At 40.0% G+C, this 144,179-nt stretch overlaps 2 long non-coding RNA genes across 2 annotated transcripts; one reads left to right on the top strand and one right to left on the bottom strand.

Moving 5' to 3' along the window:
• Positions 1-42,007: 42,007 nt before the first annotated feature.
• On the bottom strand, positions 42,008-64,019 carry LOC140001649 (uncharacterized). The gene is made up of 4 exons (XR_011807140.1): positions 63,841-64,019; positions 62,281-62,418; positions 53,039-53,315; positions 42,008-47,640 (listed from the first exon to the last, which is right to left on the bottom strand). It is a non-coding gene; the product is annotated as an uncharacterized lncRNA (long non-coding RNA).
• Positions 64,020-65,340: 1,321 nt separating this feature from the next.
• On the top strand, positions 65,341-68,275 carry LOC140001767 (uncharacterized). The gene is made up of 2 exons (XR_011807299.1): positions 65,341-65,392; positions 67,420-68,275. It is a non-coding gene; the product is annotated as an uncharacterized lncRNA (long non-coding RNA).
• The last annotated feature ends 75,904 nt before the right edge of the window (positions 68,276-144,179 follow it).

Below are 144,179 nucleotides of genomic sequence, written 5' to 3' on the forward strand. Positions count from 1 at the left end.
TCCTTCTTTTTTATCTTCTACCATGGCCTTGCTCCCTCAGAGGGAGCACAGAACAAGTATCGATACAGCTGCTAGAGAGAAACACATTACATGAATATCCATGACCTCTTCAGACCATTGCCTTTTTATTGTTTTCTATTAAGCAAATAAATATGGGATTGTGATCAACAATTGTGATGCCCTCATACTACAGAATCACAGAATGGTTGAGGTTGGAAGGGATCTTTGAAGATCATCTAGTCCAACCCCTTGGTCAAATAGCATCGCCTAGAGCACATTGTGCAGGATGGCATCCAGGCAGGTTTTGATTATCTCCAGAGAAGGAGACTTCACAACCTCTCTGGGCAACCTGTTCTAGTGCTCTGTCACCCTCACAGTAAAGAAGTGCCCCTCTCATATTGAGCTGAAACGTCCTGTGCTTCAGTTTGTGCCTGTTGCCTCTCGTCCTGTTGCTGGGCACAACTGAAAAAAGACTGGCTCCATCCTCTTGACACTCTCCCTTCAGGTACTTTTATGTATTGATGAGATCTCCCCTCATTCTTCTCTTTTCCAAGATATTACTACCACAATAATGGTAATAGGAAACAAACAAACAAACATATAAACAAAAACCCGTCATCTCTTCAGTTATCATTGTAACTACCATTATTTGTTCACACTGGTTTAAAAACAGAGTAATTCAACCATCATAGAATTTAAGATATATTTATTAAGGCGGGAGTAAGAGTAAATTCTATTGTTAATTTTATAATTAAAACAACATTTCAGATATTTGCAGACAAGGAGTTAAAAAGAAAAAGCCAAGGATTAGTTTCATCTCGCTTTTTTACCTATCTTAAGCAAAAATGTAGACTGTCTAGACCCTAGACAATTTTATGGTCTTTGGAGACACAGCCAATATAGAAAATAGAATTGAGGATGCCATTCATTTTCTTCTAAGATAACTGAATGAAACGGGTCAGATGGTTTGCTCCTGCAGTGTGTATTTCACTTCACTGATGATAAATGGACCCTGGAGTGATTGGCTTGGATGCAGTTATCAACACTGCAGATATAAGATTCAGTGAGCTGGTTCCCATCTCAAATGCACAGTCTAGAGGCAGCTGCACAGTCTTCCTTCTAGACATTGGCCTGTCTTACTCTTGGGTGTCTACAAGTATGGTTGCACCTCCTCTGGAATTACTTACTTCTCTCAACTCACTGTAACAGGAGCTGGCCATGACTAACCACATTAGCTGATGTCTAAATTTAGTTGAATAAAACCTAGGTCCAAGGCTACAATGGTGAATAAGTGGCAGAACCAAAGGTAAATGCCTTCTGAAGTCTAGTTTATTATCAGACATCCAATCTTTCTCTTGTCTCATGTGTAGTTTTCTGACTTTTACCAGTCTCTCACCAACGGAACATTCCTTACAAGAAATCTCTCCTACCTTCAAGGGATACTGTAACTATGCAGGGTATTTATATAATTCTTGACTCTGTATTGTCTGCAAACAGTAGGAGAATGGGACAGCTGGGGAATGCAGACTGGAGACACAGTAGTCATAGACACCTTATGTTGGATGCAGGACAGAAATCAACCCCTCTCATTAGTACTTAAATTGGCAAAGTGCTACCAAGGTAACGGCTCTCTCCACAATATTGTTGTCTTGACTAAACAACTTACTCTAAACTCAGTTGAAATAATATGTTTTTTCACCTGCAGGAGTGAAACATTCAAGACGACATTCCAAGACGGATCTGGTTAAAGTCATAAAAATTTTGTGGTAACCTATATATTATTTTTATGCATATGCTTAACACGATGCATTTTATGAATGTGCTAAAGTGCAATAAATCACCTAAAACATAGTGTAAAACACTTCGGACTCTTACCAAAGTATCAGATGCTCACACATATTCCATACATGTATAGACTCACACAGATGCACAAGCACAGAGACCTGCCACCTTGTGACTACAGTTGACAGATGGGAGTACTGCTTGCTTGTCTTCTGTGTGGGAGGTCATGAGAGTAGTCACCGTGTCTGTGATGGATTAGCAGTCAAAACGAAGACAGATAATGTGGAGGAACGGCATGGCTCCAGCATTCAGTGCGTGTCTCAACAACTGGAGCAAAAGACAGATTTTCATAGGAATTATATTGCAGGAGGGAAGAAGTCTGTCTCTTCTAGCGAATAAAGAAAAACACACTGAAATTCATGCTTCTGCAGAAGACCAACATAAAAAGGCCTAAGTAAATTAAAAGCTTCAGCTGACTCTTCTTTGGAACAGGATATAGGATTGGTGACTCCCTGAATGTCCTGGTATCTCCAGCTGATAGTATTTTACATTTCTGAGACTTGACTAACATTATATACCATATGCTATCTTCATTTGTCCAGGTATGCTTTTCAACTACAGTAAGTGTTGCATAAATTGAGAGGTTTAAGTCAAAATGGAAAAGCCTCCCAAGACCTCCGCAAACTTAAGGGACTGGAAATATCTGGACATGAAGGCACTCCAGAAGTTTTCATATAACCTGGACATTATTCCTCCTCTGAAAGTCACAGGACATTTTCCTCTTTTATTAAGATATCAAATCAATTAAATTTGATTAAAAATAATAAAATAGTGATTCCAGCTGTATGAAATATTAGGCATATGTAAGAAAGAGTGACTTGTTATAGAAAACAGAAAATGTTCTGCAGATTTGGTATCATGCTCCAGTGATGATAAGCGTAGGACACTTATGGATGAAACAAACAAACAAAAACCTCAAACCAGAAAATTCCTTCTTAGTTTCATCACATGTCTTCTCATTCCTCTAGTTCATACTGAAAGAACAGTCTTTCTTATACTGCTGAAGCATATCCATGGCAGTTTCTTGCTGAATCTCAGAAATATGTGTCAAGAGCATAAACAGTACCTAGCCTCTTTTCATTCCCACATCTGAATCAAAGCACAAACCCTGGGTTCAACAGTTTTCACTGAACATTATTCATCATTTCCTAACACATGAGGACAGTGGGAAAAGATTATATCTTAAAGCCCTAACAGTATAAGAATTTTGTAGAATCCAAGAAAGATGCTTTTAGCAAAGGAGGAAAAAAATCATAGAATTATAAAATAGCTTGGATTAGAAGGGACCTTAAAGATAACCCACTTCCAATGCCCCTGCCATGGGCAGGGACATCTGCCACTAAATCAAGTTGCCCAAAGCCCCATCCAACCTTGCCTTGAACACTTCCAAGGCTGGGGCATCCACAGTTTCTCTGGGCAACCTGTTCCAGTGCCTCACCACTCTCATTGTGAATAATTTCTTCCTAATATCTGATCTAAATCTACTATCTTTTAGTTTAAAGTTTCTTTAAACTAAAGAAACTTTGTCTTATCACTACACACCATGGTAAAGAGTTTCTCCCCATCTTTCTTGTAGGCCCCTTTAGGTACTGGAAAGCTGCTACAAGGTCTGGATCCTTCTCTTCTGTAGGCTGAACAACCCCAGCTCTCTCAGCCTGTCTTCATAGGAGAGGTGCTCCAGCCCTCTGAGCATCCTTGTGTCTCTCCCCTGGACTTGTTCTATTAACTCCAAGTCCTTCTTGTGCTTGTTTTGTTTTGTTTTGTTTTTCCAATCATCTGCCTTTTGACTAACCTGTGCTTGGCAGTAAGGGCAACATCAATACAACAGCAGCTTGCACCAGGAAGCTCTTCGTGTGAAGACCAGTGATTACAGATGTACAAGCATTTTTAACCCCTACAAAATCAAGTTCAGTATTTATGGGAGGATGGCCAAATTGGGCAGGCAAGGAGGAGAAAACACCACCTCTTCCTGGTGGGGTTGAAAACTTGGCCCAAATTTTGTTCTTGCAGAACAAAAGCTGTTTCCCAGCAGATACTGATCTCAGGTTTCTGTTGCACAGCTTTGTTGCCCCTAAAAAGAAGCAATGTTAGCAGTTTGAAGAGCTTTTTGGGTCCCAGTTCAGCCACACAGCCTGTTTCTGTAGGCAGCTTGCCCCAACAGGTTTCAGACACAAGGTAGCCCTGAAATACCAGGCCAGCTCCAAGGGAAGCATCAGATGGGTGAGGTGGCAAGAGAGATGGAAGCTGGAAATGTCCTGACAAGCCCCATATACTGCCAACAGCACTCCACCAAAATAAAAACATTTTCACGCAGTACTTAACTTTTACCTGATCAGTGTTTTCTGATGAAAAAATGCTCCACAAACAAACTCATGACTGGCTCTTGTAAAGGGCCAATTCAGACACTGGTAAAAATAATCTGAATTCTTTGAAACTGAGACTTCAATAGGGACCAGCTAATTTTTTACTTTTTTATTTTTATTTTTATTTTTTTTTAATAAAAAGTTTGTTTTTCCTAAAGGAAACTCCTATTGAATTTGGTTGACCTCAGGTTTCAGCCCTCAGAGAGGACAGTGTCAGTCAGAAAGCTCTAAATTAAAATTATAGGGTTATACATGTGCTAGAGAGAGAGCCCTGGAGAAAAAGGGTGGATAACTAAGGAGGGTGAGGTACTTTTAGCTGCAGGTAGGATTGAGAAGAGAAGGGAAAGCAGAATAAGAGAGTTAGCTGTGTGAAAGCACATGGAGAGCAATCCCTGCTCTTCTGCTTTGGGTAAAATCAGTGCCTAGGCCTGCTCCCTAGGATACTGTGTCCCTGCAGTGTGCTCACTCATGGACCAATTTAGCAATAGGCTCAAGTTTTCAGTTCCTGCAAAACAAAAAATCTCATGGATTCCCAAACCCACAAGGGCCAGCAGAGGGTATGGAGCTGGCAGGAGAGTGTAACATAAGAGAGTGTTTGTTGGTAGCCTGGGATAAGCCCAGGTCTCGGCCCTGCTTGTCAGCTCAGAAAGGAAAGCTCTGAGCACAATAATAAGGGGTGATTCACGGTGCACTGATGGTATCACCAACCTGGGGGGGGATCACCATGCCAATTTGGAGTCCCTCTCTCCCTGCCAGCAAAACATTCATCTGCAGGCTTTCAAAACACAGAAGGGAAAAAAAAAAAAAAGAAAAAAGAAAAAAAAAAAAAAAAGATATATAGTACAAGGGACTGGCGCCAAGAGCTGACGCTTGGGGCTCGGACGCAGTTGGTAGGCAGAGTGAATGTGTGCTCAGGCAATGACGCAAGGAGGCAGGAGGCTATGTCTGGGGTACGGTGGGCTGTTACGTTGGTGAAGAAGGGGAAGAAACTCCTTTCTCCCCCTTCTTTCACTTTCCTGCCCTTCTCACAAACCTCTCAGCACGTCAGTCCCAAATTTCAATGAGAGAGAAACTCCTGGCAGGCACTGGTAGGAAATTGTTGACCTTCACGAGCTGCTGACAGCCTCCAGTGTATTTCCAGGTTGCCCATAATGGCGTGGGGCTTGGTGTGAAGGATTTGGCTTCTGCTGAGAGAGCAGGATGTGTGAGGATGTATTTTTGGTCTGATTCACACTCTACCATCATTTGAGAGACCCCTGAAAGAAGCCCAACGTAGGAAGTTTTTGTGCCTCCTTTGATTGACCACGAAGCTACATTGCCTTTAAAAATCAACTCTGTAGCTCCTTCCTGGAGCAGACAAGCTGGCTTTGGACTGTTCCTTGCCTGAATCCTGCTGCAGAGGCTCATGAGCATGGTCTTTTTCTCAAAAAAAAAAAAAAAAAAAAAAAAGAAAGAAAATCAGTAAGGGATTTTTTCTGCATTTATGCAAATAGTTTCATCCTTTAGATTTTACCACCCATTCACTTAGTTCAGAAACTTTTCTGGAGCAAGGACAGAAAAAAAAATAAGGGTGGAGTTTTTCTTGCCTGCATTGAGATATTCTACCATTTTTTTGACTTGTAATCTAATGGTCTTACTCTCTCATATAGTCAACAGAGAGAAAGGTGTTTCCAGTGAAAGATTCATTTCAAATGCCTCAAATGAGGTAGGGCTCCTGGAGTTGCTTGTTTCTCTCTGATGACTCTAGAGGGAGCTTAAGGGACTTGGCTTCAGACAACCTACTATCATAAAATTAACTCTTATATTTGGTCAGCTGAGTCATTCTGTGCTCCATTGACTAAAATGATGAAGGGCTTAACTCAGTTGCCTACAATTAGTCATCTGGTGGTATTTTGGATGCCCTTTTGAGTATTATCTTACATCCAGCTGGCGCATTATGTGGACCTCCAAGTAGGTCCTGTGATGCATCTAACAGTCTCTGGAGTATCTCAAGTGGCACTGGTTGCATGTACAACTATAAAAGATCAAGCTCCTCGTTCATATGTAGGCACCTATCTGTAGGTTTGTAAATTTGTCTTGCCTGATCTGGCAACTGATCAAAACAGTTGCTTTGAGCAACTGTTTGCCACCTGTATTGATAACAGTATGCACACCCAGTGAAGGGCAAAAAGTCTTTTGAACTGTCCATACATGTGATTGCTCCTAGGAAATATGCAAAGTTCCAAGTGGATGAGACAATTTTGGGAAAGGAAAGGATCCTGGATGGAGAGGTCTTTAGGGAAATTAATGGAAATCCATGAAATTTGCCTAATCCTTGTGAAGATCACCTATCTCCTGTGCTTGGATTTTTCCTTCTTGGAATGTTTCCCAATCTCCATTTTAAATATATATATATATAGAGAGAGAGAGAGAGAGAGAGAGAGAGATTCCTGTTCACTCAGACAGAAAAAAGCCCAATAAAAATATGACAAAAATGCATTTTATGCACATGCACTTACACGATTCCTTGTGCACAGCAGAGCAGATGAAAAAAAAGAAAAAAATATATAGAAAAGTTGCAATTGTAACAGGCCTCTCAACATCAAATCTTATTTTGTTGGGGTTGTAAATGAAAAACATTGTTGCAACATGAGATGAGACAGTCTGTGGAACTGTATTCAGAAATGTTAACAGGTCCTTGCATGAAAAATTGAAAGAAAACTTTGACGGACACTTCTGTACAGAGAATTTTTCTGTTTCAGCATGACTCACATATTTTCTGTGAAATGTCTGAAAAGGCAGTGCTGGATTCTGAGCACCATCTGCATGCCAGGCTGGAAAAAAAAAAAAAAAAAAAAGCAGATTTTTGAACTGTTGTCAACACCTTATTGGAGATCCACTGGACTGAGGAGCTGGTTCAAATCCCACCTCTCACTTAGTATTCATGGGCAGTAGTAAGATGCTTTTAGTGTATACACTAGATCATGGCTATGAGAATCTCCTAATCTAGCAACAAATAAACTGTTACTTTTATATGGCTGGATCAGCACATTGTAAAAATTCTAGTTTAGGTTTCAATATTAATATAACCATATATTTATATAGATATATTTAATAGACTTCTTTTGTTTCAGAACATGAAAGAGTTGCAGGTACATCCTCGGGTTCCTCATCACTGCTTGCAGTTGTCTGGCCTCACCCCCTTGTGATTGTAATTGTAAAGTTTAAGACACTTGTCATAGGTCTAAAACTAATGAGTACAGTCTCCTCTGCTTTCTTGGGTGAGGAGTGTCAGCACAATTTCTCTAGCTCAGGAAGGAGATGTGTGAATACCTACAAAAGTTTTGAAAATGTTTTTTTTTTTTTTTTCTTCTGAACTGGTTGAAAACCCTGTATTTTCTGTGCAACGAAAAATGGCACTTCTGTTCCAAGTGATCCCCTTATTAGACTGCTGTGGAGCCTGATGTTTGATTCCGATTAAAACCTTATTTGGATTGCTAATGTTATTCTACCTCACTGTATCACAAACTTATAGCCATAGTAACACAAAAGTTTTTTATACTGGTGTAACTTGGGATTTTAATCACTTTATCTAGACCACAAAAGGCAGAGCCATATAAATTTCAAGGGTAGTTAAGGCCTCCAAGTCTCTGTATTAAAGTGATCTGCATGTGAAGTGGCCATCCATCAATTAAACTAAAATAGATTCATGACTGAATCTATAACTGCGAGGCGAAATATGTTTTTCTAAACATCATTTGCAGTTGATTGTTTGTCTGATTCCATGATCACATTTCCTTGCACCTGGAGCACGTTGCACAATCTCCTTCAGAGGCACACAGGGGCCATCCTGCAGACAAACTGCAATTGTCTTCCATCTCATGGGAGTCACATCCCTCCCCTCAGAAGCAGGCTGTGCATGTCATTCAATGTTGCATGGAACGATTGTGATGTATTGCATGTGTCACACATCCTTTTCCTATTGTGTGATAGAAGCAAGTCAGTTCAAAGTTTGCGTATCCCAAAGAAACATAAGAACATAAGCAACAAGAACAATTAAACTGTCCCACTTGTTGCTTGATTTTAGGAAAGGAGAGGAAAAAAGAAGCAGGAAAGTTTTGTTGATTCAGAACTGGTCTGCAGGACTTGGTCATCCTCACACAAAGATAAACTGAAGCCATAGTTGCAGTTACTTTAAGGGACAAAAGAATAATAAAGCAGTAAATGGGATTTCGGTAGATCTTTGCAGTACATGATTTATTTGAAGAAAAAAAAAAAAAAAAGAAAGAAAGAAAAAAAAAAGACCACCTTATGTTGCGTCCTACTTACAGTTTTGAGATTATCTTGCTTTTGGTTGTGCTGTAAACTTCAAGAAGAAGGTGGAGTATTTTATTTTATTTTGTGTGTGTGCATGCGTGTTGTTCATTTGTTTCTCATGGTGTCAGTTATTAAAATGCAATTAAAATATTGATTTACTACAGCACTGAGAAGGACAAGACTTCAGTGTTCTTTATGCAATTTTGACTAAGGCTCCCTTTTTCCCTCTGCTGCCAAGAGCTATAATAGTCACTTACCATGGCTGTCTGAGTCTGACAAGTTCGCCAAAAGTACAGAGATCCCAAAACTGCTGCTGTCTTCAAGTGATCCATGAAAAAGCAGGTCCAAGATCTTTCCAGTAAGCATGCAAAAGTCAAAGCACTCAAAATGAGGACTGGCTTGGGAACATTTAGTGATCTGCTTGAACAAAGTTAAGCCTCAGATCTAGACTTGGAAACATCAAAACGTTGGACTAGCCTCATGTCTTTAATTTCCATTAATAGCCACATGCCTCTAACTTTCTATGTTGGGATTCTGATTTGTCTTTTTCTTCTCAGTTAAAAGTGTCTTGAAGTGTTTTGAACATGAAAAGTGTCTTCACACGGTGCTGTAAAACATATTTCTGATCACACAGACCTCCAGGAAACCTTTGAGTAGTAATAATATTTGATCTCTTCCTTCTACTTCCCAGCAGAAATAGGGGTATTGCTGGCACATACAAACTCACCTGGCTTACTCCACTGGTGAGCCAAAGTGAACTGGTTCTGATCTCAAAGTCATGTAACTAAACTTAGCTTGGAGTTGAACCTGAATTATTGTTTGTCTTGCTGACCTATACTATTTGTAGAGTCATATATTACTTCTAGAATAAATGTATTTGAAAGAGGAGAGGAGAGGAGAGGAGAGGAGAGGAGAGGAGAGGAGAGGAGAGGAGAGGAGAGGAGAGGAGAGGAGAGGAGAGGAGAGGAGAGGAGAGGAGAGGAGAGGAGAGGAGAGGAGAGGAGAGGAGAGGAGAGGAGAGGAGAGGAGAGGAGAGGAGAGGAGAGGAGAGGAGAGGAGAGGAGAGGAGAAAGGAGAATTAAAAAATACTGTTTGTCTTTTTGTTTTGTTTTGTTTTCCAGTATATTCTTTATTTTCTGTCTTTTCTCTCTTTTTCCTTCAAATGTTGAAAATAAAGGGAAAACAATTTTGTTAGTGGTCCATGAAAATGTAATACCAATGCAGTAAACCTCCTTGAAAGGTGAGTAATCTGAACAATCTTACTTTTCCTTTTCTTCTGATTCACTGTGTGTTACCAGTTAAAGAGGAAGGATCAACCCAGATGGAAGAGCACAGGAGTCCCTGTCCAAGGTTCTAGTCCAGCTTCCCACTAGCAGAGTTCCCTGCCCCCAATAAATATCCTAGAGACATCTCAGAAGTGACTTGAGGGACCACTATGATTTCAAGCCACACAGCTGAAATGCAATCATACCCCTTGTTCTTTCTGGGATTCACCTGGGCATTTATTTGTTGTGGGTTTATCCTAATAAGGAGTGGCAATGTGCTTTGCCACTGAGCTCACTAAAGATAGGCAGATGATGGTGATGAACTAAAAGCAGTGCATGTTTGATCCTCCAGCTTCTACCTCATCACAGTTGTGGGTTTTGGGTGGGGAAGCAGAAAATGTTAAATCAAAATGATCAAGGCCTAAAAAATTGAAGAATAATTGAAGAACAATTTCTTCTGAAGAGTATAAGGTGCTAATAAACTTGTGGATTCACTGAGGCTTTCAACCAAAGGTTTCCAGTTTCCAATAGGTCCTGAGCAGAAGCACACACCACAGGAGGGATACATGAAAGATGGTTGGTTGCTAACTAGGTCTCCTGATCATCAGAGCATCTGTTGTGTAATTAATGTGTGCTTCAGCAGAAAACCCCATTTATATGAGATAGTTGAGGTTTCTGGGTTATTTCATTTCCCAGCTCCTTTCAAAACTCAGCTTTTATGCATCATGTTCATAGCCAGGTTCCAAACTTCCCCTGTATTGTGTTGGTCTTTCTGGGCAATTTATGAGGAGAGGAAGGAAAAAAAAATAATAAAAAAAGACTACTACTGGGAGTGCCAGATACTGCTCAGAATAACAGCTTTCGTTGGTGGCAACAACCAACCACAACCAACTGTTCTTTCCATAGCCTGGGGAGAGACAAACTTGGCACAGCCTGTAGGCAACTGAACCATGATACTATTACTGCTTGAAACAACATCTAGCTTTGCCTATTCCCTGAACCAGCATAGCTAGAGTTTAACCTATGTTTCCTTATACCTCTGAATACCTTATACCTAGAATTTAACCTATGTTTTCTTAACTGAGTCACACCATCCTATTGAACTAACTTAATTTCTTTAATGAAGGACATTTCATGTAAGACCGAAGCAATCCAAGTCTGTTGTAGGCAGATACAGTGAGTTAAGGTGCTTTCTGTAAAGAAAGCCTGTATATTTTAATGGGTAGCAACTAGCTAGTAACTGGACACTGAACTGTGTCCAGTTCTGAGGTCCCCAGTACAAGAGAGACCTGAACATACTAGAAAGACTGCAGTGTAGGGCCACCAAGATGATCAAGGGACTGGAGCACCTCCAGACAGTGCCAGTCTCTTTCAAGTGGTTCCCAGTGCCAGGATAAGAGGCAAGGGGCCCAAACTGGAGCACAAATGGTTTTGTCTAATTATCAGGAAACACTTCTTTATTGTATGGTTGACTGAGCAATGGAACAGGGTTCCCAGAGAGTTTGTGGAATCTCATCCTTGGAGATCTTCAAAAGTTTCCTGGATGTGGTCCTGAGCAACCTTCTCTGGGTGGCTTTTCTTGAGTAGAAGGATTGGACCAGATGATCTCCAGTTTCCTTCTGACCTCAACTATTCTGTGATTTCATGAGAGCTGATTTGTCTAGACACAGGCCACTCTGTGGCAGCTGGTCTCAACCCCCAAGACCCTTACATACTTAATATTTGAACATAGATATGGCCCAGCTATCTTCAGAGAACATATTGAGGACATGATTTTAGAAGGAAATTCTTGGAAATGTGTGGTAAATCTTATGAGACAGAGAGGTTTTAAAATCTCTTTTGATTAACACACTCCTGTATATAACTGCAGCCATGTATGTCACACAGAGTGGATGACCATATTTCATAAGTAAGTCTCTCACTGATTTAGTTGAGGAGGACAGATCCTTTCCTGAGATCAAGTAATTGAACAGAGTAGAGCAGAGAGGGATCAGAAATGGGGAGGCATGTGGAGTGGCAGCTATAGAAACCTCCTTCCTGGTACACTGCTAACTGTGGGCTTTGGACTTGAATACATCTCTTGTACTACTACAGAGTCCTCCTGTTTTCTGTTAATTTGCACATCCCTCCTTAGCCTTTTATTCCCAGAGATTGTTTTTCTTCTGTTGCACTGACTGCTGCTGAGATGATGGTGGCTTGTTGTACCTAAGTCATCTCTTCTCCTCCCTGGCCAGAGCACTCTAAAGTCAGCAAAAAGCACCTGAAATAAATACTCTGTTTGGTATTGGCTACATTCATTTCCTCTCCTAGGATGTGGAGCAATTGATTACCTCATCACTAAGCAGAAACAGCCTTGTTGCTGAATTTACACAGGAAAACGTTTCAAAGTTCCTGGAGGTATTAACTTTAAGGGGAAAGGGCCAGAGATTTATTAGATTTTCCCTTTTTATTCCATGTCCTTGGAGGTTTTTCTGATGGCAATGGAAAGAGTGAGACCTCTGGATATCTTCTATCCATTTTGTTGTAAAGTCATCTTCCTAGAGTCATTTCCCCATTACTGCAGTGTGTTGGGGGGGGAGAAAACATCCATTCTACAGGGTGTCCTTTTAGAGTTAGAATAACATTAATGAAGTCACAGAAATGTGTGAAGGAGAAAAACTAATTTAACAGTTCAACGTGGCCATCTCTACCAAATATCTGGAGGCTGTCATTGTTCCTCAGGTAAGCTTCCGAAACCTTTCTTAATTTTTCACTTTAATTTTCTTGTACTATAAATTGACTGGGTCTGGATTGAAGGTTGGCAGAAATAAAACCTTTTCTTTTTCATTTGTTGTAAAAACATGGTATTTTTCTCTGAAGATGTCATTCAACACTGCCTTTATCTTTCATAATTATTTGCCAGAGCAAAATCAGTGTGTGAATCATAGAATCACAGAATCAATTAGCTTGGAAAAGACCTCTAAGATCATCTAGATGAAGCTGCAAAATGGTACATAGATGTCTACAGAATGATTGCATTCACCAGATCTTTGGAGGTAATATCTGTAGAGGTCAGGAGGTGTTACCACATGTATCTTAAACCATCTGAAGCCCTAGACCTCCTAAGAACTAGAGCCAATAAAATGTCTTAGTGTAATGACATTTCTAATGATTAGACATATTACTTATCAGAAATATGTCTGTTAGCACCTCTTTTTAGTAACCTATTTCTTCAGAGGCTATCTCAAAGTCAAGTTCTTTGAGTGCTCAAAGACTGAGGCCAGGTGAGGCTTCCTATCTTTGTATTATTATTATTATTCCAGTGTCCTCAAAATTCAAGCTTGCAAAGCCTGCTTGTGCAGGGATATTCCACAAAAGCTAATGCTCATTAAAACTTGATGATCCCCTCCTGTAAGTCCTGTGTACGTTTTTGTTTGTTTGTTTGTTTATTTGTTTGTTTGTTTGTTTTTGTTTGTTTGTTTGTTTGTTTTGGGGGGGGGTTGTTTCTTTCTTTCTTTTCTTTTTTTTTTTTTTTTTTTTGCTTCAGGCTTTTGAAAAGATTGAAATTTGGAAAAATTAGCAAAAAGGAAAAATAAAAGAAAGAAAAAAGAAAACTCTTGACATGCTTATGAATACTCATGCTCTACACAACCTGCTAATCTAATTCTTTGTGAAACCAATTTTCATTTTGTTTAACAATTTCATCAGGCAAAAGGCAAAAAATTAATTGACTTCCACAGTTGTATTTCTTTGCTAATTTGGACATCAGAACAGGAAATTTATTTGCTGAGTTGTGGAGATTTGGTAAATGAAAGACCTGCTTCTTTGTTGTCTTGGTGAAGTGCTAGAGCTTTCCAAGCTTAAAATGCTGTAAACAGATTGACAGCATCCATTTCTGCTGACACTCCAGGAACTGAACAAGTGGCCTCTAGAACTAAAACCAGAAATTGGTAAAGAATGAGCACATGTTCCCCAGGTAGAATTCTAATGAATACATATTCTCTGTGCATCAGACCTCAGTAAAGAAGTATATGACACATTTACCTCCAAGATACCAGAAGGAAAAAGGGTGAAAGGCAATGATAACTAACAACATTTAGTTGTTAGGGACTGAAATAATGATGTGTTGGAGGTGCACAAGTGCTTTCTCTATGTAGAGGAGATGAAGAACAGGTCTAGTGTATAAAAGAACAAGTAATTAATCAGTTCACAGTGTTTTATGTAAGCATTAAATTTTTAAGTACTTCGTGTTTGTAGGGGTTGTTATTACTGGATATTCCTTCAAAACCTTTTGAGAGACATGAAGCAAATTACTGGAAAGCTTCACTAGATTTTCTTAATGTAGAGCAAACCTTGTTGTATGTCTGCTTGGCTTCGATATCCCAAAGATCCTGCGCTGAAGCAATATGAAAGGTGACTGGATTCCAGCAACCTCACATGTTTGTTTAAGGTTTTGGACTAGCACACCCATCTGACTTGGTTTTTATTTACCACTCCCTGTATGTTACACCCACCTAGAATCATAGAATCATAGAACATCTTGAGTTACACTCCCTATATAGGCCAATAGTGCTTTTAAAATATCTGTTTTTGAAGATAAAGAATGTGTTTTCATTTTCTCTTTTCTCCAGTGACATTCATCAAATATTGACTGGCATGCTTGAGCGTCCTGAGGCCAGGGAGGTGTGTAGAAAAACACAAAACAAGCCTTAGCCCACCCAGAAAGTAAAGACTGATATTTATCTCCCACTGTGTTGAGGTGGAGTGAAAGCCAAGTGAATTACAATTTAATTTGTCGGGATGCGGTTATCAAGAAGAAAAGAGAACAGTCAGTCTGAAGATTCAAAATTAAGGGCAAAGACAAAGACAGGCTACAGAAACAAACAAAAAAAGGCCCCTGTTTTCCAGACAAATTGAGGCAGTGGTTCCTGAAAAGGTGAGAGTCCTGATTCACTTGCCTGAGCACACGTATCTGGGGTGCTCCACCATACCTGACCTGGCCTTCAACTTCAATTTCTGTCCCTACATCTGGCTGTGTATTGTGACCAAATCCCTGTTGCCTACTGAGATGAAACATACATGTATGGCACACCTCTTTGTTTCTATGAAAAGGAAAAGAGGACACATAAATCATAAAGTGTGATGATGCCTAGACCAGGACTTTAAGGCATACCATACAATGTGCCAGTCTTACATTTTAGGCAGGACCTAGATGGACAGCTTGGAAAGTCCCAGGAGAAAGACTCTTGGTTTGACTTTCAAAGGTTGACAAATATCTTTATTGGGGTCACCTGTGCAACCTTAATGGTTGCCTGTTTGTGGTTTGGTGCTTATACATAATGATTAAGTCTTTTATTATATGATCAAAGGCTTTCCTCCCTTGGTCACAGAATTTCTGACTAATTCAGGCAGCAGGATTGATTTAGATGAAGGCTTTGTTAGTGAAGATTATTGTTAATAAAACTCTTGGCTCTTTTTTTTTTTCCCCTCTTTTTTTCCTCCTTTTTTTTTTTTTTTTTTCTTTTTTATTTCAGGAACTTGAAAGCATACAGAGTTTGAAATATGGAAAGAAAATAAAATAATTTAATGTTGCAGCTACCAAAAAGCTCAATTTTTTATGCCTGGATCTCTGATGCAGGTTCTGAGGTAACTGATTTGAAAGATTTTATTTCCAAAGTTAGAATCTTGTGAAACAGAATCAAATCAAAACAATGACAGAAACAAACGACAGGATTTAATTTGCAAAAGCACTGAAAACTCTTAGCAGTTGATGAATTCAGAAACAAATGTTCTTGAAACAAGGCTGAACAATGACAAAAATTCTGAAAAATCAAGCTGCAAGAACCAGACTAGTATCACCTAAATATAAATACCTGAAATTGAAAGTCTAATTGTATCAGCATCTCTCGACAGTGAAAGGAGACACAGACCTCCAAATTCAGTCTAGCTCAGCCTGTAAAGGTTCTCGCTTCTCTCAGCTGCCCTTAAGGAAAGCCTACTAGACTTCTAATTTAGCTAAATCAGTTTAGGTTCCATTCACTCAGGTCACACAGCCTCCACCCAGTCTCCATACTCAGTGGAAACTTTAGTCTTCTGTTTCCCTTTGACTAAGCTACCCACCAGGTCTTTCTGTACCCTAATTTGCTACAGAAACAGTAATGACAGTTTCGTAAAGGCTTCTTAAATTGTGTGATGCCTGATACTTTCTGGAAAGTTTAAGTGAATACATCAGAGTGAATTTTGACTTGTGTATCATGAAGAAAAAAAAACAACAACAACAACAAAAACCATCCATTATGTGTTGCAGATGCAGAAAACACCTAAAGAGTTACTTACGTCCTTATCAGTCTAATGTTTGTGAGGGTGATATTTATCTTGAATAACACTCTTTTAAAGTAGCTTATATGCATACATGTGCCATTAGTATCCCATCACACCAGTACAAGGAAAATTGATTCATTACCATCTAATGTCTAAATTATCTCATTTCCATTCTTTAGGAAAATATCTGTGTTGATTCCCAGTGTCTTTAGAGCCCGCAGGCTCAGTTCGGGAAGGATGGCATCCCATGGGAGGGACCCTACAGGGAGCAGGGGCAGATGAAGGAAGGTGCAGCAGAGACAAAGCATTATGGACTGACCTCAGACCCCATTCCCTTTGCTACATGCAGAGGAGATAGAAGAGGGTTGGTAGGGAGAAGGTGTTTTTAGTTTGCTTTTTGTTCACACTGCTGTAGTCTGTTATTATGAGACAATGAATGACATTAATCTCCCATACGCCGAATCCGTTTCATCAGTGACAGTAATTGGTGACTGATCTCCCTGTCCATACCTCAACCCATGAGCTTTTTTTATATTGCGTTTTCTCCCTCTTTTCAGTTGAAGATGAGGAGTAAGAGAGTCCTGCTTAGCTGCCTACCACTATGAAACCACCACACACATCTCCTTGATGACAAGCCATGGGGAATTCCTAAGTCAGTGATGCATACATTTCCCTTGTTGTTGAGCTTGGAAGGCTCAACAGACCATCAAAATTAGTACCAATAATCATACTTTCCTAATATGTTTTCTCCCACTTATCAGAAAATGCCTCTTCTTTCCCCTGGAGAATGCTTGGCTGTCTGTCTTCTGTTTGCAGAATCTCTCTGAAGCAAGGTTTATTTTTTACTTGATGATGACATTATCTCCTGACTGTTGTTGTGTGCAGAAAGGTCTTTGCTAAAGGGACATTGTTTCTGTAGAGCTGAAAGCGGGTGATAGTCCTCGCCCTGGAAAAAATTTCACTAAGCAAATGATTATGTCCTTAAAATAGCTTTCAGGAGCTCCCTGTCTAATGGATTACTAAGCACTTTAAACAGAAACCTTTTTACATGAAAGAAAGCTCAAGTAAACTCAGCTGGTGCTGTGGCTTTGTAAGTTTTCGCTAAACCAAAGTCTGCTGCAGACATCAGAAGTTAAGGGGACTGCCTCATGCAGGCGTTCACACACTGCTTTGGGTGATAAAGTTCCTAAAACTGTAAACTGTGATACAATCATGCCTTCTTACATTATTTAGCTGGTACAGAAGAGTCTTGGTTGTATTAATACATCCAGGAATAGTTTGCAAAGGATGGGAGGAGTGTAAACCTGGCAAAAATGCCTTTTATGTCATTCATCCTCTATTTTTGTGTTAGCAAGGGACATGTTAGCAGAAATGCAAAGCACCACAGAGACTTGCTTCTGGCTATATCTCAACAAACCTCTATTATTCTATAACAAATGAGAGACATTATAGCCGGCCTGGTATTTATGGATGTACCAGCACTGTTTCAGTAATAATTAGTTACATATGCCGTTGTTCCCCATATCATCCCACTTGCATCTGGTGGTATATGCAGAATATATATAATTACATAGTTATTTGAGAGAATTAAGATCCTAAATTTTAGTATTAGGATTTGAACACATCAGCTGTACATCTGTGGCAAGCCATTTCTGCTCTTCAGTGCCTCCATCCTTCTGCTTGAGGTAATGACACTAGCTCTTCTTTTTTTTCTAGGAGGATTTGGACAGTGTTATCCAGGCAAGAAACAAGTAGTAGAACATTACAGTAGAACAACTGTTCTAATTTCCATGTCATCAGACATCAGGTGACCTTGTCTGCCAGGCGGAATAATTTAATTTCTCAAGTTTTTTATTGAGAACTCAGAAAATCAGAAACTGTCATCCTGGTAAGACTCAGCCCTTTTTTCAACATACCCAGCACTCTATGAAAAAATCTCCCCTGGAAGCTTAGATGGTCCTGCTTTGCCACCTCTACAGTCGTGTGCAGTACTCCATTAAATAACTGATAAAATCAGCAGTTCAGATTGTAATAACTGACGTTTTATCTTTGGAGTTTCCAATCCCTTTGAGGACTTCAGTAGAACTGGTCAAAAACTTTTTCTGCTAAAGCATTTTATAACAGGAAATGTGTTTTTTGTCTGAACTGACAGCCTTTCAATAGAAAATATCATTCATGATGAACCCTTTCAATTTTCTGATTGGAATTTTTTAACTTCTCATCTTTTCTCTGCAGTGAACCCCAAGTATACAGGAGCTTTAAAACTGAATTATCCAATGAATTAGATTTAGACCCATACTAAAATTTCAATCTTAGGACTCTTTTGCCTGTACCTCTTAAGGTGGGATACTTGTCATCCCAAACAAGGCATTTATTGTAAGTCAGTTGATGTTCTTACTTTCTAATGAGACATGGAGATCTGTATTTTAAGTGGTCGAAATTTAACAGAGGTGAATCCTCATCCTCAGCTCCTTTGAAACATCTCAAACTAGGATCATATTTTTAATTAGTCAGATCTAATGACTAAACAAATGGGACAGGTCACACAAATTGTATCAGTAGATTCCCAGAAAAAAATTCTGTGAACACCTTCTGTTGGTGCATTTCTTTCACGTATCTGTGATTTTGTGGTATTTCTCTCTATTTCAACAAGAGAGTGAATAAATTTAATGTTCTCTTGCACTGTAAAGGTTATGGGACAAGGGCAGTCCTAGCATCCAATCCAGGTGTTGCTCTTGGAGTTTCTCCAGGTTGGTCCTTGATGCAGCAATCAGGATGGTCACTGTCACAATAGAATATTTGAAGTCTCTGTTGGGCTAATGGCTTGTTTAATTCACCCTGGTTTAAAACATCTAAGTGTAGACAGAGTTTTGCAGTATCCCACCCAAGTTGGCATGTTCTTCCCACGGCAGTTAAATAGCTGTAGAAGAAGCCAACTTTTCTTTAAACATCTTCTATAATTATTTTGTATGAGGTCTCTGTTGCCTGAAAGATCCTCTCTCATTCTTCCATTATTTTTTTTACACCCTCTCTTTTTTTCCTGACATACTGTGTGTAATGGATGCAGCCCAGACCAGAACAGGAAGCTTCTTTTGCATGTCTCCAGCCAGACTCAGCATACCCCCCATCAGATTGCAAGACGTTGGATCCCCCACATGGGTGTATTAATAATGCTATGAAGGGAAAGCTCTGTATTGCTCTGACATACAATACAAAGGAACCTTGGCACATCAGGAAGTGGAAAGGCAGTTTTGGCACCAGACTTGGTAAAAGCAGGTCACACTGCTGTCTGTAGCTCAGCCTCATACCCAGACAGTTAAGACCTGAAATCATATCTGTATTTGTCTGGCTAGAGCTTCAGGCACACGGTGTGTTTTATGTGGATGAAATTAGAGGCATGGATAACAAGCAACTGCTTGGGACGTGCTCACCTCAATACTTCTGTCATTTGCAAAGGCTGGGCAAATACTTCTCCCATCAGCTCTGCAGCTTTCAAAGAAGAGATCCCTGCTTATAGCAATCCGATAGAAAAGAGGTTAAAGCCTTTTAACTAGAACCTCAGTAATTTTAGATATGCAGATGTGTCCGTATTGGACACTTACCATCCCGTCACAACCCAGTGTTCTCAAACATGTCATGTTTCTTAGTGGCTGTTGTAACAGCCTTGTGAAGTAGGCTGATAGCCTATTTTTTTATTTATTTTTTTTTTTCTGACAAAAAGAACATTTTAAAAGTGCCTGTGAACCTAAAGGTGGGAGCTTGGGAAGGGTATAACAATCTCTGTGCATATAAATGTCACTGACATTTTGGGGAGTTAGGAAATAAGGGAATAAAGCAATGCAGTCTTTTACTAACATTCAAGATAAAACTGGGTTTTATTTAAATAACACTCACTGGCAGAATTCTTTAATACATGTTGTAGGTTTATCTATGTATGCATGTCCATATGTATACCTGCATGCCAAAAGTTATACCACCCCTTCACTCAATGATTCCCAAACTTTTCATATTGCTGTCAGTGTTCAGAATTTCTCTTTGACTAACAGACATCCTTATTACTGGCATTTAATTCAGAAAAATACTAGTGAGGTAGTAAAAACGAGTGACAAGCTGCAAACCACTCACCATGGTCTGGAAGACTGTTGGTGGTTTATAGATGACAAGTTAGATTTCCTTAATCTAAGCTATAATTATCCACACAAATACTAGCTTTCAAAGCTAAATAATGGATTTTCTTTCACTTTGACTTTAGAAAGTTTGGTTGGAAATTATATTTAGTAAAATTTTTATTTGAAGAAACTTTTAAAAGTGTTTTTCTTTTCTCTTTTCTTTCTTTCTTTTTTTTTTTAATTTATTTATTTTTAATTGGCAGCCTTTATAAGAGTCAAATGTTAGTAATTAAACCAAAAATGTTCTGTTTCATTTCAGGATGTTGACTAGAAAGGGAAATTTCAAACCTCCCACCATAAATATTTATTGAGAAGACATTGCTTTTTCAGCTGAAGAGTCAAAGACTAGACCCATATTCTGATGAAGCTGTTTTATTTTCAGTGGGATGATCTTATATTAAGCTACCACATTGTCAGGATCCACTAACTCATCAGTGACCAAGAGAGCAGAAACACACCTGCAGTACTCAGCACTGGTACAACCTCTCCTCAAGTACTTTGTGCAGGTTTGAGCACAAAAATATAAAACTATTAGAGAGCATCCAAAGGAGGGCTATGAAGATGTTGAAGGGTTTAGAGAGAAAGACATAAAAGGAGCAGCTGATGTCCCTTGGTTTGTTCAGCCCAGAGCAGAGCAGGCTGAGGGGAGACCTCATGGAGGCCTGCAGCTCCCTCATGAGGGGAGCAGAGGGGCAGGCACTGAGCTCTGCTCTCTGGGGACAGCGACAGGACCCGAGGGAACGGCATGGAGCTGGGACAGGGGAGGGTCAGGCTGGGGATTAGGGAAAAGCTCTGTACCCAGAAGTGGTCGGGCACTGGGACAGGCTGCTCCGGGACATGGGCACAGCACCGAGCTGCTGGAGTTCAAGAAATATTTGGACAATGCTCTCAGACATATGGTCTGGTTTTGGGGTGGTCCTATGTTGGGGCTGGACTTAGTGATTCTTCTGAGACCCTTCCAATTCAGGATATTCTGTGATTCTATGGTTCTATGAGTACTCTTTAGCTGACCAGAATGACATGCCTACATGGAGGTGGGGAAGTACAGCCCTCCTTCAGTATGTTGCTAGTTGGTCAAAGAAATTGATGTCTCAGCTCATATCTTACTTAAAAGTTTGGATAAGTCATGAAATCCTTGTAGGGCAGAGATGAATGTAGTGTTCTCTGCTTTAAAGAGCCGTGCAAGTGTAGGCATAGTGGTGAAAGATTCAGAATTTCTGGGGGTGGGAATTGTATGATTTTCTGGCATTTGATACTTGTGGATACACCACCTTAGTACAGCACCTCTGAATTGATGTTTTGAGAATCCCTGCTGTGATACGCAGGTGGAAGACAGAAGGTGGATAACATATTTCCTTTTCTTTTGTCTCTGGACACAGTGAGCCATGTATTAGAAACAAAGTTCCTCTGACCCAAACAGCCACACTTCCACAAAGCTTTGGTCCCATCAGAGCTATTCTATCAACAGGAGAAGCACAGTGATGAAAACTCCCCCTGCCTGAAGGGCAGAAACAAGAAGAATTTATAACCCATCACAAATAAAGACCTTTTCGCTTTGCTGACTTACATGTGTTTTTCATCACAGAAGATTCATCAAATGGCACATTTCATGGCATAGTTTCTCAGTCCAAGGGAAACCACGTTTAATGTACTGTATTAAATAAAGTGTTTCTCTGACTCAGATTTCTCTTTCTTTCCAGTCCATGCCAGTTGGCATGGGCTGGGTACTAGAAGTCAGATGGGCAAAGCATGTTCATGTTGTAATAACAACCTTTCTTAAGAGCTACTTGACAAGCCCCAGAATGAACCTTCTTCAAGATCTGGAATGTGGGGTTAATTTTTCCTTTCTCAAAATTAGAACAATCAATTTATTTTTTCTTTCTCCTCTCCCCTCCCCCCCCCCCCCCCTTCATTTGGCCTACTTTTTATTCTCTCTCTCTCAATCTCTCTCTCTCTCTTTTTTTTTCTTATTTAACTGTTTTTTTTTTTTTGTTTTTTTTTTTGTTTGTTTTTTTTTTTAACCCTAATTATGGAATATTATAAGAATACTGGACTACTAATACATTTGAGCTACAGAAGCTGATCTTGCCTTTACACCGAGTAAATACATGCTGAAAACAAGTAAAGCTTGAGTCCAGAATTTATGCTTTCATCTGAGTGTACACATCACATTTATAATTGGTGAGAAAAAAAAAAGTCATTAAATTCATCATGATATTTCTCTGAACATTTATATTTAAATATTGTCAAACTTAAAAACAATATATTTATGCCTGATATTTTTGAGATCAAATCTGCTAGTGAATATTTTCAAAGTTATTCTCTTTCTCTAACAAAAGCAAGACCCAGTGATTAAACTTGTTCAGTGAGAAACTCTCTACCACAGAAGCTATCATTGTAAATATGTAAGACAGATGAAAAAAACATTATCCTCATTAAATAGTTGTATCTTACAAAAATTAAGATCTTTCACATTGTTACAAGGACCGTAAACCAAGAACTCAAGCCTAACCTAATTTGTCTGAGGCCTTACTTATCCCTAAAATAATATATTTCTAAAACAAAATATTTCTGGGAGTAGTTTAAAGTATCACCTGCTGTATTTCTCCCATAATTATGTCCAGATTTGTCATGTCAGTTCTATGAAATAAAAGAAAACACAAAACAGATAGTTACATGTTCAGAACAGTGCAACAGCCTTCGCATATTGTATTTCTTCACAGCTCACACATACCAACATGCACACACATATACTTACCTCAATGATAGAGGAAGATAAGGCAGACAAGATCTTGGGTTTGGTACCATGAACCACTGATTTGGATCTAGAATCAATTTCTAAATTTCTGTTGGCTCTTCCATTTTAAACATTTGTGATTATAAAAGTTTAAACAGATCAATAATTTTAAATATCCATGCCTTCCATGATGTTTCTACAATACCTAGCAAAAGGAGACCCTCCTCCTGCTTAAGGCCTTTAGGTCCATACGCAACACAAATAATGAGTTAATTGAACAATGCTGACTGACTTTGCCTTGGGAAGATGCCATGAGGAATAGTTTCTTGTGATAATTCCTTTTGCAATGTCAATCATGAGCTCTTCTAAGTGAGAAACAACAGAAAACAATGTGCCATAAAGGAAAGTGGTAGTTGGTTTCTCCAGCCAGCATAACCCCCCATGATAACAACATATAAGCACAGAGGTGTTATTGTACAAGTGTTCAGGGCCCGTGTGTGTGGCCATGGACACCTCAGTAAGACTTTCCACTAAGTCTGAAGCTGGGGGTGTGCGTGCTTTGCTTGAATAATAATGGAGTGTTGGTGGAGTGAGGTGGTGATTAACTAATCTTGGGTGTGTCTTCCAAGTCAATGAGTACTCAAAGGACAGACAAGCAGGGAGGAGGGAATGAGGGCCAACTGAAGACGAGCAGAAAGGAAGGATTTCAGCAAGATATAACACTAAATTATCAGCACGTTCCCTTCTGGCCTTAAAATGGCATCTCTCTGAGATGGGTAGAAGAACAATGTAAAGGCTATTTAAAGATGTTTAGCTGATCCTGTCACACCTCCTGGCATTTATTTGATACTTCTCCCTTTATATCTTTGTTTGGTAGATAAACTGCTGGTCTACATTGTGGTGATCTAACTGGAAACCCTTGACATTTGTTCTCATTTAGACACTGTAGAGTGTTCTGAGAAGAGTTGCTGGAAAAATGAGAGCAGCTTTTTTAGGGCAAAACTTACAAATAAAGTACACATCAGTGTTAATTTCCCTTAAGTGTCCCTTTTGGATAATATTTTCTGAAGAAAAACTGAAGCTCCAATCTACATATACTTTTCCATCGTGAGTTCAGTCAGTTAACATTGTCCTTTTCCAATTAAAAATACTGGTGTTTGTTATGTTTTGTTTCGTTTAGATTTCCACCAAAATTATGATCATAGCACAATTCAAATCACAAGAGACATCAACAATTCAAATCACAAGAGACATCAGGCAGACATCTAGGCTTAAATCAGTAAACACCTTTTTTTTTTTTTTTTTTTTTTTTTGGTTTGTTTGTTTGTTTCCTTCTAGGTTGAAAAGCTTGTATTCCATCAAAGAAGCATTCAGAAAATATTTACCTGAAAAATAGCTCTCTCTGAATCCAGGTCATTCATCTTTTTTTTCAAAAAATAAAACATACAAAAAATTGTGTAATTAGCTGACCTTTAAGTCTCTCGCTGCATCATTTTATAGATCTTGTAATGATGTTCATAGAGTTTAAGTCAATTAGTGCATGGTTTAACATGCATATATTTAGGTATTAAAAAATAGGAATCTATGCATGTTGGGTAATTGGATTTTTCTTTATAACTACTGGAAATCAAAAGCAGGATTCAGTTACCTAAATATATGCATCCATTGATATATTCGATGTATACCTCATGTAGAGATCCAATGTACCTTCATCCAAGACATTTCATCTGAGGGTAGGTATGACATGGGACAGAAAGACCTAGTCCTATGAAGAACCATGTTATCTACCTGGACTTCTGTAAAGGCCTTTGACAAGGTCCCACACGACATCATGATCTTCTAAATGGAGAGGTATGGATTGAATTGGTGGACCATTCCAAGTATAATGAATTGTCTTGAAGGTCTCACCCAGAGGGTCAGTGGCTCTATGACCAAGTGGAAGCCTATGATGAGTGGTGTCCCTCAGGGGCCTGTCCTGTGACTGGTGCTGTTTAATATGTTTAATATCTTTTATCAACAACATAGACAAAGGGATCAAGCTCACCCTCAGCAAATTTGCATATGACACCAAATTGAGTGGTGCAGTTGATACAACATAAGGAAGGGATTCCCATCCAAAAGGACCTGGACATGTTAGATAAGTGGGCTTTTTTTCTTTTTTTTTTTTTTTCTCTTCCTCTATCCCTTTGTCCTTTCCACCAATATGGTCACCTAAAGCACAGGTTAGCTGCCTGAATAATGGCATATAAATTGAATTTCACCCCAAACTTTCAAAACTGAGAAAAGATAGTAGTTTCTCTCAGACAAATTTTCATCATTTACTTTGCCATAAAGTTTGTGCCCTATATTTTATACTTTAAATTCATCCGGGATAAATGGCTATAAGATGTAATCTATAGTAAATTAGAATAGAGTACGGATATTTTTCTAAACTTTTCTAGGTGGCGTTACATAGAAATAAATAAACAAATAAAAACAAACACAGAAACAAACAAGCAAGAAACAACTTCTTCAAGACAGAAACTCCTCAATAATCTATCCTGATTACCACAACTTTTTTAAAGATGATCAACAGTGGCCTTGTAATGTCAACTGGCTATTTTAGCATCCATGGGGGTAAGCCATAATGGACCCTTCTTGTAAAAACTATGGTGTACAAAAAGATAGTGCGCACCCAGATCTTTGTTTGCAATAAGGCCAAGCTTCTAGACTCAGGAGCACAGGGAGGTTTCTACTTCCAACAGTTTAGATCTAGCCATTATGATTCATTAGTTAGTTAGTTAGCCATCCTTGGTAACATAAAAGCAACACTACCCTCAACTGGGCAGAAGTTGTGCCAAGAAATTTATCATTTCATAGGTCTGGTCAGTAGCCTATTTTGACCAATTCTTCTGGCTGAACCACAGCTGTCTTCTTCCTTTCTGATGATAAAAAGGACAGATTCCCCTTAGCATCATTGCAGTTACTCCCCTGAGTCCCTATGAAGTAGAAGTACTTGCTCAGTCCCATCCAGGATGAACTTAACAGTATAAGTTTTAATTATTTTCTTATTCCTAGCTCAAGTGTGAAGTAACATAGCCATCAGCAAGGAGATCAGTTTTATCTAACTGCATTTTATGCTAAACTTACAAAACAACAACAACAAAAAGAAAGAAACAAACATTTCTACAATCCCATTAATCAGGAGATACAGGGAAAGTCAATTCAATTTGCAAAGAGTCATGAAGAAACTTTTCTGGGATTTTTTTGAAGTGATGAGAGAGCTGGGATGTCACCTTCACTTTTTGGTTATCTAACTTTGATAGGTTCCTGTGAAAATCCCACCCACTGAGCCTGCAGAATTATGGTGAGGTTTTCCAACTAATCCTAGCAAAACATGTGCCTAAACCCCACTTATATCCAATGTCAATTAGATATACTATTTCCCTTGAAAATCCCAGCTGACACACATGGCTACATATATATAGTCTACCGTCAATCAACCACTTACAAAATATTAACATGAAAAAGAAAGCAAACTCTACAGGACATCTTGTGGTTTCTTTAGTTCAGAAAAGATCTGGGACTGTGACTTTTTGGAGCAACCAAAGTTTGAGAAGAAATCAAGGAGAACGGATTCCGTAGGAAAATTGTATGTGTAGTCTCTTAAGAAAAAAAAAAAAAAAAAAAAAAGCCCCAAGTTGTAAATCAGCAGCCTTGCTTTACTTGACAAAACACCTCAGTACTCTGAAGAATAACAAGAAACTGAAGTGCACTTTCTTTTTCTATTTTCTTCCTTTGCTCTTTTTCCCTCTTCTTTTTACCTTTACATCTCTTCCTCTCTTTCTCCTTTACCCTCTTTCATGGTTTTTATATCACGAAGCCTGATGATATGTCTGCAGTTGTTTCTCATAAGAGTCAAAAACAAGATCTGTTTCAGGACCACTACTATTTACATGACCATCAGTCATGCAAGAAGTAAGAAGAGCACACAAGACCTATTTAGAGGAAGGAGAGTCTAATATTTGAAACAGTTAAATGCTGAAAGAGAGCAGGTGTCCCTTCAGCTCTGACACCTGGACTGACCACATAAGTAATTAATTACTGGAAGGTGAAATAGAAGGCAATTAATGCCCTCCTAGCTCATCATTACTGCAACTGGAAATCTGTGATACTGGGCTGGAGCCTGAAGAAGTCAGCATACCAGCTGTTTAGAATGTAAACACTAAAAACTGTGTGACATTTCTAAAAACGTGTAAAAGCAGTGAAAAAGCAAATATCACAATGAGATATGAGCTGCAGTGATAAATTTGATTCAGTACAGCATGACCATTTCCTTGCAGGGCTGAGTTTAGGGTCAGCCTTTCCATAATAAACCATTATTATTTCCAGGGCTTGAAAATTCAATTGTTATGGGCTTGCAACATAAAACAAAACAAAATAAATAAAACAATTAAAAAAATCCAAATATTTAATTGATTTGATATGAAGACATTTTGTTGGGGGGGGAGGGAGGACTTCTTGGAGCTAGCTGAAAAAAAGAATGAAGTAGAAATGGATACACTAAATCTATGATTTGTTAATGATCCATGTTTTCATTAATTAATCAATGAGATCAAGCATAGAAGCTCAGAATTCAGCAATGAACAAGAAAACACATTCTCCCTGCCCAGAGGGGGGAAAAATAAATAAATAAATAAATAAAATCAATGCCAGCAGACAAGACAGGAGAATGACGAAAAATAAAATAAAATAAAATAAAATAATATGTTATCCTGCAATGGATCTGCAATTAGATCCAGAGGCTTTAAAGATACTCTTATATATTGTTTTTAAGAAGATGCTAGTTCCTTGAAAAAAATATTTTTACAAAAATAAAAAAAGCAACAGATCAGTATCAGTGAAAATTTCATTGAGGTGTTTTCTGGGGGGGAGGGAGGGGGAAAAGGGAGGGAGAGAGCAAGTAATTTGAGGGAAAGACCATACAGATAATGAAAGTGGTTTGTATTTGAAAACACAGTTAGCTATGGGAGATACATGTTCAAGTTCTTCATCAGCTCATCAGCAATGAGGAAAGCAAAGACTGGGATACAGGTCATGCCCCCACTCCAGTCATAACAGAATGTCCTGTCCACCAAAATACATTAGGCTTTCCTTACTAGTTCTGTAATTACTCACAAAATGGAAAATGTCCGACAGGAGAAACCAGGAGAGGAAAAAAAATCTTTCTTCAGTTCAGCTTTTGGAGAAATAACCTGAAAGACTGGGGAATCCTTTCTATATTCATTCAGGCAGATCAAGGATTTGAACCAAAGCTCCCATTCTGGAGAGTGTCTTAATTGGCTTTTCTGGGATCCATGATTTTCTCTTTTCTCTTTCTCTGTCTCTCTGTTCATCATTTTTTGTTATGTTTTCTTTTCTGTAAGCTTCTTCTAACCTGGCATGAAAATGAGTTCTCAGTTTGTCAGTGCTTTTTGCCACTGTCTAGTACAATAGATTATTCATGAAAGATTTGGTCTAAATCTCAACCTCAATCAGTTCAATTCTTATCTCAAAGCTGCCTGTGACCACTATAATGTGATAAGTATTTTTTTTATAAAAGAGTGAGTACATTTAGAAAATTAGCTGATAAAATTTTCTTGAAGGTGGGCTATGGAAAAAAGAGTAATACAGTAACAAAGTAAATTTACCATTACATAAATATGTAGAGTTAAGACTACAGAGCAAATTATACTATTGAACAAGAAAGACATGATGTACAAACAGAGAATAAGCTAGCTAAACTTTGTGATCTTTATTTGTCTCAAATGCAAAAAATACACAGAAAGAAGAATAAAGGAAAATTTTCTGTGGATGAAAAGAGCCCAGATGCCCAGAGAGACAAAGTCAAAAAGATCTAGAAAAAAAGAAAGCAAAAAGAAGCTGACATGTCAAACCATGCTAATGTCTTTCTATTGACAGTAAAGAGTTTGTAGCTACAGGAGGAGCAGTAGCAGCCAATACATACATTGATTTTATTAGAGCTTTTAACACTGTCTCATATGACATTCTCAGAAATAAACTAGGCAAACAGTATAGATTAAACTAGCATTGGTTAGAGGCAAAACTTGCTGGAAAACCTACTGACAAAATAGGTACAAATGGAAATATGTATAAAGTATGTTCTGCAAGGGAAAATTCTGACAATGAATAATGAGTGGTGATGAAAGGAGTGAAAGAAAGATTACATTAGAAAAGATTTAACATAATACTGAGAAAGGAAAGATCAATGTAAGATTGTCATAATCTGGTAATTTATTCAGAAATAGGATCTTATTCAGGAAGGATCAGTGCAAGGTAGTACGGACAGGCAGGGGTAAACAGCTATAAAAAATAGGAGATGCTCATAAAGTGTTACATAGCATTTCTGTAGATATGTTTTAGGGCATTATAGTGGACCACAAGTATATGAGGGTCAACTTTGTTTGTCTATGTCAAAAATAGAAAAGACCACCTGAGAATGTATGAACAGGCTTGTAAACACAAGGAAACACTGATCTAGATGGCTTCAAAAGGATTCAGGAAGCTGAGATGCATCCATCACTGCTGATACTTGACAGTGGGTCAGACAAACATCTGCTAGGAATGACCTAGGAAAAGTAGATCCTTTCCCATTTTTCCATGTTTCATAGCAGTTTTTCCTTTTGTGAAAGCAGTTGCAAAGATATCTTTGTGATATGGGCACAAGACACAAGGGACAAATTTCCATGAACCCCTCTCACATACTACTAGTGTTCAGCACCAGTGCTTTCCCCAGGGGGAGAGGGGATTCAAAGTAAAATATTGTGCTTTATTTTTATGTGGGTTCCTATGTCTCTGTAAGGGACCAAGTAAAACACACAGCTCAAAGCTTGTATGAAACTGTAGATATGGATAGTCTGGATCTGAGTTTCATGGCCCAGACCTTCTCTAACTGAGACTTTTAACGTTGTTATGAAAAATCCAACATTCCATCTGCTATATGCAAATCCCTCATTATATTTTCCTTCTGAGACCTCCAAGTCCTTTTAAACCAGCTGAATGTCCTCCTGAAGAATGCTGTTTATGCTTTGCTCAATGCAGTTTTGACTTGATACATTTATCAACATGGGACACTCACATGTGAAAGCAAATAAGCTGGCAGGTTTTATTAGATGAACTTTTATTAAGAAAAGAACCCCCCACACCTACCAACAACAGCGATTCTTTTTACATCAGCACCATACATCAGACTGTGATTCCTTGGTAGCCAGAGATGGGTCCTGCTTATATATTTTTCTCTCTGTCACTCAGCCTCCCAATGAGTGGTCATTTGACCTACAGAAGTTAATCTGTTGTAGTTCATGCTGCCACCTGAAGGTTTTAATACAATGCATTGTCTGTCCTCTACATTGGGAATGACAATTTCTTTGCACAGAGTCATTGTGTTAGCTGGTTTCTCAAGCACCCAAAATCTTCTCTGGTTTATGAGAGTGGATTCTGCAAATGAAAGAAGGGAATGGTTGAAGAGAGGGTAGCCAGCTCTGCTCCACACTCATTCCTTTTCCCCAAGACAAGAAATGTTTGTACTTTATGCTTGATGTGATGCAGACATGGAACATTTGTCAGGTGGTTAACTTATTAAACATGCTTAATTCAAGCACATCTAAATGAAGGATATATCTTATTTCAGTGTAGATGCCATATTCAGCTCTGAAAGAAAACTTATAGTGAAAAATGACAAAAAAAAAAAAAAAAAAAAAAAAAAAAAAAAAAAAAAAGAGTCATGTAAAAATGTTTAATTGATGTTGTCCCAGATCTCTCAAGACAAAAACACTGGAAGGTCTAGGGCAGAACTTTTGGAAGGAAAAAGTTGTTTAAAAGTAACTAGCTGAAAAGAAAACATGATTGTTCTAATTATGTTTTTGCAAAAAAGAACCAACTATTTTCAGGAATTACTGTATATTTTATGTGGTCTGCATAGTACAAGGACTGCAAAGAATTGTTCTTTGGGAACACAAATGAGGCAGCTGTTGACTACAATTTATAGATTTACAAATGGAGTCTTTGGGAAGTTTTACATAGGGCGTTACTGAAAAGAGTAAAATGAAATCCCATGCCAAATGAATGTCCACCTTGTCCATGCCTTTCTTCATCTTTGCCATCCAGCACTTGGATGGCATCCAGCACAGGACTCAATGTAAGACAAAATCTATGCCCTTATCTACAGGGTAGTTCTGGAGCCAAACAAGGAACTAGTTCAGCTTTTGGCTGTGCAGGTTCTCCTCTTCTAACCAAAGTCAAGATCCTTACCCCTAATGAAGAGAATAAAACCCATAAAAAAGGAAACTCCCACTGTGCAGCCTTAAGAGTGTTAGATGATGTAGTTAAAGACTTACACTTTTAAAATAAAAACATAAGAGGGAAATAAAACTGTAGGTAGGTTTATGAAGAAAGGCAGTAACAGTTATAGAACAATATTTGTGGACCTTAGAGATATTTCCGTGTACATCCTCTCTTCCGTGGAAATGGTTGTAACAAGCCAGAAGATCCATCAGCAACGGAGAGGCTTGCTTTGGTGAGAAAGCTGGCAAGACTGGAGTTCAAGCATCAGTCAGTGGAAGATGAATCTCCATGTTTTGGTTTCCAGGCATACTTATGTCAAGAGGCCTGAAATGAGACTGAACCAGAACACTTTTTCCTCTTTACTCCAAGGCAAATAGCAGTGTGACTGAAGCCAGATAATGGAGTGGCAGAAGTAAGTAACGCAGCTTTGAGAACTTCCAACATGAAAACAGTCATCTCCTAAAGACCACTTCGAAGGAGAATCTTACAGAAGTAGATGAGACCAGAAAATGTACTGAATTCCAGTTTAGACAATATGCCTCTGATACTCAGAGAATACTATTCACTCTCCCTACTCAACATCATCACTGGAGAGAGAAAAAGGGCAGAAATTCAGCATGGATTTTTGACCATTCCTTAGCTTTATTTGCTTAGGTTTGAGCTGTCCAGTGTTAGGCAAGTCAAAGAGGCCTACATTTCTGATAATGCAGAGCACTCTCCTCATGATCAAGTTCTATAACTCTTTTCTTTTTCCCAAAAAATGAATCACCTGTAACCATCTGTTAGCATCACAGCCAATGTGTCATAGGTTACTGCAGTCATATGTTGAAGGAAGCAGTAATTGCTATTAAAAGGAACTTTCATTTAGAATCCTTCCAAGTGCTGGATCTCTTGGTGAGACTGAGACCACCATCACTGCTAAAGAACATAAAACAAGGAAAGGGAGGGAAATATGAAAGAAAAGAGAGGAAAATACTCTCTCAGCAGGGTGGGAGTTTACTATGGATATCATCCTGGGAGCATAACTCCAACAGGGGTCTTTTTTTTTTTATAGCCAATGCTACCCTAATTGTTTCTTATTAATTCTTGCTGCTTACAGTGATAAATAAATAATATCTTTTTAAAAACGGAGCAGAGAGTGAAAGAAAGAAAGGCATAAAAATAAAAAGAAAAGGAATAATAATAATAATAACAGAATCCTTGTGGCAAAAATGAAAAAAGGGAAAAGAAAAAAAAAAAAAAGGAAAAAAAAAAGAAAAAAGAAATCTGGCGCTAACTCTAAGCAATTTGCACCTTGTGCCCAGATCATAACTCTCTGCCTCCACTGCTTCCACACCCCATGATTTATGTTTGACAGTCCCAAAGTGGTTTGGAAATGGCACAGCACCGAGACCTTGTGGTGAGGCTAACTGATGTTTGAAAAAACAAAAATGAGTTAATTTATGGGAGCGTTCCTTTGGACTGGAATTCCAGACCAACACAGCTCTCCTCTAGTGGAAAAGTTTTGCACGCACACACATATACACACACAAAATCTTCCCTTCTTTTTTCTAGTTCAGTCTCTCTCTTAGTCTCTTTATTCTATTTTCCCCTCCCATGTTTTCTTCAGAATCTATACCCAGCTGAATGAGAATCAATGAGAATCACATTATTTTATTGTGCATATATTTTCTGATCCTTTTTTTTTTTTTCATCTAAGAGCAATATAGTATTCTTGCCTTTTGAAGTTCCCTTCACCCTGTCTCTTACCCTTCTTACTCCCATGCTTTGTGGAGATTTCCTTGGATGGCAGAAATATGCAATGATCTACAACATTTTTAAGTACTGATTCCAGCTGTCCGACTTCAGACATCCTGGGGTACTGGATTTTCAGAACACCAAGGAAATCATTGTTCTTTTAATCTCCAAAGCTGGCTCATGTGGAAGAAAAAAAAAAAAAAAAGGATATATAATAGAGGTAGATGTGGAGCTGATGTATTATGCTTCTGTCTACATACTCAGCATTTGTGACCCAGCCAGGAAGAATTACCTAGGTGCTCAAATTTACATGGGGAAAACTGAAGAGATATGACATTATTTGACCATACTGAAGAAGATTCCTCCTTGCAATCCTGGCACAAGAGCCAGTTAAATAAGTCTGGCTGACAGCCTATTGTAGGTCTTGCAGGTGCAAACTAGATGAGCACAACTCAGGTGGGCCATCTCAGCTTTATCAATATCAGGTCATCTGTACTTTGTCCCTTCCTTGTTGATATCTGTTGTCCAGATGCCTTATTTCCTCTCTCTCCCTTGTCTCTTCCCATCAGATTACCAGTCTTCCTGGCCACCCTTATTACAAAGAAGCATGTGTGAATTGATCACTTGGATGAGATGTATGCCTGTCAATTGTGCAGTTGAGAGGAAAAGGAGTATTGACTGGTTGCTCAGAAGACCAAACAAAGTCTGTGGTGATCCTGCTACCCAAGAACCCTATATTTTGTCAGCCTGGCAAAAAAAGAGGTCACTGTCTAAATTCTTAAGTGTAAATGATGATTTTGAAGTCAAAACAATAATAAAAGTTAAAGGACTTGGCATGGGACCTTTATCCAAGAAAACTGGAAAATAATTATTCATTCCTGACTCACTTCCCCATCTCCTACCATGTTCTTGATCAGCTGTGTTACTTTCTTGTGTTTTTCAGGCAACTCCCAGGGGGACCTGTCCTTGCCCATGACTGTTCCCCTTCCATCTTGCTGTCTAGGAGCCTTTAACAGATATGTGCAGCTGTCTGCTCAGTGGTGCCAGCAAGCTCAGCTGCTCTGCCCACCTCTACGGCACCTCACTTCTCCACCAACACTCCTTATGCCAGGGGAACAAACAGCCTGCTGGCTATGGATAGCTTCATCTGAAAGTGAAATACATCACAGATATAACAAGCAACCCTTCCTGTGAGAACCACCCAGATGATCTTACCTTACAGCTTCCCCTTCATCCTGACCTCCCTTGCTGACTATATCTGGCACTAGAGCTTGTGCTCCACCATGGCCCTTTTCTCCTCCTCTCCTATCAAGGAGAGGATGTTAACTGAAGCCAGGGCTGGGTGTAAAGCCTCTGAGATAGCACCACTATCACCTCTCTCTCTGGGTGAGAAGAGGCAGTATCAGCCCGTTCAGAGATAACTAGCTCTGTAGTGAGTGACAGTGCAGAGATAAACGTCCCTGCATTGACTTGCTGATAACACCCCGCCTTGTCTCCAAAGGAGCACCCTGATCCATGAGCTGAAACACAGTGTTGTGATCCAGGAGAGTGACTGTATTGGACTGCAGGAGTTATTTTTGAGCACATCTGAAATAGCTTCAAGGAAAAAAGGGTTAATCCACTCCTCTCCACTGCAGGAATTAAGCCTTAACTTTTGCATCACCTAATGTGGGTTGTAGAAACCTGCTTGGGCTTTCAGGTCTTTATTTTCTCTGTTATCAGGATGGATTATGTCAACCTGATCTTGGGAGAAAGGAAATCCCACCACATGCATGTGAACTCTGCCATGACACTTGCTCTTAGAGCCCTCTCACCTCGTTTAGCTCACAGTAAGCATGAAGCTTCAGCATCCAGACTAACTTTTGGGGGGATCAAGAGATCCCAAATGGTACACTATTCTTTCTGAAAATTTCTCCTAATGGTCTTATGTGTTTAGAAGTCTTACGGTCTTCCACCTGAATGTTCCATTTCTCATCTCATTCATTCTAATCATTCCCCTGGGAATAACACTAAATAAGTGCTCCCCCTCTTACTTGTTTCACACACTGCCTGGATTTTCAGGCTATTCTTTCTCACCATTTCTTGCTATCAGACTGTGTTGTATCTTTAGTCTGTTTGGTGTTTTTGTATAAATTGACAGCCATTGACCATCTCTGGATTTCTTCTTCCTAGTGTATAGATCACTGAATGGAATGTACGTAGTCTTTATGTAGAGTACGGTATGAAAAAAGTATGTTTGGTGAACATGGGCAATGCAAAGACTATAAGTTCAAAATCAAAGTCCATTGCAAGTTCTTGATCACTGCATGTTCTAGCTTAAAACTGGTTAATTATGAAGTAACTGCTGAAATGTGCAGCTCAGAGCACACAGGTATCTCAGAATAATTCTCGAGTTGTCCCATGAAGAATTTTGCTTGGAGGCAGCTGCACAGTTATCAGTACCCTTTCAGCAAGCACAGATTTCTCTACCCCACATACAGCCATGCCACAAAGCAGTGGTTCATTTAATTTTTCTATTTGATGAAGACGTGAACAGCAGAGAAAACTTCTATTGGACCATTTTTCATAAAACTATTAGGATCCCCTACTGCTTTCCTCCCAAAATGTTTATTTTGTGGACCACCACAATGGTCTGTATAAATTACTGGTGGTCTGTGCTCTTTAATGTGGGGAGTTACTCCTTTATAATATACTAGTAATGATTTTTTTATATTATTATAATTCAATATTTTCATTTTTTTTCCAAAAATAATATTATTAACTCAAAAAACGCCAACATCAGTAAAAGGATGCAATCACCATGAAGCTTTATTTCTTGTACTAATATAAAAATATTACAATTTTTAGGCAAATAAATCCCCATAAATTACTTTCTGTTTAAAATGCTTTTTGCAGCTATCAGATTTTTTGGCTTCCTCAAGATCTATCTTCTAGGTAGTAAAAAAAAATGGTTTTCAGTAGCAAAGAAAAAAGATGAGAAAAAAGAAAGTCATACCAGTTTAAATGAAAAATTAAGAAAAATAAAGGTTATGAGAATTTTAGTAGAAAGCATATTAGGAAAAAGTTTATTAGAAAAAGGGTATTGGCTTTCAACAGGGCAAGGTGGTAATAAGGTGCCAATATTGAAACTATTCACAACATCTGCTTCTCTCTTTTTTACTAGTTCTGGTTGCTCATTTGGTATGATCAGACATCTTCCACACTTTGGGTACTCAGCAGGCAGATTTTTGCTGACTGGTCTTCTTCCACAATTAATGCAAAGGGAGAAAAAGAGAGCACATGAGAGGGAAGATGATTCAAAGCACTCCCCCAGGCTCCTGCTCTGAATCATCCCAGTATAAGCTCAACACGTTTATTGACAACAGGAAGTCTCAGCAGCTGAGTCAGCTAAGACAGTAACCTCAGTTTTGCTGGTGTGAGTATCCACCTCTTTCAAATTTTGGTCCGCATTTCATCCAATGTAAAATACTTACGTAAAACCAAATGTGTCTTTTTTTTTTTTTTCTTTCCCTGCAAATATTAAGTGACAGATTTCATCTCTTCATTAAGATAAAGTGTTGAATTAATCCTATATTTTGATATATTGAATTGACTACTAGGAGTGAATTTTTGTGTTATTGTGTGTGCATGTATGGCTCTATTTAAATGAGGCGTATACATGCACGCATGTGTGTCTCTCATTGCATAAACAGACACATGCACACATACACTGTGTTTGAAAGCTCAGGCAGAGCAGAAAGATTGGCTTCCTAAGGCATTTTCTGTGTTTTCTGGCAGGCAGCAATACCCAGGTTAACCTGATCTTTACCACATAATTTCAGTCCAGGGAATGTGATTATAAAACTTTCCCATCCATGCAGCTCTTTAGCCCAAACTCACGATACTGAAGGATGGATGGATTCCATTCTCAATGTGTATGTGTGTGATGGATTCAATGGATGGGAGGGCTTTAGAGGGCTTTAGAAACACCATACAAAGTCTTTTTTTTTTTTTTTTTTTTACTTTTTTTTCCAGAAGTGAATTAGCAGAAGGGTAACCATTGGCCAAAATAACTGGATCCATCAGAGCTGACTGGGATTGATCTCCTTGAGCCAAATATGAACCTCAGAGACCCACCACAGTCTTACACAAAAAAAAAAAAAAAAAAAAAAAAAAAAAAAAAAAGACTCAGCAAAACCCTCCTTATTTAATGGTATTTTGCGGCGCCCAAAACATAGCAATGTTAACGTGTAATTCCGAAAAATAAAATCAGCATTCATGGAACAAAGTATACAAGTGGATTACTTAAATAGAGCATTGCTCCCTCTGGGCTCAAAAGTCTGAGTGAAAACTACAGAAAGAAAAATGAAAGGGGGGAGGGTGAAACGACACAACAGTTGTAGACCAATTTACCCCATAACAGGGCTTCCTAATCTCTCTTCTAAGCAGATCTCACATGACAAAAAGAAGAAATTATTACACTGGGGTGTATGTCATGTCCTACTTACAAAGTGTCTATCTCACCAGAAAAGCCTTGCTAGGAATAAATGTCCTGGAACTTAGCTGGAGCTTCATTTGATGTCCACCAAAATCAGTGCATGAAATCCACTGACTGGCTATCACAGAGACATGTCTTGCATCAAATAAGTAAATAAATGCTTTGTTTTTCATTTTTGCTTTGAGAAATAAATGCAAGACAGAGCCTGGAAGAGCTGTGTGCCAACCTTGCTTTCTTCATTTTAAAATCTTTGCAATAAGCTCTGGAGTATGCTTTTGTAAAACATGCAGCAAACATTCAGTTTTGTGTAAAATTATCAGCAGCTGCAATGCCGTGGTTCCTAGCTTTACTGCAACACCCAAAGGATGCCCCAGTAGAATAAATGCTGTAATGAAGTCTGATCTCCTCCACATTTATTGATTATCCATCAGACAAGAAGCTATTGCAAATTCTGATGTTAACATCCAAATGCACAGAGTAAGACTTTCAGCTGAGCCATATATGGCAATAATCTCAAAATTGTATCTCTCTAAAGTTGCTGAGACAGACCACATGCCATAAAACTTTCTGAATTGTTTCTGGTATTGTCTATCATTTGATTAAAATGAATACCAAAACTGAAGGTGACCAATACTGGTAAAGAATATGTCAAACAGGATTAATAAATGGCTCTTGTGGGTAGCCACTCCATGTTGTTACTCGGTGTTTTAAATCTGTTGAAACTATACTCTGATCAGTTTAGAAATTTGTAACGCTATGTTGTAGATGTAAATATATTTTCTCCCAGTAATTATTAGAACAGACTGGGGAATTTCATCTAAATATTTTTTCTCATAAAAGACAGAATCCCCTAAAACTTAATTCTCCACAGTTATTTTTGACAGATTTTGAGAATGGAGTTCTTAAAACATAACAAAATATTCTGAACGAATGTTTGATGTTTGAAATTAGAGATGTCCAAAGTTAGTAGCCCTGGTTCTCATGGAAGACCCTTAATCATTCCCATAGAAGATCAGATAATATGTGGGGGAAGTTACCTTTTTCTTGTGTTAATTTTAAGGCATGTCCTATGGGTCTGTTCCCAAATAGAGTGATGGCCTCAATGGGTCTTTGGTCTGAGCTGGTGTGTCTACATATAAATTCTTATTTAGATAAGTTGCTTCCAGATTGTTTTAGCCAGATATAGAGACATTTTAAAAAGATGTCAGAAATAATCACAGGATGGCTGAACAATCTATTTTGGCTCTCTAGTAATTTGTTTTCAAATGCATGATAAGTTCTTTAAGGTGAAGGTGTTTTTCCTAATATTAAACTTCAGGAGACACGCCATCCCCTTCCATCATAAAAGCAGAAGAATAGGCTTTACAGAATAATTAACGAGCTCTGGGATTCAAGAACTGATCCCCAGGCCTTAGCAGATCAGAGGGGAAGAGTGGAGTTGCTACTTCAGACGTACAAAACTCCACTATGCATCTCCATCTTCATTCAGATGCATCCTAACCTAATTATATAAGTTATCTTACTCCAAACTGAGATGAATTTTGTGTTTAGATCATAGAATCATAGAATCAGTAAGGCTGGAAAAGACCCTCAATATCATCTGGCTGAACCATCCCCCTACTACTAATGTCACCCACTAAACCATGTCCTAAGCCCCATGTTCAACCTTTCCTTGAACACCCCCAGGGACGATGACTCCACCACCTCCCTGGGCAACCTGTCCCAATGCCTGACTGCTCTTTCTGAGAAGAAATGTCTCCTATTTGCCAACCTGAGTCTCCCCTGGTGCAACTTGAGGCCATTCCCTCTAGTCCTAAAGGGATATCTTTCCAGAAGAACTAAATAAAAGCATACCAAACTAAACCAAAGCGACAAACACATGGAAAGAATAACATCTTGATTCATTGTCTTGAATCACTATAACACCCTAACTTTGATTTTTTGGGGGATTCAATTTGCACTTTCACAGAATCCCAGAATCACAGGCTGGTTGAGATTGGAAGGGACCTCTGGAGGTCATCTGGTCCAACCCCTTGCTCAAGCAGGGACACCCAGAGCAGGGTACCCAGGGATGCTTACACTGGATCGTGCTTTGGGGGTTGGTGTCTCTATACTTATTTGTTTGTTTTCAGTGTGAATGCAAATATTGACAGAATTATTGTAAACACTGAAAAATAATCCCAGTCGGTGGGTAGAAAGACACATAAGGAAGACAGCGATCTGTGTAGCGTTTCAGGGATCTCCCCAGCATCTGTCCCGGCTATCTCCTACTTCCCAGCCCTGCTCACCATTTTGAAGCATCTTGATACAGATCCAGCAGCGTAAATTTGAGCTTTGCTGTGCACTTGCACTGTTGATTCAGCTGCAGCGGGTATCCGGTCATTTGTGCCGAGGAGTTAGAGGCAGATGGCCATAATGCTAGCCAAATCACTCCCTTCTGTGCTGTTGGCTACAGAAACTGGCATGCTTTCACCATACTAGCCCAGTAGGCCATCTGGATCCAGCCAGACCTTTGACCTTTTTTCTGGCATGTTAACTATTGTAAAATTTCTCAGCTTGTTGGCAGCCATGGGAATTTCTGTTGTTGTTTGCTTTTTGCTTCTTCTTTTTTTTTTAATTCTTTCTTTTAAACAGATATCCCAAGGTACCATGAGCTGACATTTCAGTTGCTGCCCAGTGTTTCTTCTTATTTGTTTGAAAACCTTGAGAAGTAGGCAGTGCTGGTTATCCTGTGGAAAACAAAGTCTGTGAGGGAAAATTATGGGTTTTGTTGCACAACCAATTTTTCAAAATGTGCACAACAGACTGGCCATGGGGATGGGGCTATTCTACCTGTATACTGCTTTGGGCTCTGTTTCAGGTGGTGCTTTATGGACCTCTGCAAATAAAAATGTTCTCTGGCAGCCCTGCAAACAAAGCTCTGCCGGTAGGGACCCAGAAGTAGATGCAGTGGAAACGGCAGTATAAGTTAAAGAATACAAGATAAGGAGAAAATGCATTGTATCAGGAATCTACATTTTAAACTTAAAATCTGAAAATTTCAGATAAACTCCCTAATAATTTTGTGGATCTGGTCTGTTGTGTTTAGTGAAGAAGAAGCAAATTTTACAGAAGGTATTTTCTGGCAAAGTGCTAGGTGCTAAAATCAAGTCGTGAGATTAACCAAAAATAAAGTAAGCGAAAAAAGGAAGAAGGAAAATTCAGATAGCAACCTACATGGAAGACAGGGAGAAAAAAAACACCTTCCCTGATAGTTGGCCCATAGCAAATTTTCTCTAAAGGAATGCAATTTATATTCAACCCCTGCACAATATAACACATTATTTATATTACCAAGGGCATTGGGCTAGACGACCAAGTAGATCTTTCCACTTTTTTTTTTTCTTCTTTTTTCTTTTTAACAAGGCTATGCTGATATCCTTGTCCCAGACTTGGATAAAAGAATGTTTTATTCAGTTATGAAATTAAATACTCTAAAGCTCATGAGATGACAGCCATTAGAGCACAGCATGACTAAATACTATTCACCTAACATAACATTATCCATCAAGAATCCAACACACACACGCACAAATGGCCCACACCCAGTGCACCCAGCCAATACCTAATCTGTTGAAAATTAAGCTAGTAATGTATGTTAAAACATTTGTGGGAAGTTTGGATCCTGAGATATTTTGCTACAGTCTATGAACCTTTCAATTAATTCATTACTCATTTTCCCCACTTGCTTATTCATAACCAGGGGCTATTGTCTTGTGTTTCTGACATCACAGTCCGTTGCCTTAGGAACAGTGATGATGTCACAAGGGTAGAATTAGCACCTATTAATATGAATAGGCACACAGAAGAGATGAATAATGAGTTCAGGGTCTGAATTAGACACAAATTACTAGGAATTTTTGGACAGGAAAAATACTTGAAAGGTAAATGGGGCTTATATTTAAATATTATGTTTTCATTGCACTTGGACTGCACACAAAAGTTGATATTTGAGTAATAAAATTATAAATACTGGGGTGAGAACAGCTGTAGGATCATGAAAGTTTTTTTCCATGCAAATGAGCCAAAAATTATGACTTTATTTTGAACACTAATGGATAAGAGCATGTGCCCTAGAATCCAACAAGGCAAGGAACTAGCTGACATCCAAGTATGTAAAGTTCTCAGAGGCTGACAGACCATGGTTCGATGGAGTATTGCATTATGTCTAACAGCACCTCTATTTCCCACTGAGATGACTTTCCACTCACATTTGCTCTTTGTTTCCTGGTTGAATTTTTTTTTTCTGTTTCATTAGTCCTCACACACTATTAATCTGGATTAGACTAAATTAACAGGATAAACATGTATCCACCTGCTAATCAGTACAAAGAAAAGCAGCTGCTGAAATATTGACCTTTATGAAGAAAACGTGTATGTTCCACAATAAAGCAGAAGTGTAAACATTGTCCTTTTTATTATTTTTTATTTTATTTTTTTTATTCCTGATTTTTTTTTTATTTCCTCTAAAACAATTAGTACTATGGGACTCATTATGTCAAATTAGCTTCTAACTGTATATCTTGGATTCGTAGCACCAGCTTTGGAGGTCTTCCTTACTTGGAGACTTTGACACTTGGACCATGGTGTCCTTGCAAAGGATTGCTGGACATTTCTTGCTTTGCCAAATCCCTGTTATTAAGATAGTTATCTTGGTTTCCCATTATTTGGCTGTATTCAGCATTTAGTTTTCCAAGCCCAGATTCGTCACATCTACCTTGGGCACCAAAGTGAAATGTCTGCATGAGGATTTTAGTCACCTGCGGTTCTTCCAGCAGTCAGGAGGGGAAAACAGACACCTGCAGAGGCTGTCTCGCTGATGCAAGGTTATTTGACTGAGGATGATTAAGAGACACAAATGTCAGCTCTGATGGAGGGAAGGCTTGTGGTATTAGATGATATGTGACAATGTTATCCAAGGAGAGGCACTTGTGCATTGATCCACCACCTGTGGCCCACAGGCAGTTCCATGAAGTTCTGAAACAACCTCTCCAGTGTGCAACTGCTTCTCCACGTGTTGCAGGTTGCTTGCTGCCATTTTTTCTCCTTTCCACCCTCAATTTGTCATATTTCTTGGCATTTATCATTACATTTTCCTCTTAATAACAAAGAGATTTTTATTTTTATATCTGTGAAACATAAAGAAAATGTGCTGTTTTCCATTTTTAATTTTCAAATGCTTTTCTTTTTCCTTTTTCCTTCTTTTTTAAATTAAACAGTAGCTTTTTTCATGAAAGAAAGAAAAGAAAGAAAGAAGGAAAGGAAAGAAAGAAAATAGAAAATTCTCTTCCTACTCAACTGCAACCTGCAGTTTGGAAAGTGGATCAAGTTCTGAGATTTTAAATTGAAATTTCTTAACCTTTTACCCTTCCCTCAACAAGACAACACTTACGTCACAGTCAGGGGGGATTCACCAGTTACCCCAGGAGTTACTGATGGCAGAAACACCCTGTCCCGTGCACCTTTGCTCGTTGAGTGTTTTTCCAGAGATGGCAAGGCTTTCCACTCCATCTTTTGGCAGGTGATGCATAACACCCAACCTTACAAGCAGGAGGGTGAAAGCCAAGTCTGGAGGATGCTGTCAGCATGGAGGGATGTGCTGCGATGGTCGGCACTGTGCCCGGCCCTGTGGACCCCAGGCAGGTGGCGACCAGCACATTTTCACCCCTGGCTCTTGACATGAGGATCAAGCTGCCTGTCCATTTCCGCCGTAGGCACTGATACTGGTCCCCATGGACTCCGTGTGGAGCCACGCTGGCTTCACCGAGGGAGATAGTGGTGACCTGATGTGTCCTCGGCTTGTCGCTCCCCATGCTGACAGTCCAGAGGAAAAGCAGCTGGCCCTGTGGCAGGAATCAGTTGCCTCTCAGGGATTATGAACATGCATGTGTTCACTGCACCTTGTTTTCACATACGGAAAAACACCTCAAATACACATATTGACGTTACAAGGGTGCCAAAAGGCTGAGTAGATGTCCTAGTGTTTCATGTATAAAGAAGAAAAAGCTAAGTCCATGCTTCTTTGCAATAGACATTGCTTCCTCATACCCCCTCTCCCCATTAGTTTATAAAAATATGCAGAGCATGCCACAGACACTCACATGCACACACATGACTTAATGCAGACAAGCTCTCGGTTTGCCTATGCAGCCAAACATGCACAGACACTTAAGAGACAGCCACAGCTTTGATCATCTCATATTTTAAATAGAGAAAAGCAGCATTAGTTTTATCCTGTTTCACAGATGAAATGAACTGAAGATCAGAGAGATTAAGGGTCAGGTTTGCAAAAGTGTCTCAGTAGCCATGGGTGAATGAAGCCAAAGTACCTGCTTTTGATAATCCTTCCCAACACCTCTTTGAACTGCTGGATTCCTAAACCAGCCTGATTTACTCAAGGTCACCAAGGTAGACCTTGGTGTTCTTTCAGAGACTCTTTCACCACTAGACTGATCTTCAACAAGCTTTAGCTCAGTTGTGTGACTATCTATAGGCAGTCCATATTAACATTATGATCAAATGATGAGCATCACCCAGCTTCAAAACATCCAGTTCGCCACAGAAGCACATGCAATATGGATGTTACACATTTACAACCATCCAACAACAACAAAGCATGCATTCACACAAGAAGCACCAAAGAAAGCTGCTTAAAGTCCTGCACTGATCCCTGCCAGGCTCGACTGCTGCTCATATTTTTATAGGAGGCTTCCTGCCTCTACACTGGGAGCACGACGGATCTTCCATGCTGGGTGACTCACTTCAAGTGTGAGTAGCCAAAGCTCCCCACCTCTCAATCCCTCATTTATCACATCCCTCCCCTCCTTGCTGTCTGCAACTGCACAGGCGTCATCGGTATAGATTGAGCTGAGGAGTCATAGCAATGCTCCACAGAAGACAGAAATGGTGAAATGAACAATATTTTTGCTTACGTTTCCTTCGTTCTGCATCTGATCTTGTATTTAACACCAGACTAGATGGTCATAACAAATTCTTCTGGCTCTAAAATTTGCTAATTTCATTGAATACATTATATGGAAAGTATTCGTTCTTCTTTGCCTATATAAATACATAGGTAGAGATAGATACATCCACATACATACGAAAGTATGCACATCCACAGCCTGCACAAACACATATGCATTTTATAACCCTTCACCCAGATATCTATAAATCTATTAACTCTCCTGTTCACGTTTTCCCTGGAGTTAAACTCCAGATTATTAATGATAAAATATGAACTAATGCTCCTAACCTCCCTGTCTAGAAAGGGTGGAATTTCATTCCAGTTAGAGTTAGACCACTAGAAGTAAAACTTTAAACCTAGACTAGTTTTCTGGGCTTCTTTATAGACAATAAAAAGAGACAGACACATCCAGATGGCAGTCTGGCTATCTCTTTTATTATTTATCGTCTAGATGTACCTGCCAAGTGAGAAGTGGGGCTGTTAGAGAGGGAGCTGACATGAACTGGGAATGGCTGGGGTGGAATTCAAATGTTGATTCAGACCTCTAACACCAGCTGTCTTCAGTGCTGGTGTGTTCATGTGAACCAGGTGTGCGAGTTCCCACTGTCATCACTGGAGACCTACTCGGTGCAATCAACTGGATCCTGTAGAGTAGTATAGATCACCCTAAAGCCGACATCTAGCAGCTGGTGAACTACATTTTGTCCTCAGATTCCATCAAAAAAATTGACAGCAGGCAAGATGTTTTTCTCCAAATGCACATGCCTACATCTACTCTGGAGACTATGAGGTATCAAGACATCTGCACAAGGCTCATAAACATGACACAGGTGCTCTGGGAGACCTACATATTTCTGAAAGGGAGTTGGAGGACACACAGGGAGGGTACACACTAAGCCCTTTCCATGTGAAACATCTAGTAGTGAAGCAGCCTCAGGTCACCGAGGGCTGTGAGTGAAGGAGTTAGATAAACAGCTTGTACAGAAATGGTGGGTTTATCTTGGATCCTGAGCATCATGCCACGTGCTCAGCCTTTGCTGCCCCTCTGGAAAAGCACGGATCTGATATAATGCTCCATGTAGAAACTGCAGATAGCTCAGGGGCATCTCAAATGGCATGAAAACACAACATTGCTGTGTGGTTTCACACTGATAGTGAGCTAAGCTCCACCACACTGCTCTGTCACTCTCCCTTTTCAACAAAACAGGGAGAAAATACAATTACTAATTACTGTCATGGGCAAAACGGATTCGACATATGTGAGATTAATATTTATATCCTGCTAATAACAGACTTCAGCAGCGAGAACAAAAGCAAACTAAACACACCTTCTCTCCCCATCCACCCTCTTCTATCTCCTCCCTCCAAGCGGCACAGGGAATGAGGTCTGTGGTCAGTCCATAATGCTTTGTCTCTGCCCCTCCTTCCTTCATCTGCCCCTGCTCCAAGTGGGGTTCCTCCAACAGGATGCTGTCCTTCCCGAACTGAGCCTGCAGGGGCTGCCCACAGGCAACTGCTCGCACACGGCTCTGTCCCACAGGGTCCATCCCCCAGGAGCAAACTGCTCCAGCACGGGTCCCCCACGGGCGGCAGCTCCCCCCAGCCCTCCTGCTCCTGTGTGGGCTCCTCTCCACGGGCTGCAGCTCCGGCCCGGGGCCTGCTCCTGCGGGGGCTCTCCATGGGCCGCAGCCTCCTCCAGGCCACATCCACCTGCTCCACCGGGGGCTCCTCCACGGGCTGCAGCATGGAGATCTGCTCCATGTGGGACCCATGGGCTGCAGGGGGACAGCCTGCTCCACCAGGGGCCTCTCCCTTCACAGGCCGCAGGGGAATTTGTTCTGTGTGCCTGGAGCACCTCCTGCCCTCCTGCTGCACTCACCTCGGGGGCTGCAGGGCTGCTTCTCTCACATTTCTCAATCCGTTCTCCCAGCTGCTGTTGTACAGCAGGTTTTTTTCCGTTTCTTAACTCTGCTCTCCCAGAGGCCCAACCAGTCTCACTCATGGCTCGGCTCTGGCCAGCAGCAGATCCCTTTTGGAGCAGCTGGAGCTGGCTCTGCTCTGACATGGGGCAGCTGCTGGGCTCTCCTCACAGAGGCCACCCCTGCAGCCCCTCTGCTACCAAACCCTTGCCACGTAAACCTAATACAAACATCCTTAGCAGTACATGTCTGAGCATGAGGGCAATCTTTATGCTGACCTTATTCAGGCTGATAATCCTTAAAGCTTAAAATGAATCTTATTTAAAAGCATTCTTCTGTCTAGTTGGATGATGCCAAGAACAAACCAAAAGGAAAATTCTCTGGAACAGTTCAATTGAAAGAGCTTTCTGAATGTCTCTTTCTTAAACCATTTTCTGAGTACTGTTGGAGGTTTTCTCTTCATTAAGCCGATAAGCATCAATTCCACTTTACCAGCAGGGAAATTGAGTATGCCAGTGAATGAATTTGTTGCAAACATACAGAAAGTCTGTGGTGATTCAGAATGGACACAGGTTGGAAGAGACCTAAAAAGAGTATCTGGTCCATTGGGTGGAATGACAATCCTAGTTGTCAACTCCCCAGTCACAAAGTACAAACAGTATGGAGACTCCAATATTTCCTTCCCTAAGCAGAGGAATTCCACAGTCATTATGTCTTTGGTGCAGGAGCTGAGGTCATGGGTGTGATTCAGCGGCTATGAATTTTGCAGCACAGGGCAGGACTCTCAAAAGGTTAAACCAATGACTGGGCAGCAGTCTATAGCAATTGGAAAAGCACTCACTGCTCTGCCTGCCCGCTGGCAGCAAAAATCCACTGTAGGAGAACCGAGGCTGAGCAAAGACACGATGCAACAGGCGGGTGATGGAGTCGAGTGTGGATGTTTCAGCCAGAGCATGAAGTTCACCTGGGGGTCATTGGCGCCGTCAGCCGCTTGATCTAAAACCCACTGACCTCAATAAAAAGCTTTCCATTGCTTTCCATTGCTTTCCATTTGGAAGGTTTTGAATTAGTCCCTTGCTGCTAAAGTTTTGAAAGGATGAAAAAATTAGTAGTTCTCACCTGTGGCTTGCCGTATTTTTGTAACCTGTGAGCACTGAGATTAGCTGTGCATAGTGGCTTCTACTCTCAGTCCAGACAGCTTCATGCCCTGTAACATAAATTAATTTCTACAGTAAGATAAGTAAATATCAAGTATGTTTGTATACTATCCATATACTATAGTATATAGTATATCCATGTACTATACTTTGCAGAAAAAAAATATATAATAATAATAATCACATGAAACTATCTATGTCATTTGGATTAAATGACTGATGTGTTCAAAAGACAGCTCAAAACATCCATTATCTATTTACTTTTCATTTTAGGGATTTTCAGGCTTAATCCTCATCTGAACATGGTAACTGTACTGCTTATGAGCTCTTTCCTTTCAGAAATGATGGAAAGGTGTGTAAGTGTGAGTTAGAAGCAGGTTTTTAGTTGGACAAAACAGCACTTGATCCAAACATATTCTGAGCCATAGTTCTCTGAATTATGACCAAAGAAAGTGCTTTGGCTATTGGAGGCTAAAACAAGGATATGATCCGAGAAGAGTAAAATCTTTTGAATAATACTTACCATTTGACTTTTGATGGTAAAAAAATTTCATGTGATCAGTTCTTCACACCTTCAGGGTGAAAACAACTGAGAATTTTTAAAAACTTTTTACATGATTCATCTTGAAGATCATAAGGGATCTGTTAGTATGAAAAATGTCCGTCCTATGTATCCTCTGGTCCAGAAGCCTCCCTTGCAAAAGAAAAGTTTGACTTGAGGAGGTTCACAAATGTTCATGACAAGAATAAAGACAAGACTTCTTTAGCACACACGATTTTTCTTAACAGCATTGGCTCGCATTCTGCATAAACTATGCTGGCTTAAATTTGCAGTCATCTTCACCACAAATTAGGTTGGATCATATCGTATTAATGGTGGATAACGAGTTTAAAACGAGTCATGCAGGGATCCTTCCTTAAAAATAATGTCTAGTTGGAGGAACTAATTGAAATTGAACAGAAATTATCCCCTAATTTGTTACAACCTGGAGCAGAATATGTACCTGCATGGATTAGGAATAGATTCCTATGTTCTTCTACCCTGAGAAAACAAACTTTTCAGTAGGCTTGAAAATCACTGTTCTTCTAATATAGTCTCCATTGTCAATTCATTTTTTTTTTTACAGACTCTGAATCCAGTTTCTACATACTCAGGTTAGAAATGCTTTTCTCATTCCCAGAGAAAATTCTGAGAAAAAAAAAAAAATATATATATATATATTATTATCTTTTCTCTCCATATATATATATATATATATATATATTTCCACATGGAGACAACACTTGAGATCTTTTGGAGGTTTGTGATTTTCTTCTCAGGACGCTTGAGAGAGAATCACCAGAGTGGTTGTTTATTCTCCTGAGCGGTGAGAGAGACACAGCTTTAAAGTGTTCAGAAATCAATGAGTTCTCTGAGGCCGTCATTTAAAAATTGCACTGAAAAGTAGATTCCTTACTCTGAATACTTTTTTTTTTTTTTTTTTTTGATTTTGTTTGCTGCTTGGTTTTGGATTTTTTGTTTTGTTTTGGACAATACATTATTTTCCAGCGAGAAATGCGAGAAAATAAAATTAAAAAACAAAACAAAGCAAACAAACAAAACCACACATACACACACTACACACACACATGGAAAAAAATAAAAATAAAAATAAAAATAAAAATAAAAATAAAAATAAAAATAATAAAAATAAAAATAAAAATAGACACTTATAGATGCAATTGGATACCAACAAGGGAAACAGAATGAATGTCAGGTATCCTCTCTTTGGCAGTTATTCAACACATCAGAGTCAGATTCAAACATAGCATTGGTAAACCACTTTGGGAAAAGGCCAAAGATCCTGTGCTATGATTCATCTTTAGAATTGCTCAAATCCCTGACTTCAATCAGAGGAGTCAGTGACAGTCCAGCATGACACCTTCATTCACCTACTAGCTCCTATGACCTGGCTTCCAAAGTATTTCATGGTGACATGCCTGACAGTTATCTGGGGTGTCAACTGCCACCACACACACATACAAAACCCCACATTATTTCACAGAGGTAACGGTCTTGCAAATGATGAAAACAAAGAGCCAGTCTGACATAAAACTTTACGCCTGCTGAGCCTCCATGCTATGTAGTAATAATATTTACAAGGCACATGGACTCCATCGGCTGGACTGCTTCGCTCTGTTAGCCGCCACACTGACGTACATTCTGCACGGTTGGACGCATGACGTTACCCTACAACTCGGGTCTTTGATTTATAGCGTCTGGTAACGTCTCCCTAGTGCTGGAATTGAAATGTCTGTGATTTTTGGACATTGAAGGAACATTGGTTTTGCTTTGACCTGTAAATGAAGAGATGGCAATCAATCTTTAAATTTTTATTTATTTATTTATTTATTTTTATGAAAGCTCCTTCTCATCTGCTCCTTCTTTATATTTCTGGTATCTGCCACCCTCAGAGTTTTCCAGAAATAATTGATCCAAAACTTGAAGTTTTCAGACACTGAAAGTGAATTTAAGCACTCGCTAAGGTGGCTTAATCAAAGTCAAGAAGTTGTCCACCTGTGAATATCACCAAAGTACAGACACACTGAACAGAGAATTGGATTCACTTCATCAGGCTCTTGCTTTCTGAGGGTAGACTTGGGAACATGTATAGGCTAGAGTCAGTGAAGAAGATCATGCTTTTTAGAGAAAATGTCATCCAATCCTGAACTGGATAGTTAAGAGAGGGAGAATTTTGGGGTGCTTATCGTTTTCCATTAACCATGGGGTAACATGGTTTAGACTATACAGAAAACTTGGAGATATCTACTTTGAGACTTTTCCATCCAGGGCTTTGCATGCCACTTACTAACAATGTCCTGCAGAGTGAATAGAAGTTCTTTGGGATGACACATATGCATACACCTCAATACTTCTTTCTGACATGAGCCTTATTTATCAAGGAAAAGGATAGCTTCATAAAAGTATGAAATAACTCTACCCTTCAAGGTCTGTATGAAAAAGGAATAATAAATCCTTCATGAGCTGTCTCCTACTGACATTGGCCTCTAACTGTCAGACTTTCCTATTTGAAAATTTCAGAAATGCATAATATAGACACTGAATCTCAATGAGTGCATATAAAACCATCCTCCACTCTCTAACAAAAGACCTCAGAAGATCTCAACTTGTACAAAAAATCTCAGCTCTAGTTCCTATTTGTTAGCTCAAGTTAAAATTGTCCTATTTCTTATTTTCTCTGCTAGCTTCAGAAATTATTTCTCCCTTATATCATACGCTGTCTCTTTAACTTCCTCAGCTTAAAAAGTCACCTACATGTATATAAATCCTCCCATAGAAAAGCCTCCATTCACTTTCTTTGGCAGTTTTCTTATCTGACCCTGATGTCAAGTGATACTCAAAGAAAGTATACATGTATATATCCTAATAATAATAACTGGGAACTATTAGAATAATTGGGAATTATTATTAATAATATTATTATATACAGAAATTTAGTGATAGGATGGTGAAGTAGTATTTCCTAAGAGGGTTTCTCAAAGACTTAAAGTTACTGGTCAAAATTATTAATGATACTATTTATTTATTTATTTTCTGCAGCAGTGATTGACATCTTTTGTACTCAGACTTCTGAATGTAGAGCTATTCTCTGTTGAACAGTGTTTTGAATTCCTAGGAATAGGTCATTGAGATTTGCACATTGACAACTAATTGCATGATGGAAGATTTATTAAGCTCTATCCTTTAGAAGATCAAGTTCATATTCCTAGGTACTAGAAGATAACCTGTTCTACCCATCTGCTTATCCATCAGTATTATAGCCAATATTCAAGTCTAAAGGAATTCTTTTCAAATAATGTTTTTTTAAAACTCATTTGCCTCTCATTTCAAACTTATTTTCTTTATCAGTGGGGGAATTCTTTTCTTCCTTCATTATTGTCTTCTGTCTATGTCCTAGGTTTTTAGTTTGTCTGAGTTTGGGAGATGGGGGGTGTGCATTTTAGTTGTTTTTTTCCATAGTAATACACACATTATTTACTGCAATATGGCTTTATGGCACCCTAAGTGCACTGTAACAATGATGGGGAAAATAACTTACGAGGATGATAGTCCCAGTTATGACTGTTAAGAAATACTCAAGAAATGCTTTTATGAGCTTGGGCAGCCTGGGACATAGTGCTACAGCTTATCTGAAAGGCTGCTGTGATATGTCTTTTTTATTGCTGATATTTTGAAATACATCAAAAAATGAACGATAATTCCCAGTCTAGTGTTTCAGGACAAAACTCCATCCAGGAAAGAATTATGGTCCAATCTGAAGACCCATGCGAAGGCTCTCACAGGCTTCAGTGGACTTTCAAACTGTCCCCAAAAACTTTCCTCAATTTATTGAATATGGAGGCAGCAGTACTTAAAATAACGTGGACAGGAAGTCTCAGCATGGATTTTGTTAGGAATCTTTTTCCAAATTATCTAGGTCTTGAATAATTCTTCAGGCTCAGTTTGATGTAAGGCATGCTGGATAGTCATGGTACACAGATGTGGTATCTCCAAGCTCTGCTCTTCTTGCACTGAGTTTGAGGGACCAGTGAAAAATTGCAACCCATGAAAGTCAGTGGCTGATTAGCTCCCTTAGGTTTGGTCAAGAGTGCTTTTCAGGCAAGTGAATGGGAAGGAGATAGGGAGAGAAAAAAGGAGACAAAGAATGACAGCCAAAGGAAAGAGACAGGGTGTGCAACCTCATGTACGCTGCCTTCTGCTGATGGTGGATTTCAGCACATACATATCTTCAAAGCTTTCTGCTAAGTGTCTCATCAGAAATCCATTTACACTGAATTTCAAGTCCATCTCCAATGTATAACTACTAGATCTTCTCAACAGCACACTTCCAAATTTTTTTTTGGTGTTTTCTGAGTTTTCCATATACAACACAGATATATATTTACACAATATCTATGCCATGCCTACATAAGCTACTCTATTCTATAAAACTTTATATATGATGTTCACATTATCTATGTAAATTACACATTTTGCCAACCTCTTCCAAGAGAACTGCACCATTTTGTCTGAAACATCTCCTCCAGATCACTTTCTCCTCAGGAGAGAGGTCCGAGAAAGACATCTGCAATTGAATCTGGTGTGTGACATGGGAAAGGCTAGATGGCCTTCCAAAAAATGTAGTTACCAAGCCAAATTATAATATTCCTCACTGAGAAAGATGCTGTGAAACAAAGCTATTATACAGATGTTGAGCACTTTTAAGGGAAGAGCCAGGACATGTTACATAATGGTTGTCTTCGCAATTTTTTAACACCATCCAATTAAAACATATAAATACATCATAAACAACTGATAGCATCAAGAAAAAAGATGCCCGGGATCAGAGAAGCAAGTACATATTTTTCTTTTCAGCCCAAAGCTGCTGAAAAGTATGGGTTCCTTACCTGCTACCCCTTGATATGTCCTTACTGAAGACAATAGGTCACCTTCTGTTTAGTGATAATTAGCAAAACAAAATTCTTTGCAATCAGCAGGGTCAGATCTGAAAACATTGACTACCATCTTTCTTGTAAGTTAACTGGGACATGATTTTCATCTGTTGAAAATTTTCACTGTCGGGCCTGTTGGTCTCAATTTGGATTCATGGGGCAATTCACTCTTGATTCATGAGTTTCTCTTGACTAGGTCTTCTCATAGAAGTCTTAATGGAGGCTGTGTCACCTGTAAATGCAAAGGAACCTTGTGAGATCTTCATCATACTGAAGGACCCAGATGCATAGTTCCTCAGTGGACGCAGATCAAGACAATGAAGCTACTTCAGTTTTCACCACATAAGGAACAGACTGCCCAGAGAGGATGTTTAATCTCATGTAAAACCTAACTGGGCACAGTCGTGAGCACCCTGATCTTGTCTGGCTATGTTCTGACCCAAGAATTCAGCTGGATGATCTCCATGGGTCCTTAGAAAAATTTGAAGGTTCTGTTCTCTGATTTGGTCAAGAGGCTTCTTCTAGATCTCTGATAGCCAGATAATTTCTGTGTGCTTCTGTGGCTTTGTGTGATACTGTGATGGGCACAATCACAGGTGCAGTGCTGGATGCCATTTCAGGTTTGTGGAGATCACCCTTCTTTTCCTGTGAATCATATTTGAACCAGCTAAGGGAAGTCCAAAGGCTAAACCTTTAACTGACATAAGCTGTTATGGCTTTAACAGAGCTTTGCTAGTTTGCAGCAGCTGAAGATATGGCCCTTGTCAACAGAACTTTTCAAAGAGATCTGGTACTTAGTGCTAGCCATTTGAAAGCAGAGAGTGTGCATTTCGAGTACTTTGGTTACAATGAAGAAATAGATTTTTTAATATATATTTTAAATGTGCTGGTAATTTCTTTACTTTTCTTAAAAAGTAAAAAAAAAAAAATAGTAAGTGGAAATCCATTTTGCTGTGTAACAGTAATACACTGTATATTATTACTATCCTGCTATTCCATGAGGAAAGTAATTGCCAATAAAAGGGATTATTAAGCAACATGCATTTTCAATTATGGCCTACAGTGCTGCTCCAAGCAAGTCTTGCCAAACATCTAGCTGATGGGACAGAGCTCACAGCAAGCTCTGGACATGCAGAGCAGGAGGGGCTAAAGGAAGGGATGTGGCCAAGCACAGGTTGAGGGCTCCTCCTGACCAGCCATGCAGGGAGCCAGGGGCTCGGAGGAGGCAAGGGGACAGGGGCTGGGGCTCCAACATCTCATGGTCAGGGGGAAGCAAGGGAAGGGAAGGAGGGATAAGACAGATCACTTCCGTGGAGCAAGGAGACAGACAGGGGCTGTCTGTGTTGTGTTACATCTCCTGACCCTGGCCAGAGGCCGTGCAATTAGAAGACACCCCTTCTTCAGGGCAGGCTGGAGCTATCTGTAAATAAACCAATGCATGCATGTGCATGCTCACAGTCGTTGTTTTTTTGTCTCTGATAGATATGAAATTACATTTTGCATACACTACGCACACATATTAGTATACTGCAGTGTATATTTATATATGCAGCACATGCTTATATATAAATGCAAACACGTTATATAGTATATATTAGATGTTTATACATGTGTGTCTCCTCGCTTCTCAATCTAGACACAGAACCTTTAATTATGTAAAAAGTTCAAGAAATCTGTAAAGTTAAAAAATATATATTTATATGATGCCAAGCATTCAATGAGCAAAACAGGAAAAGGGAGTACATGATAGGAGGTGGGAGAATAAGGAAGAGAGTGCAGTGCTTACAAATAGAGAGGCCATTGAAGATGTTGTCTCTGAGAAATTATCTGTTCTCCTAATACACCCACTTTCCAATTAAGCAAAAGTAAATCTTACTGTTTTTCCTCTAGGAATGGTGATCCATTCTTGTTGCTATCTGGGACAGGATTTGACAGCTTACATCAGGAATGGGCGTGAAGTTGCCCAGATGTGTCTGCTGAAGGAACCATTTTCCTGGTGATGACAGAAGTCTGGCAAGATGCCTGATAAAAATCTGATTTCTTTTTTTTTCTTTTCCCTTTTTCAAAATAATAAAAAAGGGGGGTGGGGGAGAAACTTGTATGCATCAACCACACATATATGAGAAAGACCCTTTTTATTTTTTCTTTCAGGTATAAATAATGAGATCTTCAGAAAAGACAGGAAATCTTAACACTGCCCTCCCCAGGGTCTTATCCATCAATCAAGTCTTTCCTTTGGCCCTATAATATTCAGTCTCTCTCTCTCTCTTCCTCAATTTGCTGTATCTTGTACAGGAACCCAAGGCCATGTTTAATATGTTTGTTTTTAACACTGACAACATAAAGGTCAACATTTAAGTTAGGTTACGTAATCAGATCAGTCCCCGGTGGCTAACCAAAGAGCAAAATAATTCCTATTTAATTGTCCTCTTCTCTCACCCCCATCCTTCCGAACAGTGAAGTCCTATTATTTTTTTCCTTCCCTCTGCCTTGGAATTACTTCAGGGCTGATCTCAGGTTTATATGTAACTAGAATCAAATTTTCAAAAACATTTAAACAAGACTTTCATCATAAAAGACTGAGACATTTGGGAAGGCAGAAGACTTAAAAACAAACAAAGAAACAAATAAACAAACTTTTTTTTTTTTAATATTGTTGCAATGCAAAAAAAAAAAAAAATGCAGAGGGATTCTCAGCAGGAATTTCACATATTGGCATAGTTTGTGTTTTTTATGCAGCAAATATCATGAGTATTGGCTTTCCATACGGAAATCCTCAGGGGTCTGGGGGATCAAAAAGTGACTGAAATCCCCCTATTTTTGTGAGAAAGAGATAGAATTACATACAATATCAGAGTTTAGCTTCATGTGCAATTAGAAATGTTTCTGATTTTGGAAATGTCAAGTTGAATTATTGCCATGCATTATGTAGAGACTAGAAGTGACAGGCTGGGTATTACCTTGGAGAAGAAAGACTTGGGGTAATGGTGAGTTCCAGGTTGAACTTGAAGTAGGAATAAATGGGAGTGCCACCTATTGTAGGTAAGACTTACCATATAATAATGTAGCACATTGGAAAGTGCATGCCCAGTCAAACAAAAGAAGCAATTATTCTCTACTCATTGTTGTTGAAGCTGAATCTGGAATATTGCACTCAGTTTTGTGTCCACCTTGAAGTTCTGTACCATATTTCTGCATTAAGTCCTTGTTTTGGGATTAAGGTGTTGCACAGTTTTAGGAAAGACATCCAATAGCAAGTGACATATCCCTATTGATTGTAGAAATGTGTAATATAGCATCATACCCTGAGTGGATATCTGCAAGAAACAAGCTCTCTGCTTTCCATACTTTGCATACACTTTTTCTGAAGTTGTTTATTACTGTCCACTGATGGAAGCAGGACAGTGGGCTACACAGAATAATTATTCCCATCCTTACACTTTTAAGTGTTTTGGTTTATTGAGAAGGAATAGAGGAAAGGACTGGAAAGCTCACAAGCTGGGATTTATACCTCAGTCTGTGCTGAGTGGTATAAATTAAGTCATTTCCATGAAGTACCCAAATCTCATCATCTTTAAAATCAAGAGAGTAATAGAAACATTTCCTTAGTAAAGAAAATCAAGTATGTAAAGAAGTGTGGGTCTGAAATTCAGCACATTGTAGCTATTGGCACCTTTGTGTGAATGTCTGCAAGTAGTTCTCCAGTTCTCCAGACTGCTAATATTGAAATTATATCAAAGAATTGAATGCATATAACAAAAGTTACTCAATTTTATTATCTTCTTAAATGAAATTCAAATGAGAAGACGTGAGAACTGTTGAGGAATAAAAGTCCCTGCAGATGGGGTGTGCCCCCTTCAGCTGTGAGGCATGTAAGACTGGATTTCATCCATTATTCTCCACTATGGAACATGCAGCATTATCATAAATAGTGGGGAAACATTTGTTGACTAGCAATAAATTGAACACAAAGAGGTGCATTCAGCAGCCCGTTACAGTAATACTGTAATAGGACTGGAGGATACAGGGAAGGATGAAGGATTAAGCATTCTGAGAGAGAAACATAAAACAATATGAAACACATAGAATAACAATGCAAGGAAAAAAAAAATCAGACCATGCACAGAATAATTCAAAGCAAATGTGAAGCCATTCTCTTCAGCGAGACAACCACAGTAGGTCACACGAGTGCTTGTACTTTTTGTTTTTTGTTTCTTTTTTCTTTTTAATACACAACATTAAGCCAGTGGTCCTGGACAGTATTAATCGGAAATATCTCTTGCATGACTGTGCTTGCCAACTGGCTGTTTTGTATTTATTTTGTAATTATTCTGATTATTTGATATATGCATTCTGTGCTTTCCCCCCCTCCTCCCCCCGCCCCAGGAAAATAGAAGCATCAGCTCCCCATACGTTTCTCATATTTGCGATCAAATGCATTCATGGAAAATATGGTTTGCTGAATCGCTGTGGGCAGGACTCATACATACTTTTCTAATGCCGGATGTTTGGAGAAAGGTTTTAAATATACACTCAAGCCTCCACGTTTTTGTGAATAAACCATACCCTGGCTGCAGAGACACCTGACTGGCCCTTAGCAGGCCAGCTCAGCTTTGGCGAGTCCTGTTAGCTCAGGTTATAGATCAACAGGCTCTGTAACCCGCTGCAAGTTGGTATTTTACCGCAGAAAGAAGCAATTCTGTCTCACCCCACCAACGGCAGTTCCCGCTGCCTTGTGCCAGTCCAAACATTTATGTATCTGTGAGGTGGAATGAGAGAAGAGGCTGAAACTAACCCCAAATAAAAAAACAGTGTTGACCCAGCCTGGCTCCCTGATCTGGCCTGGGGTACTGCCACACAAGTATTTGCATTGGATTTGGCTCACAATTTTAAAAGATACAGGAAACTATGGCCAAGACTGCTCTGGGCATGCATTGTCTTACCTGAAGCTATTCCTGAGCTGACAGAACCACAAAAACCTATGGATATTAGCGCAAGGACACCTAATTTAAATACGGACAAATTAATTTATGTCCAATCTTCTTGGGCATTATCCATGCCAGCCAATTTCAATGTTATCCCTGATAATGCGGAGCTGGCTCCAGCTTTGTGGCAGCTTTAGTGAAAAATCTGCACCTAAGGCATTATAATTGTGGGTTCTCTTCAGTTAGGCTCAAAGAAAACCACTTTCAAAGGGGAACATTTTTATTTATGTTCTCCTTTTTTTCTTATTTTTAAAATTCATTTTAGTAATAGCAATGACACTTCTGCATTGACTTAATATTCCTTTCCTCTGTATTGGTGGTAGGAGAACAAAAACAATGCACAGACTATTTCTCAGTCTTTTTCACTCTTTGACTATTGTTCAATATATTTTTTCAAACTGGTTATGGTAAATCCAGAACTGCTTATGGTAGGGACCATGGTCTTTTGGTCTTCCTTTTTTTTATTATTTTTATTTTTTTCTACATCTCTTCATCTTTTTAATTATCTATTTCTCAGCCATCTTCAAGGTACATGGCATAAAAATGACTAGCTCAGTCTTAAGATATTCAAGACCCAGTTCTGATATAAATAGAAAGAAGACTGTGATAAGAATCAACTAATGGAGGCAAACTGATCATTTCATGACATGCAGCATCATTTCAAGCTTCGAGGTATTTTCTTTTTATTTGCTTGCACTCAAAGCTGGCAAAGAATCCTTTTTTTTTTTTTCTTTTTTTTTTTTTTCTTACTGGGACGACATGGAAACTGATTTAAAATACATCAGTATAAGCTCACTTTCTCCTTGTTATCAAGTGAGAGGAGAAAAAAAAATGCTTTTCATATCATGCTATATCAAAAGTAGCCCAGAATCAAACGTAAGGAATTTAATTATTTCACTTTGAACTTGGTGGCTTCAGAAAATACAAGACAGAAAGGTTATAAAGCATGGCAACATCATGAAAAGGCAGAAATATAAACCTCAGTTAATAGGCATAAAGAAGGAAAACACAGAAGCAGAAAGAGAAGGATGACAAACCAAGAGAATCCAAACATAACTTGGACATTTTCTCTATTTTTTTTTTCCTTCTCTCTCTCTTTGTGGATCTGTTTGTTGCCTCACTGGATATTTCCAATGATATTCAGCCTACTGAGCAAGTATGTTTTGGGATTTACTTCAAAGCAAATTGAGCACTACATAGGAAAGAAAAGAGGACGTTCAGATATGATGCCTCCAGCTAGGGCTCGAGTCCACAGAATCAGGTCAGAAGCTGTTCCAGCTGAAAACTCCCCTTCTTGCCTTTCCTGCATGCTTCCTACTTCCCTCATTCCTTTTGTTGATACCAGTTACAGGTTATTTTGATATCTTTCTACATCACAGCACAGGACAGGGTCATACAGTGCCATCCCTTCCTTGTCATCTGTCTCCTCCTCCCTCAACTTCAGACCACTGTGGTCTTCTTGGCACTGTTGTGTGAAAACCAACAACAACACAGAGTGCTTTGATGCTCTTTCAGCCATGACTGTGATGTTTCCAAAATGAAAGAAGCAACAAAGAAAGGGAATGAAACCAGGAGACAGGCAGAATTGTAATTCTTGTAATGGCTTGCTTGTATTTTCTTTTGTTGGAAAGGAGAATTGACTGAAACAGAGAAGAAGAAGCCCAAAGAAAAAACAGAAACAATAAACAGTAAAATGTTCATAGTAGGTCATCCATAACCAAGCTTTCCTGGAGCATACACAAACACATGTACACACCCTCACTGCCTTCTTGAGCAAAAACCCAATGAGAACATGAAGCCATGTGTTTCCTCTCTTGCTAAAGCAAGAGCTTATTTACATTTTTCTATATGAAAATTTATATATGTATATATTTATTTACATGTCCTTTGCATGTATTTTCCACCTGGCTAAAGGTCATAGCATTTTTAACCTCTTTGAAGGAGGTAAGTCCCAGCCAGGATACAACCACATGACAAATAATGATTCTTTCTAAGAATGATCTTTAGAGAAAGGTAAATAAAACAAGCTGGACATCAAAAAGAGTGGATATTTTTTAAAACAAGTAAAACATACAGTATTAGTAAAAAGTTTTAGCTAAGAGAAAACTACAGCTCCCTGATTATTTTTGCACACGTATTGCAAGAATTGGAAAATTTGAAGCACTTGATTGTGAGAAAGCTTAAACTTTCAAATTTCTTTCTTAGATATTTGTCATTTTTGTAAGGTATTCAGCCAAGATCATGTCTCAAAAGGCTCAGAGAAATTATGTTTAAAAACCATCCCATTTATTTTTTTCCCACCATTTGCAATTGCAATGTCTATACAAGCACTCAGATGTCAAAATGCCTTAGTTGAGATCACCTTAGAGTTTCAATATGATTGTTTCCTTATTTTTATTATTTACCTCTGCTTATCCCTCTCCCTTTTCTGTGCATGTATATGTGTATAGACAGATTGCATTGATTTAAAATACTTTCTTTAGTACTCCATTTTCAAGAGCTGTCTTATGCCCTTCACTCTCCAGGCAACTTTCTAATTGTTCATGAGAATTTAAAAAAAAAGAAAAAAAAAAAAATTTCTAACTTTGACAAGGCAACTGTCTGTGGGTACACAGGATTTCTCTAGCTTTTTTTTTTTTTTTTTTTTTTTTTTTTTTTTTTTTTAATTGAAGTAAAATATGATTTCTTACTTTCTTGATTCACTGTCTTGGGAAGTCCTGGTGCCAGCCATGGTGTGAGAAGGGATGGGGACACCATATCACCTTTTATGTCCATGAGTATTAGAAAGCTCATTTAGCATCATCTTGTGTACTTCCTGGTGCTATGCAGTAGCAGCCACAAACAGAACCTCACATGTTCAGTTACAACAGGCATCTCGGAGCCAGGACACCTGGCTGAGCTTACCTGGATTTGTGGGAGCCTGGAAAACCAAGCTGGAGATTTCATGGGAATAAAATCTCATTGAATTTAGAGTAGCAACTTCTCTCAGTTAAAAGAAGATTATTGACAAGACTGTTCTGAATTGACATCAACATTTCTTTCTGCATTTAGTCTGCCTCCAAGTAAGAACATTTTAGAACACTTCACCAAGATACAATGTCCTCACAAAAATTTAAAATTACTAAATAAATCATAATTTTGTAGGTCAGAAATAAGGTTGCTGGTGATATGTGATTTTTTCCCTGAAGCTTTTTTATTTCATTTTATTTTAATTTATTGACTTAATAAAACCAGGTAAAAATATATGTATATATGTATACACATAGTCATACACTAAGACACTCAAAGAGGGGTCATTTAAAATTCTTGATTATTGCAAAGGGTCAATATTTTTAACTTCAACAGCTGAAAATGTAGGTCACTCAAATCATCATAATCCTAAAGGAATAGTGTTTTCTACAATTCTTTCTCTTCCAGTCATAAAAAATGAATTAAATATGTTGCAAAATGAGAAAATATCACTTGGAAGGCTGAGGCATTATGAACATTCATGTGGGTGTATTCCCACTCCTCCAACATGAGTGACTATAAAATTAATCTCCTTAATATCTTTCTCTAGTCGATGATGAATTATAAGATCCTGAGGGGGAATTCAGACACTAAGCTAATTTCCCATCCTTTTCTACTACATGATGTGGATGAACCTGACCCTTTCATTATAGCAAGAAGCTATGGAGACTGGTTACCTATTTAAATTCTTACAGCTTAGTAGTATTAATTATTCTTTCATCACTTGCCTACCTAGGTTTCAAAATTGCCATCATTACCTTTTGGAAACTTTTGAACTTTTTGACACATCCTTGATTTGCTTTTTTATTACTACTGTGTTTCAAAGTTTGATTTATGTTCTGGTAAATTCACTGTAAATGGGATGGGGGGGTCTATAAAGAGACATTTTCCCAGCTCTTCCCCACATTCTCTCACATGTTTTATCACGGGTTAACTCGTATAAGCTAACTTTGCAAACATTTTTCAATACCCTCTGCTATTGCTGCTGCATTCAATTCTTCATTGACTGAAGCATGTGAAAAAATGGTTGTGAATTTATTTCAGGTATAAATATGATATAAAGAAAATCCCATTGTCTGTATGGGTAAATCTCCTGGGTATTTCTTGGTATCTCAAGGTATAGCTTCTCTTGTCCACCAAGCACAGTGGAGCCCTGATTATATTGATGTAGCAGAAGTAGCCCTGGGTGTGTAATCCACCAACCTGAGAAGTCACAGCCTCTCCATTCATGGTTTGCAATAACATATGCTTCCTCATACTCTTCATAGAATGAATTTCCCAAATTAGATGTGGTCAGTCTGTCCACAAATGCATGCCCATGACTTTGGCCTGAAACATTCCCTGCAAAAAAAATATGACCATTGAATTTGCAAGCTCCTTCTTTGACCTCTGGAACAGTTTATCATGGCAAGGCAATTTGCTCTGCTGAGGATGTTGCTATTTAAAACCATTCTGAGCTAAAAGAAGTCAAGGGAAACCATGGAAGGAGGCTTGTGAGTAGATGTTGTAGCCTGTTTCCACGACACGTGAAGTGTGTGGCATGCGATATAAATACCATGACCTGGTACCACACTGACAATTGCACTTCTGGAGCAGTGGAAATAGTAGCTCAAATCAACATTGTAAGTGGAGATTAGGGGACTGTGACAATTTCCCTTGGCTAACTCCTTACCCTGAGCTTTTCAGCAGACCTGGTGGGTTTTAAATATACGTTATGGTTCCCATGACCTGCAGATAACCCAAAAGGAGGCGTCAGCATGTCAGGGCACAGATAGAGGAATATTGGATTTTCTAAGCAAGGACACTGAAAAGATCTGTGGGGCAGTGCAGGGAACCAGTCTTTCATCCTAACCCTTAATGCTCCCTAAAACAGAAGAACACTGAAAAGTGAGTCAGTGCTGCTGGCCTCTTCTTGAAGACAGAGAGGGTTTATATCAACAGCATAAAAATGTATTTTAATTACCCATAACAGAGAAGAGGTGCATATTGCTTGTGGCTTCACTTTCCACATAACATATCAGAAAGCCCTTGAACTGTTCCAGAAGAGAAGCTTAAACAACGCCACTATAATTTGAGAGCTGTGATTTGAGGACTCTGTAGACAGGCTGAGAACTGCTTATGCTTTACCTGTCTGTGAAGAAGCTAATGATCCTTCAGGATACCAGCGTCTGCACATGCAGCTGGTATCATAGTCTTCTCTGGAGATATTTAAGGCCTGTCTGGACGCCTACCTGGGCAGCCTGCTCTAAGGACCCTGCTTTGGCAGGGGGGTTGGACCCGATGATCTTTCGATGTCCTTTCCAACCCCTTCAATTCTGTGATTCTGTGATCATTCCTTTGTGGGCCACTGTCTACAGCAACTGAAATGCTGAGCCCTTGCTAACACCAGGAGACATTTCCTTTCAGATTAGACCTTTGATTTAATGTCCAAAAGTAAAAGCTTGCATGTTCCAATGTTTTTTGCTAAGCAGGGTGGTGACAGAGCTACAGATGTGAAAACTGAGTCTACTGTTTATGACATTTGTGAAATTTGAGGTTTCTGCTAAGGCTGTGGTTTCTGTTTTGTCTTAGAGCCTAAAAATAAGGTCACAATCAGAATTGTTTTCTAATTTTCCTGCAGAAATCTAGACTTCTCTCACATAAATTTATCTCAAGATCAAATTCCCTCAGTACCTTTATGCAATAAAGCCTTCTTCAGCTGAACTGGTCAACCAAGGTACTCTATGCGTAATCAAGGGAAATGGAAACACTTGAGGAACTCACTTCATCTGAAGTACCTAGGGCTTGATTCAGTTGGCTCAGCATAGGCAGATGGTTCTCTTTCAGGTAGAGTAGTGCACCCCATGAGGTCTCAAGATGCTGCTTCAGAAGGTGTGTGTATCCTCTATAGTTTCCATGTGACAACCTGTGATATAACTATAGAAATGTCTCAGCAGTCACAAGAGAATAACTCATGTAGTGTATCACCTTTAGGGTGGGACGAATTCATGCCCAGACAACAACAACAACAAAAAAGTGGGAATCAGTTGCCCATAAAAATAATCTAGTAACCTTTGAAATGCCCCAGTGTGTTGAAGACATCTGCAAAGAAATGATGGATATAACATAGGACAAAGAAAACAGCATAGATCTCGAAAACCAGGTGAATCATAGGTGAGATAACCAGGCTGTCTCAAAAGCTAAGGGTTAACCACCCTTAAAGGAATTTAGTTAGATCTGGTATTTCTATTTGTTATGTCTCTTTTTTTTTTTCTTTTCTTTTTTTTTCTTTTTTTTTTTCTGATGAAGATGGAGTCAAAGACACTAAAATTCAAGTTTCTTCAAGAATGACACAGAGCATGGAGGGAGGTTATAAGTAAAATGATTCATGAAAAGTAATATTTTCAAGGCACAGCTGGACCTTACTCCCATTGACTGCAGTGAAAAGGAAGGGCTGTGTATATCTCAAGACTAACACCTAAAGGGAAGGAATTTTGCTTGCACCTCCCAAGTGTCTTGCCTGGAGCTGGGATTGGCCATGCTCAAGCAATGTTCTTATTCCTTTGGCAAAAAATTCCCCCCACCTGCATTTGTTTTAAACTCTGCTTCATTTTGCCTTATTACCAGCTTAATAAAAATAATATTAATGTCTTCATTTCATTCTGTAAGGTTTGGGATTATTAGACTGGCAGCCAACCAAGGTTTTTGCTCTAAATTACAATGCAAAAGTTATGTGCAAATGATATCTTGCTCCTTGGGTTACAAGTGAAAGGAGTTTTCAAAGGCATGCAAGGGAAATAAGTGTTTTTTAAATAAAAGAGTTAACTAAAGTGCTACATTTTGGTGAACCAGAACTGACCCAAAGAACAAAGCTTTTTTGATTTTTTTTTATGTATTTTTTTTCCACTGATTAGGAGATGGAAAATACTCTGCTATCACAACATACATGTACATACCAATGTGAGTCCAGTGGTTGTGGTGACTCTTGTGTTTTTTTGTACAGGTTCCTACATCTAGTATCTTATTTCCTGAGCTCCCGGCAAGTCATGTGATTGTGTGACAGCCTTGAGACTGATGTATTTTTCTTTGTTTGTTTGTTTTGTGGTATTTTTTTTTTCTTTGTGCATTTTATTTATTTATTTATTTTTAACCAAAGATTGTATTTCTTCCTTGCAGGAGTAAAGAAACACTTGAAAAAGTGGTTTCCTAAAGGCTTGAAAATCAAAAAGTCAAATAAATGGATGTTATTTTTACTAGTGATTTTATAACTCTTCTATTTATCTTTAGAGTTTTGGCCATTGGACTCATTTTGAAAAGCAGGGGAACTCAAAACAAGGTCAGTGTTAACTAAGTACTCAAGTTCAGGTACACAGACAGGTGTATCTGAGCTCCCACACTTCCAAATGATGGCAGAATGCAATTCTCTCTCCAAGATGGTCATACTTAAGCAAATAAAAGTCCTCTACCTATGTGTATAAATTAATATGTTCAAGTTTCTGTGGTTTTGATGAATGGTTAGGTGAAAGGTTGTGTTTGTACTTAGCTCTCTAGATCAAGAGGTTTCTCAGAGAGCTGGATTCTTATGGTTACAAACCTAAGAACTTTCAGAATAAACAGGGGGGCAGCTAATAAGTGCTGCAGACTAAACCATAAGTGCCATATAGAACCTATATTTTCCTTAAATTCCATTTCCAATAATATGGCACTTCCCATAAATGTCAGTGAAGATGTCAGTGAAGTCTTTTTTTTTCTTATTTTTTTCTTTTCTTTTTTTTTTCTTTTTTTTTTCTTTTTTTTTTTAGTAAGAAAAATGTTTTCTATAGAGCAACTCCACTTTCATGAATGTGATGTGGAGAGTCATTTCCAGGAGAAATTCAAATGCTGTCTGGACACAGTCCTGCGTAATGTGTCCTAAGGGACTCTGCTTGAGCAGGGAGATTGATTTCCAGAGGTTCTCTCCAACCTCAACCATTCTGTGATTCTGTGATTCTGTGCAATGAGCTGCACCAGTACAAGAATTCAGGACTTCTGGACATCTTTGATGCTTCTTTCTGTATGATTTAAATCAAGATACTTAATGCACACTCCAGAAGTAGTTTTCATAGTGTAGCTCTTTGATTTTCTTAGCATGAAAAGCTATGGAACAGGCCCTGTGAGCCCACAGTGAAGGAATCTCCATAAACGTGAATAAACATAATCTCATTAATCACATTAATTGAAACTAGACCTATAAGGGCAGGAAACAAATACCTTATCCAGGTGACACAGGGATACAGGTAAAGAGACAGAAATGCCTGCACACTGCATCAACCACCTTATACTCCTGAGTTCAGCTGAGCAAATGCTTTTGGATCAAGTCACCATCCCTGTCTCCCCCACCTCCACCCACCCCCTGCAAAAAATAAAAAAATAAAAACTTCACTAGTAACTGGTCATATCAAAGCATTCTGCATTTTTTGCTGTCAATGTTCTGTCTGGTGAGGTTTCTGACCTCTGAATTTCACGCTTTCATTTCCAGTACTAATGACCCTGACTTGACCAACTGGATTCTTGCTCTAATAATAACTGGGTTAGTGACACTTGAATTATCAAGAAAAATTGTGCCATTTCCGTTGACTCTTGCACTTAGTTTAGTAACGTGGACCTATGAGCAATGAACTCTCTCCATGCATATTGTGAGCATGTTACGGGTCTATGTGCTGACATATCAGGCAGACGAGTTATATGTGCTGCCTTATGCTGGGCTGTGTTAGTGTTTGCTTTCAGATTTGGGTAGCACTGTCTGTCAAAAAGGGTGCTTTGCTTCTCTTTGCTTCAACATCATGTTTTAGCGTCTTCTTTAAAATCACAGGCTGAAAAGTATTGGGCCTTGATACTTCAGAAAGGCTCAAGGTCTGTCCATGGCTTGTTTAAATTACTGGTAACTTGTGTTACTGATTTGAGAGAGGGCAAATTTGGGGCATTGAAAACTAAATCTATTAATCTTCCCACAGTCACCTCCTGAAGAAAGTTATAGGAGCAGACTAAAGAGGCTATAAAAGCTCTTGAAAGAACCTCAAGCATAAATCCATTGAAGTGTAAAAGCTGCAATTCATTGAATGAGAACCAGAGCAGGCCCTTCATCCTCAGAAGGTGGTTGTCTCAAGAAGCCTTCTGAAGTGGTCAGGTCCCTCTGAGGAGTTGATTAGTGCCTTTTCTACCTTCTGTTTGCAATGAACATGTATGTTCCTTGGCTGCTGCTCTCTCATTACCAATTTGGGGTTAAGGAAAATGAAGAGAAAAAAATAAATAAAAAATCCTTTGATTCAATTTCCTTTTTTAAAGACTTTCTTAAACATCATTATTTGTTGTTTATTTTCCTAGGATTGGAAGGGGCAATTGTGGTCACACATCCAACTGCAGACGTAACTCATACCAGAGAATCCCTGCTTGCGATTACTGGATCCTACTCAAATGCCTGCAACCCAGACTGGAGAAAATCTTTTATAGTTTCTGTCTCTCTTGATCCTTCTGAAAAACTGTGATCTTATCTGATTACAGCTTCTGGCTTCAATTGTGCTATCACTTAAGATCACTGGATCTTAAGATCATTTGCAAACAACCGGTTTTGCAAGATTTGCAGTGCTTTCTACTCAGGACTGAACCACAAATCTTCCAAGAACTTTATCCTGATAGTTCCTCAAGTCAATTCTCACCTGAGCAAGCCCTGTGACTGAGGCAAAATGGTCATCTTAGACTCTTTTAGAAATATCCATAAAGTAGGGACTAGATGGACATGCTTTAACCACCATAGGTTGTTCAATGTGGTGAGCTTGACCTTATTAACTAACTCATTGGCTTTCCCAACATCAGCTCTGTGGGACTGAGGAAGAGTACTCCATGTTCTAGATGACACTTATTTGAGAGACTTAAGTGAGCTTAAGAAATAATGTGCACAAAGTAAAATGTTACCTCAATGGGGTTTGGAAATGGATTTTCTAACTGTAGGCAGTCATGTCCAATCAAAATTTTGCTTAATTTGGTTTTAGTATCTACCATTCACTGTAAATTTTAATGCAGGTAACAAAAATAAAAACAAATATACAAAAACAATAAAAGCTTTGGTCCTAAAATCCTGTATTTAGTCTAACTAGCTATCAGACATGCATTATATATCTGTGTAATCCACAGGCAGTTTATTTAAGTTGATTTAAATTTTCTAATAAATCAGATACAAACATACATCTCTTTGGTCTGTCTGTGCATATTAATGTTCATACTTACCTAGGATGTTCTTGGTCTCTCAGAATTCATCCAAAGGAAATAAATGCATATGCAAATTGGGCTATACAAATGATCATATCACTGCAGTTACCTATGCTATAGAATAATAATAAGCAATTAACCCCTTCTTCTTTACCCCAATTCCATCCACAATTTCCTTCATTCATATTAATTTTAGTTGAAGAGCATAAAAAAGATCATTAAATTCAGCAGGATACTAGGAAAGGTGCTTTTCTTGTTGAAAACAGAAGCCTTGAGTCTAAGGATAGATAGCACTGCAGATAGAAATGCTCCTCAAATCCAGTATCTAGTGGTTGAACCACGGACTCTGGAACAATCTCATAAAGAACAATCTCATAGAGGACAACTAGAAGCAGAGGGTGGGATTTAAATATAGACCTGCATAAATTCAGGTTTCAGAGGCGACTGTACATGAACTTGACACCTGAGTTCCCACTATAGTCAGCAGGGATTTAGGATGGCATTCAACTGCCATGTGAGACACTGTTGGGTACATCTTGGATGGTGAGTTATCTCAAATCATAGGTTCATCCTTGTTGGAGACCACCTTGGGGGCATCTAGTCCAAACTCCTGTTCCAAATAGTGTCAACACTGAGTTCAGAGCCAGTACCTCAGGTCTATGTCCAGTCAGGTCTTCAAAACATCCAGGAATGGAGATTTCAAAGCCTTTATAATCAACCAATTTCAGTTCTAAATTACCCTTATGCCTTATGCTGGATTTTTTTTTTTTTTTTTTTTTTTTGAGGGTGAAGGGCAGGTGCTGGTGGTGGTTTTTAATTTCCTCAGTAGTGAGTCTGACATTACATTATGTATTCATCAGCCTTCCCTTAGGCATGAGCATGCAGGAAGACTTGCAACTATGTGAACATGCTGAACACTTTCTTGATCCAGGAATATCTTCTTCTCATCTTCACCTTCATGGGTGATGAATCTTTTCCACCCACTGGTCCATAGACGTATGGAAGGATTCAGGCTTGGCCTGTGGTCTGATAGACTCCTCAGGGTTTAGTAGGGCATTTGTGTTGGCAGACTCAGGACAGAGTTCCTCTGGGGTGACTGTCATCCACGTTACATGTGATGAGACTTCTGAGCTCTGTTTTCAGCACACATACACAAACAGTCCAGCAGGGCAACACAGCTGATCTTCACACTCTTTGGAGGTCTCTACTGGGGTTAGTGAATGTGGTGGATCAGGAATGTGGCCTGAAGGCCCCTGGGAGAACTGTGCAGGCAGTCCTGCATACTCTAGAGGCAGTTCCAAGCCTAAGTTTTACCTGGGCTGACAGCCAGCACAAGGGTCAAGAGGCTTCGTGTGCTTAAGACGCTTGTACTTCAGCTAGCATTGAAGCCATAGTCAATCAATCTGCCATTTTTGCTGAAACCTTTTCTTGTTTTTACCTCATAAATCTAGCCAGCAGACCTTGACTTGCTGGAGCTCTGAGTTTTTGAAATATTGAACCCTGAAAGCATTCAACACTTTTGACCAAGGATTTACAGGACCAAGTGGCTCTCAGAAGCAATGGTCAACTGCAGGGCTGGGGAGAGAATGGGCTATGGAAACAACTGTGTTTAATACATTTGTTCACTACCACAGGTTTTCTTTGCATTGCACACGGTGAAGATGCCAAAGAATAGCATCAATTCATCGAGGCACTGTTTTTTCCAGCTGAAAGCCAGTCAAGCTGAAGAACTGGTGCCATGCATGAAAGCAGCTCTGTCAACACAGGCAGCAGATGGTGGGGCTTCACAGGGGGCAGTGGTGGGAGAGAGCAGGGAAACAGGGGCCTCAAACACCATCGCAGAAGGGAGCAAAGAGTAAATAAACGTCTGGGCATGCACTACAGCAGCCAGCGTCAGTGGTCAAAGACACGGGAGAAACAGCTGTGTGAGATCAGCAAGAAGGCAATGGCCTCACGGCCACGAGGGAAAGATGGTGTTAGAGCTGAATGGAGAAGGGTTTGTGGTTCATCACTTTGGCATCTTACAATGACAGGGGTTTAAATAGTAAACTTTTATTATTATTATTTTCTTTCCCCAGTTAATAAGAGGACAAAAATAGCCATGACACAAAGTCAAATCAACATCTAGGGTGACTGAGGCACTCTAACCACCAGCTGAGCAATGCCAGTTTACCCCAGCTAGGAGCCTGTCCCTTACTGCAGCAGAGTTACACCATCAGAAATCTTTCACTGTTCTGTCTGACAAAGGCATACTGATTTCCTCAGATGATCATCTGTCCTCTTCTTTGTAAAGGGGTTGTAAAGACTTATCCTTGATGAGGAGCTGGGCTTGCTGAGGCAGTGCTGACGTATACAGAGGAGTGACTCCCTAAGCTCACCTGTCTTGGTTTACGCTTGCTCTGGGTCTTGCCCAGCCTTTCACAGGGTGTGGAGACTTGTGCCTTTTGAGGCATTCCCTAATATTGCATCTGCCTGGGAAGCGTACAAGAGACGACAACCAACCCATCCAAGACAGAAGACCATAAGCATTTCTGAAATTTATTTATTTATTTATTTATTTATTTATTTATTTATTTATTCTCCCTCACAATGTCTCCAACGTAAGATGCATCTACTTTTTGAAGACAGAAACTGTGGAAAACAATACCCTTCTTTCAGGAACCGTTACATCCCTACAGCCTTCATGATTCAGAATCATAAAAGCCTAAAGAGTGGGAAGTACGAGTGTAGGTCTTTTTCCTTTGGTTTTGCTTCTGGCACCTCCACCAGGAGCAGTGCTCCATCTGCTGAGGCTCGCGTTATGTTGCCTGCTCCCCTGCAGCCTGATGGCATCACTCTCACCTCGCGCAGGGCAGGGAGGGTATGGGCTTGCTGTAGGTGTCAGCGTGGTCATCAGCTGCTATGGTGAGGGAAGCACAGAGGCCTGAAGTCAGCTCTTGGCAGGTGGAATAAGGTGGGTCTGAGACTTTAACATCCAAGAATGGCTCTCTCTGGGCACTCCAATTCCAGGGAGATGTGGCAATCACAGACATTTCTTTTCCTGTTAGTACAGCGTTCTCTAACTAAAAGCAGTAATGACCCATTTATCTCTGGCTAAGGTTTGGATTCTATTGTATGCAAATATACACAATTTATCTTATGGTCATTATATATCTGATTACAGCTTACAAATCTTTCTTGTATTTTTTTTGGCAACACCTGTAAAACAAAAGTCCCATAAAAATGGGTGGGTCTGTTTTTCATATTGTCTGCACGTGTGTTTTGTTTTCTAAAGCAAGTGAAGGCCTTGCTGCCTGGGCTTTGCCCGTACTGTATTGATGAGTTTCTAAGACAAGGGAAGCAGATAGGAGCTCTTGTGAAGGGAAGCAGCACCGCTGATACACCCCAAATGACACAGCCCGGCAGTGGAAAACATTGCTGTGCAAACTGTCATCACCAGGGGCTGATAATGAAGATGCAGGAGGGAGTCTGTAGAGTGTGGGAGGCAGTGGGCTGAGGGGAGGGGATGGCAATGCACCAGATGCCCTACCAGGGGCTGGCTGGGTGGTTAACTCTTGCTGGGCTCACTGTCAGGCCACCCCCTTTCTCTGCACTCCTCTCTCCTCTCACCCAACCTGATGCCTACACCCACACCTAAAGCAGGACTTCCACACCATGATCCCTGTCCCCTCTACTCTTCTACCATAAATCCCAATCTCAGAACTCTCTCATCCTTGAATTTCATCCAGATACATGGTCCAAGCAAGGACTTTAACTCCCCATACCTTTTTCTATTCTTAAACTTTTAGAAATTCCTAGTACTGTAGGACTCCTCTCCTTCCCAGATGTCTATGCTCTCCCAGTCCCCAGCAAATAGAGAAAGAGTGGGATAAGAAGGGTGGTAGGAGAAGTCAGAGTAAATCAGAGCAGCTTCAGCTGATCTTACTTATGCTACATACGGAGTAGCTCCTTGTATAGGTCTGGTAATGGGAAATTACTTAAATCCAGACTTCACTCTTCCCCCACTGCCACACAGAGGTACCTTTGCAAGGACAGGGACACGGGACCTGAGAACCAAACTCTCTATGTCTTTTTACACCATGCACATCTCAATGACCTGTAATGCTCATGTAGCATGTGCTGCATTTCTGTGTGCAAGGACTCTGTGCATGCCAGCAGAGGGTATGAGTACTTGTTGCACTGTCACTATCAAAGTCCTGCCTGTTCAGCTCACATAACAATGAATTAGGAGGAGAGGGTCTGATGGTGCAAGTCATCTCACTCAATTTTAGATGTCTGAAAGCTCAGCAGCCAAAGGAATGTATTCTCAGGGAGCAGGTCATCCCTTAACAGTAGAGGTGTCTGATACATGTGGAATTAATTGGTATCCTAAATTTAGATGTCTGAATTGGTGAGAGGAACCCCCATACAGATACACACACAAACACACAGAAACAAAAATATAACTGTCTTCATCTTCATCTGCTCATTGAATCCTACTCTAAGTGTCTGTCCCTGTATAAACATGATGACAACCATGTATCCTGTACTGAGGAAGCATCTTGCTAGAATGAGGTGAAATAGAGAAAACAACTGACTACAAAGGACAGGCTGTATAGAACTACAACTGTTATTTCAGATAGATAGATAAAGTTCCTGTCTACAAAGAGAAATGTGCTGGTAGCCTTTAATAGAGCTTAAGACACTGCTTTAAATCACTTAAAAAGGAATACCAGAAAAAAAAGGCAAAGTAACTGTGGAACATTTCCTCCTTTCAGGCTGCATGCAATATAGTAACGATAAAAGACCAGATTTCTCTGCAGTGGCACTGACTGACTGAGGGTTTCAGCCCTTCTGTTTAACTATCTTAGAGTCTGCTCTCTGTTCTCTGCTGGCAAACCAGGCTTCCCCCAGGCATAGTTACAGATTGGCTACTTCAGAAGGGGATTTTTCATATTTAGATATATCTAAGTTATATAGGAACAGTTGTCTTAAGGTGCTAAAGTGACAAGATCCCAGATGACAAGCTTGAAATGCAAAGGCTCTGTGACAAAATTAAAGCTTTATTAATATTTAATGTCACTGACTGTGCTGGATCTTCCCCTTTGATTAGTTCCCTTCCTATTTAAAGATCCTGGAGGAATCGTATTTGGAAGAGAGGACCAGTGAAATGAAAGAATCTGATGACTGCTTCTCTAACTGAAGAATATGATCTGCACATTTATACTACCCTCCATAGAGAAGTGTTTCAATGTTCAAACAACACACTGCAGAACTTGAGAGTTCTTCATGAGGAAGGAATTTGGGTTTTGGTCTGAAGTCAAGGAAGTCTTCCCTGTGTTACTTCCAGTTCTATTCCAGAACAACTGTCTCCTAACATCTCTTCAACTCTCTTCACAGTTTTCATTGTGCTTTTGTGGAAAACAAAATTTTCACTCTGCGTTTTTCTTCTTTCAGTGGCTCTGTGCTCAGCGGTTCCGTATTTATGCCTGTGTGTGTGAGGAAAGTCAGGTTTTAAAGAATTTTCCACTGAACTTGAAGTTGGCTCCTATCTCCAACATTGTCTCTTCTTCCCAGCACAGAATCACTGAAGTGTTTAAGTTGTGCACGGCAGATCTTGTAACATAGCCAAGTAAAGTTCATCTCCTGAACTTCTCAGTAGGCAAGAGGAAAGGTCACAAAACCCAACCTGTTGTAGGCCTCTTGAACCCTGGAAAAGTCTGGGACAGTCCATTTAATTGGCATGTGGGAACTCTGATGGGCATGATGCCATCTGGCAGAAAGAATTTGTTTTGGTGAATCATCATGTTAAGGACTTGATGGAAAACTCTGACACCCACTTTATTTCAACCAGCTACATTTCATGTATATGAGAACAATACCAAAACAACAAAAAACAATGTTTTATACCTTGGAAACAAAGGATGAAAAACAGGGATTAAACAAAGTCTACTTTGTACTTCCTCCATTTGGCAGCTGAAAACTGAAACATTACTATGTGGCTTGTCATCAGCAATTCGTATGAAATTGTCCAAGTCCTGAAGTCAGTTATGTCTATCGGGAAACAAGGAATAAAACCACTGGCAGCACGGGTGTGACTTTGAATTGATTTTGGAGTAAATGAACTTCAGAACCTGGCTTGAAGGCACTGGAAGCATCTGCACTTCCTATTGCTTGTTTAATAAAACTACATAACAACACAGTTTAAAATATGTTTATATTACTGAATAAATACACTTGAGGAGACATATAAGGAGAAAAGACACCAAAACTGGTAGAAGAAATTTTGGGCTCCTCAAAGGAAAAAGAAGAACACTGTCTTACCAGAGAGTTTCTGGGTAATACTTCTATCCCAGTTCCTTTTTGTACGATGGATCCTGGTGGTAATGAGGGGTGTACAAGAAGTGTCATATGATGATTAAACACATGGAATAATTCTTACAAAGAATGAAAAACACGCTAGGAAAACAGCAAGGAAAAGAAAGTCTTAACAATGAATGTGATCAAAGGGGAAAAAAAAAAAAAAAAAAAAAAAAAAAAAAAGCTCTGACTCATGGATTAAAAACAACTTTCCCTTTTACTGAACAGCTTTATATTTCTTTCTAGGGGTCTCAGATGAGGTTAAGACCTTGAACACTAGGCTTCATGTACATGCAGACAGGAAAAGGCAGTTTGTTCCTTGTAGTGTGTGAAGAAAAGGATCTGGGGCATGTTGGATGGGACTTGTCATATTGGCTTTGGAGGAGAGATCTTCTTTCACATTTGAACCCATATTTCCCAGATGTCCATACTCAAGTCACACACAGACCTTCAGTAAGCTCTAGGGCTCAAGGAAGAAGGCATATGCCACTTGCTATCAACTCCGTACCTGCAGTAATGTGGTAGCATTGACACCAGGGTCAAAAACTGGATTCAGGTCCTTCCTAGAATGACCCATTGCAAAATCAGCAAACAAGTCAAAATGGATAAGCAGGATGTCTTAATTCGAGTTGCCCTTACAATGATGTTCAACCACCAACCATCCTAATGCCATTTGTGTACGTGAACTGCTGATAGACCACAAGCGCAATGCTTTTGCCCATGAAAGCCCATATTTCACTAACCATTATTGATTTATTGGGACAGGAACATGATACTCCTGTTTATCAGAAATTTATAGACACTTGCTGATCAGTTTATAGACACCTGGGGAACTAGATGCCTACTTATCATTTAAAATCAGGATGAAGGTGAACCAAAGAAACTATTCAGCCAATAAGTCTCAGAACTGAGAAATGATGAAAGATTTCTTAATTCATCATTGACCTGTTCCACCAAAGAACCAGCCGTTTAGCCCATGAAACAGGAAATACTTGAGCATGCAAAGAACAAACAGTTTCATAAAACAAAACAAAACAAAACAACAAAAAAAAAACCTAAGGTACTCTATCATGTTTATAAAACCATCCATGTCCATGTACTTAAGTGTTTGAAAGATCGGGGAATTTTGTTGCTAAAAGTGATATTGATATGCACTGGCAGCAGGGGTTTAATTCATGGAGTGACAGCCAGAGAAAACCAGAAGACAAATATGTATGCCCTGACCATGCTGCTCTGTGGCTATTTCCAGTATAGACTAACTCATCATCAGGATTAACCGCTTTATTGGATGTTATGAAGATCACTGCTATATTAACAATACGCTCTTGGTGGATGTGGGGAGAGTCAGGCATTCATGGTGAATCCTGTGTATTTCCCACCTTTATCCACAAGCTATGAAATCACACACGTCTACAAACATGTGCATGAAGTCAGACAGATCTTATTTCCCCCCTTCCTCCCTTCTATTTGTTACTGGGCTGTTGTGACCCTTTGATCTAGGCTCATTACATCAGCACACAAAAACCTCTGGCATACTGCTCTCTTTCTCATAGCAGTACCCATTGTAATTGTTCCAAGAGAAAGCAAAACAACTGGAAGATGTTAGGCCAGATGAAATATTGAAGGGTTGGTCTTGTAGCCATACGAAGAGCTGTGCACAAGGAAATTCATTTATTTCCTTATGATTGACGTGCATTACTGGCAAGGTGAACCACTTGGCTGTCAACTGGAGCTTGAAATCCATTGGAAACTACAATAGCTGCTGTTATAGACCGGAAGGCCTGGGCGAGGAAATTCTGTTTTTGTTAACATGGCAACAGCATCAAAACCAATCCAAAAAGGGATTAGGGGCATGTAAAATCACTGGGAAGGGCTATGTTTTTTTGGGAGACTGTGAAGAAGGAAAAGGAAAAATGTTAAGAAAATGCTGGGATACCCCATGAAAACAAATGGACAAAAAATAAAATCCTCCCTCCAGCAGCAACAACCTCAAAGCTTTATACATCCAGACTATATAGGTGGCAAGTTGGTAATTGAAACCCATGCCAAGACCAAAGAAAATCCAGCCAAAACAGATGTAGGTTTATAGAAGCAAAGCAAGCCTTTAAAATAGGTCTAGGGAATTCCAAATTCAATAGTCTGTCGATATAAAGCTGAAGACATGAAAATAAGATCTGAGCTTTTAAAACGAAAGAACTAATGAAGTGGCATTTTCACATGTCACAGCCCACACTCTGTCTTACCAAAACACAGTGGTCCTCTCTAAGAATTAACCCTGATTTTTCATCTTTGTATCAGAGGGATGTAGCCTGGGAAACCCAGCGCAGAATAATTCGGCACTCTGACATCAGCAGCATCGCTATTGTTCCCCCAAGGTATTGTTTTATGCTACAGTTAGACCACACAGACTGCACTTTCTCAGGAAAGCTGGAAATAATATGTCAGGGACCAGATTTGCAGATGATGTTATACATATGAAGTCAGCGGAGCTAGGCCAGGCACGCATTAAGCAAGAATGGGCATACTCGCATAGAGAGACCCACACTGCACATCTACACGTACACACACTGCACACACAGATGCACACTATCACAGAGGAAAGGTCTGGCCAGTACAGAGGAGCTTTTAGTTTGTCTGCTGATACTTACGTGTTTTGATCACTGGCTGCATGCAGCATCAAGAAAACTACGGTCTTATTTTACAGCTTTTTACAAGCTGTAAAAATGCAATCCCTTACAAAGAGAGCCTACAATGTGAGTGTAAAACAAGGTGAAAGTGAAGAGGACTTGGCATTCATTGAGATGGGAGAGACAAACCTTGTTCATCTTCACTGTCTGACATTGATTATTAAATGATATTTCAATACCTCAGTGAAGGACTTTCTAAAAGTTCACCGCACCCATCCAGCTCACCCCCCATAGCAATACCAGGGCTCAGACCATATGAAAAAAAACATTAGCATCTTTAATTTAATATTATAATTGTGGATCAGTTTGTGTCTCAGTAGAATCCAGTTTCCGTGCTCTTTACCTACCTCCATTCCCTTCCCTCTTTCATCTCTAGAGATGGCAGATGGATGTGCAGAAATGTAGTCAACCCAAGACAGTCCAAAAGGTCTATACTGAGTAGAAAAGAGTTTACACCCTCCAAACCTCCCAGGATGTACTCTTCATTTTGGACTATGCTGATATTAATGTTAAATGCTACTAGCTGTATACTGGAGATGTATATGATACAGTTAATGGCATTGTAGTACCTGCAGAATTTGCTCCATTTGGAGCAGCTACCAAAGCAGAAATGGGAGGGCAGACTGCAGCCCACTAGTGGTCACAGGCAACCCTCAGTGGATTTCAACAATGAGTCCATAAACAACTTCTCCAAAGTCTTCTGTCTGCAAACAAAATCAGTGTAACAAGCCTGAAGTCTCACACTGCAATGCTGACTGCATCAGAATAGTGGAAAATACTGTGGTTTACTTTTTCATTCTTCTCTCCTAAGAATAGAACATTATAAAATGCTATTAACAAATACTTGTAAAATGCATTTTCTCTCATAAATTTTAAGTTAGCTCATTACCCCAAGAACTGTGTAAAGACCTGCCAAAAAATCCCAGTTCCATTTCACCATTTAGACAGAGGAATTCTTAACAAACTCTGAGTTACCTGAATTAATTTTTAAGGGGAGGGAGAACTCCTGCAAAGTCATTGATTTGTCCTTGAACTTGTTGTCTGAAGGGTACTCCTGGGCTTAAATGTATCTCCAGACAGGCTGGAGTGATAAATGCCTTGCCATCTCACACTGCAGAAATCACACTGGGAATCTTCACAGCTAAAACCAGTAGCTGCCACAGCAGTTGTAAAACGTCTTGGTTCTGCTAATAAAGTCAGGAATGGTTGGCCTGGGTCAGAGGAAAGGTCAGTCTAACACCAACACCCTGTCTATCAAGAGGGAAATGATTTTTATTTATTTTTTTTCTTCCCCATTTTCTTAGCTTCTGGGGAAAGAAAACCCATAATCTCAGTATGTCAGTGGAGATGAAGACCAACACACATGAAGGCTGTGCTTAGCCTACTATTGATTATTGAATGGGAGGGCTCTGGGAAGTTTCTGAAGGGGTGTCACAAGGGATATATTCCCAGAGCAGTGTGGATGCAATTTCCAGGTAGCTACCACTTCCCAAACGGCGAGGAGCACTTCCAGTTTCCCTGAGAAGATAACCCATCCCATCCTAACCCCAAACCAACCAACTTTAACAGTTATCTGGTGTTGCCCTACGCAGCCTCTCAAAGCAAGCTACAAGAAGGATGTTACTCATGAGTATTTATATTCATCTTTTTGCAAAAGAGTGGACTTTATCAGTTTTCTTAGTCTTTTGGAACGTGCATACTTTTTATCTAATGGCTGTAAAGGTTTTCTTATTTGAAAAACAAAACAAAACAAAACAAAACAAAAAAAAAACACAAAACCACACAGATATATATATAAAGAAATATTAGCTGTCATCTTTAGGTTTTAAACCTTATTAATTTAGCAGGACGCTTAGAATGATCCACTGAGCTGATGAACTTTATAATTATCCAAAGAATACTCTGTGATGCTCCAGAATATATGTCCCCAAACCTGTGACAGGCTCTAGGCAAGAGCTGTTCCTCTCCTGTCAGGTTAATGTCTATAAAATGTGTCTGCACATGCTTACTGTGTCTGTCTGTCTGGTGTGCCCTGGCTCTGAATCCAGTATGGAAGTGCCGTCTCATTTCTTTGTGCAGCACCAAGCACCACAAGAAATAAGCCTCGGTGAAACGTCCGTGTGAGTGGTATGCAGTGGAGACAGAAACAAGTTAAAGCCTTTCAGCTCAAATTTCCTTCTCTTTAATCTTGCAACCATCCTTCAGCTTCCAGCACAAACCAAAGCATCTGCGGGGCTCTTCCTTACAAAGTGTGGCAGTCAGGTGCAAAACACCCAAAGCAGTTAGTCTACTTTGTCAGGGCAATTACAAAGTTGTTGCAAGAGGGCAATGGCATCAAGGGATGTGCAAGTGCCTGCTAGGCTGACCAGGGTGCATGCTAGGAGGGTATAGTGGGATAAGTGTGGGTCCTGCATCACACTGCCAAAGGCACTTTCACCCATTCCTATGCATTTTAGAGCAAGCATAAGGAGAATAGTCTCCACCAGCATCACAGCTTGCAGTCCATTTCCACACTTGTGGCATTGCTCCCCCCATCTCCTTCCCACCCCCCATTCCCGTTTATAAATAGCCACCAGCCCGGCTGTGCTCCTTTCGGCCCCCCTGCCCACCCGCTGAAGTCAGCGCAGTGATTACGGGGGTCAGCGTGCTGCATAAACATCGCCTCCTCTTTGCAGGGCTGTTTCGGAGGCCTTTGCCCTGTCCCACCGTGAACTGCAGCAGGAAATTCTCCGGAGCTATCTGCGGGCTAATTAAAGGAGCAGCCCCGAGACCCTGTAACCTCCTGAGGGTCCCGCAGCATGGCTCTGGCCTCTATCAGTGCACATGACAAGGTTACTGCTGCAGAAGGCAGCCAGGGCTTCTTCGGGCAGATACCAGTGTTTTATAGACCCTGGCCAAGATTCGTTAGCCATAATAAATGTGCTTTTGCCATGACAAGCTAAAGCTCTCTCACTTAAGGGTCCGGGCACTTCCTGGCAGATCTCTTGTTAGGACTAATGACCAGTCTCTGCTTTCGCTTACATGCCCTGGGCAAAGCTGCTCTGGGGTTTGCACAGTTTTAATTAGAAAGAAGAGGTCTCGTTTCTTTGGTTTACATTAGATGCCCTTTGTGTTGCTCCTCTCATTAAAGCAAGGAGCGCCTGCACTGAAGAAATGTCTTTTTTTTTTTTTTTTAAATGATGATGCAGCTGGAAGTCAGTGTCATTGGCATCGAGACTTCAGCAATTCTGAGGCCTTAAATATCAGGAAAGTGCAAAGTAAATGCATTTAAGGTGATAACACGCATTAAAACTGTGTAATTAGGGCATGTTTGGGGCTGACGTGAGTGAGAGAGGAGAACTATGGGGCTGGAGAGATGCTCTCATCTCACCTGATCAGTAATCCTCTAAAACAATGGATATTTTGAATGGGGGGTGGTTAACATCCCGTAAGATTTGTTTTCTTCATTTCCCTTCTAATTCGTCTCCTTCCTGTACTGAAATCACTTTTTAATTATTTATTTGGATCACAAGATCTAAGGACTTTCTTTCCTTTTTTTTTTTCTTTTTTTTTTTTCTGAATAAAACAAAAAACATTTTCCACTGTTCTATGAATTCAGGGCCTGAACATTTCAAAAGATCATAAAAAAATATGACTAAATCATAAACATCAGAAGCGCAAAGATGCACCTACTGAGTTCAGCATAGATGAATACTACATAGAATATTTGGATGCAGGGTCCAATTTGATCTCTGAGAATTGCCAAATAGATTTACAGTTTCAGTTGCCTGAGAAAATCCTTAGTTTATGAGAAGCTGTAACAAACATTTTAGAGAAGCTGTAACAAACCTAAGCCCTGAACCCAAGAGTTCACAACTAATACCTGCCTCATCAGTGTTGCTAGTTCTGCTTAGTAGTCAGCTTAACATCCTTCTGTACAGTACTTAGTAGTTCTGTGATCTCTGCCTTTTTTCACAACTCCAGAATAAACCCAGAATAAACACCCACCAAAATTAAGTATGCAAAACAAACAAACAAATAAATAAATCCAGAGTTTGAATAATAATAATAATAATAAAAAAAAACTCAGTTTGCAGTTTTTAACCTCCACAAAAAAACAAACAAACAAAAAAAAAAAAAACTAGTATAATATTTTGTTAAATTAATTTTGAAATGAAAATTCTCTTCTGCACCTATAATTTTATTTATTTATTTATTTTTATTTTTTTACACAGTCAGACATCTGACCTGCCCACTATGGTTGCACATGCAAGAAATTTTATATTTCAGAAAGCATCATTCAGTTTTCTTTTACATCAGATGTTGAACTTAGCGATATGGTTTAGTGGAGGACTTGTTAGTGTTAGGTCAGAGGTTGGACTCGATGATCTTGAGGTCTCTTCCAACCTAGATAATTCTGTGATTCTGTGATTTCCTTTTTCATAATTGTCTGTGAGGTAACATCTCCATATTTCCGGGTTAGTTTCAGCTTTCTCAGAAAGAGAGTAAGGTCTTTCAGTCCAAAACGTCAATCCATGCCTCTACAGGCATAGAAAGCCAGGCAGGGAGAAATAGGTGTAATATTCAGGAGACCTATGCAACAATAAATCATTATAGTTACCCATAAAATAGACAGAAAAGAGGTAGTCCCAGGAACTGCAAAGGAGTGAGGAGGAAATATATCAAAGAAAAGTCTAAGCTAACTGAAATACCATGTCACTGCAATACCATGTCACTGCCATCAGAAGCTCCAGAATATTGCTCTGTCTACTCATAAATCCATCCTTCAAAAAACAACCCTGCTTTGTTGTATTATGAACAGTTTTGCCCTTTATAATATGTTTGTTCTGTTGGTGGTATTTTTTGTTGCCTTTTGTTTTGTTTTGTTTTTTCTCTCTCCAGATTGAAGTTCTTTTACTCCACGTTGTGTGCCATGTATTTTCAATGATGTGAAAAAAGCTTTCTCTTTGCAGCTAATCAAAGCCATTAACGTAAGCAAAGCTTCATTATAAGAAGACAAATTGGGTTCACTGCAGCAGATAAATATTAGGTCTTCCTCTCCCAAAATTTTGCACTGGTGAGGAACTGCTGCTGAAAGATCCTCTACCTTTGCCATAGTCTTTTTCTGAGAAACATAGTATGAACAGTGGCAAAACATCAGTGGATGTCTTCTGTACAAGGAGAACAAACCAGTCTTTAATCAATACACCAAATCTGTGTTTTGTTTTGTTTTGTTTTGTTTTGTTCTATAGAGTACTAGAATGGGATTTACAGATACTCAGGCTTTATTCACAGCACTACTTCTCACCTACTAGACGCCCCTGAACAGGCTCATCAACGGTGCTTCTGTTCTGTTTCCCCACCTATTAAACAAGGACCAAGAAATGATGGAAAACACTGGGAAACAGAAAGGGCTATCAGAGAACCAACTTTTCTTCCAGCCTTCTAGCCTGGCTTTCATCCATCCTCCTGACCTTCCTTCCTTCTCCACTTGTCCAGTCTTTGTTGCCCATGTTTGTTTCTTTTCTTTTTAATACAGGACAGAAGTTTGATTCTAATATAACAAATTCACTGATGATCGAAGGGTCTTGAACTACATTTCTGTCAATCTGGCCAGAAAATACATTAAACCATTAAAAAGCAAATGTGAAGTAGGAGTAAATAAAATGTCTCGGTATGACTTTTCTATATGTAGGTTAAAATATTTAATTTCATGTCAATAAGACATTAGACTGTTACTGAAATAGTGAAATACCAACAACACTCCTTTGCTACCCAAATAAGTAAAGAGAAGAAACAGAATTAAATTCTCTTCCTATGCATTGGTGATCAGACAGCATATGGCTGTGGAGCTTATATCCCCTAACTTTAATACCTAAAACTTTAATATATTACCACTACTGTCTAGAGCACCACAAAGAGTCAAAACATGTTGTATATTGCTAGAGATGGGGGAGGGAAAACTAGAAAGATTGATCACAGTGACAAACAGCAAAGATTCACAAGAAATCCTCTCTGCTAAAGGATGGGTCTGGGTTGGCCATGGAGTTGATTCCAGGAAAACATCTCAGTATGGGTTTCAGCTGCCTCTGCCCATCAATCAAATCCCCAAACTGGGTCTTTGGATTACCAAGAAGCCCTTATGCAAGCATTGCCTCATTACCTTCCATGTGATATGGGCTGTGCAAGGGAGCTCTGCTTGAATTTCTTGCAAGCTGTATGTGACTCAGGAGCCACTATGTTGACACGCTCATTTATCGACCATTTCCAGTAAACAGCAGCTAACGGGATTCATATTTCTCTCTGCTGCAACAGAAAATGTAGGTCACTCAATAGACAGTTCTTGGAAAGCTGACACATGTATACCCAATAAAATTCTAGAAATTGTTTCCCCTTGATGCAGCTTTCACTGACACGATTTTATTCTTGGCCTACTGGTCAGAAGCTGAACGCAGTGTTAATGAGTGAACATTGAGAGATCCTGATTCTAGATATTTTCACTGCAGATTCAAAAAACATTAGATGCTAAGTGAAGGCTTAAAAATATAACACCTTATGAAAAAACATGTAGATTTGATTTAGTCTATAGGAAAAGATACTGCAGGTTTCTTCTCCTTCCTATTTTCTACTGAAGTGGTCCCTTTGGTCCTTAGCCAATCTTCACTTTTTATGATGTCCGAGAATTGATTTGCTCTAGGTTACGCGTTTCCCTCATTAAACAGTACTAAAAAGGTAAGTCAAACCCACAAGACCACACACATTGGCATTCAGTCATTAAATATACTGTGCACAGCTGGCACAATCACATAAATTAATGTTTGCTTCCATCTAGTGGGTGGAAGTAGAAACAGCATTTAGGTGGAATATTATGCAAATTTGTTTTGAAGTGAGTTATGGGTAATATGTAGAAGTATGATTTTATGTCTAGTTTATTTTTTTCTAGAAGTATTTATTAAACATAGTGCAATGTCTTCATTTAGTCCTTAAGCTACAACCTCATATCTGAGCTACTTTTGATTCATAATGGCTGTCACTCTTGGAAGAAACCAAAGGTGGAGAAAGGATTGATTAACTTAATTATATAACAGTTGTATCCTAGAAGGCCACTATAGGAGATTATGTGATTTACTATAGGAGATTATATGACATACTATCAAGACGATTCGCTTCCATGATGAAAAGGTCTTATGCAAGTCTTTGATTTTACTAGAAGGGCAGTGTAGTACTATCCTTGGACCATTGGGAGTGGAATAATATAATGTGGACTCAGTTTTCCTATTAGACTTCCTATTAAGCATGTAACACTCAGTAGTTTTATATAGGTCATAAAATACCACTATAAGGAATCCTCTGCATCTTTATGAATAGTCCTGACAGTTACAGAACAAAGAACAGTCCAGAGGAGTCAACAAAATACACACTTCATACTATGCACTGGTAGCTGGTCACATACTATAACACTCTATGTGCAGTATGGAACATCTCAAACTCAAAGCAACATATGAAGAGAGATGGGAACATCAATGTGAATGAATAGTATCCCAAGTCTTCAAATAATATCATAAGTAGCATTCCTGAAGGATCTTGGGAATTGTGCCATGGCCCACATGACACAGGAGGAAATACTTATCTCTGGAAAAATGCAAGCATGTATTCAGACCTTGGTGGAAGGATACGTAGATTGGTGAGTATGGAGTCAGTGTTATTGGGAACCAGAGAATAGGTCAGAAGAAGCACTTGGATTATCCTCTCTTGTGTACCCAGATAATACGAATGTAATACTCAAAACATTTAACTTGGGTATCTGACTGCAAGACCTAAAATAAAGATTTCTACTTCCTTAAACAATGGTAATCATAGAAAAAAAAAATCAGATAGTTTCTTAGCTGATGAAATGTAGGAGTTTGATTTATCATGAGTTGAATCACTCTAAAATGTTCTTCCAACTCTGTTGATCCTGAATAGATCTATGGCAACTATAATGTGAGTTTAGACTCCTTGCTCACGTGAGCTGCCATGATGCAGCCAGTTCCCTAACCATGGGAATCTTAAAACATTTGACACGTGAGTTTCTAAGAGGTTCTGGGACTTACAGATTGGACACAGGGCCTACATGATATTTTCAACATTTAGGAGCATCAAATGGAAGATAAGAAGGTGTGTCAACTACCACTTAAAAACTACTTACAGCAAGTGAATTATCTCCCTACGAGACAGAATTAGCTATTTTAAACTGTAAGTAAGTTTATTTCCATCCAGGGTAACAGATGAGTAGTATGCAGTAGACATACAGTCTTGGCCTGTCCCTCACCAGCAATGACTTTGTCATGGCATCCATAGAAGCCATGAGTAAATGAATATGCAGAATCCCCGAAACTAAATAAGGGAAGGCACCTAATCCCTTCATAGCAGAGATGCAGAATACAAGGGAAAGATGAAAATATTCCATTATTTGGGGAGAAATGTCCTGTGCCAAAATAAAGAACATAGTATACATGTAGTATTCTCGGAAATTATGAATTTCTGATGGACTTCTCTTTTTGCAAAACAAAATATTTTTTTCCCCTTTCTAAAGGGGAAATTTGCTACCACCATCTAAACATTTAATACTTTTGGTGTGAGGTGAAGAAGGGCGATAAAAGCTCCAGATTCAAACCATTTGCTATACAAGCAGCCTTTCTGAATGAACTTGTTTGTGGAGTAGTACATCTGAAATGCAGTAGCTAATCTGAAGCACCAAACAGTGACTTATAACATCACAATGTAACACTAAACAAACCATAACGACAAAAAACAGCAGCAACAACAGTAAAAAACTTTGCAACTCTCTCCAACTGGATATGTTTTCAGACAACTTCAGGATTATATTTCCCATTTCATTTCATGCTTGTTTATTTCAGGAGAAGTACTTCAGTAACAGTTATACATTTTCTAAGACAAATTTTGTGGAGAGGTTCCTAATTGGTTCTCTAATGCGATGAAAAGAAAGACAAATTTATTGAAAGCTTTGAAGTTAGAGCTGAATTTATCCTGTGTAACTTTAACCACCAGAAACATATGCCTGTGGTCCAAAACAGTCATCTAGGTTTCCTTAATAGTCAATGAAGTGAGAGGGAGGCATCTCATTCCAGCTATTTTGGACACCTCTGCCAGGACAGGATGACTCATAACCTGGAAGTATCCCTCACTGTCCACTGTTCTAGAAGGCAACTAGATGTTTTGCTCAGTGTACATTCCCAGCTCCTAGATGGTTAAAGTGTGGTGAGGTGAAGTCCATCACTTTTCTCCTCAGCCTTTGAGGAGAACCTGAGGTATGGGCATTATTTCACAACCATTCACAATTTGTCATGTGTTTTCTCTACCTGAACTGTGCACTTTCTGGAAAAGGGGACAGATCTCAACTAAGTAGCACAGGGTTGATATCTGTCCCAGTCCTGCTCACCAGGACTTATTAACTTGAGCACATCATCACAGAAACCTCAGCAACACTGCTTTCAGATCAGAACACAGATTTCTCCCATTTATTTACTGATGATGGGGAGACATAACCTCCACTACTGTTTGGAGCCAGTATCCATAGGCTTCTTCTACAGTCAGAGAGATTTGTTCCTCGTGGCAGTGGCTTAGTGGGCCTAAATCAGATCTTTATGTGGATTGTACTCTAGAACGATTTATCTTGCTATTTGTTGCAGAGTCCACAACAATATTATCACTAGATTATAAATAACTTCTGCAGTTTCCACTTATTAGCAAAGAAGGGAAAAATCATAGATAGTAAAAGAATTTACATAATATCAAATGTCAAGGTTTATGATATATTCTTTCCACATCAATATGATTAGCTTAAATTATTTTCCCCTTTTTAGACTAATTTCAGTTTACCTTTATACAAACCATATTTTACCTGCTGGCCTAACTGTACATAACTCACCTATCTGTTCCCTGTAGCAAACACTGATCTTTCCTGTCCTTGCTTTGAAATGCAGCTTTATTTGCTAAAGGCTTAAATCCCTTGTCCAATAAAACTCCTTGGGCTTGTTATAGGATGACCAGGTGAAATCTTGTAACAGGAGATAGACAGAGTAATCTACTGCCACCTTTGGGACCACCTACAGGTGTAAACTATTACATCTTTCTCACATCCCAGGTATTTATTACCTCATGTGGAATATTTTGATACTTAATTGTTTTCTTGGCCCCTTTTTGGAAAACTTTGAAGGTTGTATAAGATATCTGCATGTACATTGATCAGGTGAGCCTTTGCAGAACTCCCTTAGTTAAAAGCCACTGATTCCTTCTCACAACTTCCTGTAACTGTTGGAAAATAAACAGAGTTGTTTCATTTTATTTTAGTCACTGTGGGGTATCCCGCCTGGCTTCCAGATGCTGCTCCAGAAGGGAGTGGATCACATGTAGGTTAGGCGAATAGCTCGCTAAGCTTAATTGCCTGCACTGGCTACAGATGGAATTTATTGCCTAAACACAGATGCTTTATCCCATTTGAATTAGTCTAGCATAGCCAAAGCATTGCACAGACCTGCCACTAATGCACAACTCACAGGAGACCCATTCCCTAATGAAACTTATGGTGTCCAGGGGGTTATCTCAGAACATCTAAGATGGCATAAGGTGCAAATAAGTCCTTAATCAGTATAATCAGTGGAGTTTAGAAAGCAGCCCTTCTCACCTCAGTGAGAATGATTTGGCCAGAGCAATGACTTTTTGACTCTAACTGTCTAATGGTTTAATGCCATGTGAGGAATCCCCAAATATCACAGACAGCAACAAGAGTTTGTAAATTTGACACAGAAAATTGGGGATAAAAAATTATTTCTCAAGCAGACAGCTGGACACCAGGCAGAATTCTTCAGAGCGCCTAAAATGACAGTAGGTTTCTATGCATTAGCAACTGATTCCTGCCAAAAACATCTAATCACTATAGTGGGAGTTTAGACCAACATATAGATATAGCTTCCATGTAGGTTTTTTGATGTATCCAAACCTGTAATTTGAATCATAATAAATGCTGGAAATTGTACCCCCTCTTTCAGGGGTTTTCTGCATTAAAAAAAAAAATTCCCTTAAAAATTTGCAATTTGTTTTCTATTTGGATTTGTCTGGCTTCAGCTCCTACAAATGGTTTTCATTTTGACTTTTTTCCATCTAGTCTACAGAACACAATGCTAGCCAATACTGTGTGCCTGTAAAGGTACATAGGCACTGTAATCAAGTCAGCTGTCAATCTCCTTTCATAGACTGAAAAGGATTAGATTCTAAGTGAATAAATGACTTTCTGTAGTCCTCACTTATTTCTTCATAACTCATGTAAAATAATGGATACAAGACCTGTAGGCAGGAATATAAAGGTCTCTCTACTGCCTGATCAACAGAGCAACCTGAGAGCTAGGAAAAAAAAAAAAAAAAAAAAAAAAAAAGTAAGAATATATATCAGTTCAGGAACTGGAGCACAGAAGTCTAGAAGGCTGAGGAAATTAATCATGAGGAAGCTAAACAGGCGAGGCATAAACAAGAATCACAAAACAACTGCAACAATAGAACCAAAATTCCACCTTGTGCAATGTTTGGAAGATAAATGATCTCCATAAACGGTCTAGGAAACAACTAAGACACAGTAGTATATGGAGTCCTGTCTGATTCTCCTTTAGCACAACTTCTGCTGAGGTGGTTAAGAGCAAATAAAAGTTTTTTTCATTGTACACCACTAATGTTCCTACAAAGTATTTGCATCTGAATTAGGAGAGTCTTAGAGTCTTAAGTGGTCCATACATAGTTTCTAAGAGTTTTCCTAATTGTTCTCATTCCAGAATTTACTAAACCTCCTAGCTGATGCTTTTAGTACAAGACATCCATAGGTCAGTCTTAATTCTGTTAGCAGAACTGTGGCTGTAATAAAAGATACAGCCTTTATTTTGAGTATACAGAAACATCTTGCTCCAGAACTGAGGATAAGGCTCCTTCCAGGAAGAGAGATTGCAATGGCCAAGACAGAGTCAGAAGCTCAGAAAAACTGTTTAAGGAAGAAGACTGGGGCAGGATGGAAAGCAAAAGATGCAAATGAACATCCCTGAGTCATGAGAGATAGCCAACAAGGATAAATATCTACTCAGAGCAGGGAGGGAAAGTTTTGAGACATACAGATATATATATATATATATATATATATATATATATACTTATATATTTAAAAAGAGCTCTAGCACAAGCTAGAAAGCAGTGAAGAAAGTATCAGGAAGAGATGTGTCATCCAGGACTATAGTCCACCACCAGCTCTGAGAAATTCCATGAGGACATTATGTTCTCATTGATTTTTGATAATATTTCCAATAAAAAAATACTAATAATAAAAAAATAGAGATATACCCTACCTCTTAGAAGCTCTTCTACCTTAGGACCATATTTCTTCTTACAGCACTAGTAAAGCACTCACTGACAACTGACAAAAATGTCTGTCAATAAAAATATTTCAAGGATATGTCACATAGCTAAAAGAGACAGGTGGAATGCAGTGTTCATTCTGAAAAAGTTCTAGTCCTGATATTGCTGCCTACCTTGTCTTTTGTTCATTTTATTATCTGCTTTTTCCTCTCTCTGACTTGAGCTGCAACACTTCACCAGAAGCCTGGGAGAATAATGGGCATCAGAGATGAAAAATATATGCACATATATATACTTTAAACTGAGATAGTAATAAGAACACTAACCTCTCCAGTTTCAAACAAATTCTTTTGTGTAGAAACCTGCCAGGCTCACAGAAATAATCACCAGTGTTAAAAGAACAGATGGCAGCCATAACATATCCAGCAGTCCAGATGCAATGAATTCTATAACATTCTTATTTCATTTTATAAGGCCACAAAAGCCCTCTATAAAATCAACCTTTATTTTTCCATGCTGAAGCCAAATAGTGCGTAAATAGCTTGAGATGTATCAAGAGACACAGGGAATATGGGTTTTCTTTTTCTTTCTAAAAAGGTGCTGTTTTACCGCATTATGGATGATGGATTTAAATGAGCCCCAAGCAGAACTTGAGATAATGTCCTGCCATGATTCTGAGCTGAATCTCAATGGAAGAAGATTGTTTAATGTGGACTCGTGACATATGCTGTGTGAGATACACTGTCACTAATTTCAGTGGAAACTCTACTTGAATAGTGTCCTGTTAGACCTGACTAGGTCCCACTGCTTAGAAGGACAATGGAGAGGAGCTTGGTTGCATATCACTAGATCTTCTTCAGATATGAAGATCAGCTGTAAGATCATTGTGATGGTTCCTGTCCCGACTCTGTTACTTAATGTGGGCATACCAGGGTAAGAAGTTTACTTTCCTTTGGTATGGAAAAAAACGAGCTATTGAACATAAATACTTATGACAAATAAGGATTAAAAGCTATAATTAAAATAAAAAAAATTATGCTAAAAATTTAGAAAAAGAAATCTAACTTATATAACGAAAAATAAGAGTAGCCATTCTGAGTCTGACCATATTCTTGTACCAGGTTGTCCTATTCCCAGCAGTAACATGCAGTGAATGGTTTAGGAAAGAATACAAAGGACAGGGCATGTATGGAGTGATACTTTCATCAGGACACCTTGCCTTTCACAAGGGGATGCTCACTCCCACGTGCACATAGATCTTCCATGAATTTGTCACAAGGAGATTCATGAACCTACCATTTGTAGTGGACATCAAGGTGCTCTAGCAAGTCCAGAGAAGGGCAACAAAGCTGGTGAGGGGTCTGGAGAACAAGCCTTATGAGGAGCAGCTGAGGGAGCTGAGATTGTTCAGACTGGAAAAGAGGAGGCTCAGGGGTGACCTTATCACACTCTACAGGTACCTTAAAGGAGGCTGTAGCAAGGTAGGGGTTGGTCTATTCTCCCATGTGCCTGGTGACACAACCATGGGCAATGGGCTAAAATTGCACCAGGGGAGGTTTAGGTTGGGTATTAGGAAGATCTTCTTTATGGAAAGGGTTGTTAGGTATTAGAATGGGCTGCCCAGGGAAGTGGTTGAGTCACCATCCCTGGAGGTCTTTAAAAGACATCTAGATGTAGAGCTTAGTGATACGGTTTAGTGGAGGACTTGTTAGTATTAGATCAGAGGTTGAACAAGGTGATCTTGGAGGTCTCTTCCAACCTAGAAGATTCTGCAGTTCTGTGATCTAAAGGTTCTTGATGATTTTTTTTTCCATAAATGTATAGCTTTTTGAATTTGCAGACACTTTTAGCCTCTGAAGTGTGTTGCAGCAATGTATCCACTTAAGATTTTCTTCTTGATATTTTTATTAGGTGTCCCAAAGCACTTCTAACTATGTGAATAATTACTAATTCAACATTCAGCTTCTTTGCAGCATAGTGGTTCTGTGTTCTCTGCAACATACCATTCACACATATTTCTTCTCCAGGCAAAGACAATTGTTCTCTTTATTCTCTTCTCATATGGAAACTATTCCATACTTTTGATGATCCTTGTGACACTATATCATTTTCACAACCATTATATATGCCTCAGAGTGCGGACAAAGATGTAGACAGTATTCAAGACACAGAGACACTGACCATCCTTACAAGAACATGACAAAGTTGTTCTGTCTTTCTATCTAGTCCCTAAATATCTATTCCTAACAACCTCATTGCCTTTTTTTCACAGCCTCTAAACCAATTTTCATTAGAGATTTCTCCACAGTGGTTCCAAGATCAGTTTCCTGAATGGTAAAAGCTACTAGAGTCTATCAACCTGAATGGATATCTAAAATAGGTGCTTTAGGTGCTTGTTTTTGTTTGTTTGTTTGTTTTGGTTGGTTGTTATTGTTGTCTTTGTGGTTTTATTATTATTGTTAATTATTATTTTTCAATTTTAATTTCGTATCAATTTCTGCTACCTTTCCTTTTTAATTTCTTAGTCTCATAAGTTCTTCCTGATATATTTTGTAACCATTTTTAGTATTTCCTAGCCTGGACTATTTCTTCTATCACTGGAAAAGTCCATGACCCTTTTTGTTACCACCTTTTCCAGATTATTTAGCAATGTACTGAACAGTACAGACCCAAGTTAAACACTTTTGTCACTTCACTTATAATTCCTATCTATTGTCAACAATTCATTAATTTCATTCTGAATATTTAATTGTAAAGATTGTGTCTTCATCTTCATTATTTGCTAAAACTAAACAATCCGAAATTAGCTGATGTTTTAGAGAAAAAATCTTGATTTGACTCCTTCTCTTCAGTTGTTTCATGTGGTGACTACTGGTAAATGCTGACTCCTCCCATGGGACAGTTTTATCTGTTTTGTTTAAAGGAGAGTGGTGAAGCACTACTTATTTGGGAAATTTTGTAGCTTCTGTGACTGAAGATTTTAAACTGGGAGCACACAGTTTTCAACATAAATGCAAGAAACATTCATGCATGAAACAGGATGGAGATGATGAGGAACAGAGGGGTAAAAGGTGAGACATTAGCAGAGTCTCAGCTTTGCTGCTCCAGCAGCCTGGGGGAATCCTAGATGGATTGGATAAGGTAGATGAGAAAAAATTGTGGAGGAAATCACTACCTGTGTATTATGAATAATTAAATGATTTAAGTAAGAGAGTTGGGATTTTGAGACTCTGTTACTCAACTCTGATGGAGCCAGAGTCCTGTCAGTGACCTGTCGCTTGTTTTTCATGTGATATCTTGGCAGCTGACACATAGCACAAGCTGTACACATCTCCAGCTTTCACTGTTTTGGCCTTTTCAGCATGTTATCACGCAATACATATGAGCTCAGTAGCTGTTTTCCCAAAATGCATGGCAACGTGCCATGCACCTGAGAGGGGAATGACTCTGAGCATTTAATGAGAGCTTCAGTTACTAGAAGGCAATGAAAGATATTTCTAGAAATCTCACTAAGTGCTTTATCAGAGAAACGAGAGGCAAGCGAAAGGGGAGACGTGATGGGATTGGGAGACAGAAAGCTGCAAAGGGAAAGTATAATAGGAAAAAAAATAAATAAAAGGGAGATTAAAGTAATAAAAATTTATCTTTCAGTTTTCACTTAAAATCCAAGGCATTACACGAAAGGATATATTAGGAATCTTGGAGCTAAAAGGAGATTAAAAACAATATTTTAACCTGCCCTTTTCTTTCAAGCATCACGAGTGGAGAGCATGGAAAGAGTGACTAGTACGACATATTTATAGTTTGTACTGAATTATTTTTGAAATTCTTGTAGTATTTATGAGCCCTGTTTATCAGAGCTCAGGATGACTTTAGTGCCAAGACAAAGTTTCCAGTCCCTTTCCGAGTCCTGATAGGCTCCTCATCTCTACACTGCTCTTTGACGATGAGTTTCCAAAGGCAGTGGTGAAAGGTGAATATGGGTTTATTCCCTAACCACTTTTTTGTGAAGACCACACTCAGATTCAAAAACTACCACCTTCTCTTTGTGTCAGCAGACAAGGAGAAAAGAAAGGTCCAAATCTACTTTGTTTGTAGTCTCCAAATCACTGAGAAGAATAAAGACAATTGGTCTTTCTCTTGCCTTATGTTCTTAATGAAAAGAGATGTCTCTGAAGTGTTTGGAGATCCAAAGTTGTAAAGGGCAGAGCTTTGCCAAGGAACTTGATCATTTTGAATGGTTGTATTTTCATTTCAGATGGAAACCCCCAAATTACAAAACTTGAGGGAAAGTGAAGGGCCAGACATAGATCAGCCTGCCAGAGGCCCCACTGTTATCACTTACAGATTTTTTGGCTCATTGTGAGTTTCCTGGAGTATTATTGGTGCCCAAGTCTTGGAGCTTTGCTCGCTTTAAGAGTTCTGTATGCTTGGGAATTCTGGGGACTTGGAGACCTGGGTGCTTGGACATGTAGTGCATCTGGGTACATGGAATCTGTCCCCAGAGAGTTTTTTGATACCCTGTTGATGTTTAAGCACCTCAAGTCTTATTAATATTTATTCTCCTTCTTTATTACAAGTTCCCTACATTTTCCTTTTTCTTGATTTTTTTTTTCATGTCATCCCATGGTGTTCCCTTCATTGGCTGCTACTTTTTAAAAGTCCATCAATAGAACTGAAAGTAAATAATCCCATGAGTCAAGAAATTTTGGGGACAGGGCAGATCTTATGTCAAGGTCTTCAGTTTTGATCTAAGGCAATAATTAATGAGAAATGTTACCAAATGATGATTTCTTATGAATTAATACACCAGATATGTTGACCTGAACTCAAATTCCTTTCCACCAGTGAGATTTGCCTTTGATCCATGAGGAAGTGTGCAATAGGAAAGGAAAGAAATGGTAAGAAAGTAAAACGAGGAAGGATAAGAACAGACTAATAAACAACAAAAAGAACAACAGGTGAGTTTGTTAGTAGGACTCTTAGTGTTGTCCATGCCTGATCTGTTCTTCATGTTACAGAGTAGGAGGGTTGAACAGCAGTGCAACCAGAAACTACAGATATTTTCTATATGCTCTTGCTTCTGAGGATAGTGGGTCAGACCTTCAGTGGGTGAACATGAGCCTAAGTGAAGTTGGCAGCATCTGATTCGATGCCAGGGAGTGTCTCTTTTTATGTTTACCTTCTTGTCCAGAGACACAGTAGGCTTTTTCATGGCTTGTTTTCAACTGGGGAGTCACCCACACTCAAAAGACGTGTCATGCCAGGAGGCCTCAGGTGTGCTCCAGTGAAAGCAGGACCATAAAAGTGGTAGTGAGGGATGTGAAGACAGCTCCAAGTCTAAAATTTATATCTCCCAGACTGCCATGGTGCATCTGTTTTCTATTTGGACTTGCACGAGTGTGTTTTTTTAAGTTGACATTTTAGAAAAATTGGAACATTTTGTCATTTCCCTCTGTGCAGATGTACAGACGGGAGAGGTCTGCTCAGCTGGGAACTTGTGCTCAGCTAAAAGGAGAGAATTTTCTCCATATTAAAGGGTCAGATTAAGGTAACCCAAACCTGCACTTGGAGCCCTCACTCTCTGAGACATAGAGAGGGCTGGAATCTCAGCAGTTATTTAAGACAAAGGAAAAACAAACAAACACGCACACACAAACAAACAAACACGTATCTCTCACCTTTATTGCTCCAATGAATGGCTTGGGAGACATATCTGTTGAAAGCCAGATTTGGAAAGAGCCTTAATGAAGAACAACAGTGGCTTTGAATATTCTCCATCCCCTGTGAACTTCAGTTTTTAGATGAAATATCCCAAGCTGACAATCCGATTTGCATTGTAATACAAGCATCATCTCCCCTAGTGTCTGCAGGTGGTTAGGATGTGGTGGGAGAACCTCCAGCAGCCAAAATATGGGCAGCCAGCACTTGAGCTGAAGGATGAGAATTATTAACTGATAGTCATAACAGGTTGTTATCTGCATTCACCTGAAGGGTTGTCCAGTTTGCCCACTGGATTTTCTGCCTTCCTTTCCTGCCCTGACTTGCCAGCACACCAGGAGATGACTTTTCATGGGGAAAATACTGTGAGAAAAATACATCTGAGTGAAAAAAAAAAGAAAATACCTTTCATGTCAACTTTAAGAAGTGGTGAAAAAGAAGTGGACTTTCTGTAAAGATAATTAATTCCTCCCTTTTCTCTCTACATTTAACTACAAGAGTAATTTTTCTAACATTAACATTATTGTCTCTGAAGCAGGTGGTTATTGATTCCTTTTTTCCCACCTTCTCCTCTGCACCTTCAGAATGTTTATGCCTAGAGGTGAAAACGCTTTTGTTTGCACTCATCACTTTCATGTGTTCAGGTCAGCTGAGACCTTCATGTAATACTGTATAGGAAATTATGATAGTAGGATAAGTTTGAATTTTCACTAAGTTGGCAGTCAGCTCATGGGGTGTCCCTGTAATGGAGGTTTCTGAAGCATTCTTAGATTCATAAGCTCATCTCTCTAGAGATCTCTGTAGCTCCATCTTCTTGTACAAAATAATCTGAGCTCTATGAAATTTATAGACAAGAAAGCATTTCATATGAGACTGGTCATACAAAATGTAGGAATTGTTTATGTTTACATCTCAAATTGTGCTAATAAGTTAGTTTAACCTTGCAATTTCTGCAGCTGTTCACTATGCATCATACCTTCTGCATTCCACCAATGACCAAATTCCTGTATTCCTGTGCCTTTAAAGGTGGGCTATAAGGAACTCCACTGATACTTCATATTATGTGTTTTTTGATTTTGTTGTTGTTGTTGGTTTTGTGGCCAGGCCTGACAAGATCTTATATCTCAGTGACAGCCCCTCCTTGCCAATATATTCAGAGGGTGCATTGATTACCATAGCATCTCCTTCATGTAAATTATTTCAAATTGGATTAAACTGGGAACTAAGCAAAATTTTCACTGACCTGGACACTGTCCTGTGAAAGGGAGAAGAATCTTAGAAGAGCAATTAGGAATAACATTTTTGTCTAGAAAATTTTCCAGACATTGCTCTCTGATCTGAGGGGAAGGTAACCTCCACCTCTCAAGAACCAGAATTTTTTAGCTTGAGGAAAGCATCTTTCCTAATCAGGCAATACCAAAGCAGAATGAATTGCTTGCTGACACATATCAGTAGCTTCTGCCAAATTATACATGATTTAAGGCAACTAATGCACTACGTGATGATAGCTGAAGGCAAGCATATCCCAAAAGATATATTGCTTACCACCTGCCTGGACAAGAAGTACAAATATTATTGCATACAATTTGGGGCAGCTTTGCACTTCTAAAATTCTGACATATGAGCTTTGGTTGAGTTGTTATTTTCCATAAAATGTTGTTCTCATTTTGTCACACACTTAAAACAAAACTTAAATTCTTATTTCAGAACTGATATAGATGGAATATAAATGAATAAATAGTAAACTAATAGCAGTAGTAGCAACAGAATAGTGTTAATAGGTTACTAAAAACTCTCATTTTTTCTAAATATTATTTTAAAGCAAAACAATCTGAAACAAAAAAAAAAAATCTATTAGCTTTGAATAACATCAAAATTTGAATTAAAACTACAATAAAAACTTTGAAATTTAAGTTTACCAGTTAGCAAAAGCTAAAAAAAAATCTTAAGTACTGATGATAGAAAATGTTTTTGGTGTGATGATTTATAATGTCAATGAGTATCTGTCAAGCAAAATAGAAGCTGTTTATATATATATATGAAAATAAATGGGTTTGAGGATTTTTTTTTCTTTTTTTCTTATTGGAAAAGTAGTAGTTTATCATCTAAAATGTGTCAGATCCTTCCTCCCAAAATTCTGCTGTATTCCAAGCAAAAAGAAATGGTTGAAATTATATCCATGCTCACTCTTCAGAAGTTTGTAGTCAATATACATTTACAGCCAACTGCTGGCTGGGGACTTTTCTCACCTAGCACTGTTTATAAACATGATTGCAATGCATATACACAGGATTGCCTTTAGTAGAGACAGATGGCAAATGCCAAGTCAGTTATTTCAATTGTCACACATTTCATAAAACAGTAAAATAAATGATTTTGGTTGATCCAAATACATTTGATCTTAGTAATTTACAAAGTTAAAACAACAAAATCCAGACTGGGACAAAAACTTTTTTTTTTTTTTTTTGTAGATCATGCTTTTATTTGTGTAATGTATTTCACAATAAAATGGAAAGAAATTCTCAAAATTAAACAATATGTTTGAAAGAATGTGAAACTTTTACCCATAGACCATATAATGGAAACATTTCAAACACTTCCAAAAATACCCATTTGGATAGGGTTAGAAGTGTCCTGAGGAGGTGGCAGCCAGTTCTTCTGATAGGACATAGGCCTACAGAAATTAAAACAGCCTCGAAAGATGTATGTAGAAAATATTCAAAAAAACTTCCAGATCATTGGTTCAGCACTTCTTGAGCAAATGATAATTTGGCAGTGCAACTGGAATTAGTGAAATATTTTGGCTTGCCTAGGAGGAATATTTTTCACCCACCCCAAGTAAATTAGACACAACAAGGAACAGAGGGAGTGGAAAATCATTTTAGAGCAATATTCTACTGCGAGAAATTAGTGCATGGAGATTAAATGACTTGTTTAAGGTCAGATGGGAAATGTATGGCCAAGGCCCCTGGGAGCTCTAGATCAAAATTTGAACTGATGTTTGAAAAAGTTCAAGGGTATCCTTCCTTTCTTGTTTACAGAAGGCTGAAGGAAAGCAATTTTTCCTTTCTCCTTAACATAGAGCTAACGTCCTGTTGCTGAGCTGAGGTGTGTGGATCTGGACATGCAAGTTTTGCTCCTGAGTGGAAGACTTTGTCCCATTTCCCAAAGTCTGCAGAACAGGTTACCTGCTTGGTCTTCCTTTATCCACTGAGTGGTTAGGAAAAGAGCTGAGGCATACAGGAGAACTTGTAAGCCTGGTGTCTATTCTGAGCAGACACCCAAAATTTCTTGCTGCCTCCTCATGTTCTCATTTCTTCTCACTCCCAACTGCCTTTCCCGAGCAGAAAAGAAGCAATCATAGGGTTGTCTGGAGCAAAGCAATATGATATAGCCTTGCAGGTGGACCTCTCTCTATTGATACACACATTTATAGAAATGCATGCTCTCACATAAAATAAAATAAAAATAAAAATAAAATAAAGAATAAAATTAGTCCAAAAAAATCAGACTATTCATCTCTACTCAAGAGCTCTCAAATGTAGTGAAAAATCTGGACCTTGATGACTGCCAGGAAAAGATGTAAGCATCAGAAACCATGAGAGAGATAAATCTTTCCTTCTTAAAATAAAAGACATGATTTTCATCCAGACAATGATTTCAAACAAGACAGGAAATATGTTTTTCACAGTGTCTCCCAATGAGCACCCACAGCAATGTCCTTGGGATCACTGCACTTAAGTGGATGAGACACAGCTAATTGTCCCTCTGAATGGGGAGATGCTGGTGCAGTAAATCCCTCATCAGATGCTGAGCCCTCCTTAATTCCTCCAACATGTAGACTCTTATTGAAATAAGGCCAGATTCTGGCAGGAGAACTTCTCCCTGATGGCCCCTGCTATCTCACAGGTTTTTCCCCAGAGTTCATTATTTTTGCCAGTATGAGAAGAAAAGGGGGGAAGGAAGGGGTGTAAGGAGAGAAAAGAACCTCATTATTTCTCATATGAAACAGATTCTGAACTCCAGCAACTCTTTAGATGTCTACTTGCAACTGGGAACAGACCACAAACTCATTGTCCACAAATCACAAACTTCAACATGTACTCGGCATGGTAAAAGGTATTCGTTATGTATCAGGATAAAAAGAAAGAAAAAGACAGGGAGAGAGAGATGAGAGGCTTACACAAGAACATATCCAGTTTAACTTCTAACAGCCAAGACAGGAGACCGGTGGCAAGTGTTGGGAATTCAGTTCTATTTTGGTTGCAAATGTAGGTTATGTTGGCACGGGCTTTTGAAAACAGGTGTGAGCAGGCTCCATCCCACCTCCAGATCCTGTGCAGACAGGCTGTGTAGACACTTCAGCTGTGTTGAAGGTTTTATTAAGTATTCTCTGGCTTATTAGCCTGAGCAGAGGCCCTGTGGATAGAGCTGAGTTCATGGCCAACTGGTTTGGAACATGGGCAGAGGAATTGCATGTTTTGACTGGACAGGCATCTCTTGGGGATTCTGGATGACTCCTAGCACAGCGTTGATGAGCCATAAAAATATGTAAAACACTGAAGGGAAAAGAAAAAGTCAGGACTCTTAAGTTCCATGACTGACCTTGCCAGTGATTCATAGCATGACCTTTGCCAACTCACCTAATCTTGTTATGCTTGCATAATTAACTGAGAATGAGTCCTTTCACAAGTGACTTGTCCTAGGAAGAAGAATTCACCTTCAGTGTCTCCCTGGCTGTCAGCAAAGTCCTTCCCCATCAAGAGCAAAAGCCAATCTTATTTTTGAAATCACATTGAGACTGAAGATGATTTACAGAATGAACAAACTTGTGTTCAGGAAAGTTGTGTTACAGCAGGCATGGCTGGAGAGAACAGCTCCTGCTGTAATCGAGGGATTGGAGAGCTTCTCTTACCAAAGAAAACTTATGGGGCTTGGCATAGTCAGCTTAGTAAAATGAAAGAAGCAAGCAGAAATGTTGTTGCTGAACTTCAAGGAACAAGATGAATTGCTAAAGTCATACAACAATTCTGGTGTGGAATAAAAGGAGTTGGAAAGGATCAAGAAATCACTAACGAGAGAAATGGAACAGAAGATCCAAGCACTTAAGAAGCTGGATAATGGAACATGTTAAATTTATGAGTGGGATCACATATGTAGATTAACTTGAGGGAAGCTTTGTGGTCAGGAAGTTACCTTCAGACTCTCACTTTCTCTACAGGCATAGTATAATCCTTGGAGAATGATGCTCATCTGATGTTAAACTACCCAATAGCTTTGACATTACTGATATCACACTAACAAAAGCATTGCGCCATCCTGTAGGGTATGGTATACAGGCAGAGGAAGAGGGAGGGAGAAAGCCACACCATTAGGCCCTGGTTTAACTCATTCTGGGCCAGTGAAACCTGGTGAATGACTTCTGCACAACACAGGAATGCCGAAAGGGTGAATCAAGCCCCTTGAAAGTCAAAAGGACCTTGGCAGAGAGTAAAACATCAAGTAATATTTTACTTTTCCTCAATGGATTCAAGCTGCAAAGCGGAGATCAGGGCTCAGGCTCTGAATTGTCCCAGGGGATAGTTTGAACTAAAATCTCAACACTGACATTGGATAACGGAAGAGATGAAACTGAACTTTAACCAGTCCTCCAGACGAAAGGGACAAAGTCTGCAGCTCCAGGGCTTGAACTGAAGCATCTGTACTGGATTATGAAAACTTTGCTGTGAATTATATTGAGTTTGCAGATCTTGCAAGCTGAGAGGCAGTGCATCTTGAATGGTCCCTTCCCCCTTCCCTCCTCCCCTTTCTTGCATATGCCAATGGTCTCTGGTTTATTTAGTCTAGACAATACAATCCCATTATGTCTCCTAATTCCTGATCTCTTGCTAAAATCAAGCTGGATAAGATTACACGTCAGATAAGGCAGAAAATTCCACCAGAGCCTAATGACATGATCTCATGAAATTATGATTTTAATTCCTATCTCTGCTAATTAGAGTAGCATGCTACATGGAATCCAATGAAGGCAAATTCCACTCATTTCTTCCCTCTCTCCTGACATCCCACCTGTCTGCCATCAAAGGTTTTCAGCGAAGAACATGTTTAAGAAAAAAGGTTAACATATTAAAGATGTCTGTCCTCTTGTGAAAGGCCTTTTTCCTTTTCCTTTCTTCATATCTCTATGTGGAATAACAGAGGCTTGAAAATGTTCCAGGTGTTCAGCTTCTAAAGACTGATATTCCTTCCTTGATTTCATCTGCTGGGAACATATCAGGAAAATAAATAAATAAATAAATAAATAAATAAATAAATAAATAAAAGATTTTCTCAAACAGAAATTTCCATTCTGTGCTGAAATGAAGATTGTTTTAGAGTAGAGTATAAGGTGTTGTAAACTATGGAAGACAATGCATGGATGATATCAACCAAGTATTTGTTACCCTTCCTCCTACTTTGAGCCAAAAAACATGACACACAATCTGGACCAGCGAACATGCTCACTTTCCTTTCAACGCTGTGTTGCAAGAGCCAATTTCATCCGTGATTAAACAGGGATCTGTTCAAGCACTCCTCATAGAAATACCAGGGATAAACTAGGACCAGGTTCAATCCCAGGGGGGAGGGGTGCGTTTATTTTGTGGATGAAGGTGATAAATAAGCTCCTCTTTCCTTTGCTAGCTGTGAATCAGCTTTAACTGTGCAGAAGTAAACACCTGCTTGAAGGGCAGAGGTTAGGAACCAGCTGTCCTGGCTGCTGCTCAAGCTGGGAGCAAAGCAGGCTGCAAAGACTCAAGCATTTGCTTGAAATTGTTTTCTCCCAGAGGGCTGTGAGAGATCAGAGGAGCACTGAGAAGAGAGGAGAGTTTGGAGTGGCTTTAAACACTTACATTTTAGAACTGTCAAGGCTCAATGTCTTCAATCTGAAAGGATATGCTTTATTTGCCTGTTACTGATGAGTAAGAAGAATTTTGTGTTGCAAAAAGAAAGGGTTCCTTGAGGGAGTTTGGTTTCAGTCTAACAGTTATGGGTAATGACATGTCTAGCCAGGGCCTTAGGGAGAAGCAGTCTCCTCTATTTGGAGCCTAAAAGAGGCTTACAATGGGATCAGGTTTTCATGTGATATTGTGTGTCTATCTTCTGAAAATTATGGTCCTGTGGGTGATATTGGTTATCGTGTCTTTTTTGATAAAAGAGCCAGCAAAAACCTCGAACATCCACCTGGTGCTGTTTTAGTCCAGCAACAGCCCTCTCCTAGACAAGTCCCAGACACAACTCTGGACAGAAAGCCCTGGGGGCCATAAACAAAATGAACAAGACTACAGTCTATAGCCCTCCAGCACTAGTGCAGAAAGCCTTGTATCTTCAGACAACCTCCTTTACCCTCTTGTGACACCCCACAGGAAAGGAAACAATATGTTTGTTTATTATTTTATTATTTTTTTCCCTGTGAAAACACTACTGCTGGACTTTAGCAAAGCCATCATCTGATGGACACTATGAACTTACTAAAGCACTTGGTGAACAAGAAAGATGACTTACATTCATGGGAAATACATGGGGACCAAAGGAGACCCATGGACAAATGTCATGTGGCCATGTTCAGGCTGTGGCTGCTGGCCTGAAGGCTAAACTATGCTCCCTGTTCCCATTTAAGCACAAGAATAGACACAGCCAATGATGCAGTTGAAAATGGAGCCACGGAAAATTATTAATCACTCTAGGACATTCAGGGGGTGGAAGGTAGGTGGGTAGATAGACCAACAGACAGGTAAGCAAACACAGTGTATTATCATCAGAGTATCAGTTCTCAGATGAATAACTTCCGTGCTCCTATCTACTCTAAATATAGGAAGGTAAAAAGATGCTAGGGTTGCTTGGCTACGCTGAGGTGGGAACAGGATGGAGGTAGCTCTGATTAACTTCTAACTCCTTGGCTGCCATGTATAACACGGAAACTCATCATTCACATCCTGCTCATCCACAGATTCCTTTCCTTCTACGCAAAACTAATGACAATCTCTTCCCACTCAGGGATTTAAGGACACGCATTGCAGTGCAAATATCTGCAATGCCCCCCCAAAAAAAACCTGCTCATTTAATCTAGTAGAGGTCTGAGCAATGAAGAGAAAAATACCTCACCTGAATAAATAGTCACTACTATTCTAGGTTGGTCTTCATGATAACTTAAGAATTGGAATAACTTTCAACACTTTTGTTACTGAGGAATAAGGGTTGTGTACATATAGAAAGAAGGAAGAATGGAGAGAAATGCAGCAGCAAATAGTGTTTTCTTTGAGCAGCAACTGAATGTTAGAAGAAGCCTGACAGAACACTAGCCTCTGGATAAAACCTTCCCTTGCTGTTAACTTATAACACACTGGGTGCACAGCTGAGGCCTCCAAGAGGCATGACTGGGCAATTTTGCCTGGTGCCAAATTTGCATTCATTTTCAGGTCTTTGCATATTTGAAGGTCAAGTTAGCTTTGGATTCCTTTCCCCACTCATCTCCTGGGCACCATCAAGGAAAGTGAGCCCTTTTCCTCTCCGACGGGTGGAATTTGTTCTCACACACTCCTCTCTGCACAGCCAGGTACTACTCTGATAAGGGTCTTCCAGTTCCCTTCTAGGAATCAGGGCATCTCCATCTGGCTTAGGCTGGCAGAATATGTTGGGATAACTGGCTGTAGTTTTTTACATCTGTTAAATTGTGTTTGCCAACCCCTGAGGAGGTTGAATCCAGAAATGAAAGAGAATCAGCACAAGAATATCTTTCACTGTCAAATGGGGCATGAGGACATGGCTCTTCCAATGCTAAACAGTAATGCACTTGTATCTGATTATTGAAAAGATGGGTTAAAAACTGCAAGGTGTATTTTAAAAACAAGGATCCCTTTTCATTCTGGGATTCAATTTCATCCCCTGTGCATGCTAAGCAAGTCTCTAGCTGAGTCAGTCACTCCAGGCTCCTCTTGCAGTCAGTGGAGGCAAGCAGGCACTTCCAAGGAATGTCTTCTGGCTTCACTTGAGCACCTTGTCCAGAGGGTTATGAACCTGCCCTAGATCCTACATTGCCGTCACATATCCCCATGACTGATCAGAGGCTGCTCCACTCCTGATATATGCATTTATTCAGGAGAACTATGTTCTGAAATAGAACTCTTCCTGTCACAATATTTCTTGGGACTCCGCTATGCATGATGCTACAGAAAAATTTAAGAAGATTGCTTGCAATCTAAGAAAACTCTGTGAGAAAACAGCCTACATAACAACATAACAACATAACAACATAACAACAGTGCTGTAAGACACTAAGCATAACAATGAGAACCTGGCAAGCAGGAGAAATAAATACACATCACAAAATGTAAAGGAGAGGGGCTGCAGTACATTGGTTTAGGTAGCACCAATTTAAGGGTTAGAAGAGCTCTTACTGTTTCTTCTGTCATATGTCAGACTTCAGAATGGATTCTAGCAGAACTCTTTTCTTGTGGCAGTCCCCATTTTTCTGACATTGTCACATAAAAAGGTTGCCTTGCTTGGATGGGTGCTGCATAGCACAAAGGAAGGAAGGAAGTCATAAATGAGACGCAGAGCCTTGTTGCCTCCCTAAACTTACCCTGAAAAAAGAATTCCCTTCCCCAGTCTCTCAGGGTCTTCTTTTCTTGTTCTGTGTTTCTGCTAACAGTTTCGACCATTACATTCATGAAATCAGGAGAAACTGCTTCACTAACACAATACATCTGCTTTGCATGACTCTAACAGACTACGTGCAAAAATCAAACTCATTAGAAATACTTTGTTATTGCTGTTGTTTAATTGCTCAAATACTGATACTGGTTTGTTCCTGGAATTGTTTAATTTCTCTGTATAGAACTATTCTGAAGGAAGCAAAATTCCAAATATAATGAGAATGTCCATAGTAAAATAATGGTCATTTGGGGATTCTGCAAGCACACTTGAACACAGTAAGAAAATTTGGAGCATGGACAGTGTGCTTATTGCTGAATTAGCACTTTATGTAGCATTCTTGAAGGCAGTCAGTTTAAGAAAGAAATGTGTGATATTCGGGTTTTGAAGATAATAGTTTTAAATAAGCTAAAGGTGTCTTACGTTTCAAAGAGTGAATAATCAAGGTTTAGAGTACCTGGACTTTTCTGTGTCAGACTGAATAAAGAAAAGGAGTGATCCATATTAGAATTTTGGTAGTAAAATATTTAAACTTTTTACCTCCCCAACAAGAACTGAATGTACTTTGAAAACAAATTTATAAGGAGTTTAATGGACTGGAAATTTTGTAGATTTCACAGAGAATTTTGAGAACAAATGCAGTTTACTTTTGACATTTGCCTAGAGTTTTCTTAAACTTTTGGTTTTGTTAGGGCAAGAGGCAATGAGCATTAGCTGAAACAAAGGAAATACAATTTAAACATGAGAAAAAGTTTTGTTGTTTTTTTTTGTTTGTTTGTTTGTTTGTTTTGTTTTGTTTTTTATTGTCAGGGTGGTGAATCACTGGAGCAGGTTACCCAAAGAGGTTGTGGAGTCTCCATCCTTGGAGACATTCAAAACCTGGATGGACAAGACCTTGAGAAAACTTCAGCTGGCTCTGATTGAACACGGGATGGGTTACATGATCTCTAGAGGTCCCCTCCAAACTGATTTCCATGATAAATGAGCTCAGAAGTGCCCCTTTCCTTCAAGAGTCTCCTGCTGACCACTTTCATGACTGTGTTTGAAGTTATTTGCCATGCCTTATGATAGAGGATGGGGTGATGTCTGTTCTCACGTAGGAGGGAAAACAAGGTACTGTGTTTCAGAATTGACAAGTTCTGACAAGTTCTCTTATTGTGGTTCTGATCCTGATCCTCCTCCTCCTCAATTGCCCCTAGATATGGCATAAAAATGAGGAAACTCTGAGCAAAGCTGATGAGGCTTGGTCCTGAAGGCCTCAGAAGCTTGGTTGGTGTTCATTCTCTCTCCCCCATCTCTTCCCCTGGCCTCCAATAGACAGTCACGCAAGTTTGAAGGGAGTATATAAAAATGCCTCCTCTTCACAAATAAACCCTTTTTCCAGACACCTCATCAGCTCATAAGCTGCAGGAAGAGAAACAGTCAAGGACCAGGTCACCTCCGTGTTTGTCCACACTCTGTTCAGACACACCACCAAGAGATGTCCAGGGAGGCACTTCAAAGCCAAGGCTTTTTTAATGGCCAAAATGAGGGACAACCTCTGACCTCCCCATAGGGGAAACAATAATTGTTGACAGTGCTGGAAAAAATGTTCTCATTGTGAACATAAACAGGCTGGAAGGAGCTCACAGTCACTGCCAGATGTTACTGAGAAGTGCTTAGGAGCTGAGACGACATATGAAATTTCCATCACATTCTTATTAATCAGAAAAAGGGTCTGGGTGGTGACTTTTTTTTCCTGGTCAATACCAAACTGGAAAACATACGTCAGCAACATTCCTCTTTTTTTTTTTTTTATTTTCTTTTTTTTTTTTACCTTCTCCTCCTCCTTCTCCTTCCCTCCAATTTTAATTGGAATTTAAAGTAAATTGAGGATTGTCTTGGGAGTGCTTTGCTTGAAAGAATCTGCCTTGTCCTTGTTCCGATGTTTTTCTTCCCCTTTCTCCAGTGTCCCTTGTGTTTTAGAGCAGTTATTCACACCTTACTTGGGAAATTAAGAGTTCCCCAATGAATGGATGCCCAGCTGAGTTCTCCCTTTGCAAAGTTTGCCTCACACACATGTACACATCTTACTCCAGGATGCAATAACAAGGCTTAAGACAGGCAATAGGAACTGGAGATGGAGTTAGTTGTGCTGAGTACCAGTTTGCTGCATATATCTCAGATTCTTAGCTCATGACCCCTGAAAACTTTGAGCCTATATGGTCCCAAGTAAAACTTGGGAATTGCAGAAGAGACTTTATTGGTCCTGTCCTCTGAGAATCCATCCCAACTCCATAGCTTGGAAACTTCTGGACTGGGAGGGCTCTGGAGGTGAAGTGATGATTTCTGAAGGAATGATCCCCAAACATGCTGTCCTTTGGGCCACAGTACCTGGAAAATCATGCATGTTGTCAACATAGCGTTTTGTTTTTTCTGTCTGACATTGGCTCCAAACAGAGATGAAAAGATTTCTGATTAATTCAATGTCCTTAGCAAACTGGTGCCTTTGGTCCCCAGGGCCATTTAACACTCTTCCACGGGAGCCAGCTGTCCAACACTTATTTGAGCTGGAGAAGGACAACTGTGCAACCGAGTTTGGCTTCCCAAAATCATCTGGGGAAGCTTCTTGCTAGCCTTCTTATGAAACAAGGCATTTGGCTTGATTCTAGAGTAAGAACTGATTTAGGGTATGAGGTTTTGGGACAGGAAACCAGGGAAATATGCTGGAAAAAAATGAGTGGTTACTTCTTATATTGTGGAAGTTATATGACCTTTGTAGTGGGTTGGGAATTTCCAATACGTTATCTGTGATTCCTCCCTGCCTTTAAGAGTCTTGGCAGAACCAGCCAAAGAAGATGAAATATCCATTATCTTGGGCTAGATACTGTTTCCTCCAATACAGTAAAGCTCTTTCCCACCAGGTCTTCCAACTCAATTTGTTTCAAGAGATGAAGGTCAGGTTTCTCTCCACTTTTTCTCAGAGACAGTAAGGTCTGAAAGCTCCTTTGCATCCACTGATCAGATGTGCTCTGCCTCTCAGCTTTAGATTTGGAGCTCCACCAATGCCATTGCAGTCCAACTAGTGACTCTCAGTCTAAACTGACAAATGGCAACCTGAATTGTCCTTCCCTCTATGTATCTGTCCACCTAACATGTCCCTGTATTCCTACTGTCCCAGGACTCTTAGTAAAATCCACAGACCTTGATTCAACAAAACACTAATACATCGTCTTATCTGCCAACGTAAGAATTGTATCTGGGAGGTTTCTGCACCCTGCTTGTGACTCCACTGGGTTTTCTACTCTGGTGCCTTCTGATCATACATGACAGTGGCACAGTTTAATCCAGGAGATTATACAGTATTGACAGCCCCAAACATCATTCTTTTTGCACCCAAAAACATTTGTTTTAGGACAAAAGACAAACAAACAAACTGAAGTTCACCAGAAAAAAAAAAAAAAAAAAGGAAAAAAAAAGGAAAAAAAAAAAAAAGGAAAAAAAAATAAGAGGATCATCTGACTTAGGCTAAATTTGAGAACTTGTCCAGAATCAATAGTGTCAATCACAAGACTGAAATGCTATACGGACTTAAGGGTCTTCACTCAAGCCTCTTAACTTCAGATTTGGCAACAAGGAAATTAAGTTATCGAACTTGAGTTCAATATGTCAAGTTATTGAACCTATACAGGTTCTTATAGTCAATTAAGATCTCAGATAGTCATTGCAATCTGTAGTTCTTTCTTTTTACCGTTCTTAGGGAGAGGGCAATTATTTGCCTTAATTAAGAGTCTGAAGTTAGGTGAGAAAAATCTGACCTTAAATGTCCTGTCCTACCAGTTGCTCAGGATGAAATTACTCAGGGCTTTATATACAGCACCCTGCTGAGATGACATAACAGGAGATTTGCTTGGCGATGGTCGGGTTACGCTGACATCAGATGTACATTTGGGGATGTGGATTGGACAAGGCATTGGCACCCCTTCTTGAATCTGAAAATCTTGATCCAGATAGGAAATGTCCTAACGTCTCCATCATTATCTGCTCTGCAGCTCCAACCTTCCTCCTCCAGGCCGCCTGAAACAATCCAGCTCTGACTCAGAGGGAAATTTGCCATTTCTTGCATCACCAGCACAACTTTCTCCAGAAGATAGGTGTTCCTTGGAGGTCTCCAATGGAACTCCTCGCCCAGACTGACCTTGCTTAGCTTAGGCCATACAAGAAAGGGGTTGCGGCGAGACGTACTGCAGTCAGCCAGGAAAGAGTTGGCCTGGAAGAGAGGGAAATCAGAGGGCAGCCCACATATATCAGCCACTTCCCCGCCAGTTCCCATACCTCCTGAGTATTCCTCTGGTTGGAACGCAACTCACAGGCGTTCCCCTCTCGCCCGGGGGTGCTACTGTGTCTGTTCCATTAAGCAAACTTCACACCCTCATAACCTGGGATGTTTGCTTTATCACTCAATTCCCTGACTTACGTAGATGTGGAGAGTCAGCGGGGTCTGCAGACTCCTTTGGAGATTCCCTCTCTCCCTTTCATCTCATAACAAGGTTTTGCCATTTTGGAATTTGACGCAAAACACTCGAATGTCAGCAGGTCTCAGTGGAACTTTTTTGCTGGAGGTTTTCAAAGGCTTCTTCAAACATGAATGAGTTCAGCCTAATAATAATGCCAATAAAGCTCATAACAGTAAAAAGAAAAATATATATTGTATTATTGCTTCAGAGCCCCAGTCATGAACTTCTCAGGGTGCTGTGCAGACAAAATAAGAAACGAGCACCGTCCAAAAAAGCCTCAAAGCCCACAGCCAAGGTCCAGAATTGTGGTTAAGACAATATTATTCAGCTTCTCAAGTTCAAAAATGAGAATAATAGATACTAAAAAGTCAAAATCCAAAATCTTCTAGATCAGCTGAAAAGTTTACTAATTACCGCAGTCTTTGACTGTTCCTTTGGGGAGTTTTCTAAATTAATATTTGGAACTGGAGGCTTTCAGTACCTGCCTACATTTGGGCTGGATTTAGCTCCTTTGGGGACTGAAAGTCAGGCATGCTCTGCTCAGGACAGCACATTAGCAGTTGCTCCATTTTTTTTTCCAATTTCAACATTTTTCCCTACTGATTTTGGTAAAGTCAGACTATGCAAATCTTTCAAATGAATCACCTAGCCATCTAGGCATGGCCATCATATCTTTTTTTCAATGCTAAGAGGTTTTATAACACTTCTAGCAAGTGTGATAACTTCACTGTAGAGGTGGTGGCATTTTGGGAAGAGTTGGAGTGATCCTCTGTCTGTACTACCATACTAAGATTAAAAAAGTCACTTGCTGTCTCCTAGGGGCAAAGGTGCCCAATTAATTTAATTTACTCACATTCAAATCACAGAGGGCTCCTGAAATTTCTCTCTGGCATACATCATAGATGAAGTATGTGCTCCTCAGGGGATTTTAATTCTTACTGCATTGTAATTGTCAATCTAAGGGGACGTGTTTTGGCCATGCTATATGTTCAGCTTCTACTTCAGCATCATAAAACTAGAGCTGGAGCAACCAAGCCCTTGTAAAGGTAGGTTTGCAACCCACCACCACACCAAGTCAAAATATTTGTTTAAAGGATGATAGAACAGGATTCCAGTAAGAACAAGTTCTGGTCTTTTGTTGCCTTTATTAAAGTGGCTTTCTATGGTGTGGTAGGAAGCACATTAGTAAATCCATGTCTGTAAAGAACTAGGGAGATGGGGAATATTATTATTTCCAGTGACTTTATTATTTTAAGTGACTTTTTAGAGAGACAGAACTCTCCGCTGCGTACAGCCTGCATACATGAAATAATACAAAGAAAGCCTATGTGGTACTTTGCACGTATACAATGGTATTTGGGGAAAAAATCATGTTTTTAAATGATGCTAATAGAACATCTGGAGCAATAGAGCTCTAGACTGGCAGGAAGCTCAGAAGCTCTACAGATGTATGAACAGAAAGAATAACAACAGCTGGTCACATAGCAGAAATATTGCTTGAAGAAGGAAATGAAAAATTAAATCTCAAAATTCTTAATTTTTTCATTATCTAATAGGTACTTCTATAAATATTTTTTGAAATTTGCTACATTATTATTACTATTTTTATTAGTCTGAAAAAAATAAGATTTGATTGTAATATTTTTTTTCTAAGATTGAACCAAAAATAGCAAGAACCCTTTTTTTACAGTTTAAACATGTGACTTTTTTTTTTTTTAATTTTGGGGAGAGAATAAAGCAGTCAAATTTTATCCTATAAAATAAATCTTTGGTTTTAAGCTATTGAGAAAGAGAGAGAGAAGAAAAGAGTCTAAAAAGAGAGGAAAACATCTAAAGCCTCTTATGCATTTCTAAGCCATCCAATAGTCTCCAGTAACAAGTATGATTGCTGAAAGCATTTCAGTTAGCAGAAAACAAAAACCCTGTTTCAAACAACTGCTCTTTCAGTTCAGGTAAATTGCATAGGCACTACACAAATAGCAAACGTTACCCAGCACCTGAGCATGTAAACTTCGCTGTAAACGGAATGGGATTTTTGCACAGAATTGGTTACAGGAGGAAATTCAGAACCTGTGTTTTTTCTCGTGGTTTCTCTCACATCATTTTTCTCACACTTGCAGAAACCCTGTGCCATTTCCTATTTCACATCAGATTCCCCTCGACTTTTGCATGTCCTCAGTCACCTTTAGCCATGGTTCTCCCTGGTACAAATCTCCTATATTTACACTGTACCTTCTAGCTAACAAACAGCTGCTTACAGCATGCCCTCAGACACAAGCAGCGCTTTCAGTCTCTTCTGCTCTCTTTGGACACATCATGCTGGATTTTAGCCACTTCAGGCCCTGCTGTTGGTAACACATCTTTCATTTAGGGTGTGGGGTTTGTAGGGTCTACTAACCACCCTACATCCTCAGTGCTACGAATCCTACAGCTTCTTATGGAGCAGTTGCTAGGACCATAGTTTACTTCACATTCTTGGAAAATGCTGATCTTGAAACACTATTGTACTTTTATTTTTACATAACCTCTCTTTCCACTTCCATCCACATCCAACAGGATGCAATGACAGCACCCGAGCAAATGAGCTCCCATCTCCACCAGTACACAAGCCCTTCAACAGCAGCAACCCAGTGGATCCCAAAGCTGTTCCTGCAAAGAAAACAGAAAACTGACATGCCAAGATCTAATGGAGAAATTCATTCAGTGCTGTTGCAAAAGCAGATGCCCTTCTGATAGGCTAGAGCTCCTTCTGCTGGGCAAACAGCATCATGCCTGGGGCCTGGCCTCCAGCTCTGAAATCTGAGATTGTGCTTTCTGGTTTCTCACAAACTACCAGACAGAAAGCCTGGCTTGGGGGGGTTTCCTCTCTCTCCTCCTTCTCCCATATAAAAATAATCAACATGTCACAGTTACATTGCAAGTAATATTTATTACTTATAATTATGGCTTTTATTCATAATCTTTCATCCCCCGAATATTTAGAAGAAAATGAGAATGTTCTCTTTAACCACTTCAAAAGTCTGGCCAAGTCTGGGGAGCAATAGGGCAGCTGTTTAACAGCTGTACCTGACAAAAAGAGGCAGGAGATGCAGAACCTCATGGCTGGCTCACGTTGAGAGGAAGCTCCTCTTTTAGGTGTTGAAAGCTTGGTTTGTCTCTAATTCATTCCAGAGACCTTAATGGAATCTCTTTATTAAAAACTTTATACGCTGATGCTTGCATTTGTGTTATTATTTATTATCACCGCTATTACCAAGATGTCCTAGTGTGCTAAGACACACGAGCCCATCATCCCCAGAACCAACTGCCCAAAAGGCCAGAGTAGTAATAAAAGTAAACCCCATGGGGCTTGTGCCCAGCTCCCCTCAGCCCTCCTGGCTCGCCCTGCCGATACGTTACACCGCCGTTAAGTTATGTGCTACTGACAGATTCATTGCCAGCCGAGATTAACACCACCGAAAAGCTCAGCCTGCCTCTGAGGGCAGGACGGTACAAAGTTCCTTTCCCACTCTCCTGGAGCAACTGCAAGGCCTCCGTGTGAGCTTCAGACCAGACATAATAGGCAAGGAGTGTTTGGTATGGTCAAATCCCCGTCCGACACAAGCTGGTGGTGGGCTATTGGTTTCAGCTGCAGTGCAGTGTTACACAGTCCAGGAAAAGTGCTAGGAAAGTGTTTTTTTCTCCTGATACATCTCCCTTCTCACTTATTTTCCTCTCTGGGTAGCTGTTGATGCCATCTGAAGGTCAGGAGCTGTGCTCCCAGCAGGGCTTGCTGCCTTCAGCTGGTGGCTGCGGACCTGCGGTCAGCCTAGGTCTGCTGCAGCTCCCTGCCTGATTTGTGAAAAACAAAAGCATTGCAGCTGCCAAAGCTAATCTTGAAAGTGAAGCCAGTGAAAGACTTGCTGAAAGGCCAGGGAAACCTCTGCTTTCCAGTCAAGTGTGTGCAGTCTGCTGGAGCAGGCTTGCTTGCCTTTTGCTTTGACTTTACTGAAGTATTTACTCTTGAGAGGATGCTTGTCCTCTTCGTGGAAGAGGGGAGGAAATGCCAGAAGGGACAGAATGAGGAAAAAGAGTATGGGACAATAGTAAACTGTTACTGATGGATCTGTAGCCTCTCAACACGGAGATCCAGGTGCCTTTTTCGGCAGTGCCACTGTGAGATTTTGGGCAGGTCATTTTACTTCATATCTGGAAGGAGCACTCAGTGCTAGGTGCTTTACCCATGGAGAAGGAGAATATGATTTCCATCCCAGGAAGGCACAATCAGTATGCATCTGATTAATCTTCCTGTGCTAATTTACGATGTCTGCACAGTCCTTCCCATCTCTGCAGCAGAGCTGGTAGAAAAAATTTGTTGTCTAGTTCTTGATTTAGTGCATTAACTTCCAGGGTTTAGACTTAACAAAGAGGTTTAGGACCAATGTGTTTTGCCCTCCTACAAGACCAAAATGTTTTGCTGGACAGGGGTGGTAGGATTTTTCAGAGGATTGCTCTCAGTGCGGCTTTTCCTCAATATTTGATTGTCCTTTTGAAAAAAAAAAAAAAAGGAAAAAAAAAAAAAAGCTTGAGACATACAACCACAGGTTTCCAGGGTGAGGGTTTATGTGCTATATCCCCCCAGCTGTGGAAGAAAATGCAATTCTCTGTCCCTAGCACACCTGGGTGAGGGCTGCACCCAGCTGTCCTGGGTTGGAGACAAGCTGCTAAGATGGAGAAACAGAGACAGGCAGAACTCCAGGTTGTTTATAAAAGTTTTCTCAGTTCATTGTTAAACTCTGCGACCTGAGCTTATCCTACCACTGGAGTTACCAACTGCTGGAAAGTTCCCATTTGAAACTAAGCTTATAATGGAGCTGTCTGCTGCTGGATGCTGTGTGCTGCAGGTGAGCTAGACTAAATTAACTGACAGGCTAAAGATCCTGCACCAAAGCTCGGAGCCTGCTGGGGGTTCAGGACATAAAAACACCAAATGGGTCAGACCAAACATCCACCTAGCGCAATATCCTATTTCATAAAGTTGCAAATACCAAATGAATGCAAGAATGTGGTGAGCGTATGGTAATGTTTCCATCAAATACTCTCACAGTCTATAACAGTTTCTGCCTTTGGGATTTCCTAAGCTGGACTTGATTTCTGTGCATTTTGTACCTTTTAATGGTTTTCTCTTTCACTGAGTTTCCCCGTGAACTCCTGGAAATTTTCTGTGTCTAAAACATCCAGTAACAGGGAGATCCATAGCTTCACTGCCCACATAGTGAACTATCCCCATGCCCTAGTATGACAAACTACATCTTTATTTTATTTGCTTTGAATTTACCACCTGCCTGCCAGTGTCATTTCATGCCACCTATTTCTTCTATGGGGACAAGTGAAAATTTAACATCTGAAAGGAGTTCTCAAGTTTTTTGTTGTTGTTTTGTTTGCTTTTTCTTGTATTTGAGGGCTTTGTGGGGTTGTTTTACTAAATATTTTTGTGGGGAAAAAAATCACATAATTTGTTTATTTTTCCAGTTTCCCTTTTAATATCTACATTTTGCAATGAAATAAGTATTTCCCTTAAGTTCAAGCAGAACTGAAAAGGTTAAATTTTTTTTCTCCTGTCTAGTTGTCATCCCTTTCAAAGCCCTGTAAGGCAGGTATTTTCTGACATAACTTTGGGCATTTTGTTGTGTACCCAGTTTAGAAGGGTTGTTACCTTCCAGAGAGAGAGGGAGATCTGAGAGGAACTAAGTTACCCTCTGCACATGCCTTTCTGCATCCTCTGGCTAATGAGTGACACAGAGCTCCTGCTTTGCTGGCTGCTTCTCATCCTGTCTGTGCATTTATCCATTCCTGCCTACAAGAAAATCCTTGTATATGTCTCTCTTAAATTACAGCCCACTTCTTTTATTATTATCATTACTATTACTTTTAACAGGGCATTCTACAATGTACCAAGGTCGCTTGAATTTGAAACCTCTTTTGGAACATACCTAGCAGTCCAGAGTAACTTCATGTCCTCCACAAGTATAATAGGATCCTTTCCTCTTCCACCAACCTTGTCCTGAATGGAAGTGCGAATACCTCCAGAGACAGCACGGATGCCAACATATCCCAGCTTGTTGCATCCTTCCATTTTGAAAGCTATATAGCTCTATAGCTAACCTTTAGTAGAGCTTTGTCTCTGGTCCTCTTTCCTACTTTTGTCTGGGTCCTATTTTCCCTTTTTTTCTTGAAAGGTGTGAGGGCCTAGAGCTTTCTTATAGGTAATATTCTCTGTCTCTCTGCCATGCTGAAGGTTTCTTTGTCCAGGTATTAGACAAACCAACTAGAGGAGAAGTGATCACCAATATGGATGAATTCATTAAAGAGGTTCAGACTGGAGGCAGTCTGAGCTGCAGTGACCACACCCTGGTTGAATCTAGGATCAAGGAATATGAGCCTGGCAAAGAGTAAAGTTAGGACACTGAAATTCTAAAGAGTAAAAGTTCAAGCTATCTGAAGACCTACTGTTCCCCTGGAACGCTGTCCTTAGGGACAGTGGAACAGATCTGAGCTGGTAACTCTTTAAGGACAGTTTTCCTAGAGTACAAGAACTCTTCATCCACATGTGTTAAAGCAGGCAGAGAGGGCAGAAAACCTGGATGGCTGAGCAAGGACCTGCTGGGCAAACAAGGGAGAAGAAAATACATGGGCAGTGGAAGCAGGGAAACAGGGCCTGGGAAGAGTACAGGGATGCAGTCCCAATGTGCAGGGATGGGATCAAGAAAGCCAAGGCACAGAGGAAACTAAGCTTGGCAGGAAATGCAAAGAATGGATTCTATAGGTACATTGACCAGAAAAGAAGGACCAAAGAGAGCGTGCCCCCTCTGATGGATGAGAAGGGTGTACTGGTAACAACAGAAATGAAAAAGGCAGAGGTATTCAACTTCTTTGCCTCAGTCTTCACTGCCAGCCAGTCTTCCCACACCTCTCATTTCCCTGAACCTGTAGATGAGGGATGGAGAAGCAAAGTCCCCTCACTGTAAACAAAGAGCAGGTTTGAGACCACCTGATGCAACTCAACAGGTACAAGTCCGTGGGGCCTGATGCCATGCATCTCAGGGCCCTAAAGGAACTGGCTGATGGAGTTGCCAAACCTTTCTCCATCCTCTTTGAAAGTCCTGGCAGTCAGGTGAAGTCCCTGGTGACAGGAAAAAGAGAAACACATTTTTCATAAGGGTAAAAAGGAGGACCTGGGGAACTACAGACTGGTGAATCTCACCTCTGTGTCTGGGAAGATCGTGGAAAAGATTCTCCTGGAAGTAATGTTAAGGCACATGCAAGACAAGGAGGTGATCTGGGGCAGCCAGCAGAGCTTCACCAAAGGCAAATCATGCCTGACCAATCTGGTGGCCTTCTATGATGGAGTGATTGCAACAGTCTACAAGGGAAGACTGACAGATGTCATCTACCTGGACCTCCGTAAAGCCTTTGACACGGTTCTGCATGACAGCCTTATCTCCCAATTGGAGAGATAAGGATTTGAAGTGTGGATAAGGAATTATATTGAAGGCTGCACCCAGAAAGGTGATCAATGGCTCTATGTCCAGGTGGAGGCTGATGATGAGTGCAGGGGTCCATCTGGGAACTGGTGCTAATTAATATCTTTATCAATGACATAGACAAGGAGATCAAGTGCACCCTCAGCAAGTTTGCAGATAACACCAAACTGAGTGGTGCAGCTGATACACCAGAAGGAAGGGATGCCATCCACAGGGACCTGGACAAGTTAGATAAGTGGGCCCATGTGAACCTAATGAGGTTCAATAAGTCCAAGCACAAGGTACTGCACCTGGGTCAGGGCAATCCCCTACATTAGCACAGACAGGCAAAAGAACTCATTGAGAGCAGTCCTGCAAAGAAAGAACTGGGGGGGACAGGGGAAGATGAAAACCTTAACATGAGTCAGCTGTGTGTGCTTGCAGCCCAGAAGGCCAACCGCATCCTGGGCTATGTGACCAGCAGGCTGAGGGAGGGGATTGTGCCCCTCTTCTTTGCCCTTTTGAGGCCCCACCTGGCATACTTTGTCCAGGTTTGGGGCCCCCAGCACCAGATGTGGACCTGTTATAGCAGGCCCTGAGAAGGGCCATGGAGATGATCAGAGGGCTGGAGCACCTCTTCTATGAAGATGCGTTGAAAGAGCTGGGGATGTTCAGCCTGGAGAAGATAAGTCTCCAGGGACACCTTATAACAGCCTTCCATGGGAGCCTACCAGAAAGCTGAAGAGGGACTCTTTACAAGGGCATGTAGTGATAGGAGAAGGAGTAATGGCTTCGAATTGAAGGAAGGTACATTTAGATTAGATATAAGGAAAAAATATCACTATGAGGGTAGTGAGGCACAGGAACACATTGCCCAGAGAAATTGTGGATGCCCCATCCCTGGAGGTGTTCAAGGCCAGGTTGGATGGGGCCCTAAGCAACCTGATCTAGTGGGTGGTGTCACTGCCCATGGCAGCAGGCTGGAACTACGTGATCTTTAAGGTCTTTTCCAGACAAAGTCATTCTATGATTCTATGAGGTTTCTTGGCTGTGGCTGGCCTGTGAGTGAAGGTTTAGGCTCAGCCACTGCACTGGGGCTTGCAGCAGAAGGGCAGCTGCCCTGTAAGAGCAGAAGATGCTAAATCCACCTATGATGAGTCTCACACGAAACCTGGGAGACTTTACACACCTGAAGGGAGCTCTCAGTTTTTGCTCACTGGTGACTCTGGCTTCACTGAACCTGCTTTTACAATGTTCTTTTTGGAAGGACAGCCTCTGAGTAACTGTTGATCTTGCTGTAACCCTGGACACCACTTGTTTGTTTAAACTTCCCTTGGGTGAGGTGACCTTCTTGCATATCAGCTGCAAAGATGACAAGTTTATCTCTTGCCATTGATTCAGCCCTCCATTCTCCTCACAGACAAAATCCTGTCACATGCCATGGGGATTTGTTTAGCACGTCAATTCATCCTCCTGTATATTCATCATCAGTTTTCAAATGCAGTGAAATTAGACTGGAGGAGTAAGCAGAAAATAGATGTCTTTCTGGTAGAGGGAGCTTACTGTGATCTTCCTCTGTAGTTTGAATTTCACCATGTACCAACCTTATCATTATTAACTTCACTTCTGCTTCTCTCATCATCTTGCACTGGGCTCAAAGAGCAGAGGAAGGGAGGATCAGCAGCCTCAGATTTCCTAGTAACTGTTTTCATTACGTGCAGGAGGTCCAGGACACTTGCAAACTTCAGACCTGTTTCTTGAAAAAGAAATACATCCTACCAATCTATTTTTATTACACATTAAGCTTAGATCCTGGTGCTTTTAGCCTTGAGCAAGGCACAGTACTCTTACACTCTGAGACGAACCCTTTCTCTTTACCTTTTTGCAAGGCATTTGTGAATCAAACAAGCAAGACAAATAGAGACATGAGTGGCACAGAGATGTAGCGGTAGATGCTGAAGGGGAAAGCATATTTTGTAGATAAGCTTTTATCCAGTGCACTTTCCTTTGTTATAGAGACCCACATTTAGGTTGCTTGATGACTTTACTCACACCAATGAGCTCCCCCCTTCATACAGCTTAAAAAACTAGAAGAGTTTCCAAAATCTTGGAATTGACCTGCAGATGTAAGGGACAGAGGCCAGTTGTGAAAACTGCACAGTGTGCACTTCATGCACACTCCATTACACACCTTTCGTCTTCACCTCTGGCATAAGAACTGTTACATCAGTATGTTCTGGGCCACCCTGAAGCTTCTGTATGGTTGGTACCACTAAGATCAGCATCAAGTTTTGGCAACAAAATTGACTTTGCCTGCAGGGGCTTCCAGTGTGGGTCCAACCTTTAAAAGATTCTCAGGATGGGGTTGAGGCACTCAAAACCATGGTGTTTAATAGCAGGAGCTCTGCAACAATTTCTGTGCCTAAAAGGTAGGGCATTAGTATGCTGTCCTTGCCTTCCACATGGGGAAAACAGAGCATATGCATCTGTCTATGGCTCCTGGATAGTCACACCACAGGGAATACAGACCTGGCTTCATGAGTCCTAGCACATTTCACCATCCCACAACCATACAGTTTCTCCAACACAGGTTTTCAACCAACACTCTGGAGCACTCTTGGATTTAATTCTCTGTTTCCTCATTTGAAAGGCTCAAAAGGGAGTGCTAGCTTACCAAGCTGAATTGGCTCTCATGCCTTGTAGTCTTTTCTTATTTCTCCAGGAATGGCTGTTGATGGCAACATTTTTAATATCCATGTGAACAACTCCTCACTTTCCCCACTCTGGTTTTCCTGTTTGTGACTGAATTCCAGGCAGTTTTCTTTCCTCATAGCATACATTTCCAAAAACAACCACCTTAGGCAAACAAAGAAGAACCAAAAAACAAAGAAAAATTTCTCCACGCTCAAATCATCCTTTTGGCAGCCTCTCAGCACCATTGCAAAACCCATATATCTTTCAACATTGCTGGCCAAAGACTTTCTTAGAGAGCAGTGCTATTCCACCACATGGATATTTTGCACAAAGACAACTCATGTAGTAGGTTAAAAAAGCCTAAACAATGCATGAGGGAACATGGAGTGACCCAGGATCTTCCAGGGTGTCAGGTATAACACAACAATTTGTTGGCTAGGAAAGGAAATGTTAAACATCAGGTGCATCCTAACATCAGCAAACATTCTCTCCATCCAAGAGCATGTTGAGAGGCTGTAAGATATATAGAGCCACAACAATATTATGTTTTTTTTAAACCTATAGTTTAGTGCAAACATCCATATGAGCTTACCAACAGGTTGCTCCCTTTGTCTGGTCAGGATAGGGAAGGTCACAAGCTTGGAAGTCACCTTTGAAAACTCGGATAAATAGAAGTATCATTTTTGTAGTAGTATAGTGAGAGAAGTATTGGACTTGATTGGCCATAAAGAAAGGAAGAATATTTATTATTGGCAGTTGTAGAAGACAAAATATTTATTATATATATCTGTCAGGGATGCTTAATTCATCCTTCAACTAGATGAATTTTTGAGTTTTTTTCCAGTCTTCCTTTTCTCTGACTCTTTGAAATATCTTCCAGACTGCTGGTCTGCCTTCATTTTATTTTTTGCTGACTTTCCTGATATTGTTATTTTTCTGTTTAGGCCAATAAATTTTGAAAGTGTCTTTTATCTTAAAATGTGTATCCTCAATCTTAAAACATCCAAGCCAAGAAAACAGCCACTTCTTTTCCACTTCATTGAAATTTCTGGCTCCTGCTAACCAGCTCCTAAACTTTGCCACTATTTGGCATTGTACATGAGGGTTGTATAACAAAAAGTTTTCAAAAAAGTTAAACCTTGGCCATTATCAGGATTTCTTAAGGAGGCATTTTAAATACAAGTTATTAAAGGGATGACAAAGGGTGGCAAACCATTAGATTTGGGTTAGAAGTTTTTTAAGTACCTGTATAAATGTCTAATGAAGTTACTTGAATGTAGTACAAGTTCTGAATTCTCTAAGAAACATAGATTCCAAGATCAGTTATACAAAATTATCTTCCTCATTTAATAAACCATGTTTAATAGTAAGAGGATATACTAAGGTAAAAATTGGCATAAAAATGTACTCAGCATGTTGTTTTAAATGAGAGGATTTATTTATTTATTTATTTATTTCCATGTAAAATAGTTCACAGCAAACTTTCAAAAGATGTTTATAAGGGCAGACACAGAAAGCACTGTTGCTGTCAATAAATAAATAAATAAATAAATAAATAAATGAGCTGGAAAAAGAGTTTGAAGCTGTCTTCTGAAAGGAACCAAATAAAAGGTATTCGTAAGAATCAGATTTTAAAGGAAGAGCTCACCTAATGAGTGAGTCCAGTGCTGAAGCATAGCTAAATGGTCTAGGTTTTCACCTATTTTTCTTTTCATGATTTTTGAGCCTTGAAACTGAGGTGCAGAAAAACTCCCTTTTTGATAAAGAAAACAATGACATGATGGCATCATCAGTGTCAACCTCACCATCTTCTTCAGAACCAGGTTACCATGTAACTAACTTCTGTGTTCAACCCCTCTAAGGTTTTGTGCAAGTGTTGGTACAAACCAAAGGAGGCCCCTGGGAGCCAAGTGGGTTGGAAGCGATGCTTGTTAGCATAATGGGATGTGGGAAACAATTTGCATTTGTTACTGGAGAAGGCATCTGTTCTTTGTTAATTGGATAGCAGAGCAGGAAAGCTATCTGATGTGCTAATTTGTTGGTCTGGCATGTGTTGAGATGGGGTAGTGGGGATGTTCTGGCAGTGTGTGATGAGGAAGTCTTCCTAAGGCAAGGCTCTTTTGACAGGGAGATTTTTGATGGCTTGTAAGGTTATGGTAACTTAAAAGGTAATGTTAATGTGGAAGTGATGTAAATAAACACAGATTGTTGTTCAAATAATTAAAGAGAGTATTGTGAGATAGATACCTCTTTACTGCTGTCAACGATTATATAAATTCAGTAGTTTAGGTATTAAAATGATATAGTTCATCTGTGTTTTTTTCTTAAGACAGTTTGAGCATCTGTTACATATCTTGTTTTTTTCAGGCCAAGAAGGTGGAAAGACTAAAAGGGATGGCACATTCCCAGGAAGGTTTTGCCTTGTGTAAGAGCTTCTTTCATTTGATTACCAAAGAACAACTTTGCTCTTTTATTTCTGTTTCAGTAACAGTGTCACTTTTGTAATAATTTGAATAGGACCAATGGCAAATGTACCTGTCAAAAATAGGAGCTATTAACCAACCATTGCTTTCAGTGTAAGGTAATAACCTTTTAGCTCCAGCAAAACTTTTGACCAGGTTTTAATTTCCTCCTTTATGTCCTTTATGGTCAAAGAGAAAATAATAATAATAAAATAATAATTATTATTATTTATAATAATTATTATTTATTATAATTATATATCATTATTATTATTATTATTATTAAAGAGGTTGTCTTAGACAGTGATTCACCTGGTCTGACTTAGATATTTGTGTTAGGGATAGGTGAATTTCACCCTTTTTCCTTTGACAGTACTGACTATAATGACTTATACCCTTTATATATGCAAAGACCATAGTCTGACTAGCTTATCTGCAGGTATTTGTATGTACTTCTGAACTGTAACTACAACATCCCTTTGTTTTCTCCCAAGAAACTAAATGCACTGAGCTATATATTAAAATATCTCTGATTTATCTTTTTTTTTTTTTTTTCTCTTGAAAATAGGCAATAGGCTGGAAAGCAGAGCTGCAGTAATTATTGTGATTTAACCCAAGTAAACAATAAAACATTTTACTGTATATCTCACAGGATTTCACTTTTTTTTTTTTTCTTGTGCGTAACAGCTTTAAATTGCTTTAACAAGGTGAAATGATGCAGAAAAGGAAAGTCTGTTTCCAGACCTATTTTTATTTAGTGATATCTGTTAGAGTGGTGTCATTTTTCAAGACAGCAAATAAACATAGTGACCATTAAAATTTTGGATTAAAATGGAAACCGAAGAAGCTTTGTGGAACTCATCCAGCAGATATCATGCTTGGCAGAGGTGATAGCTGGGATTTAATGATAAACCAGGGATCTAGGTTCTAGTCTTAGGTTTATTAACATTTTTCAGCATGATAATAAGTTATAGAGGGTAGGAGACATTGCATATCTATAATGTACATCTCTGTCAGGTTTTGCCCTCAGCTCTTGCCTTGTTGTGGCCTCATGGAGCAGCCCTGCTTCTCTGTTTCCTGACATCTTCTTCCACGCTAATTATCATAAGCTCTGTATAGTCAACAGGAACTTTTGGCAGGTGGAAATAGGTGAAATGCTTTCCAGATTTAGAATATGGTCAGAGGATGAAATCAGTTAACAAACTCTATTTAATAAGTTAACATTTATCAGGTAAGTCATAGTAACAGCCCAGCATTGCATTTTCAGTCCAGCAGTGTTGTCAGGCATGATGTGTTTAGCATAAGCCACCATCAAAGAGACAGGCTAAGAGCGTAAAGTCTGTTTCTAAGATTGTGGCCATTCTTACAATGGAGGGATCACACATTTTAACTCTTTGCATCCTAACCTCTCACAATTACTATGAAAACACATGCTTAGACTCTCTGAATGCTGAGTTTTTCAGGGCATGGACTACCTTTCACCATGTGTCCTATAGCGCACTGACTGTCAGATAAGATATTTCTGTGGAGAAGGAGGTGGTCCTCTTCCAATCAAAAATGGAGCCGAGCCATGCACGGAGCCTGGCAGGAGTCTAGCGTGCCTGTAGACAGCAAAGAAGAGCAGTAGATATTCAGAATGTCCCTCCAGAGAGGAAGGAGAAGAGGTCAGAAATGATTAAACGATTCCTCCAAAATGCACTTCACGTGGCTAATAAATGTCAGAGAACTATGAAAGATCATGAGACATGGAAAAGGAAGTAGACAAGATACTAAATACTTGGAAAAGCAACAACAACAACAAAGAAACGCTGACCTGAAAGCCACCAAGGCAAGCTGTTTACAAAGTATTTGAAAGAGAGATCTGTTGACACACAGTGGATACCATGGCACGCTGCCTTTTACATGCCACTTCCATGACAAATGCCTTCAGACTTCGGTTGTTTCCCAGCAAACACATTGGTAGGAGGGGAAGGGAGAATGCGTGATGCTAAAAGAAAGGTGCTAAACAATTGGAGGAAATGCCTTTTAGATAGCTCTTAGGTACTGCAGCTATCTTCTTACCTAATAAATCTAATTTTCCTGGCCTACATATCTTCACTGAGCCTACTCTTCTCCTGGCACATTTCCATGCGTTGGGACCAGTGTCTGAATGGTGCTGACAGCTGTGTTCCATAAGAAAGCTCAAGCCTGCCTCCTGTCTTTCCTTAAGGTAGAATTTCCTATTGAGTTACTGAATTCTGTTCCAAAAGTAGGTGACCTAGGAAGCTGCTGGCACTAACGTACGGCAGCATCTGTTGTTGTTGGCAAGTAAGGAGCCCTGTGGCTACCAGTCATGTCAGACAGCACTGTTTCCCTTGTTTGAATGACCAGGTCCTGAGACACATCCAGGTCATATGAAGGGAGCATAAAAATGATCCAAATATATGTCACAAACCTTTCTTGAAACAGTCTAATGAAACTTATATTGAAATAGTTTGTAAACAATAGGATGTGAATTCTTTTCCTGCTGCCACCTTGGAATTATGAGGCATAGACTGCCATCCAAGCTATTCTTGGAAAGGTCAAAACTTGTTACAGGACTTTAACTAAATGTGACTTAAATCCAGCTTTGAGAAAAAGTTAAAATGTTGTCTTGCTGTCCATTTGAGTTGGCAAAGACATGAGTACACACAATGTACGCATCATAAAAACTGAGGCATGTATGAAGGCTTTTCTTTACCAACATTTGACTGAGTGAATGATCCTAGTTTTGCTTCTCTTTCTGCATTTGTCATTTTCCCCAGAAAGTCATAGTTTACGGTTGGAAGTCATTTCATATAAATTTCAGTTGCCTGTCAATTAAATATGCAGCTAGCTGATAGAAAAGTAATTGGGTGACTATGCCTGTGAAGGTCATGGAAAGATTCAGAAGAATATAAAGTACTAATGTCTATCTCACTCTCCTCTTTCTAAAATTACACTGCAGAAAGTTGGCTCCTCTGGTATATGGAATAAGAAGTGAATGTAATGACCAGGAGTGAGGCTGGGATAACTTCGACGTTCGGGAGGCTAAGATGCAGATAACTACAAATGCGCTAAACACCTTAGGTGTGCTTTATAGACCACAGAAATAAGTAGGATACAAAGCATCAGATTATTTTATAAGGATAAAAATAATTTGATTCTCAGACTCCCTGCCTGATGATGTCTCTATTGAATAATTTTTCTATTAAAATTCATCTACATTTTATGTTGAATGTAGATATGATTTGATGTACCTTATTTATGGGTGTAACTGCAAATAGCATCTCAGTTCTTTCAGCCTTGTAAGAGAAACAATGACAGTCATTAACTCCAGTTGTTAATGATATATTTCTCCATTACTGAACAAACCAAGATGCTTCTGAGAAGTCTACTTCCTATGCAAAGCAAAATGATGGAGAGAGAGAGAGCCTCTGGCATTACACAGACAAAGAAGGCATTCAGTAACTTCGCCTTCTCTTTATCTTCTGTCACCAGGGCACCCACCACACTCATTAGTGGGCCTACATTGCCTCTAGTGTTAGGTTTATCCACAATGCATTTGAAGAAGCCCTTTCTGTTGTCCCTGACCCCTCTTGCAAGGTTTAAATCTAGGGAGGCCTTAGCTTTCCTAGTTGCCTCCCTGCATCCTCTAACAGCCCTATATTCCTCCTGAGTGGACAGCCCCTCCTTCCATGATATGTAGACTCTCTCTTCCACTTGAGTTTGCCCAGTTTAACCACACAGGTCTCCTTTTCTCTTCCTGAACTGGGATTTGCTTCCAACCCCCCTCATCTTTTTGGTCCCCTCCCTGTCACCCAATAGTGACAGGGCAGGGACTCCACCACTCTCTGGGGGCATCACCCCAGTGCCCTTCTGTCTGGCACACCAGGGAGTTACTCCACCAGGCAATCTCCTTCTGCCTCCTCCTGGGCATAGCTGCCATTGCACTGGCAACGCCTGCTCCTTTTTGGCCTCTGTTGCGACAGCCTGGTCATGCTGCTGTCCCGGGCCACCCTTGTCAAAGTAAGGGCCAAGATCCCCCTGAACTCATGGTGGGGAGCTGCGGCTGTAACATTCAAAATAAGACCTTATCCTCCTCACCCACCATTCTCCCTCACAAAGGAGAGCTGTGATCCTCTCACTCTGGAAAATACCCAACTTTTGGAAGTGATACTCGTGTGAAGCTGATAATTGAAGAAAAACAAACAAACAAAAACCTGACAATTTAACAGTTCCACCCTGTCCTCACTTCAATTCTTTTGAACTCACTTAATGTTAAACTCAATTTCTGAAGTCTGGTTTTGTCAGGGACTTATTTATTAAGCCATCAGTCTGTCCTTCTTGGGTGATTATGGGTGTTAGAGTCCAAACCACAGACCCATCTGGGCAGGTGTCTTTTTTCCATAAATGCCTCTTTCCAAAAGCAAATGCCTCTGAAAGAGTGTAAAAATAAACAAAACATGTAGTGATAATTCTCCAAATATTCTCCCAGCCTCTGAGAATTTACAGATCAAGTACTTCCTGAAATACAGGGAAATTATTTTTCTGCTTTATAATTCCCCATGGATGCTACTTCTAGGAATTCATCTAGTTTACCCCTGAGACTATGTCAGCTCTGAGTATCCAAACCATCCCACGGTGAGGAGTTCACGTAGGCAGGAAGGTCTCCTTCCTCTCTATTCAAAGAGTTAATCAGTGACATTAATTCCTCAGGGATTTTGATGAACCTTGCCTGGAACAGTTCATTAAAGGACTTCGTAGAGACTGCTTGCAGGAAAATGCCATGTGCATGGTATTCATGCCAGCACATACTGCCATCCTGATTGCAAATATCCCTATATGAGATATTCACTGGGTGTTCAGTAACAAGAGGCAGTAGTCTAGGACCTGATTCAATTCATCCTAAAGAAAGGGAGAAGATTCTCCCCTGAAATGCCTTTAATCATGAAGACAATCCAGGGTTATCGGGTCAGGTTAAGATGTTTAAAATTCAAATGCCATCACAAGTGTTTGCAGGCAGTGATGACTGAGATTGCCTCACTGTCACATGGTGACAAAAGAACTCACAAATCAATTAAAAGAGCAAATCAAACAAAGTTTTGTAAGAAAGCAGGTTTGCTTCAAGTTTTGAAGTTCAGAAAATACAATATTTTCCTTTTACAATCTATGTGTACTGTTTGACTTGCTTTACTGGACAAAAGCAGGGGATTAAGATAATTATCCACCTGCACATCTATCAATTCAGCTGGCACTTGTGGTTTCTATGCTTCTGTTATGGATTACTATATGAGATTTATCTGTCCCACCAGTCACCAGGCTTCTGCAATTGGAAGAGAGGAAGGAAAAAAAACCTATTCTGTTAAAAATAAATAAATAAACAAAACAAACCCACTAATAATTATGGATAAAAAGTCACAAAGAGGGAGGAAGAAGATTTGGAACCGAGCCTGCCTACGTGACACAGAGTAGAGGTATCTTTGAAGGAAAGGAGCTTCCAGCACCGAAGTGACCCCTCCTGAGTTTTAACGCAATCCAGCTGGGCACAGTGCCCTCCTGTTGGGCTGCTCACTGGGAGACAGCAGTGCTCTGATTATGTCCTCAGCACGTGTCAGAAAAGAGGATTTCAGGCACTGGCCCCCTTTGCATTGCATCAGGTGGCACAAGGGGGCTCTGCGGGATGCTGTGCACAGCAGGGGCTCCTGGGCTGGTTCCTCCCCACCTACTCCTGCAGCAGATGCAACCGCACAAGGGCTGCCCAACAGCAAAATACCTTTTGCTCTTCTGCAGCTGTGTTCCCCCCTCCTTTCCTATGACTTCCTGATCAAGGTCATGGGGAGATGATAACAGTTGTATCGCAGGAAACACAGCCACACTTTGACTTTTCCTCCCTTCTTGGGAGCTGGGCGGTGCAGCTCTCACTGAAATGAAAAGTAGGCACACCAAGCAGCATCCTGCTTTGATTTGGAGGAAGGGCACATTCAAAACCATTCAAAAACTCAGTATTCTTCTCTCATTGCTGGGGCAGCCCTTGAATCACTCATAGCTCAGGGCCTTCTGAGGTATGAAGCAGAGGGTGTGCTGAGGGTATCTCAGCCAGAGGGTGTAGGGTTTATGAGGCTGATAGCAGGCTGAGCTTCACGGCAGGCCCAAATTAAGGTTGGAGTAGATGTTGTGCCTCCCACCACACACAGCTTACCTTTCCAGAGGTTCACAGCAGAGGGAGAGACGTGAAGTGTCTGCAGGAGAACCAAGTCATGGCACAAGGCCCATGTTGGTGTGATGGCCTGGAGATGCTGTCCGCCTCTGTGAGACGCACTGAAGAGTTGAACTTAAAAATTACAGTGCTGCCCTTCCTTGTAGTGTCTTGCAGAAGGATTCTGGCACCCCACAGAGGAGGATGGGAGTATCTCAACTATTTCCCTGAAAAGCTGAACCTCTGGCAGCCTCCCTCAGGTCCCTCAGAGGTGCAGAGACCTCCAGGCACTGGGCGTTCATCACAAACAATTGAGAAAGGGATTCAGAGGAACTGGCGCAAGCAAGCTGGAAGTATTTGAGTAAACAAGGTGTCAGAAGACAGCAGCTTTTTCCACCTGTCCCCACCCTTTGCTGACAGTCCGCAGCCATGTCACCTCAGGGAATGGTGTGCAGATGCATCCTCCGTGCTCAGGAATAACAAACACCTCCGAGGCGGTCTCTTCTCAAGCCCTACCAGGGCAATTCCTCGTGTGAGTGTGTGTTTCCCTGCTTGACTCATTTCCTGTTTTGCTGCTGAGGGAAGAGAGCACCTGGTGGCTAGAAAGTGCCAAAAGTTGCATCTTTGGGGTTTGGAGAAGGGTGTGGGGAGGGTTACTGGTTTCCCTGGATCACCAGGCCCTCTTTGCTTGCCAGGAAAAACACCACCTGATCTACTGGCAAGTGGGGCAGATGCTCGGAGGTTTTCAGCAATTTGCAACCTGCCTGCATGCATCCTAACCTCTGCATTTCCTGGAAGCCGGGGACCCAAGGGTCATGCTCCAGATTGTGTGACAGGATGGCATCTGTCTCACTGCGGTGTGGGGTAGCACCCTGGGTCCCCCGACCCATCCCATACGGCGCAGGGAGGATGCAACTGGGAATCTCGCCAGCCAGAGGTGTGTTATCCATCCCAGTGCTGGGACGCCTGTCTGCCAGCCCTCGGGCAGTGATGGTTAATGTCCCAGCACAGGAGAGAATAGCAGTACTATGCGAATACCCAAATCCAGGACCTTGGTGGGAGCATATGGTGGCAAATAACAGGATGGATTTTATGCCCAAGCACAGAGGGGGCGTCATGAACCTCCTGTGGCAGGAGGAGGAGGTGGGAGAGCAGGAATTGCTTTTCCTTTCCTTCTGCAGCGACAGGTGCTACAGGCACATCTCACCGCTCCTGACCCTTCCTGGGCACACCGGAGGAGGAACATGTTCCCTCCAGAGAAAAGAGTATCACAGAATAGCTTCCTCTCCTTTTCCATCTGTTACAAAAATACCCCCCAAGCAGTGCCAGAGGGCTCAGCTTTGATACCCATATGAGGAGCTGGGGGAAAGGCAGAATTAGACAGGATGGCTGTTATTAAACGGCTGTCCCACCATGTGACTCGGAGCAAACATTCTCCAAGCCTCCCGAATAACGAGAGGCTGTTAGTGCCAGCTAATTAGCAGCAAGCTAATGGCTCGGTTGCTGGAGCCCCTGGCTGCAAGTAAATTAAGTAAGAACAAAGGAAATGAAATCTACTGAACAGAAAAGTTATTGGGGGTGGTAGCGCAGGACAGTTCCAGGAATAAACTTAATAGGCTTAGTAGTATTTAGGTGTAGCTAACAAGAGCAGAGGTTCACATGCTGCTTGCTAATTTATTCCATCCTCTTGACTACAGGCAAGGAGAAGGGACTGAAAATGAAGAAATCCTTGGAGTGGAAGACAAGCAAACATTAAAATGTCTTCAAAGGGAAGATAAGTTGCTTCAGGAAGCCTTTAGACATTTATCCCCAAACAGGTCTTCAGAGAAAAATGAAATAAGACTAAAAGGGAAGTTAGGTTATCAACTTGGGCATAGCTTGAGGAGGAAAAAGGTACAGTTAGGCTTTGAGTCTACTGTCCTTCACTACAAGACTGAGACAAGCTATGTAGTCTAACCCACCCTCCATTACCCTCTGCTGCTGTCCAGCCTCTGTGCAGAGGCCACTGTACCCACTTCAGCAGATTCTGACCATTGTAACCACTTCTTTGGGGAGAGCTTTCCTGTAATCCCATTTAGTTTGAAGTTGGAATTTTCAGTTGCATTTCTTTCCCCCTTCTTAATGTATGTGCTTTCAGACTACAATAAAAAGAGACATTCTTGTTCCTGACTTTTTTTTTTTTTTTTCTGATCATTGCCAATCCTTTTTATTCGTAATTAATAAACAGCCTTCTTGAGACAATTAGCCTTTGGAAAGCATTGTCACAGAACAGAATCAAGACTAAAGCCCAGATTATTTTCTGTATTGGAAGCTTCTGACTCCTCCTGGCCTCCAGGAGACCTTGGTGTCCCAACACTGCTAGGAGCCTGGGCCCAACAGGTCCATTGTGGGTTCTAAGTCTGAGTATGTGAAGTTAAATCCATGAATTATTCCTCCCTTTCAGCCCACACACAACCTGGGACACCAACCCTGAAGTCTTTGCTTCTTCCATGATTAACGTCTTTGCTTCAACCCAGAAAGAAAGGATACAGCAGAGAGATCATAAATAGTGGCCATGCTCCACCTCCGCTTCAAATCAGTAGGTCTTCCTTCCAAATTCTCTCATTTCAGTGACCATAAATCAAAGCAAAATCTTCTCAGACAATATGTTTAGCTAAATTTTACCTGACCTTTCTCTAGTTGCAAAATCAGGGTGAATTCCTGACTCTCACAGAAAAATAAATAAATAAATAAATAAATAAAATAAAATAAAAGGACGATTCTGCTGCAAGGTCTCTGCAGAAGGAAATCTGCTTGGGCAACTGCAAATCTTCATTGCAAGTTTCATGGTCAAATGAATGATAACCCCCCAGGGAAGGGTGGAATTTACAAGTCGATGCTTAGCTTGTTTGTAGTAGCATAGCAGTAAGAATATATGGGCAGATATAAATTCATGGAAATTAGAAATATACTAATTTGTTTTGGTCAAGGAGAGAACCTGTGATTAAATCTTATACTATTATGAGTGCACAGTCAATGGCTCAGCACTATTACCTGTCCATGTGCATAGTCCATGTCCATGTGCATAGTTGTGTGATGTGCTGTGGCTCAGATAACACTTGATGGGAAAGAAGTGAGCTTTGACCTTGCTGTTAGGGTGGGCAAAGAGCATGCTCACACAAGCATGTAACAGATGACTGTTTTAAGCCATATTATCTTGGTTGTGTACTTAAGCTCCACCTCCTCCTGGTGAAACTCACTGCTGTAGGTATGTCTGGTTATACTCTGCTGTCCTTGTCTGTGAAGTTGGGGAAATGAATGAATTTTGGTGACAAGAAGTCTCTGAGGCTGAAATGTTTTAGTCATCTCTCCCAGCTCAGTTGACAACCCAGACATCAGGCTTGTGGTTACATGATTGCCCCAGAGACCACATTAGCTTCAACCTTTTCTATTCTGTGTTAGCACATTGAATTCTTTCTTGTACACCATTAGCAAGGTCCCAGCTGACTGGGATGTTCTATGAGCTGAGTACATCCTGTTACCCTGGTTAGGTAGTCCTCTTTTGTTCAGTTGGGACAGAGTGTGGACTGGAGGTGAAGATTTGCCTAAACTTGACCTACCTAAACACTGACATGGCAAACTTCAAAACGTGCTATGCAATTGTCCTGTTATTAATCAATTTTACAAAAGGACTTGAGCAGAAGGAAAAGGACATGAATCTTGAGGGTATTAGGCAGAAGATCTCCAGAGTTAGCTGTTACAGCTGAAGACATGACAGTCTGTAGTTGTTTACTAAGATCTCTCCAGCTCTAGCACAGATACATAAGGGGTTATCATCACACCCTGATTTAATTCAGTTCAGCATTGAAAGGATTAATTTTAGTTACTGATGAAACTGCTTGACTTTACATTTGCGCTACTTCTTAAACTAACACAGCCAGATATACATCATTTAAGTACACTGAAATGATATATAACTGACATTTTTTATCTTAAATAATTACAAATGTCTCCGCAACTCATCTAAATCTTCAGGACAGAAAAGATTTATCTAGTATCAGGGATGGTAAGAACTTCAGGTATTTCAACTAGACTCTGCTCCTAGGAGTCTTGTTGATATATTGAGTAAAGGCATTGGATGGGGATGGTAGGATGATGGGTGTTTGGAGGTTAAGAGGTCTTGTATTTGATTTTTTATTTTTTTTTTGTTAGGAGAGTTTAATAGAGGTAAACCAAAATCAAAATCACTTATCACTCACTTATCAATCCAATAATCAGTGTGGATCCCCAGGATCTTCAGCTAAAGGCAGGTAACTCTGCTTTGACACCTAAACATGGATTTGGCTAGTAGTCAGCCAAGTTGGAAAGCATTGTCCTGTGTACTTTTTTTCTCAAAGAAAATTATTTATTTAAATGATCATTTACTCTGTCCTGATTTGTGCTATTTACATTCCAGAACTCCTGGAATCAGTTTTCTGTTCATAGTTACATCTTATAATCACTCTATACCACAGCTTTGGGCCACGGTCTGAGAACTAGACACCTGCAAATAGACCAGAAAAATAATAACACAGCACTCCTGGAAAGCTCTCCCAGGTGGCCTGGGTGAGTGCAAGACTGGAGGGATTCCCCTCTACTACCTGCAAGCAAAGTTGGTTGGGCAGGAATATAATGGCAATGAAGAAGATGCCAGCTCAGGGTGGGCTCTGAAGTTTGAGGGCAGCTTCCCCACAGGGTTTTGTATGGATAAAGCAACACTCTGTGTTATTATTTGCAGCATGCTCTGCTCCTATGTGATAACCTCCTTATGGATTTAAGACGTTGCCTTGCTTCCTGTCTGTACGTGCCAGCCAAAAAGGGACAGTGGTGTGGGCGTCCATGAAGACAAAGTTACACAACAGGTTGTTCCCCTCCGTTGTAATACATACTCTGCATCATATTTTTCCTGCTCTACTGCTCCCAGCTGACAAAGGCTCCCCCTTTGCAAGCTGCAAAACAGCCCCTGTTCAGGAATGTCATTACTAGAGGGGCTTTAAAATAAAGCAGGGCACACAAAAATGTGATGACTTGTCAAAAATGCAGGCTGCAAGGTGTTTAAGGCATGAATTTCCTCTTAATGAAGCCTCGCTGGGGGAATATTGCATTCAGCCTAGAGTGCGAGCGATGATGTATCACAAATTTATGGCTGTCCCCCAGCGTTTCCCAGAGTGAGGAAGGGGGCATGAAAATAGCCACACAAGGAAGGGCTTGTAAAATCACCACCATTCAAGCTGTTGCCTGGCCCCAAGCCACATCTGTCAGGGGCTTTCGGAGCATTGGGGTGCAGCACGGCTCAGCAGGAACGCTGATTAGAGGCAAAACGTGTGCTGATTTCCCCTTTGGGTGGGTAGTCCACAGCTGGTTTGGGTGGGTAGGAGGGGGACGTAAGACGTTGCAGAGAGTTAAACATCATCATGGGCTGCATTGAGAAGGGACATGAAGGAATGCACTAAAACAGGTTGTCTGTCAGAAAGTTGCCTCCCCCATTCCCAAGACTCACATTAATCTCTTCTACCCTAAAATAAATGGCCTGTTATTTCCACCTGAAACAGGACAAAATAATGGTTTCAGTAATGGGGGACTTAAGACAGGAGAGACATTTTTCTTCCCTGTACCTTTTAACATCCCTGCACCCACTTACAGTCTCAATCAGGTACCTTTACCATCAGGTAAAGGTATCTTGGGAAGCTGTCTACACGTGTGAGGTTAACACTGGTTTGTGCAAAATTTCGTCAAATGACATTAAAAAAAGAAAAAAAAAAAGAAAAAAAAAAGAAAAAAAATGAAAAGAAAAAGAAAAAAAAAAGGAAATTTCTATTGCTGGATTGAGAAAGAACTAATTCATACATAGTCGTTTCAGCCCAGAGGCACAAAGCCTAGAAGTGGTCAAGCTTATATCAGAAGTACTTTTCATCCCTACAGTGCATGTACCTGAGATCAAACCCAGGTTTGATCTCAGGCTCTGGTAGCCTATCTAGTGCTCCATGCTGCACAGCCACTCACAGATGCTCATTTTATTTTGACTTTGGTCTTAATGCAGGTATATGTGTTCACAGAGCAGGAGAAAGACTGCGTTTAAGGGAGGAGAGGGGTAGAAGTGATTGTGTTAGCAGATTGTTTTCCTGAACATAAAAGTTTTGCTCTAGAAGATGCTGGCTGCTTTACCACCATCATGCAATAATACATTGCCCATGTGTCCCTTTTGGAATAACCCTTGAAAACAAGGTAGGAGTCAGAGTGGTACAGAAAAGAAGTAAAAAGGTCAAATTTTGCAGGGTTCAGGAAGTTGGATTTCTTCCTACAGCCTCACCAGTAACTTCCAAAATTGTATGAGGTCAGAGCTGAGATTAGAACTGATAAGGATGTGAGTGAACTTGTCTGTGCAGGTGGAATGCCGAGATTGATTTTCTTTGGGTTACATTTTCTAACTGGCTGTGTTTCACCACTGACGTCCCTCAGGAAGCGGAGTGTACGCGTTGGACGATGTTCAGCACCATTTGGCATCAGCAGAGGTGCAGTAGGGACAACTTCAGCCCCGTGAAGCTGAAAGTGGATGTGCAGCATGTTTCTTTGACAACTAAATAACCTTTCTCTCGACGTCACTCATCTTTAAGTGGACAAAGCTGTCTTGTGGTGCCTAGAAGTGTTAGACTATCAGAGGAAATACAGTTTATTGCAAAAAGGAGCATTGTGTCTCTATTTTACCTAGAGGGATGCTGAGGTACAGAAAGGTGAAGCAGGTCACACAGCAGGTCACTGTGATTAGAATTCATGCCTGTTGATTCCCAGCCCAAAACCTAATTTGGAGTAAAATTTGACTTGACAATATCCTTTTAAGCCTGGAATTTTAAAGTCTATAAAAGTAAAGTGATCAGTACCTCACTGACCTCAACAAATGGAAAAAAAAAAAAAAAAGGGGGGGGGGGGGGCAGAGAAGGAGGGAAGAAAAATAGCATAGAAAATAGCATAGATGCATTCAGCTCGTGGGTTATTCGCAATGCATAGCCAAAAAAAAGGTGAACAAAACCCCAGACCTACAAATCATTCTCAAGCATATGTTGGACTTTTATCTTTCCTGATTCCCAATCATTTGAAATTTTTTGCAGGTAATTTGAAACAGCTGACATTTTCCCTACATGAAAGAATAAACATTTAATTTGCACTGCTGATTTGGGAGGAAAAATTCTAATCCTATTTGCTCAGCCTCATCAGAAGCATCAGAATTCAAGATCTTCTGTAATTATTGCCTTGGTGCTACACATGGCGCAAGTAATTCAATTAGGAATCCTGATGAGGAATATCAGGCTAAAACAATACAAACCCAATATTTAGCAAATGGATTTTAAGTCCCATTCACTATTCTGGGTCAGTGGTTCCAACATGGCAAAGGCCAACAGTGTCTGAAGGTCAGATCTCAAAAGGGACTGATGGCTTCCACAAAGACGAGTTGGTGGTCTCTGCTAGATGAGTGCCTATCATGTCCAAACCACTACTGCTCTTTTGGAGTTACAAGTCATCTCTTTGGCAGCCTCTCTGGAAAAGTCAAGGGTTAAATGTGTTTCAGAGAAGTGCAAACCCTTTCTTGTCTGGAGGTGTCCCACATGGGAGAGGCCTACTGGCAAGACATAGGGCAGATCCACAAAGCTCATGATCATCTGTCCTTTTCACTAGATTATGCGTCCTTCCGTGGCCTTTCAAATGCATTTTTGGCTAATTTTCATTAGAATGCTTTTTTTATAACATCACTTGAGATCACTTGGGAATGGTAGGGTGGCAAAAATCATTGAATCATAGAACATCATCCGAATTGGAAGGGACCCGCAAGGATCATCAAGTTCAGTTCCTGGGTCCCCAAAGGACCAAACTCTAACTAACTAACTAACTAAATAAATAAATAAATAAATAAATTACACAGATTTAGGGGAGGAAAAAAAAAAAAAAAAGACGATCAAAGACTGAAGTAAACAATTCCTCATTCTGGAAGTGAATATATGCAGGCAAAATCAAAGAACTATCATAAACATGTGAGATACTTCTGAAGAGAAGAAAGAATAGGCCACATGTCCTGTCTGGGACAAGAAGAAGAATATTTTTTTCTGGCAAAATGAAAAAAATAACTAGGTAGGATTTCTTTTCCTACTGAAGATAGACACAGAACCAATAAAGTAAAGGATAGATGTCTGTCCTGACACAGACATCTAAAATGGGTCCAATGAACCTTACCTTAGAAATGCCTGTGCATCTCAATTCACTACAAAGGGAGACAGCCCAGGGTGGACAAGTTCATCTGTAGATGTTTAAACAGCAGAAGCCTACAAGGGCAAAGCATTGATTACCTTTGAGATCTTTTTCAGGCCTTGGGTTTTCTGAAACCCTCTCCTCCTGCATGGGAGGATACGGGCTCTCAAAGAGGAAGGTACAGGTGTACTCCTCCAAGATGAGGAGGAATTACAGAGCTATGAGTGTACTTACTGCCACTGTCTTTTTGTGGGTTCCTAGATAAGTCATCAGGAACATGACTCACTTGCCTGTACATAAGGTCATTGAAGATGTCCTCAGACATTCTTGCCGCTCACCATCTCCTGAAGGTCTCATTTGGCCCCATGTCAGATCTGTCAGTGATTTGTGCATGTCCAGGACACCTGACAGAACCGAACTGGCTATTGCTATCTATGTTCTGACAGCTGAACCAATCTCCTAGGATTCTTCCACAGCCAAGTAGCAATGATGTTTCCAGTGACCATTGCTCTCCACAAACTCAGTCAATCACCTGCTGAAACCATCCTGCTCTCCCCTGACTGCTATTTTAAGTAAATTGTGTCTTTCCCTGTGGCAGATGCATAGCAAGCACACAAAACCATATATTTCCTCTCTATCTGAAATAGAAAATTTCTTCTACAATGCACAATTTCTGTTCAGTTCAGAACAAGCATGGAAAAACAAACAGGATCTGTGTTTTAGAGAAGTTTCTGATCCCCATTGTTTTTTCAGAACCTGAAATTTTTCATCTGTTAGACATCCTCAGGATGTCACAGTCTCCATAGCAGCAAGCTGACATCACCACGGAAGGATGATGATTCAGGTTTGGGGTTTGCAGGTGTTTCAAGGGACAGTATCGATCATGTAGGTGATGTCTTTGGGAAAATAAATAAATAAATAAATAAATAGATATATAAATATATAAATAAAAACAAATTAAAAAAAAACATAAAATCAAGAAAAGAGAAACTAAAAAGTGAAAAACAAAGATCATAGGTCAAATAATACCTACATGCAGTATGATTCATAATTAATATTAATAAAGACCCAACTGAATGGGCACCTGTTTCCTTAGGAGACATGACAAAATAATTTCTGCCTAGGATGAGAATGTAATATAAAGATAAAATGGAAGAAGAGAATTGAAATTAATTTATCCTTTTTCCATAAAGGATTCTGAGACACATCGCAACCTCTACAGTACAGGTGAGAGCTGGGTATGGGCCTGTTGAAACACAGCTTTGTGTAATATTTTTCCTTCTGCACTTAAATATCCAGTAAAAATCTTATCTCTAAAATATAATGGCCCAGCTGAAATGTAAACCAATATTGGTTCTGTGTGGCTCCTGCTTTCCATTTCAGTGTTCTTTGGCTATCTTTTGGGAGTTTTGAAGAGATTTTGAAGTACCTGTTTACCTCCAAAACAGGTTTTATGGTCATAAGAATTTCAGCTTTGCTTAAATATCACCAGTCGTTACAGAGATGCAACTCAAATTCAGTCTGATATGGATGTACTCTTTTGCTGTTTTTCAAGGCAGCAACACCCAGCACCTAGCTATATAGAAACAGACTGGACCACGTTGCCCAGATGCTGGCACCCCCACCAACCACCCACTGCTAGAGGTTCCTCCCTCCATGGTGCTGTCTGCATCCACCTTTTCACTCCTTTGTCCTATGTATGTTCAGGTTTCTTACAGAGAAAGAAGCCTGACACTGAATCTGTGATTACCCCAGAAAAGAAAGGTTTAATATCAGCTAAATCCATCTAAATAATTACTTTTTCTATTTATTTATTTTGTGTTTTGTCCCATTTTTGGGAGAGATACTTCTTTTTTGACTTTTTCTCCTCAAGGGCAAAACAAAACATGAAACTGGAGTGAAGATGCATGGGGAAAAAGAAGAGGAATGAAAGGAGGCAAATTGTATAAAGTTGACTTAAAAATTGATCAAATTTTTCTCGTTGAATTAAAAAATGTCCCCCAAAAGTACTTCTTAGGCTGAAAATGAATGAAGTGATTTTATTTCATACCTAATCTAACTGGTGGGATTTTATTTTTAATTAGGTGTCAGAGTGTTATTAAAAATATATATATATATATTAATATATATATATAATATATATATTATATTATATATTTACATCTATATATATATATATAGATGTAAATACTTGATTTTTAAAAAACCTCCAAAAAATAAATGTAACCTTTCCTATCTATTCATGGATGTGTGCATACAGAAGGCAGTCAAGTCACTAAAGAACAAGTATACAAGCTCTCTGGAGACACAGCAGGTGGGCATACACTGTGCTATGGCTCCCAAAACATCAGGGACCTTCCAGCCACCCTGCAATGCACAAACCCTGATATCTCCAAAGACATGGAAATAATGGAAGAGCCACAAAGAGGACTTTCATTCTTTTCTCATGGATCCCATTTTGCACTTTCTTTGAGTGATTTTGGTGCTATTTCTGATCTCATGGTGCTGACATGGAGAAATGTTAACAGGAGGACAAAAAGATGGAGGAGACATGACATCACCTTTAGGTCTCTTTCCCTTCAGCCCCCTTTATACACCTGCCCCTCAGCAGGGGCTGTTTTATCCTGCTGTATCCTGCCTGTTCAGCACTGCTCCTAAACTACGTATGCGTTCAGCTTGCTCTGCCTGATTGAAAACAATTAGAGGTGCTAGTAAGGAAATCCACTCAATACATTGATAAGGAGCTGGCAGAAATGACAATGCTGAGCCATTTGGATCAGCAGCTGGAAGCCAGGACATCTCAAATGCAACTGGCTGTGCCTACCTGGACAGCTCTAGTTCAGATGGAGACACTGATGTGTGTACTCCTCATACAGTCAAAGGGAATATTCAGGTACCTAAAGAGGCATCTGGTGCCATTTGATAAGCCACAGGGTGTCAGCAAGACCTTCAACTACTGCTCCAGAGGTTTGGGCCTCCTGTAAGTCTCATGTCTTATCTATCAGGCCCATGCCAATGTCTCAGGTGCTTTTTGGCACCCCCGGAGGCCTTTGGCCATGTGTAGGGAGCTGACTCATGCCTGCTTTAGACTTCCAGCAGAAAGTGGAGGAATCCTATGGTCAGCTGCTTCCTCAAGTCACCCAAGGCAGCAGCAAAAGAAGTGAGGAACTGAATTTAGGCTCCTTGGTTTCACAGTCTTGGCCCAAAGTACTAATCTATCTTGCTTCTTGCTCTGCTGGGTCCCACCTAAGCACGTATGCCGGGCCTGCCTGCTCCCCTCAAAGCCCAGGGCTTTTACATCCCATGCAGGGCACTTTGAACTAATTCCAATCGCTTCAGAAAGAGACAGTGTTTCCTGTTTCTACAACCCAGCCGACTCCTTAATCCGTTTATCCAGCTACTATTGTGCCAACTTGTCCTTGTGTTCCTGTTTGACCTCATCTTTATTCTTTCATCCACGGGCTCTGTTCCCATTCCTTGTACAAGGCATGCACTTGTAGCAAGCACTCTGAAATGCAGTTATGTGTTTTATAGGAAAAGAAGCTATTGAGCAAGCGTGCATAAGCACACATACACACACACACACGCCCCAGGTCAGCCTCTCCCTGTTGCTTCACGTCTCCCATTCCCCAACCGACTGTGACACTGAACAAGTCACTTGACCCCTCACTGTCTGAGCTTACCCAGCCGTAAAATGGGGATAAAAATACTTCACCTACCTCAGGCAGGACATGTGGTTTAATTCCTTCATGTTTTCAAAGTGCTTTGAGTTCCTGAGCTGGACAAGAATTGGCTTAAATTTTCTCAAGTGACCAAGGTCTGTGGTGCCCAAATTGATATGCATTAAACTAGTCTTGCTTGTGCTTGGTTGCTTCAGCACCACGACTTGCCAGGGGACCTCAGGAAAAGTGTTTGCTTGTGCCTCTCTTTGAGGAAAAAGATTTTTACCACAGAGGACACGGATCCCTAAAAATAAAAATAAAATAAAAATAAAAAATAAAAATATAAATAAATAAAAATAAAAGATTGTGGATTAGGGACTTCTGACAATTTGAGGCAACTGATGTGCTTTCTGAGTCTGTGTTTGTAAGAGACCAAGCTCAGTGAGGACCAGCTTGCTCGTACCAGTATGAAATCTACTTTCAATGACTTGTCCGGAGTTTTATTTATTTATTTAATGAAGTAAAACCCTTTTAGACAAATCACTACTAAAAACTTTATATATCATTGCATACCATTACATATCATTGCCATTTCAGACAAGTTAAGACAGACTTGATTGTTGAGATTTTGCCCAATGTTGGTGTTTTCCTGTTACAGGTAGATGCTGTAGTTCATCAGGAGAAGACGAGAAGACATAAGATTCACTGAGACAGAGCTAACCTTTACCATAATCAGGTACAAATAAATCCCTGATTTATTTTTTTTTTAATATATGTTAGGGTATTAACCACTGAAACAATTTCCCCAGAGGGCAATGGGCTTTGCATCACCTAAATGTTTAAAATCAAGGCCAATTACCCTTCTAAAAGTGACTTCCTATCCCAGACAGAAGTTTTTTGAGACATTGTATTGATCCCTGAGGGAAAGTTTCTAATCTTAACCCTCTTACTATTTCCTAGCAAATGTAATGGCTGCTGCTCAGCAATAGCTCCCCTCTCCCCCTCTCCTCCTCCTCTCAAGGCTGAAAGATTAATGGTTACATGAGTAAACATATATTTTTTTTCTTGTGGTGACCCCAATAAGCTGTGTAGATAACTTCCAGACTACATTGAGATGGGATATGAGAGGCAGCAGACAAAAGGGAATGTTTCTCTCTTGGACACAGAAGAATATGGTTCTCCATCATTTACAAAAAATAAGACAAAAGCTGGCTGAAATACGTGTTTTTCATCTGTCTTTTTCATTTTTTTCCTCAATAGCTGCTTGGTGTTTCATGTATTTTGGAAGCTATGCAAATACACTTTTTTTTTTCCTCTTTTCTTTCATGATTGCTTGCTTCATAACTTTTCTTGCCTCTTCTCTTCTCTCTCTCCCTGCTTCTTCCATTCACTTTCGTGTTACTGTGCCCTAACAGAGAATTAGTCACCCTGTGCCAAAGCCAACATACATCACCCCATGATGGCTCCTTCTGCTTCCACCCATGACCTTTAGAAACAAAAAAAGCCAAATGCAAACAAGAAGAGATAAGGGCTTATTCTGGACACAGCATTTTTATTTGCTTCAGGTGTGATTTATAAAGCTGTCACTGAGTTTTGTTGGCAGCTGCGGATGCAGTAGGAAAAGTTCTTTCTGTATCCCATTTAAATGCTGATGGGAAGTGATTTAACTCTTTGGCTGCACTAGGTGGTGTGTGAGTGGCATTTCTTTGGGTCTCTTTCTCAAAGGGGCAGGAGAGAAGACTTCAAATCTAGAAGATGGTAGCTTATGTAGTCCCACAACAACTTTGTTAGGGGAATATATATCATGTTGAGTACCCAGAGTCCTTCTTCTGGTATATTACAACTGTATTTGAAACCGGATAATAATATGGGATTCAAACCCTCAGCCCTTGCACGAGACAGATTCTGCTGCAGTCTGACCCGCTCTGCAAGGACAGGGGTAATTGGTAAAGGGGGCAGGAGAAGGACTGTAGTAACTCCTGTGCTGCATGGATGAGGCATAGAAGGGTGGGTTGCACAACCCCACTGGTGCATAATCTGTGCTGTGACCAGAGGCATCCTCTGAGGTACAGAAGCACAGGTAACATCCAGAGTCATAAACTGCATTTCAAAGCGCAGTGTCTCCTGAGCTACTGGAAAACCTTGAACCACATCTTCTGGACCAGACAGACAAATCCAACTCCCAGGCAGAGTGTCTCACTCAGAAGATCCAGCAGGTGCCAAGCAGCCCATTTGACCCAGATCCCCAAACCTCACATCAGCAACAGGTGACACGGCTTTTCCCCTCCCCTTAACAATCTGCATGGACTACTTCCACCAGCTCCTCTTAGCTTTTTTTTTTCTCCAGCATTTTCTCAAGACTAGGTTCACCTAGTCTTGCCAGTCTTTGTGAATGATGCCAATAGGTCTGAGCCCTGTAATGCTATCCCAGAGTGCAGGTTATAATTTCTGTTTCCCCTGCCCCCTTCTTGCTGTTCATTTGAGAGCTGAAAGGAGGCTGTAGGTAAAAAGTGGCCTTTAGGTTGTTTTTTCAGACATTATTACACTGTCAAGGCGAGGTGTAATGCAAGGCTGTTGAAGAAAGGGATTTGACAAGTGAATTTATTTTAACAGGCAACACAATTCAGCCCATTTAAAAACAAGGCAGATTTGTAAATGCTTTAGGGACCCAACCCTGCAAATACTGGTGTCCGTAGGCTCTCTAATGTATAATTAAGGCAGGAGTTGATTGACTGAAGAAAAATAGAACGTCAGCAATGAAGGCAATTATAGAAAACAGCAGCTCCTTTGCATTACTGCTCTGTTTTGTGTTCAGGCTTAGAAACTTCCTCAAGAAGGAGAGATCCCTTGGCCTAACCACTCTGAAGCCAGCAACAAAACCCCTCATTGGCTTCAGCACAGCAAAGATCTAAGCTCCAGAATAACATCAGTGCCAGGGAAGGCACTGATGAAGCTGTTTTGCAAAGGTTTCCCATGGACAAATTTCCTCTAGATCATGGTGCACATCCATAACTCGGAGCAGCCCTGAGCTGGGCTGATATGTAATAATCCAAACCTGACTGCTGGATGAGAGTGATGTTGTGTTAATGTCACCAAGTCAGGTCCCAAGTTCTCACTTCTCCAGTCAGGCTCACATTGCATGTCCTAGAACTATGATTCATCTTCTCTCTTCCTTCGAGGTGCCATCCTCAGCACTTGTTGAGTGTGTTCTTAAAAATGGACATCTACCAGAGCTGCCCTCGCAGAGGAGAAGCAGCCTACTTTGTGACTGGCAGATCTCACCTCTATTGCCTTAAGACATGGCCACTCCTTTATTACATCACCTCTTGTGTCAACCTGTCAACCTCTCAATCATCACTTAACCCAGAGTGTGTTCTCCTTAGAGAAGACAGCAGCTGGGCCTGTACACCTTGTTCAGAATGGGCCTTTTGGCTTAGACAAAGCTCCCAGAGAAAGCTTTGCCTTTAGAGATCTGGCAGGCACAGTCCTGACCCCAGCCTGTAGCTGGCTTGCTTCAAAACTTTGCTGAAAAAATAAATAAGAGGTTCTCTCCAAATTCATTAAGAGAAAAGTACCCCAAATGTGTTTATTGATAGTGGCCCTTTTCCCTTTCAGATAGGGTTGGAAGGAACTTCTGCCTCTGGAAGCTGACCAGCATCTGAGACACAGTGTTAGAAACACAGCTGGGCGACTCCAAACATCATCTCTTGGAGCTCTCTCATTCTTTTCTTTTTTTCTTCCTCTTCTTTCCCCTCTGAAAAGCACTACACAGACCATATTGTTTTCAGCACTTTGGTG

Source organism: Anas platyrhynchos, chromosome 2, assembly GCF_047663525.1.
Source record: "Anas platyrhynchos isolate ZD024472 breed Pekin duck chromosome 2, IASCAAS_PekinDuck_T2T, whole genome shotgun sequence".
NCBI classification, from domain to species: domain Eukaryota; kingdom Metazoa; phylum Chordata; class Aves; order Anseriformes; family Anatidae; genus Anas; species Anas platyrhynchos.